This window comes from Artemia franciscana, chromosome 20 (genome assembly GCF_032884065.1).
Source record: "Artemia franciscana chromosome 20, ASM3288406v1, whole genome shotgun sequence".
NCBI classification, from domain to species: Eukaryota; Metazoa; Arthropoda; class Branchiopoda; order Anostraca; family Artemiidae; genus Artemia; species Artemia franciscana.
In genome coordinates, this window is record NC_088882.1 from 748,906 (window position 1) to 870,801 (window position 121,896).

At 34.8% G+C, this 121,896-nt stretch overlaps 2 protein-coding genes across 4 annotated transcripts; both read left to right on the plus strand.

The window, feature by feature from the left end:
- Nucleotides 1-8,813: 8,813 nt before the first annotated feature.
- On the plus strand, nt 8,814-10,037 carry LOC136040317 (uncharacterized). The gene has a single exon (XM_065724559.1). The coding sequence runs from the start codon at nt 8,814-8,816 to the stop codon at nt 10,035-10,037; it is 1,224 nt and encodes a 407-aa protein (XP_065580631.1).
- Nucleotides 10,038-19,010: 8,973 nt separating this feature from the next.
- LOC136040247 (eukaryotic translation initiation factor 4E transporter-like) lies at nt 19,011-121,500 on the plus strand. Of its 3 annotated transcripts, XR_010620651.1 has the most exons (20): nt 19,202-19,308; nt 26,945-27,412; nt 43,640-43,719; nt 48,969-49,041; nt 51,477-51,634; nt 59,319-59,477; nt 64,254-64,397; nt 70,989-71,209; nt 76,086-76,327; nt 81,381-81,564; nt 84,907-85,112; nt 89,246-89,398; nt 93,644-93,797; nt 95,877-96,047; nt 100,348-100,473; nt 103,502-103,629; nt 106,025-106,261; nt 109,141-109,282; nt 110,528-111,909; nt 111,989-121,500. XR_010620651.1 is itself a non-coding variant. In XM_065724459.1 (19 exons), exons 2-19 carry the CDS (start codon nt 27,302-27,304, stop codon nt 110,590-110,592), a joined length of 2,754 nt encoding a protein of 917 aa, XP_065580531.1. In that variant the 5' UTR covers nt 19,011-19,122; nt 26,945-27,301; the 3' UTR covers nt 110,593-121,500. The 3 variants fall into 3 exon arrangements, 2 of the variants coding, with proteins under 2 accessions (XP_065580531.1, XP_065580530.1); XM_065724459.1 differs by lacking the exon at nt 19,202-19,308 and adding an exon at nt 19,011-19,122 and having other exon boundaries at nt 110,528-121,500; XM_065724458.1 differs by having other exon boundaries at nt 110,528-121,500.
- Nucleotides 121,501-121,896: the final 396 nt, after the last annotated feature.

Sequence of the window (121,896 nt, forward strand, 5' to 3'; positions counted from 1 at the left end):
TAGAAATTAGGATGGGCCAATTTTTTTTAATTTTGTCAGTAAGAATATCGAAAAGAGGCATTTTAAATGAAAATAGCCTCAAAAAAAGTATTTTTTTTTAATCTAGGTGAGTACTTGCCCCCCCCCCCTCCTGCCTTCCCACGCCTAATTGACGACAGTTTCTATCATGCTTCATCCGTAAAATGTAACCTATTTATCTTAGTTTTTCTGTCGCTATACGCCTAATGTAACAGTTTATCGTAGCTCAAAGCAGCTATGGTCAACAGTGCAAAGAGTAGCCAGTTTATTTGCTGTACCTACCATAAGGGTTGTTTCTCCTCGACAAGAAAGCTTTGCAATAGGCAAGTGAACCACAGTTCCCAGAGGCCCTAGCCGCTTCTTTATCCACTGCAATGTATACAGAAGCTGTTTAGCGTAATTAAGTGGAATGTTGTGGAGTTTAGTCCGTCAATTCATCTTGGTTTTGTCGATATTTCATGACAGATATGAGTATCATTAGCATTTTTCCATTTCCTGAAAACAGGAGTAACAAACTAGGTAATTCCCTTTTAGTCATTTTCAAAGTTAGATAGAAATCCCTTTGTTTTCTTATCTCATTTTCAAAAATTATTTTTAACAACAGGAGAAATATTGGTAAATATCCATAATCCACCGTCAGATATTGGCGTTCTAGCTTTGAAGAATGAGATAATAAATGTGCGTTGTAAAATTTTTCTGGAGAACGTTTTTTGGATAAAAGGTTTAGACTGGGAAACAACTTTGGGTTTATGGTACCCTTTCCAGTATGATTTCATTGGAGTCTTAGGACTTGGGTGGCTCTTTTAAGAATTTTCTGATGAGCTGGTATTGAAATAGGAGTGGATACATTATTTTATTTTTAGATTTATCTGGAGGGGCTTGGACCTTCATTTGAAAGTGCAGGATGAATGAGTTTTACGATAAAATGTGCTAAAAGCTTATAACATTTTCAACTTGATCCAAGTCACTTTGGCTTTTGTTTTCGGTATTTTACCTTTGGCTATAAGTTTCCAATAGTATGATACTTGGCTATTTTTGTTTTTAGTGCATGTTCAAGAAACAGAAATTGTATAAGCTTCTTTTAAATATAATTTGATTTGTTTCAATCTGATCTGTCAAATATTAAAATTCCAAAACAAATCTAAATTTTACTTGAATTCTACTCCAAAGTGAAGCACCTTAGCTACACTTTCGAGTTAAACTGAGATAGACGTCCGTAATCACTTGGATTTACCATGAGAAATACCACTTGATGCTTGCTTTTGCCTGGATTAACACCAAACTAACTAATGAGTAATTGTATTGCACAGTGTAAGTATATATGTTGTTTCTACTGTGTTATGATAAAATAGTGATTGACTTGTTGGACAATTTCATGGATGACGATTATGATCCTGAGAAAGATAATATCGCCCTCGTCCAGGGAGGGCCAGAACCCTCAAGAAAGGCTCAAACTCCAGAGTTTCTAGAAATGGGATCGCAAATAGCAGGTATGCACTTTTTAGCATACCCTGCCCTTAATTTTAAGGATTTTGCTGTAAATTTCACTTGCCAGTTACAAAATTTGGCTGATAACTGTAAAACAGGGAGAATTAGTACGTTTGTCTCAAAAAGGCAGTCAATAATCAGTGATTTGAATATTTTAAATATTGTATCTTCAGGCTATAGGATGGAATTGAAGAAAACACCATTGAAAGCTTTGAAAACAAAGAACAAAAGTTTTACTTTTGAAGAATTACACGTAATAAGGAAAGAAGTATTGCATAAGGATGCTATTGTTGCAGTTCCAAGGAAATACCTCGTATTTCTCCTGTTTTTACGGTCCCGATGAAAAATCGTTCTTCTTGATTGATTGATCTATTCTGAATCTTAAAGAGTTAAACAAAAGCGTTAAATACCGCCATTTTAAAACGGAAACTTTCAGTCTGTGGTTCCCTTAATGACAAAAATTATTATATGACCTCTGTTGATATTGTCAATTTTACTATCCATGTCTTGTTGATATTGATGATCAAATGTGGCTTTGTTTGAAGAAGATTGTTGCTAGGATTTAATGCCAAATTGGTTTTCAGAAACCCCAAGGGTTCTTACAAGACACATGCAACCAGTTTTCTTCCTATTTTGACAAAGGGTATTTGTCTGTTATTTACTTGGACGATTCAGCCTTTCTGGGAAGGTTATTTTCAGATTGTCAAAACAAAATTCATGAGACAGTGAAATTACTGTCAGAATTGGTGGTTTGTCATTCAACTGAAAATTCAAGTCAACTAATAGAATTTCTGTGTTTTCTGTTAGATTCGCAATCAATGCGTCTTTTCCTGCCGAAAAGAAAAATGCAAAATATTTCAAATGTGGTTTCAAAACTTCTTAGTCAAGAATTTTCTACAATCCAAGAATTGGCCAAAACTCTAAGTGTTCTTATCTCAACCTTTCCAACAGTGGATAGTGATCAAAGAACAAATCATTTCTCTAGGAGCCTCGAGTTTCAAACTCGTGCTTGATATCGCTCTCGGAGCCCTGAAATTAGTTTTAGGAACGCAGGATCTAGCTTTCGAAGCCCACAAATAGGCTCTAAGCCCCTGTAACTGGCATGGCGTGCCCCATAAGGAATTCATGACCAAAGAAATGAAAGAAATTGGAAGACTTCTTCGGAAAGCACAAAGACAAAAGGTTAAAACAAAACACGTCAAATGACGCTCTATTTCAAAAGGTTTCTGAAGAACATTCTAATACTAAGGAAGGTTCTGAGATCCATAAGAAATTGCCAGATTTACAAACAGAGCTATCTCTGAGCCTCTGAAAATACGGAAGCTAGAGGATTTATTTGAGTGCCATACTAGGCCTGCGAATACCGACAGAATTGTTGTTCCCTAGGTTAACAGTTAAATTTGGGCTACTCTCTCATCACGGGCTAAGCAGAGGGAGGCTAAGGCACTTCAAGTAAGTTATTACAGCTAGTTCCCTCGCTAAAATTTTAAGATAACAGGTATCTCCAAATATGTCTATATTTATCTAGAAAAGTAGTAAGGGTAGTTGTATTTACGTCTAGTAGCTGGTAGACAATTGCGCTATATTGGACACTAACACTCATTGACTTGTTATTTAAGCCTCATGTAGTAAGTTTGACTGACATAGAATGGACATTTTCACTTCGAAATGCAAAAGATAGATAAAATATAGGTTGTTTTAGAGCTCTAAGACTTTATTTTCTATAACACTATTTAACTTATTATCCAAGCTACATTTAGTAAGTTTGCCAGAAATAGAATGCACATTTTCACTTCGAAATGCAAAAGATGAATAAAGTTTAGTTTGTTTTAGAGTTGTAAGTTTATTTTAAAAATTCTTCGATTACATGGCTGGCTTGAGGGATGAAAGACTTAAAAATCAGATAACCAAAGATTTTGTGACATTTTGTGAGCAGGATTGCCACGGCAGGCGAGAAAAATTACATTTTCCCTTATAAAAAAAGAACCAAAAAACAAATTAGCGATGAATAACTTTAGTAAACCAAATACGTCCATATTTAACAAATAAAGCAATTAGGATGAAATAATCAGACATACACAATAATTTCAGGTATTTCAAAATTTAAATTTTCAAAAAAAAAATCTTATTTTCTCCATACAGCAAAATTATTTAACTCTACATTCTTTGTCTTAGGTTACGTATATGTTCGCCCATATATCAAACAAAAATACTCAAGAGATTAAGTCTTCCTCCCTGTCCTACCCACATTCCCAGAGGATATGGATAACCCCCAGCTGAAACCCCTGTTCTAGGACACATTAACCATGACACCATAGCCTTAAACATGAGGCTGGTAACCTCAAACGTACGGTAGTGAAATCAGTGTAACAAAAAAAAAGAAACAAACAGCAAAAGAAAAGAAAAACAAAAGAAACAAAACAAAAACAAAAGAAAAGGCATGAACAATGTTACTCACTTCTGTATCTAACTAAGAAGTAATGGATATTATGATCCGTTTCCGGGTCTCGAGCTTGAAGTGTAAAAACTGGAGTATTAGGAGGAGCGCTGAGTTGCACCACTGCTTGCATCGGTAGAGGTCGGTTAACAAAATAAGGGGTTTCGTCATTCACATCTCGAACTTGAATCACGACTCTTTGTATATCAGTATCTAAAATGAAAAATAATTTATTAAAAATAAAAACAACAGGATGTAAATAAAATGGAATATAACAAATTCGGTTAATAACAGTAAATTAAAAATAAGAATAACAGGATACAACTTAAATGTAAAATAAAACAAAAAACACATCAGAAAACATTATCCGATAAATGAAGATAAATTAAAGTAAGAAAAACAAGCTATAAATAAAATGTAAGACAAAAAATATTTGGAAAATTTTTGGTAAATATAAAACTAACTTTTAGAATAGATGAGTAATGAACACAATAAACACAATGAACACAATGTAAAGAACACAAGAAAAATTAAAATTATAGAATGATTCGTAGCTAAAATAAATGATAAGTTAAAAATAAACATGATAGCATATATATAAATAAAAATATATAGTAGAAAATCGAGTAAATAAAAGAATACACACGTAAAAAACAGAAGCAAACCCCCACCATGGATTTTGATTTTTGCCTCATTATGTGAGCCTCGTCTAATAAGTTTAACTGGAATTGAATACATATTTTTACTTCGACATACGAAAGATAGAATTTTGAAAAGGTAGAACTTGCCTGTTGCCATTTTATACATTTAGGAGTAGACGTTTAAGGACAATTATTAGCCGTTTTCTCTTAAGAATAATCAAATTCCAAGGCCAAACCACAGAAACAGAAAATGAATTTTCTCTCTGGGTATTTTCATTAACGCCATCTTTTTCCTCAAGTAGACGGCCCGTCATCTATATTGACGAATTCATAGAGCGCCATGTTTTTTCCATTTCATTAAGGTGCTGATTTTTTCTCAGAACAAGCAGAAGAGGGGAAGGAACCCCCTGGAAGCGCCGTACTGTACCCGCCGGTATTCAGTTACCCGTAAATTGCGGGGAATAGGCGAGGGGGTCCTTACGCTTCCCTTGTTCCCGGGTGGTTTCAGTAACTTGCTTCAAGCATGGGGGAGACTATAATACTAAATCCTGTGTTGAACTATATATCGCTTTCACTGAATAGCGGGATAAAGAAGGAAGTATTTTTGAAACGAGCTGTGGAGTTTTTTGATAGAGACTCAATCTTAAAGGCCAAAGAATTGTTGACTAAGGAGGCCAAAACTGGTGATTGATTTACGAAATGCGTCCAAGATGAAGATAATTTAATGGATATTGTTAAGCTTTTTGCAAGATGCGCTAAAGAAAGAATAGAACTTCCCAAGTTCGTTATATTTGATCCTCAAGAAGTGCCGGCCAGTGGAGCAGAAGTAGGCGCATGTGTCATATCGACAGTGAATGAAATGCGACGGTTGTTCTCGGGTTTTCTCGAGTGCTACAACCAAGTCCCAATCCCGTGGCCTCCCGGCAAATCTGTAAGTGACGGAAACCAGCCCAATCCTGCACCAGATAGACTTTCTCCACTACCCTATTCCGTAGTTTTGAAGAACGAAAACAGAGGAAGGAAAACAATTTTTGATAAGTATGTGTGGAGACGACCTGTCAGTCGATGATGTTGAATTGAAAAGAAGTCGATCTGAATGGCGGCTTGTAGTTAAAACGAAGTTCAAGGCAAACAGCATTGCCTCTTCTATCAACCAGAAGTGGAAAGTGCAGAAGCTACGGTGAAATCCCCAGTTTTTATTGGCGTGATCAAAAACATTCCGGCTACATATGATGCCGATAAGGTGAAAAACTGCGTTTCTGGTTGCGAAAGGCAGAGCAGTGTGGTAGAAGTCGAACCTATAAGTTGTACTTTTCTTCCCGCTATCAGCTAGGTCTGGCCATGAAAAGTCTTCCAAAACTAGAGTTTGAACGTTTTCCGATTGAAGAGTTTGTGTACCTTCCAAAACGATCCTATAGCTCGGTCACGTTTCAGCGGCGTGTTCCGCCCCCCAGGTTTGTCCCCGTTGCGGTGTCCTTGGCCATACGTCAAATGCTACTACCCCCCTGCACGAATCCAAATGGCTGTGCAGCATGTAAATCGACAAAACATACCTGTCAGTCATTCTAATGTCCTGAGATGAAAAAGCAAATTGGAAAGCAAAAACGCTCCGATGAATGAACAGCATGCAAGTACTAAGATTGTGTCGTGGAACATGAACGGAGGTGTGTCTCACAGAATCCCCTCAATTGAAGAATCATGTCAGCGAGGCAATATTCTATGCATCCAAGAGCATCTGCTGACCAGTGATAGTCTCAGCCTGCTCAAGTTTTCAGACAATCATACATTTTATTTTGTCCCAGCAAAGTCTTGTCAACGTGGAAGACCCTCCGGTGGACTAGCGATCGTATGTAGCTCTGCAGTTGATTCCAAGAGCCTTCATACAGCTGAAAACTTTATGGTTATAAAAGCTAGGAATCTTGTGATCATCAATGTCTACCTCCCCACAAACTACAGCGACGAAGAATCAGATAACCGATTTTCGAAGGCAGTGCGTGCTCTTGCAAAGTGCCTCAAGACCATTATGTTGTCCAAACTGGAATGCATTATAATCGGAGACTACAACTGTGATCTAGCTGAAGACTCGTCTCCTCGGTTCCAGTTGATCCTAAGCACATTGGAAAATCGGTATCGTGTGCTTCCAAAAGACAATGATTTTACTTTCGTACAGTAATTCGTCAGTATTGAACTAGTTTCCAAGGTTACAGCATATAAACTAATCGGATTATCTTTTCACATTGTTCATGATCTGAGCTAGCTACTGCTTTGAATTAAATGTGCTGTTACGAAGTAACTTGCAATTACTGAAATAAGTTTTGCAAATAGGGAATGAAATTTTTTAAAGGAATATTTATTGTGGAATTGGCAAATTGTGGGCCCTCTTTGGAAAGTGCACTGCTCACTGATACGAAGGAAAGTATTTTAGGCCGACTTTATACAGGTTGGATTTGAATCCACTTGGATGCAATAGGGAGGCTCGGCCCTCACATAAAGATAAGTCTTTTTGCTCTGTTTATCGACTTCTAAAAATAAGATACTGTTAATGACGCAGCGTTTCAAGCAGTTTGATGTTGCGCTAGCTAAATTCAAGAACTACCCCCTATAGCCAGTGAGAATTTTGCAAATAAGAAAGGATTCGCACGGAAAGTCCACTTATCTGGTGTTTTGTTACGGTAGTCATGATGAATTTAGGCTAATAGAAGCGAATGTTCAAGAATATAACCCTAAAATGATAGATTCATCCACGCCTGCTGTCAAAAATGCAATTGTGGAACTTGATAATACCCCGAAGTTTATAAGACTCTTTCTAAGACTTTTTTAGCCCTGAAAGCAGGTGATAAATTGGGGTCTAACTCAGTTTCTTCAAGTATCGCTCCAATTTATGACAAATTAGTTGCAACTGAAGCTCAACTAGAGAAGACAAGAAGTGATCTGCTGGAAAATATTACAAAGAAAGTGACTGAAAAGTTCAAAGACCCAAGATCACTGAAAGAGGCTACTGAACTGATAGTCAGCCAGGTTTTTGATTCAGTCACACTCGAGTTTAATCCAAAGTCTGTAAAAATTGAGCAGACTCTAAGTAGTCTGAGAAATCAAATTGAAAATTTGGAGGAGAGGATTAGTAGAATAGAAAAAAAGCTTGATGATTATGATCAAGAGTCCTTACTCGATAGTCTTGTTTTTCATGGGGTAAAGCAGTTACCTGGTGTAGACACTCGTACGACAATATCTCGTATTATAAATAGCAAAATGTCTGTGACAGACGTCTCCTCTTCTGATTTGATTAATGTATACCGTCTCCGATTGAATAATCCGACTACACAGCATGAAGAAAGGTCTATTAGACTTGCTCCAATCGTTGTTAAATTTTCTGGCAAAGATGTGGCCCGTAGAGTGTTTAAAGCAAAAGCTCAACTTGCTTCAACTGGTGTTTTTGTATCGGAGTCTCTAACTAAACGTCGCCGGGACATTTTGAACGCAGTGAAAGACAAGTATGGTCAACGAAATGTTTGGTCAGATCAGGGTCAGATTTTGGCAAAGCCTAGTGCAGGGTCAACAGTCATGAAAATCCGTTCTATTACCGACTGTATTTAGTCTGATTTGTTATGATTTGTGGTTTTTTACATTTGGTTATTTTGTTGTAAGGTTTTTGCTTATATTTTCTCCTTTTCTTTTTCTTCCGTTTTTATGTGTATTTTTTCTTTCTTGTTTTTTTTTCTATTTAGAGAGATTTATTTTGGTACGAGATTTCATTTAATCTCGCTGCGTCTATACTGGATGATTTAATGAGCCGACCTTTTCTCCTTGAACAGGTTTTGTCGGCACAAATAGCAAATGATATTGAACCTTGTATGAACCAAGTTAAATTTAAACAGTTGAGAAACGGTGCTTATGTTCAATGTTCGCAGTTAAGCCCCGCGGAATCCGATTTACTGAGTTTATGTGCCTGGAACTGCCACCTAACCACGTGTTATGAGGATGTGTTGCAATTTCTCTCTGATTCTCAAGGTAAAGTTAGTTTTATTGGTATATGTGAAAGTTTTTTGAGTCAGGAACACTCTGTCTCATTGTATTCTTTTCCAGATTATAATTTGGAGATTAAAAACCGGACGTCACTTTATAGAGGGGGAATTGCGTGTTTGATTTCTAAGTCGTTGACATACCATGTTAGAAATGATATTGATGTTTGGATAGAGGGTAAATTCGAAAGTTTTAGTCTGGAATTAGATATGGGAAGTAGTAAATTTTTGATTAGTGTTGTGTATAAACCACCAAGTGCTAGCTGGGAAGAGTTTGAACGTGGGTTTGATCAACTTGCACGTGCAGTGTCTCGGACAGGTTTAGATTTTATTTGTATGGGTGATTTCAACTTTGATCTGCTTACATTGAATGGAGCGAATTTTTATTTTTTTAATTTGATGGTTTCTCATGATTTTTTCCCCATAGTAAATATTCCAACACGTGTTACGAGTCATTCAGCCACTCTTATTGATAATATTTATCTGGACCGTAGTTATGCCGATGTGGTTCTATACCCTTGTTCGGATCATTTCCCAGTTGTTGGAGCGGTACCTCGTGGTCGAATAAAAAGAAATAAAATAAAAAAAGTAATGACTAGGTCATTGAAAAGGGTGAATTTACAGAGGTTTGGCGAAGAGTTGAGTACCATTGGTTTTAGTGAGATTATGGATATGAAAGATAACGCTTCTGGTGCATTTGATCGTATGATGGGGGTCGTACAGCCAATAAATGATAAGACATTCCCAGTGAAATTCTTGAAACCCCGTAAGTGTGAACCCAGGAAGACCTGGATAACTATTGAAATTCTGAAAGTGTCAGATTTGAGAAATCAAGCGTATGTGGAATATTTAAATAGTGAATGTGCCATGAAACTGGAAGAATTCAAAATAATACGCAACAAAGTAAACTCGATGAGAAGAAACGCTAAAAAAGAATATTTTGCCAACCAATTTAGTTTAAATAAGGATAATACTAAAAGAATTTGGAAAGTTATTAATGACCTATTGGGAAAAAAGAAAGAAGCTCCACCTAATTCGCTACTGATTCAAGGTGAACTTGTTAATGATGAAATAAGTATTACGACTAAATTTGCTGAGTTTTTTTCAAGTGTTGGGCAAAATGTACAGGCGCAAGGGTTGGTGAACTTTAATAATGATTTAATGAAAGATGAATTTGTGGATGATAGAGGAATCGGAAATGAAATTGAATTTCAGCATTGTACTGGAGATGAAACTCTGAAGGTTGTGAAAACAATCAAATCGAATTCAGCAGGGACAGATGGCATTAATCTGAAAACTTTTAAGTCAGTGATGTGTTATTTAATGCCATGTCTAGTCCATATAATTAATCTTTCCCTCCAAACCGGTATATTCCCTGATGCGCTTAAAAGGGCAAAAGTAATCCCCCTTCACAAAGGTGGCTCTAAGCTATAAATTGAAAATTATAGACCCATATCAATCCTACCCTTGTTTTCAAAAATATTTGAAAAAATTGTTCATAAAAGGCTTTATGATCACCTTATGAAAACGAGGATGTTAAGTGAAAACCAGTATGGCTTTAGGAAAAGTCACTCGACGTCGGACGCCGTGCATTCCTTTTGTGATATTGTAAACAAATTCTTTGAACGTGGTGAAATCCCTTTGACCGTTCTTATCGATTTTAGAAAAGCATTCAATACAGTGGATTTTAATATACTACTCAAACGTCTACAATCCCTTGGAGTTCGTGGTAACTCTTTAAAGCGGTTTAATAGTTTTTTAAGTGGTAGATATATTCAAGTTGCATTAAATGATGTATTTTCTTCTCCTTTTCAAGTGAGGTGTGGTGTACCTCAGGGGTCTGTTTTGGGACCACTTCTGTAACTTGTGTATGTTGATTCAATGCGTTTCTACTTACCTGAGTGTTGTATTACGACTTTTGTGGATGATACAGCTTTAACTATGTCTAGTCAATGTGTCGATGATATGTTGTTGAAAGTTAATAGGGTATTAAAGGCATTTTTGTGTTTACAAGTTTGAGCCTTTTGTCAGTGAACGTTTATAAAACTAATTTTATGTTTTATAGGAGAGTTGGTAAGCCTCAATGTGTTGATAAAAAGATATTTTTTAACGGCAGGCCTTTGTCACAGGTTCATGAAGTGCGATATTTCGGGTTCCAGCTTGATTGTAATCTATCTTGGAAGAACCATGTGATCTTGTGATCTAATAAAGTGATCTTGTTGCAGCTAAAGTTGCTAGAGGTTTGAGAATTTTGCGTCGATTAAAGCATGTTTTACCATTACCAGTTCTTTTATTATTATACCACACCATTGTTGCGCCTTATATTTCTTATGGTTGTGTCCTTTGGTCTAGTAATTTCTATGCAAATTTTAAAAGAGTGCAGATCCTACAAAATAAAACAGTACGTCTTCTTGGTAATTATGTAGAAAATGTGAATGATACCACGACATGTTTTAAGAAATTATGAGTGCTTAATATTGGTCAGATTCAAGATTACCAAGCTGCTGTTTTTGCGTATCGATGTTGCAATGATGTATGTCCTCCAGTTTTTACCAGTTTTTGTCGAGTAAATCGTTCACTCCATGGGTATGAGACTAGAGAGGCAGATAATTTTATTGTTGAGTACCGAGACACCACACGTGCAGCTTTCGGAATTAGGTATTTAGATCCGGCTATTTGGAATGATATCCAGAGGATTGCAGCCGTCCAACATCAGGCTGTTTGAGCCTTCCCCAGGGCGGTTGTGTGTATTTATAGTTTTTGTAACTTAGTAGTTAATAATGAGAGTTCATATATATACTAGTGGTTCAGTCTCGAATATAGATCATGTCGCATGCACATTAAACGTGAGTGGTGTGCTAATTTGGAAGTCACTCCACCGACCATATCCCCATTGGAGCACGTGTTAATGTGTGTATTCCTAAGGGAAAAAGTTCTTCACAGTGGTACGAAATAAAGGATTGGTTAAAGGCCGACTTTTCTCTTTATCAGACAGTGCTCAACAAGACGCTGCAGAAGATAAATGTACCATATAATCTCCTACAGACCAATGTGCAAAGGAATATCCAAGAAACTTCAATACAGGTCAATAGCTTTTGTGCTGAAATCACCCATGCCCTACTCACGACGGAAAAGGCTGCTATTCCCGCTAGGAAAACTCGTAAACATACTGAGATCCCTGGGTTCTCAAAGAATCGAGAGCCAGTGAAAGCGTGTCAAGATGCTAAGTTTTGGTTCTCGGTATGGAGGGAAGGCGGTCGTCCAAAATCCGGCGTGTTGAATTGTCTCCGTAAACACACAAAACGAAAATTTGAGAAAGCCCTCAAGCAGCATCGTACAAAAGTGAAAGATGAATATACAGAGAGAATAATCAACGATCCAAGTCGTCTATGGAAAGATCGCGTGAAAGACCGCCAAGAAACGCCTAAATCCATGCCTTGTGACCCAAAAGACTGGCGAGCCTACTATACGAGCGAATTTAGTGCTGCAGATCCCAGTGTAGCAAGGCCATATATCGAGCAACTTGAATCTGTTCTATCAAATTCGAGTTTTCCGGACTTTACCGTAACTGTTTCAGATGTAACTGCAAATGCCTTTAAGTTGAAAAAGAGAAAATCGCGCGGAGTTGAAGGTTTGTGTGCACTTTACCTTGTGAATGGTACTAGTGTTTTATATGAAATGTTAACATTATTGTACCAGATCATATTCGTTGTCGGTATTGTGCCCGATGTTTTCTGTAGAGGACAACTTACGCCCATCCTGAAAAAAGGGAAGCCAGCTAAAATATGCTCCTCCTATCGCCATATCTCATCATTATGAGAAAGAAATTCCTTTAGGTGATTCAGCTGTTAAGCCATGTGAGAGGATTACCTACCTTGGTTTACCAATCGGTCGAAGCCTCTACTCGATTAGAACGTTGCTTTTACGACACGTAGAGGCGAAAATCTGGATTGCTTACGGATCAATCATTGGTAACAGACATCGATTCTGCCGTAGATTTCTTGCGTCACTATATAGTGCCATTGCCCTTCCACATGTACTGTATATAGCACCTTTTTAGAATCATTTGTCGTCCGCCCAATGTACAAAAGTAAGAGTTCTGTTTTTTCGATTCGGGAAGTTCCTTCTGAGACTCCCTCCGTGGACGAAGAACTCGTATATCATGCGTAAATACGGAGTGTCCGATCCAACAGTTTGCATTAACCGGGTCGTAGAGAATTTCCTGGAAAAGGCTAAGGAAAGGACGAACCCATTTCTAGCTATCATGTGTCAGTAGTTTTGTTAGTGTACATAGTGTGTGTTTACTTATGGTTATGTTCGTAGTGTGATTTTCATTTTTTTTCCATTTGTACTCCAATGTAATTTTAGTCAATTTTCGGGTAATAAAAGTACTTACTTACTTACTTACTAAGCAGTATATCCTTTTTAAATCTATTTTTTAGGGTAATCTATGCTTGTTTTTTTGTGTGTGTATGCTTAGGTGAATTAATATGTGCCACAGGTGTCTACTAGTCTTTAGAACAAAGAGAAGCATTGCCCGTACCAAATACTCTTCTTACAAAACATTCATACAGATTTTGATTTTAGAGCACTAATTACTAACCTCATTTTAAATATTCATTTACACATACTGCAGAACCTTAAACATCGAAAACGAAGAGATGTTTTTTTATTTTCTTGACTACAGCGTATTTAAATAATTTTTTTTTCAAAAGCTCTGTAATTGACAGTTCTTTGCCAAAATTTGCATATAGTGTCAACTACAGTCCGTATTTTAGGCATAAATTTTCACTTATTATTGAGCGTTTGGTAACAAATACCAGCCTTTTGTTTTGAACCAATAAGATATCACCCCACCCCCTCTCTCAGGCTTAGGTAAAATAATCCCCTTGGGAATAACCCTAACAAAAGACCCAGGCAGCCTCATCTGCCTTAGCTCAACTGAACGGCAGCTGTCTATCATTTTCGTTATCCTCTTTAGTGTTCTTTTCACAAAATTTTACAATTTGGTAAAATTCAGGTGAAACTTTGGAAAGATATAATTCTAACATTTTATCATTTCTTTTTGGCTAGGAAAATCTGTTTTGGGTAAGAAGCATAGAAACATCTAACTAACAATGATTTTTTAATAACGATTTTTTGGAGAAAATTATTTTAAACCTTTTTGTTCTTTTGTATTAAAAAATGAATGGAGGGGGACTAAAGGAATAGCTTATCATCTATACATCCTTTCTGTTTCATCGAAGAAAATAGTTAGGATTTAATGGGGACGTGAAATAGATCAAGACTTGTGTCTACTGCTTTCCTATTTTATCTTAAAATGACAACTTTAGAATAAAATATGACTTTTCAACTTCTCCAATTGAAAGCGAAAAATTATACTAGCTTTTGAACTAAAAGCAAAAAATTGTCACCAAACGTGGCAAACCTAATTATGAGGGTTGCCACGATGCTGATGATACACGTGCCGGGATGAAAGAAAATTTGGCTGTGCTCCACCGGTCAATCTATATTCAGCCATACGTTTTTGCAGTGATCTGTTGATTTCGGTTTGCTAAGCAAGCTAACGGGCAAAGTGACTTTGTAAAAGTTCTTTATCATAAGAGCTTGCAGACAGGGTAGGCAGTGATAAATATAGAGGGTGGATGGGGGACCTGGGCCCTCAAAAATACCCAAGATTTTTTAAAGACCTTTTTTTGGCAGCAGTCTTCTTGATTTCTCGTAACATAGTTAGGTGATTTATTAGTAAAGGCTCACAGCAATAATAACTTTCTCTTTTACAGATGTTATTTTGCTTTTATATATGTTCTGTTAGTAATATCAAACAGTTTGTGGTAACGAAGTTTCAAGCAAAGTGTGACTTGGCCAAATATTAACCAAACACTAAAATGCTGAATCTTGATAAACATGCGTATGTTAAAATAATTGCCCTTTTATGTTAATGCCACTAAACCTCAAGCGCAACGAGCCTAAGAAAACAAGTCTCATTTCATAAAAAAAGGGGAAGGCACCTTTTAAAAGGCCAGGTATCTTAAAATAGATACATATACAACTAAATACAATACCTTACAGAAGCTTATTGTAGAGTTTTGACCCACCCATCTCCAAAATGTAGAATTTTGTGTTTTCCCCTGAAGAATGGTCATAGATGTGTTTTTTCCTTAGGAGTGATCATAACAAATTACTAATCATAGAAGATCAAGAGAGGGCTATTTTTGTCATTAATTTACTGGTTCATTTTTGTTTTCTTTTAGGGCAAAGGGTCTGATGAAAATACATAAGATATAACTAATGACAGTAGATCCATGACATAATAATAAAAGATCAGTTTCAGTTTGTAAAGGATAAGACTGAAGTAATTTTAACAACAAAATCTGATATTGCGTCCAAGGTTACAGAGGGACAGTCTAAGCTTGTAGCCCCTACTCAAAATACGAAAAAACCATCCTACGCTGTCGTTGTAAGAAACCCACCCCCGGAGCTCAGCGACCCTATCCTTCGCATGAAGAAGCTCGAAACGTTGGATGGTCACGACGGAATCATAAGTCTAAAATCTAAGCCACATAGCAAAAGCTGGGTTGTGATGGTACGCGATAAGCGCTCAGCCGACTCGCTTGCTGAAGCTGTTACTAGCTCCATCCCTAACGTTGGAGCCAGAGTGATTGATAAAAAGCCTTTAGCTGTGGTCCGGGATATACCCCATAATTATTCAAGAGCTGATTTGGAGGCCTCAGTGGAAGGACTTATTAGTGCTAGTCAAATCGGCGACTCTCGTACTTTTCGCCTCGAGTTCGTCGACAAAACCGCTCTGAATGCGGTTCTGGAGTCGGGAATCCGTATTGGATATGAAATTTTTCGCGCTAAGCCCTTTCAACCCATTCCGCGTCGATGCTTTCGCTGTCAAAGTACTGATCACCTGATTGGAGCTTGTCCCAGCTCACCAGCACATCCCAAGTGTTCCAGATGTTCTGGCCCTCATGTGAATTCCAAGGAAAACCCTTGCCAAGCCTCACCAAAATGTGCAAATTGCACTATGGAACACGTAAGTTTTAGCCTGAAATGCAAAGTTCTCCGATCGGCTCTCAACAACGCTAATAAATGAATGCTCAAACTCCGTTTAGCTTTGTTTCCCTTAATATTAATGGTACAAAAGACAAGGATCTAGTGATAAGTGAGCTACTTGAAAATGATATTGTGTTTCTACAGGAGCACCTTCTCTCTAAAGTGAATGTTGATAGCCTAAAGCGTTCTCGGACCCATTATACCTTCTTGAGAGCCGCCCAAAAAACCCGTGGAAGACCATCAGGAGGTCTGGCCATCTATTTCAGACACAAGACTCAGCCGATATTATTGCAAAGCGACGCTAACATCTTAGCGATAAAATGTGATGATACCGCATTTATAAACATTTATTTCCCCTGTAATAAAAAGACTGTGCAGTCATTGTCTAGTTTTTCACAAGCATGTAATCGCCTACGAACACTACTTAGCGACCTTTCAAAACAAAATACCAAATGGGTTCTCGCCGGTGACATGAACACTGACTTATTATCTAATTCCGACCGATCTGAAATCTTTCTCGATTCACTACCTGGAGGATTCCATCTTGCTGATAAAGATCTTCTATTTACTTATATTCACAATCGTGGTGGTCTTACTTCCAACCTTGATCATGTAATTATGTCAGATTCAACTCTACTTTCATCAATAGTTCATGTGGAAGACTCTAAAATCGACGACGATCATTTACCAATCACGTGCCAACTATCTTGCTTCATGGCGACCTCTGTGCAGCGTAACTCTCCCAAGTGGTTCTCAAAGTTAAATTGGGAAAATACCAATGTTCCACTTTATGTATTGACATTGTCCCAATTATTATCATCTATTAAAGTGCCTTTCCACTTATTGCAAACATCTGTATCTACAACTTCAACGCGGATAGATATCAACTCGTATTATCAGCAAATAGTGTTCTGTCTAAAGTCTGCCGCTAAAACAGCTGTACCCTCCGAGTGCGTGCGAACGGGTACTCGCAATCCCTTTTGGAAAGTTGATCCTAAAGTGAAGATAGCTAAACAAAAAGCTAAATTCTGGCTCCGTATGTGGATAGCCTGTAATCGTCCTTCTTCTGGTTCAGTACATCAAATAAAACAGAAAACCAAACGAGAGTACAAATATTCCCTGGGTAGAGCGAGACTGAATGCCTGGGATGGTCCTTGTGACAAGAAATCCTGGGATCGTGTTATAAACAGTGTTAAGTGTTCACCTCCAATTAATTCGTCTCTTCGGCTATGTGACTTCGTTTCTCATTATAAAAATATTTTGCTTTCGTTTAATATTAATCTCCAAAATCATTTTACAAAGCTTGTAAACTCAATCCTCCCAATTCGTATCAACCAATCTCAAGTGTTGTCGGTGGAATCTGGTGTTATACTCCGAGCTCTTATGCAAGTGAATAAGTCTGAGTCTCTCGATAGTGATGGTCTTTGCTTCAAGTTTTTTGCTTATGATTGTCCTGAACTGCTGAAGCATTTGCAATTATTGTTTCAGATGTGTTTGGCACAGTCCGTTGTGCCAGATAGTTTTTTGTCCGGTTGTATATCTCCCATAGTCAAGAGGGGTAAGGACCCCAGTGCTTGCTCTAATTATCGTCCTATCACTGTGTCATGTTTTGTTAGTAAGCTATTTGAATATGTACTGCTACCGGCCATTAACTCCAAGTGCAATTTTACACCCTTCCAGCTTGGTTTTAGAAAAGGTATGGGCTGTTTTCAAGCTCACCATATTGTGGGTCGGCTAATGAAACAAGCTGTTGCTCAAAAAAGTCCCCTGTATTGTTTGACTGTTGACATATCTAGTGCTTTTGATAATGTAATTCATTCAAATGCTTTGTTTTCTCTAGCAGCCTCGGGTGTTAACCTTCCTATTGTTTCCGTGCTTAAGTATTGGTATACTAATTCTTCAGTTAGGGTGAAGTGGAATGGTACGGTAGGGGAGTACATTCCTGTTAAAAAAGGCGTTAGGCAAGGTGCCGTGTTATCCCCGAGCATTTTTAAATGTGTTTTAGCTTCGTGTCTCCAACGTCTTCAACCGTCAATTTTTTACAATGATAATTTAGGCATTAGTCACGTTGCATATGCTGATGATGTTCTGCTTCTTAGCCGGACAAAAAATAGTCTAATTACCAACTTCCACCGGCTTTCAGCCGCACTATCCACAGTAGGCCTTTCAGTTAATGCCTCCAAATGTGAGTTTTTGTGTTTTGGAAGTCCTCCACCAGCATCACCTCTTTGCTTGGGTTCTTCAACTATACCATGTTTAGCAAGTATTAAATGGTTGGGTCTCTCTTTTTCCACGTCACTTTCGTCTACTTGCTCCGCTATTACGTCCAGCGTGCTGAAAAGTATGCGGGTTGGATACGCGAAAATTTCACCAAATCGTGGTCGGTATAACCGAAATGGACTATGTCGTCTTTATTCTAGTTTTTGTGCCCCTGCTGTTTTTTTATCTTTCTGGTTTTGCTTTCCTTCTTCGCAAGAAGGATACAAAGAAAATACGCTCAGGATATTTTAAGTATTGCAAGTATTTGCTGCGTCTGCCTCGGTGGTATCGGAATCATACAGTCGTCTCTAAATTTGACATCGTTGATGCGCCCTCGCGACTGAAACATTCATCTAAAGATATATGTTTTAAAACTCGGCAAATGGTCGGTGTTTTTGACCCTCTTTGGCCATTTTTTGATTGGAGGTAATTTATTTATGTTGTATGTCGTTATGCTGCTATGTTATTTATGTTGCTATGTTTTTTGTCTTGTTTTTTCTTTTTTTGTGTGTTTACTCCACAGTTTAATGTACTTTGTGGGTAATAAATAAATTATTATTATTATCTAAGTCACTAAAAATTATCAGACAGTCGGTGGAATTCATTGCCCCCTCCAATAAATTTTGGCTATAGACACTTTTGATCGGTGCTAAGCTAAGTCTACAAAAAAATAATTACTTGTACTTTTTATTCACAATCTGTATTTTTCTGCCTTTCCATCACAAGACAAATTCTTACAATTGCCACTAAGGCCCTAATTTCATATTTTCTTTAAGTTTTATTTTGCCGTGCTATGGTGCCTCAACCCCACAAACACGAAGAAAGTGGAAGTTAATAAAAATTTTAAAATTTTACTTCAGGATATTCTATACTATACATGCTGCCAATATTTCTAGAGTATTCTAAAACTACTTCTTTTTCTTATTAATTTAATTTGTCAAACTTTCTCTTTGACTTCTCAATTTTGAACATAAGTGCTTTTTTTTCCCAGGAGAATTTTTCAGCGTTTTCTAGAGGGCGGCAGGCATAGACCCCCCTTTAAATAAATGTAGTGTTATCTATATTTTATTTAGTACAAAAGCTGTGCGCCATCTATTACGATATAAAGCCTAATATCTTTGCTCTGTTATTTAGATATTGAATTGAAGCTGTATAATTTATTGAGACATTGAGCATATTTGTCTAGCAACTAGCAAAGGTGATCTTTCTATTAGTACCCTTTACTAATAGTCCATAATCTACCTTATTAGTTGATATAATATATATCATGTTAAAATTGTGCAGTATTACATCCATTTTGGTAAGATCTTGCCTGATCTTGATGAATTCTTAATATTTTCCAATTCCTAAGAGAAACCGAATCATTCAAATTTGATTGACATAGGTAGGCCAATTAAATTAAGCTAGTAAGGTCTAGAATTAGGCCTCTTCAGAAGGAGACATGCTAGAACAAATAGAAAAATATTTTTAGATTGTAATCATTAGGCTTTGCTTATTCTTTGCAGGTAGTTTCTGTTCTGAAAATTCATCTCTAATTCCCATTTAATGGTCTCATATAGCCCAAGGCTATGTAAAGAAAATAACCAAAATCATGGTGAAATTTTTAGCCTACTTTAAAAGATTAGGTTCCTTAAGTCCTAATATAGCATAGCCTATGCTTAAATAATAGGATATGGCCTAGGCCTATATATAAAAAGCCCCTAGGGCTATATAAGGCCACAAGAGGAGAGAGGCTTTTAATGAATTGTTGAAAATGGGAACCAAACTATTGTCTAAGAATGAGCATAAAATTGTGTCTCTTTTTCTTAAGAGGCTCAATTCTCAACCTTTACTGATTAAGCTTGCTCTGCATTCAGAGTCATATCTTTTAACCAAGGATTGGAGGTTTGGATAACAAAGGTGGTTTTGGCTACATTGCTTTCCACCTAAAAATTCTCAGACCAATTAGGTTAGAATCTAGGCTACTTAACCCTGCTCCTTTCCAAGATAAAAAAATTATGATCTAGTTTATTTTTTTTGTAGCTGCAATTAATGGAACTCATAATATAATGGCCACAGAAAGTATAAATGTAAAATCATCCTGTGTGCCAACAAATGTGGACACTTAAGCTAAGTTAAAACCCTAAAAATGCCCAAACTTCCAGGTCATGCATGCTGATGCCTTGAAATTTTAGGCAGGCTGGGATTTACACAAAGGTCCAGGCCTAGGGGTTGCAGATAAAACACCAAACAATTTTTCTTGACAAAAATTAGACTGATGTTTCATAATGCACAGAGGACAAATGACCAAGCAAGGCCATCACACCTGACAATACCAGTCTGAGCAGCTAAGGCAAAGGGTATTGAAAAAAGAAATGAAAATAAAATGTATACAGTCAGAATACTTCCATCAGCAACAAATCAAAAACAAAAGTGAAGAACAAAGAAACATATGGTTCAAAGATAAGTGGCAGCAAGAATTAAAACTATCCAATGACAAAAGTGAAGAACAAAGATATATGCAGCTAAAAGATATGCCACAGCAAGAGCAAGGAAATCTGCATGATGTATGATGTGGTATTGAGAATTACAAGCACTTCCAAGAAAGTAAGTATCTGAAAGTGTCAAAAATGGAGTGAAAACAAAGAACTGTACTGTTAGAAGACAAGCAACAGCAAAATTCAAACAAGTCAAAAATGAAAGTGAGGAAGAAGGAAATATTACATCAGAAGAACAATGCCATCACAATCTCTTGACACCAACAAAATGTAATGTAAAACCCAGAGCAAACCATCAAAGATGCCATAAACACCACAATTGTATATTACAAGTCATTGGGACCCTTCAATATTCTCTGTGTTCCCTGGGAGTGTTCTATGTGTTCCATTTTCCCAAGGAAATAGTAGCTAACAAAGGCAACTCATTTTTATGTTGCTACTTACAACAGAGCTGTCCTGGCTAAGTGGTTTGGTGTACTGGATTCAGGATCCTTTGTCTAAGAGGACAAGGGTTCAAATCCTAGTTTACCCAATTATTTAGTGTGGGGGTCAGTGGTGTTACTCACTAAGCTCAGTCAGAGTTGACCCAACTCTAAAGGGGTACCTGGAGAAATATAAGGATGGTAACAGGAAGGGTGTGCAAAAGCACAGGATGGTTGGCCCCCAACCCCTCATTGCACTTCCTGGCTGAAGGGCCAAGAAACAGAGATCATCACTTCCAGTAGGGCTGTAAAGTCTAGTGCCAGGTTAGGTTAGGTCCTCCCCCAACAGGAAACCATTTTATGGCGGTGTAGCTATGTTGTATTTTTATTTATTCTTTTGTTTATCATTAGGCAAGACTGTAGTGTTGTCTATAGTAAAGAGCCATAATGTACATATGGATCAGCCATTTGTAAAAAAACAAAACCATATGGATCAGCCATTTGTAAAAAAGAAAAAATAAGTTAGAAAATAATACAAAAGTTTACAAGAAAACAATCTGGGAATAATAACCAAATTTTTACTTTCAGCTATATTATGCAATTTATTATGAACCATGTTTTGGGGTTGCTTCCATTCTATTCAACTATTCCCTGAATTTGAATATAATCTGTAGTTTAATTTTTTCTTATTAAGAGCAGAGGGGCTGCAATTTTATGGTAACAAGATTATATTTAAGAAAAGTTTTGAATGGCAAATACAATTCTGCCACATTTTTTTTTTTAATTCTATTGTTTTTATCTCAAGGATTAGCCTACATACAGGGTTAATAATTGCTCATGCACTAGAGGCTGTGGAAGCAGGCCTAGGTATTTAAAAAAAATTCCAATGCCCTAATTTGAGCAGAATATCTACTCAGTAAAATTGTATTCACTTACTTAACAACTTTCCTAGACCATAAAAAGATCCTAGACTCCAGTTGAACCACTCAATCAAAAATGGACGCATGCCAAAAATTTGCAGCTAGGAGGGCACTGGAGTAGGAAAGGTGAAGGAAAGAGGAGGAGGGGAACACATTTAAAGATAAAAGGTTATATGCAAAATAAAATTATCAAGGAATAAAAAGTACTTGATTTTTACATATCAAATTAAGCAAAATTTAACAAATTTTTTAATGGTAAAGACTCCTGGCAAAAAGATTGATGCCTTTAGTCAGTACTTATATATTATACTGCCAACACTCAAGAAGTGAAGTTAGGTTAATCCTAAAGCAAAATAACGGAATTTGATGAAAATATAATATTTTAGAAACAAATTTGGGCTATATATTTGCATATTAGAGAGGGGAGGCTGACCTAAACTAATCTAAACCAATAGTTTACAAATATATATCCCAAATTGTATAATTCCAATGTATTCTGTCACCTGCCACTTGCTTTCCACTGAGCATAAGCTAATTGCTTCTTAATACAGACAGATAAAACCAGTTTGTACTTGAGTTTTACCCAGGGTAAACCTGAGTGTTGGCGGTATAATACATAAGTACCCTTTAATCTATCATGCATTCAATTATTATGTATTTAAGATTAATATATTATGCCCAAACCCTAGAGTAAAAGAAAATAAGACTCAAACTAAATTGCAGAAAATAAGAGATAAGGCATCATCTTAAAGGGTCCATTTAATTTCTGAGTAAATTGATGGTTATATTTTGAAAGAGCATAAAAAAGAGGTCTCGTGGTATGTTCATCTAACCAAGGTTTTATAATGAAAATATCTTTAAATCCATCACGAGTTCTCCCCTCCCCTCTCTGCATAGCTACCATGCTTGATCCCTTTTTCGTTTTAGAATAATTTTTATTCTAACTTTCTTATATTTTCAGACCTTTGACAATCAAACTGAATAGCAAAAGAAACAAAATTTAAACTCATGCTTTAGCTGTCTAAAATGAATCTCTTTTCATTAATGCTCATAATAACAGTTAACGTCAACATGTTCAAATGAAATTCTATACCAGGAGTCACAAGAGAATTGATGAAATGGTAATATCATAAAAACTTTATGCTTTTACTAGTATATAAAGAAATGTCAGTAATTCAATTATCTATGTCCTTTTTTTGATATGTAATAAATATTTGAGACACAAACTTTAGAAAGTGGTAAAAAAAAATTGTCAAGTTAAGTGAAAGTTATAGTTACTAGGGGTGGGTTGTCACTAATGATGTCGCTAAGGGTGGCAACCCTAAACAAAAGGGGATTTTTGAGGAACTGATTTTATTCAAGAAGACAGAGTTTTGGGGAAATGCTCAAAAATTTTGGGATAGTGGAAGCACTGGTACTTTTAGACAAAATCTGCCAACAAATTTTATTAGACCATGAAAACTCCCAAGCAACATTACTATTATGCTACCCCACTTTTTGCATGGTAGAGCACAACTTGTGTTTTAACAGCTTTTCTTTGAGCAGAAATTATTTTTATATGTAAAAATGGTATTTTCAGACTAAATCTGCCAACAACTTGAAAACTGTCTTGTAGCATTGCTACTATTAAGCAGTTAGATTTCATTGTCCATTTTTATTCATCTTTACTTCAGAAAGTTTTATCCATGCCTTTTCCCTTAGCAGTTAAGATTCATACATCGTCTCATGTTTTTTCGTAATGTGTTATAGATAACAAATACGTCTTTTCCAGTTTCCAGCCACATATCACTGTTCGAAATTTCGCTTATGAACAATGTGATTCTTGCTCTCCCTTGTTCCATGGCTTTTCCCTTAAGCTATTGTGATTCTCACTTTCACTAGTTTTTTAATCACATTTATCTGTGCTTTGTTTTCATTAATCAACCTCTTAAACATTTTGAATGACCTTAAATTAAAATTAGTGCTTTTGTAAATTACATTTTTTTTTTGTTATTGGACCCTTAAGTTTTTCCTTGGCTTGTCTTGTCTTTTGTCATTATGAAAAAGATAATGCCAAACCTTTGTTTTTTAACAGAGGCTGATGCACTATCATGTTCTTGGCAAACGTCCTCATAAACTCTAATGTCATTATTTATAGCTATCTGATTGCTTGAAGCATTTATAAGATTTTGAATGTCAACTTTTGTCTCAGCTTGTCTTTTGCCATTGTGAAATACACTTTGCTGAAACTTAATTTTTATTTTAACAAAGGCATGGTAAGCATTGATGACCTTATCCATGTCAAAATCCCAAACCCAATTACCATTTTTCAATTTTTACACGTGTTAACTGAGCTGTTGCTTATCTTCTAGCGCCTTTTTTCTTTCTTTCTCATTTTGTATTTTCATTACTTCAGAAAATTTGCAAATGCATTGTACTTCAGCTCCTCTTATTGGCAAAGTTTAACATGACAATCTGGGTTGTAGATTTGTTAATTGTTCAGGTGGTGGGACAAAAGTTTCTTTTTCTTCCAACGAATTACACATTTTCTTGATATTATATTTTGGAAAGTTTACAGGAATTATCCTACACCTGAGCGACATCATTGTTTAAGGAGTATCGAAATATATCTAAGTCAGCAACAAATAGGGTTAAAACAGATTATTATCATAGAAAATTTTCAGAGTGTGGGAAAGATAAAAAAAAAACATGGATGATTATAAATTCAGTTGTTAAGCCTGGTAATTTGCCTCCATCATTACCAACGAAACTAAAGCTAGACAGAAAGGATATTGATAAAGAAGAAGAAAAAAAGCGGGAATTTACATCGTGTTTTGCTTCAATTGGTTGTTTGAAAGCTAATTCTGTATCTGAATCAAGATCTAATAGTGATTTTACTAGATATTTGGATCCTTCTTGCCACAAATCTTTTGTGCTTGAACAAGTAACAGAAATAGAGGTTTCTCAGATAGTTTCTAATTTAAAGACATCATCTTCTTCAAGGCCTGATTTAGTACCCACTTGAGTAATAAAGTCTATTCTCCCAGCAATAGTGACTCTGCTAACAAAACTAATTAATAGGTCTTTTGAACGTGGAGTTTTCTCTCAGTCACTGAAGTCCACGTGTATAATCGTCATCCACGAAGATGGTAGCAAGAGTCATCCTTCAAATTACCAGCCTATTTCCCTTCTTTCTACATTTTCAAAGATTTTTGAAAAACCATACCATTCTCGTTTGGCAGATTTCTTTGCAGCGAAGAAATTTTTTCATGAGCATCAGTTTGGGTTTCGTCCAAAGCATTCTACTGAACAGGCTTGTATTGGCCTTCTCAATTTTGTTAATAATACTTTAGACTTGAAGAAAGCGTCAGCGACATTTTTTTTTGGATGTGAGAAAAGCTTTTGACTCTAAGTCCCATGATATTATTCTTGTAAAATTTTCGCATTTTGGTGTTCAGGGAGAAGCATTAAAATGGTTGCAATCTTATCTTCATGGCCGGTTTCTTTTGATCCAGGGTCTGATATTAAGCCTAAAGTTGACTTTGGAACTCCACAAAGGTCTATCCTTGGTCCTTTGCTTTACATTGTATATGCTAATGACTTATATTGGGCCATAAGAGATGCTCCAAGGTCGATTTGTTGCAATATATGTCACCCAGATGAGTTGCAGCATCCTAATTCAATATATATTGAACAAAATGTTGATTTATTTGCATTGGCTGATGATAGTACGCTTGTTTGTACCAAGCGAAATCAACACAATTTGGTAATAATGCTTCAAACACTGACGGGCATAACTTGTGAGTACTTTGAAGCAAATTGTCTTGCTCTAAATGTTTCCAAGTCTCAATTTTTGTTTTTTTTTTCTAGAATTGGCTTTCAATATCCTGGCTTGAATATTATTCTGAGTTCTAAAGATATTATTTCTACATCACAAAATAGGTTTGTTAGGTTTCTAGAAGTCCTTGTTGATGAGAATCTTTCATTTAAAAACCATATTATTCTTCTCTAACTAAAACTTTCAAGAAACTTATGTATGATACATAAGCTATTATATCATATATATATATATATATATATATATATATATATATATATATATATATATATATATATATATATATATATATATATATATATATATATATATATATATATATATATATAAATATATATATATATATATATATATATATATATATATATATATATATATATATATATATATATATATATATATATATATATATTTATATATATATATATATATATATATATATATATATATATATATATATATATATATAAATATATATATATATATATATATATATATATATATATATATATATATATATATATATCTTGGATGTATTTTAAAGCTTCTTTATAATTCTCTCATACAGCCGTACATAAATTACTGTTCTATTGTTTGGATGAGTACTTTCCCATCCCTATTAAAACCACTTTCTCTTCTTCGTGAAAAGGCCCGTCAATCAGTTTCAGATACGAATAATACGTCAACAAATTCCCTCCTTAACTTCTGTCCACAGTATTTCCTATCTTATGCTATTTTCATTCATAAATATCTTCATGGTCAAGTTCCCTCTTGTTTTTCAAAATTTTTACAACCCCGAGTATGTGTAAATCTTCATGGAACTCCTAACTCTGAAGTTTTATTGGTCATTAGAACTCCAACCACGAGGTAGATTTTAGCCCTATATACGCATTTAATAGGATTTGGAACTCCCTACTGAAGAATATCAGAGATTTCCACTCCATCAGGATATTCGAAAGATAAATGAAAAGTCATTTGGGTTAATTTTTCTTCTTATTCTTCATTTTTTTATATATAAATAATAATAGTAATATATATTTACCAGTTCAATTGAGTGTGAATAATTAAAAAAAAAGGTTTCATATTATTATTTGCATTTTACTGTTTTTTTTTTGGGACATGATGCAAAAAGAAAATTCTTATGATGTAATTGGTATCCTAATCAGTAGCATCAGTTCATGACAATATAGAAGAAGTTAATTTTGTTGTTTCTTCAATTTTTTTTAAATAATAAGAGATTTTTCAAAAACTAGGATGGGGCAAATGACCCCTGCTCCTATTATTATCAACATATCTAGAATGATTCTAGCATTAATCTGTATAGTATGGTACAATTATGTTTTTTTATTGAAAATATATAATAAACAATTGTTTCTTGTTTCAGATTCATTTGTGAGGAATATTGTGTGACCTACCAAGTGTTTTTGAAGGAATCTGTTATTATTTGGATCTCATTTTTATAGTTTTGTAGCATAAACTCAGGGACTCAAATCAGAAACTTTCTGGAAAGTCTATTCCAGTTCAAAAGTACAAATTTTGTTTTTTTAAGTGTTACTACTGTAAAAAATCTGTGATCTTCTTATTATTTTTTTTATAAATTCAACCCAGTTGATTGTCAAGCAGAAGTACCTTGAAATCGAATGTTGTGATAAATTAAGTAGGATATTATTTAGTATAACGCAAAATAGTGCAGGACCTTCAATTTCAAATTGTGTTTTGCATTTACTAAATCAAGTGAAAGATGACAGATACTGGGGTTGAGGAGCCTCAAATTGTGCCTTCAGTTCATTTTGAAGAGGAAAAATGTGTTGCTACTTCTTCTCCAAAAGTCATCAAATATCAGTATACAATCGTAAGTTTTTTTTATATATGTAGTTCCATTATTGTTAATATGATTTTTTTTTGTCTAGCTTTATTAGTTTAGCTTATTTTTAGTCCAACAGGACAAAGAACCAAACAGGCATTGGGTTTCAAATAGTTCATAGTATCAAACTCTAAGTAAAGTTCAACTTGGCCCAATAGTAATCAAATCCCTAAAAAAAAAGAATTTGGATGAGAATAGATACATAAAAATTTAATTTTTGTGCTGATTCCAAATATATAAGTTCATTATGTTTAGTGTTACCCATCAAAAGCTACAAGTCTGAGAAAACTTGCTGAATTTTCAAAAAAAGAGGGGAAACACCCCAAAAAAGTCAAGCAATCTTAATGAAAATTACATCATCAATCTCTGGATATCATCAATATCATGCTCCAATCTATAAAAATGTCGAATTTTGGTGTTCTCTGTAGAATTTTGAATTGTAAATTTTTTTTCAAGGGGTGATAGTATCAAACAAATTGTGCAAAAACATCGAGAAAGGGCTCATCCAAACATAAATAAAGAAGGGCTCATTCAAACATAAATAAAGAAATTCTAGTGCCCTCTCTAAGCGACCAAAAGTATTGGAGGGCCACTACCCCCCTCTTTCTCGTCCTTTTTTCCTCAAAGACATCTGATCAAGGGGTTTGAGGTTGCCATTTTGTTTGGTGCTGATGAAAAATCCAATAACTACGCCTTTTGGGGTGACATGATTCCCTGTTGTCATTTTGGAGAGGGCTATAACTTGTGAAATTTGCCCATTGTTTACAGGTAATGTTTGCTATTGGCAAATATACGGGTATTTTTTGAAGGGGGATTTTTCCAAAGGGCAAATTTTCTATTAGAGGGGAATTTTTGAGGAGAAATTTTTTCACAATTGAGAAAAAAAAATTAATTGAAATTTTTTCCTCTTTAAAAAAAAAATTGAATTTTTTTCACAATTTACGTGTGAAAAGCTATTTCATATGGTCAGCTATTAAATTTAAGATTTTTTATAACTGAAAAGTAAGAAGCAACATTAAAACTGAAAACGAAAATAAATTATTCCATATATGATGGGGCTGCCCCTTCCTCAACTCTTGTCTTCATTCTAAATACTATTTTTTTTTTTACAATTTTCAAAAAATAAATGCAATTTTTTTAAGATCTATTGCAGAAATAGTGCATCATCAGCTAGTTTTTTTTTTGGAGCCAAGCCAACATTATTTCTGCACACTTAAGAAAGAGTGTTGAGTTTTCATTTGAAAGCGCTCACGAAATGCAGGAGTGATCACACTGATCACAAAGTGCAACAGTCTCATACTAAAGCTTCACACCAAAACATGATCCTTTTATACTTCAGAAAAATATTGAGTTTTCATGTGAAACTGCTCCAAAGTGCAGCAGTGATCACACTGAACACAAAGGGCAGCAGTCTCTTGCTAAAGCTTCATACCAAAACATGATCCTTTTATACTTCAGAAAAATATTGAGTTTTCATGTGAAACTGCTCACAAAGTGCAGCAGTGATCACACGAACACAAAGGGCAGCAGTCTCTTGCTAAAGCTTCATACCAAAACATGATCCCTTTATACTTCAGAAAAATAGTAAGTTTTCATGTGAAACTGCTCACAAAATGCAGCAGTGATCGCACTGAACACAAAGGGCAGCAGTCTCTTGCTAAAGCTTCATACCAAAACATGATCCTTTTATACTTCAGAAAAATATTGAGTTTTCGTGTGAAACTGCTCACAAAGTGCAGCTGTGATCACACTGAACACAAAGTGCAGCAGTCTCATATTAAAGCTTCATACCAAAACATGATCCTTTTATACTTCAGAAAAATATTGAGTTTTCATGTGAAACTGCTCACAAAGTGCAGCAGTGATCACACTGAACACAAAGGCCAGCAGTCTCTTGCTAAAGCTTCATAACAAAACATGATTTTTTTTATACTTCAGGAAAATAATGAGTCTTCTTGTTGAAAGTGCTCAAAAAGTGGAGCAGTGATCACACTTGATCACAAACTGCAGCAGTAATCACATTTTTGTGCAGGAAGAAAAATAAACTTTCTTGATGATTGTCAAATCTTTTTCTAAGCTCTGAAGTAAACATTTCTTGAAATGTTGTCAAAACTGTAGATCAGTATCACTGGAAAGGTGACTATTTCCAGAAATAGTGTATCATCAAGCAGTTTTTTTTTCTTTTTTTCTGAAAAAATTTAGAAATATTCTGAAATAGGGATAGGCTTTTCAGTTGATGAATGTATTTTCTAAGGGATTTTTTTAAGTTTTCCTCTTATCCAATTGATAAATTAATTGCAGTAAACGCGATATATAAAACTCATATACAAATATTTTTGTCTAAGAAAAGTAATGACAATCCTTTTTCTTTTTCTTTTAGTAGCCATAGTCGAAATACTCCTTCGCGCCAAGCTAATATGATCTCCAAAAACTTCATATAAATGTAAGTCCTTGTCTAAGTGCTATGGCGTCATAGCACTTGAGCTCAAATTGACACAATTTAGCTCAAATTGAGCTTTCCTAGCACACTTCGCACAATGGAAAAAGAGAGATGCTTTTTGAAAAGAAAGTTACTATAATTAAAGAAATTATTCTGAAATAGGGATAGGCTTTTCAGTTGATGAATGTATTTTTTAAGGGATTTTTTTAAGTTTTCCTCTTATCCAATTGATAAATTAATTGCAGTAAACGCGATTTATAAAATTCATATACAAATATTTTTGTCCAAGAAAAGTAATGACAATCCTTTTTATTTTTATTTTTCTTTTAGTATCCATAGTCGAAATACTCCTTCGCGCCAAGCTAATATAATCTCTAAAAACTTAATGTAAATGTAAGTCCTTGTCTTGATAAATTAATTGCAGTAAATGCGATTTATAAAATTCATATACAAATATTTTTGTCCAAAAAAAGTAATGACAATCCTATTATAATTCTTTCTGTAATTATTTTGAGACAATTGAAAGTTGAATTGTTTTTTCTTTTGTGTAATTGATAAATCAGTTGAGGCAAACAAGCTGAATGTAGGTTGTCTAAGAAAAATCGACTATAGTGGAATTATAGTTATCATTTTGCAACTAGTAATCTATTATTGTTGAATTGTGTTTATTACCATCAACATGGGCGTAAGATCATTCATGATTACTTAGTATTTTTCTCTAACTTTTTCTGCAAGGGTTGGACCTGCCCCCTCCCCTGAAAAAAATCGTTTAAGCCCCCTCTTAAGATGACCCAGCCTTTGTGTATCTTCATAGAATTCTATAACCAAGTTGCTGAATGGTGTCAGAATTAAAGTCGGAGTTGGTTATAACTTATAAAGTCTAGTTAAATGAAGTTTTAAACAGGACTGTGAAGTCGGGAGTTTTAGTAAATTTTTGCTGATTGGAGTTGGAGTTTAGTTGGTATATTGAATGCGCCTGGAGATTGAGTCAGCTTGTAATTTATGAAATCTAGTTAAATAAAGCTTTAAAACAAGGCCCTGGGGTCGGGAGTTTTTGTAAATTTTGCTAATGGAGTCGGAGTTGGAGTCGCAACATTGAAAATGTCTGGAGCCGGTTATAACTTATAAAATCTCGTTCAAATGAAACTTTACAAATGGGGTTGTGGAGTCGGGAGTTTTTGTAAATTTTGCTGAATGGACTTGGAGTTGGAGTTGCTATATTGGAAATGTCTTGAACCGGTTATAACTTATAAATTCTAGCTCAGTGAAGCTTTAAAAGAAGGCTGTGGAGTCGGGAGTTTTTGCAAATTTTTACTGAATGGAGTCAGAGTTGGAGTCGCAACATTCAAAATGTCTGAAGCCGGTTATAATTTATAAAATCTAGTTTAGTGAAGCCTTAAAAGAAGGCTTTGGAGTCGGGAGTCTTTGCAAGTTTTTACTGAATGGAGTCGGAGTTGGAGTCGCAACAGTCAAAATGTCTGAAGCCAGTTATAACTTATAAAATCTAGTTCAGTGAAGTTTTACAACAGGGCTGTGACTGTTTAGTCGGTGTTGTAGATTGTCCCTGAATGGAGTCAGAGTTGGTATATTGAAAATGTATGGAGTTGGTGTTCGAGGCGGTTATAGCTTATAACCGAGTCAATAGCTCTGCTTTTTTAAGTGCTAAGGAACCGAATTTTTTAAAGTGCTGAAAACCGAATTTTTTAAAGGTTTTTCCTTTGGTTGTTTCAGCATTGTGTGGTCTCTAGGGGAATAATACGTTTGCCAGCGTTGCCACGTTGACTGTGAAAATAGATACGTTAAACTATTTAGTTGAAAGTTGAAAATGCTTTTCGCCCGTGAAAATTCAAACATTAACCTTGCGACCAAAACTATAACTACATATGGAGACTTTTGCATTTAAAATTGAATTCCTCGGTTTTTCTGATTGTCTAAGACAAATATGGTGACATAATTCCACATAGTCAGTTCAGACTTCATACTCTATGTTTTTGGTACTAAAAAGGCTGTTCATAAATAACCCAAGCTTTTCCTTTAGGGGGAAATGTTTCCCTAGTTGACACCACAGATTCAAATTTCATGCTCAGGTACACGCAATCTGACATAATTATACTCTATGTTTTTGGTACTAAAAAGGCTGTTCATAAATAACCCAATCTTTTCCTTTAGGGGGAAAGGTTTCCCTAGATTACACCACAGCTTTCAAATTTCATGCTCAGGTACACGCAATCTGACATATTTATACTCCATGTTTTTGGTACTAAAAAGGCTGTTCATAAATAACCCAATCTTTTCCTTTCGGGGGAAAGGTTTCCCTAGATTACACCACAGCTTTCAAATTTCATGCTCAGGTACTCGCAATCTGACATATTCATACTCTTATGTTTTTGGTACTAAAAAGGCTGTTCATAAATAACCCAATCTTTTCCTTTAGGGGGAAAGGTTTCCCTAGATTACACCACAGCTTTCAAATTTCATGCTCAGGTACACGCAATCTGACATATTCATACTCTATGTTTTTGGTACTAAAAAGGCTGTTCATAAATAACCCAATCTTTTCCTTTAGGGGGAAAGGTTTCCCTAGGTTATACCACAGCTTTCAAATTTCATGCTCAGGTACTCGCAATCTGACATAATCATACTCTATGTTTTTGGTACTAAAAAGGCTGTTCATAAATAACCCAATCTTTTCCTTCAGGGGGAAAGGTTTCCCTAGATTACACCACAGCTTTCAAATTTCATGCTCAGTTCCACGCAATCTGACATATTCATACTCTATGTTTTTGGTACTAAAAAGGCTGTTCATAAATAACCCAATCTTTTCCTTTAGGGGGAAAGGTTTCCCTAGGTTACACCACAGCTTTCAAATTTCATGCTCAGGTACACGCAATCTGACATATTTCATGCAGCAAATCTCCTTTAAGAAATTGGTAAATAAAATACCGGGTCGGAGCGACCCGGCTCAATAGTAACCGAAACTCTAAAAAACGGAATCTTGATACCAATAGTTACATCAAAAGAATCACATTTTAATGCTGATTTTAAATATATAAGTTTCGTCAAGTTTAGTCTTACCCATCAAAAGTTACGAGCCTGAGAAAATTTGCCTTATTTTAGAAAATTGGGGGAAACCCCCCCCCCTAAAAGTCATATAATCTTAACGAAAGTTACACCATCAGATTCAGCGTATCAGAGAACCCTACTGCTAAAGTTTCAAGCTCATATCTCCAAAAATGTGGAATTTTGTATTTTTTTACAACTACAGAAGAGAGAATAATGAGGACTTTTTTTTCCAAGCCAGTGAACCAACAAAACCTATTTGAATATTTCGGCCATATATCTAAGGGTTGTCTTTAGCAAAGAAAATAACAAACAATAAAACACTTACAATAAAAGTTCTCGGTTAAAAATCTATATTTTTTTTAAATAGCCATGGTTTTAAATAACCATGTCTTTGGGGACGACTTAATCCATCACAGTTCCTGAGGGAGGGGCTACAAATTACAATTTGACCTTTGTTTACATATAGTAATGGTTATTGTGAAGTGTATAGACGTTTTCAGGGGGACTTTTTCGCAATGGGGTGGGAGTGGGTTGGGGGAGGGGTGACGTGGGAGGATCTTTCCATGGAGGAATTCATCATGGGGGAAGAGAATTTCCATGAAGGGGGCGCAGGATTTTCTAGCATTAAAAAAAAACGAGGAACTAAATAAAAAAAAATCTCCTGGAAGTAATGAGTAGCAATAAAACTTAAAACGAACTTAAAATATTACGTTTATAAAGGGGATCTTCTTCTCCACAGTACCATGCTCTTTACGCTCAAGTCTTTTTAGTAATTTCAGTTATTTATTTTAGGGCCTTTGTGATTCAGGGGTCATTCTTAAAGATTTGGGATAAAATTCAAGCTTTAGTGTAAAAAGCGAGGTATTGACGAGATGCCACCTTTGTTTCGACAGAATACCGACTATCGCAACATGCTTACTTTGGTACCATGATTGCTACCTATCGTTGTCATATATCCCTGGTGACTGAACTGTCGCAACATAGTTGTTGTGACATAATCCCAACTGTCGCAGCAGGCTTGCTTTGGTGTCAGGCTTGTTGCGACATAATCCCTACTATTGCAACAGGCTTGCTACCTATAGTTGTAAAGTATACCTGGTGATTGAACTGTTGCAACCTTTGTTGCGACATAATCTTAACTGTCGCGAAATGCTTACTTTGGTGACTGGCTTGCTACCTACCGTTGTAAAAAAATGCCTGGTATGGCGATTGAACCTTCGCAAAATTCTTGTTGCGACATAATCCCAACTATTGCAACAGTCTTGCTACCAAGTGCTGCAACCTTTGTTGCAGTAACAGCAAAAAATTTGTTCATAGACTTACAGTGTATGAAAACTCAGCAGTACAAACTCAACAAGGGTGCCGATATTTTAAAAATACCCTATTTGTGCTTTTATTGAAAAAAACAGTGCCTCTCCCTATCAATTTTTGTGAATTGGTGCCCCTGAATCTCATCAAGTATGTATTCAAGTTAAGACAAAATTGAGTGGTACTTCATTTGGAAAGGGGGTCGTATAAATTTTGGAGGCGGCTCATTTGATTGGAAATCAGAAGTTCTAGTGCCCTTTTTAAGAGACAAAAGGGGTTGAAGGGCAACTAGCCCCCAACCCCACCCCTTTCCCAAATGTGTCCGATAAAAATTTAGAGATAGCTATTTTGCTGAAAATAGCTCAATGATCAGATAACAAAAACTACGTGGTCGACACAACTCCTCAGAGCCTGGGAGCAATTGTTGTAAGTTATGTCCAGGGGGCACATAAGACTTTATGGAAGTTATGGTCGAATAAACTTTTGAGGGGCTCATTCGATTGGAAATTGGAAGTTCTAGTGCCCTTTTTAAAAGGTCAAAAGCGATCGGAGGTCAACTAGCCCCTCCCCCAAACCTTTTTTTCCTAAATGCATCCAATAAAAACTTAAGATAGCCATTTAGCTAAAAATAGTTCAAATATCAGATAATCTAGAGCCATTTCATATGGAAGGGATGGTCTTTAGAAACTTTGGAAGGGCATCACTCGGTTGGAAATTGAGTGAAATTCCCTTCCCAAAGGAGGGGAAATCAGAAGTTCTAGGGCCCTTTTTAAGAGTCAAAAGGGGTCAGAGGGCAACTAGCCCCCAACCCCAGCTTTTCCCTAAAATTTATCCGATAAAAATTTAGAGATAGCTTTTTTGTTGAAAATAGCTCAATGATCAGATAACAAAACTACGTGGTCGTCACTGCTCCTCAGAGCCCGGGAGTTGTAGTAAGTTATATCCAGGGGGCATATAAGGCTTTTTATGGAAGGGATGGTCGAATAAACTTTAGAGGGGGATCATTCCGTTGGAAATTGCAAGTTCTAGTGTCCTTTTTAAAAGTCAAAAGTGATCGGAGGTCAACTAGCCCCTCCTTCACACCTTTTTTTCCTAAATGCATCTGATAAAAACTTAAGATAGCCATTTAGCTAAAAATAGTTCAGGGATCAGATATCTAGAGCCATTTTATATGGAAGGGATGGTTGTAGGAACTTTGGAAGGGCATCACTCGATTGGAAATTGAGTGAAATTCCCCTCCCAAAGGACGGGAAATCAGAAGTTCTAGGGCCCTTTTTAAGAGTCAAAAGGTGTCGGAGGGCAACTAGCCCCCAACCCCAGCTTTTCCCTAAAATGTATACGATAGAAATTTAGAGATAGCTGTTTTGTTAAAAATAGTTCAAAGATCAGATAATCTAGAGCCATCTCCTATGGAAAGGATGGTCGTAGAAACTTCGGAAGGGCATCATTCTATTGGAAATTGGTGGTGTAGCGCCCTTTTTAACTCTTAAAAGTGACTAGAGGACAAATAGGCCCCCTCTCTTGTTCTTCTTTTCCCTTCTCATCCCGTACCCTCCAAAGAAATTTGATCTGAATTTTAAGATGACCGTGCTTTCCAAAATAGTCAGAAGTTCCAATACCTTACCTTCGGCTTGGCTTGGCCCCCATGGGCCCTGGAGCACCGAGGCCTGTGAATGTGAAAATGTGAAAATGGAGTTTTCAACGAGTGGACGAGCAAAAACCCTAAAGCCTATCAACGTGAATGTCATGTAAAAAAAGGAAGGTTAATAATTCATTCACTATAGACGTAACTTGGGTGGTTAAAAAATACTTTCCTTGTGTTTGCTATTTCGTATACAGCCAATCCCTCTTCGTAGTATATCATAATAAGCACTTTAAAAAGCGGAACTGGCAGCACACAATCGAGACACTACTACTACTAGCAGCTCACCGCAGCACCAGGCCTCCTGAGGCCAACACAGCTACGCATACTCCTGCATCCCAATCTATTCAAAGACCCCCTTTTTACACCCCCAGGAAGCTCTAACTTCCCTTAAAACTTTCCTCACGATTCCTCTTACCCTATTTGATGACGATCTTATTTACAATTTAAAATGCCTACATTTGAATAATTGGAAAATAAAATGTAGTTTTTGACAAAAAGCACATTTTTTGGAAGCTCAGCCATTATTGAAAACGGAGTTCGCATTTTACTATTACAAGCCCCTCTAATACCCTTTCTTTCTCAACAATGACTCAGGGGAACGGTTCCTGAGGGTCCCAAGTGTATCTGACACCCAATGATAAAAATACACCTACCTATTTTCTATGGTAAAATTCATCGTGATTATTGAGTAATTTCCATAATTTATGACGCTTGCCCCTGGGACTTCGTGTGTCAAATCCAAATATATAATATTGTCAAACCTAACAATAACTCGTTAGTGCAGTGCAGCATAACGACTATCGGAATTTCCCGGTTCTCATTGTTGATATAAATGAGGGAAATTTACGTGGAATGACAAAGAGCCCTGGGGCACAGCCCTAATACACCCAGCCAGACAGTTCTTTGATGTTTATAGAGAACATAGAGCAAAATGCTCTTCGCTGGTTGGTAATTTCACTTTGAGTAGATATTCTACAATGTTTTGTTTTGTTTTTTTACTTTCGGATTTATGAATAAATATAGCCTAGTCAATTTTTCACAAAGTGCTTAGTTTATTTACTCCAGACTATATTTATTTATTTCTTTCTTTTTTCTTATTTATATCTTTAGTGATTAGCATAAACCAGGAAAAAAATTGCCTACGGAGTTCCGGTTCTGTTTGTTCCGGTTTCCGGTGTGAAGCATGTAAAACATTTTCCTTTGTAAGAAAGTCTGTAACTGAAGAACTGAAAAAAGGGCTATTAACTACTGAACTTTTTAATCAATTTATTTATTTAAAAAAGCCCAACGAATGCACCAAAAACCGTATCTTGTAACATAACGGTTGATAAATAACCACAACCATGCTTTAGCGCATATGCACCGTATAAGAATAAGGTGCAAAGAGTATACCAAGCTAAACTCTGTAGTTGACGCCATGGGAGCACTGCATGTTTGCAATTTAAATAAGTTAATACAATTAACTTAAATAACTCTTCATTTATTCTTCAGAGTGGTAACACCTTTTTTGAGATTAAATTGAACTTGAAACTCCGTTCAAACCTCAATTAATTCAGTGACTTGTTTTACTTCAGTTGCCATTCTTTTCTTTGCCATTTCAATGTTTCAAAAAACATTGATACGGATTAAAAGTATTACGAGCTACTAACCTAGATTCAGGTATGTAATTACATTTTGAACAAACATATATTGTATTTAGTTTAACTGTTTTTAACTTTATTCAGCACAATATTGATAGCAGGCAGGATAGCACCACGATTGTGAAACACGCAACAGAGTTTTTTGAATCCGAGGCTATTAATGAAGTGAAAAAACTATTGTTTACGAATTGCTTTCCTACTGAAGCTATGCCTCGGCGCCAGGGATCGAATGCTAAGACAAGCTCAGTTTCTGATATTATGGCTGCGCTTGCCCGCTGCTACGCAGAGAATATCGAAGTGCCATCTTCTGTAATTATAACGCCATGTGAAGTTCTTGTCACCCGGGCATCAGCTTTTGCAACTCTCAATGCAAAAGTAAGCCTTTGTCTAGATCAATTGAAGTTGCTTAATTGCTCAATCGCTCCTGGGGCTGATCTGCCCCGCCCCACCGAAACTAATACCGCTAGACCCACCTCTATGAAACCATCATTTGCCATTGTCCTTAGAAACCGACCACCCAGACTCACTGATCCGCTCTCACGTAATGTGAGCTCAACGCTGGCCATGAGGGTATTGTCCCAGTAAAACCTAACCCTAATGGAAAGCACTGGGTCGTGGTCACTTGTGATAAAAGTTCTGCAATATCTCTTGCCGCATCAGCCATGTCCAACTTGCTGAATACTATTCCTAAAAGTCATAGATTGAAAATCGCTTGGTATAGTGAGAAATGATCCTAGTGGCACTACTTCTGTCGATCTTGAAGCAGCAATCCCACAACTTGTTAAGGATACTCAAATCGGATCTTCAACGTGCCTTTCGGCTTCAGTTTTTAGATCAGACTGCCCGTGATAGTGCTCTTAACTCGGGATTTTGTCTTGGACACGAATTTTTTTTTTTAGTCGCTGTTTACAAAGAAATACCCAGGCGCTGTTTACGATGCCAAAGCACCGGACATATGGTTGCCTATTGCCCGTTTGGCCTCTCTGCAATGAAGTGCTCCAGATGTGCGGGCCCCCATATAAATACTAAAGATATGCCTTGCAATGCTTCGCTTCAGTGTGCTAACTGTGGAAAAGATCATGTGTCATGTAGTTTGAGATGCGATGTGCTAAAGAAAGCCATGTCTAAAGTTTTAAAATGACTTACGTTAGCTTTTCGTGTCTGAACATAAATGGTACGAAGGACAAAGATCTCTTGCTAGATGAAATACTAGCTAGTGACATTATTTTTCTTTGAGAGCATCTACTTACTAAGCTCAATATTTCCTATCTCAAGAGATCTCCCTCCCACCATTTATTCCCCCGCGAGGCAAGAAAAACGAAAGGCCACCTTTAGGTGGCATGGCAACTTTTTTCCGCAGTGCATCTAAATCTTGTGTGATTCATTCTGATGATAACATCCTGGCAATCCAAAGCAATAATGTTGTCTTGTCAACGTTTATTTTCCCTGTCATCACCGCAATATAGTTCTCTATCTGCATTTGCCAAGTGGTGCTCCAGTCTTAAGTCACTCTCAGAAAGTCTAGTCTCCAAGAATCTGAGTTGGCTTCTGGCCGGTGACTTGAACTGTGATTTGTATCAGGATTCAGGCAGATCGACCCTTTTGTTAGAATTGCTTCCCCTTGGCTATCATATCACATTGAAAAACCAAGCCTTCACGTATATTCACAATAAAGGTGGATTCAAATCCAACTTGGATCACGTGATTCCATCTAGTGCTTCCTTGATCGGTTCTGTTCTATACGTTGATGATGAAAAACTTGACCCTGCTCTGATTCTAAAGTGGTCCTTGGTATGCATCTCCTCCTTCAAAATCTAAGTGGTTCTATAATTATAATTGGAAAAGTGCCAATTGCACTCTGTTCATTGCGACTTTAACTGCAATGCTATCTACCATTAAAGGGCCATATAATTTACTGCAAACTTCTGTCCTCATGAATTCTTCTCGCCTTGATCTTAACTAGTACTATTGCCAGATTGTTGCCTGCCTTAAAGCTGCCGTGGATACTGCAATTTCAGTGGAGTGGATCCGGTACTATGAAACCTTTTTGGAACATCTATCCTGAAGTGAATCGTGCCAAATCCAAAGTGAAATTCTGGCTGTGCGTGTCGATTGCATGCGATCGTCCTGTTTCTGGTGCAGTCTTCGCGATCAAACATAAATCTAAGCGTGGTTATAAAAGTAGTTTGTGCCGTGCTCGTGTAGATGCGTGGGATAGTCCTAGGGATAAAGCTTCATGGACAAAAGTAATTAGTAGTGAAAAGTGTTCTCCTGATGTTGCTTGTAATTTGAATTTAGATGATTTTTCTAGTCATTGTGTCTCTTTCTTAAGTGCTTGCCTTAAAGCTGCCGCGGATACTGCGGTTCCAGTGCAGTAGTCCAGTAAATTACAGGCAGTTATTGGGAGAAATTAAGACCGTTTCTACCTTACCGTATTCGACAATCTGAAATTTTACTGTATCTGGATGATATTCGGTCTGCACTTAAAAAATTTAAACGGTCTCCAACTATGGATAGCAATGGGATTGTTTTCGTCATTTTTCTTTTGATTGTCCTGATATTATTGTCCATTTACAATTACTATTCCAATCATGCCTTGCCTAATCAATGGTTTGGATAGTTTTTTAGTCGGTTTTGTCACTACTTTTCCGAAGCGAGGAAAAGACCCTGAAAATTGTAGCAATTATCGACCTATCACTGTCGTATTTTTTATGTAAACTATTTGAGTATTTATTAATACCCGAAATTAATTCGTTGTGTGATTTCACATCTATGGAGGTCGGGTTCCGCAAAGGTTTCAGCTGCTGCCATGCTCATCATATTCTTGCCCGTCTTATGAAAGATGCTATAAAGTCTAAGAGTCCTCTTTATTGTGCTATGGTCGATATTTCGGACGCTTTTGATAATGTTGTACATTTGAATACCCTTTATTGCCTGGCTTCTTTTGGGATTAGTAAGTCACTTCTGGCGATTCTATCATGTTGGTATTCTGCAGCTAAAACTCGTTTGAAATGGAAAGGAGACCTTTCTGCAGAAATTAATAAACGAAGAGGAGTTCGCCAAGGCGCTGTTTTGTCCCTTAGTATTTTTAAATTTCTAGCGTCTTGCTTGCGCTTATTTTCAGGTTCTGTATTTTATGGTGATGTTTGGTTATCGCATATTGCATATGCATATAATGTCCTTCGGTTAAGCCGGAGTCTTAGAAGTTTATGTTAAATTTTTCTCATTTAAAGTCATATCTTGAGTCTATTGGACTTTCTATTAATCTCCAAAAGTGTGAGTTTATATGTTTTAATAGCCAATACACTGTAGCCTCATTAGTTATTGAAAATATTTCTCTTCCATGCTCTTTGGCTTGGTATCTCTCTTGGTAGTTCATTATCTTCTACATGTTCACATTTAGTCAAAAGTGCAATTAAAAATCTTCATTTTGCTTATGGAAAGATGTCACCCAACAAATGTAGATATAATCGAGAAGGTCTTTCCAGATGGGCCATAGTTTTGCTTTGCCAGCAATCTTTTTCTGTCCGGTACCTAACATTTATTTAGGAAAAAGTATCTCTCCACAATTCGAGTAGCATATTTTAAATGCTGCAAGTTTACTACTTGATTTACCGCGGTGGTAAAGGGATATAGTTATGGTAAATAGGTTATCGTAGTAAATATGATACTATGGTAAATATGGTACTGTAGTAAATATGGTATTACTATGTACTATGGTACATAATAAATATGGTAAATACTGTAATAGGGATATAGTTGAACAATTTGAGCTTTTAGATATGCCTTCACAAATGAAAGATCTTAATAAAGTTATGTGTCAAAGGACGTTGACTAGATTGTGTGACCCTATTTTTCGTTTTGTTTTTTTTTCATAGTGTTATCTTTGTCGGTTAAAATAAGTGATAATGATGATGAATGCGAAATATGAGCGGCGGTCTATGCTTTGTTTGTAAATATTTCTAATCAAACAGTTCATGGTAACGAACTGTAGTAAGGAGCGACCCGGCTCAATAGTAAACGAAACTCTAAAAACGGAATTTTGATGCTAAAATATACATCAAAAGAATCAGATTTTCATATTGATTTTAAATATATAAGTTTCATCAAATTTAGTCTTTATCAAAAGTTACGAGCCTGAAAAAATTTGCCTTATTTTAGAAAATAGGGGAAAACACCCCCTAAAAGTCACAGAATCTTAACGAAAATCACACCATCGCATTCGGCGTATCAGAGAATCCTACAGCAAAATTTCCAAGCTCCTATCTACAGAAATGTGGAATTTCGTATTTTTTGCCAAAAGACAAATCACGGGTGCGTGTTTATTTGTTTGTTTGTTTTTCTTTTCTTTTCTCCAGGGGTCATCGTATCGACCAAGTGGTCCTAGAATGTCGTAAGAGGGCTCATTGTAACGGAAATGAAAAGTTCTAGTGCCCTTTTTAAGTGACCAAAAAATTGGAGGGCACCTTGGTCCCCTCCCATGCTCATTTTTCTCCAAAATCAACAGATCAAAATTTTGAGATAGCCATTTTGTTTCGCATAGTCAAAAACCATAATAACTATGTCTTTGGGAATGACTTACTCCCCCACAGTCCCTGGGCAAGTGGCTGCAAGTTACAAACTTCGACCAGTGTTTACATATAATAATGGTTATTGGGAAGTGTACAGTCGTTTTCAGGGGATTTTTTTTTGTTGAGGGGAGGGGGCTATGTGGGAGGATCTTTCCTTGGAGAAATATGTCATGGGGGAACAGAAATTCAATGAAAAGGGCGCAGGATTTTCTAAAATTACTATTAAAAAAAAAAACAATGAAAAAATAAACATGGAAAAGTTTTTTCAATTGAAAGTAAAGAGTAGCATTGAAACTTAAAACGAACAGAGATTATTACGCATATGAGGGGTTCTAAAAATACTTTAGCATAAAGAGCGAGGTATTTAGGAGGAGATAAATACCTCGCTCTTTATGCTATAGCATTTTTAGTAATTTCAACTATTTATTCTACGGCCTTTCTGATTCAGGGGTCATTCTTAAAGAATTGGGTCAAAACTTACGATTTAGTGTAAAGAACGAGGTATTAACGAGGGTACAAACCCCCTCATATACATAATAAAAATTAAAGAATATAAAAGTTTGTTACGTAAGTTAATTCTTAAGTTATGTATATTTTTTACTAATAAAAAAATTCGTTAAAAATTAAAATTTATAGTTGCCTTTTTATGTAACCGAAAATTTGCATGGCAACTAGGCCTCCTTCCCCATCCCTTATTCCTCAAAATCGTCTGATCAAAACTAAGAGAAAGCCATTTACCCAAAAAAGGAATTACTATGCAAATTTCATTTTAATAATTTATGTGTGGAGAGCCAAAATCAAACGTGCATTAATTCAAAAACGTTCAGAAATTACATAAAAAAAACTAGTTTTTTTTACTGAAAGTAAGGAGTGACATTAAAACTTAAAACGAACAGAAATTACACCGTATATGAAATGGGTTTTTCCCTCCGAAATCCCTCGCTCTTTACGCTAAAGTTTGACTCTTTGCCACAATTCTGCTTTTTAAAACAATTAAAAGCAATTTTCCAAAATAAGGCAAATTTTCTCAGGCTCGTAACTTTTGATGACAAAGATTAAATTTGATGAAACTTATATATTTAGAATCAGCATGAAAATTCGATTCTTTTGATGTATCTTTTAGCATCAAAATTCCGTTTTTTAGAGTTTCGTTTACTTTTGAGCCGGGTCGCTCCTTACTACATTTCGTTACCACGAACTGTTTGTGATACAGTTATGAAAACGCGATTTATTTTTGGGGCACAGTGCGCGGTAGCAATGCCTGCGGCTGAAGACATGAAATTGGCAGTCTGAATCTAAAAGATCAGAGCAATTGGACAAACAAAACAAAAATTGCGTTCCCGCCTATAGTGTTGTAGCACGATCTAGGAGGCGCCAAGTTCAGAGCTCTGTACCAAAAGCTTCTCATGGGCAAGATAGGGGTTTTCATAACTGTATTGTATATCTAAGCTGTGACCATAAGAGATATAATTCTGTGTAGTCTACGGTTGGGCAATTTCGTCTTTTGTATTTCAGATTATTTTTTATAATGCTTCAATTTCTTTTCAGGAAGAATTATTGGACCTTCAAAATGCACCAGAGTCTTTGAAGAGACCTTTGTTTTTGGATGAGCCCTTTTGCACTGCCATGTGAGTATTGGTATCTCGGCTTAAAAATTGTATTCAGGCCCAAATTCAAAATATGCATTGTCATCTATACGCTCCACACTGTTTACCCACCCAAGTCCAAAGATAAAAAAATATATTTAATTTTTTATTTTCATTGAAAATACCTTTCTTTGGTATTTTCATTGGATTTTTTTAATAACAGCTAAATTGCTCCCTGTCCCTCTAATAAAGTTTGCCCATCCACCTTCCGTTTTTGTGAATAGACACTATTGAATATACCCAGCCAAAGTATTATGGAAATGTCAGGATATTTTTTCTTTTCGGAGAGAGTGAGGAGGGTTAACTGAAACAAAAGAAGGAATTTGTTGGCCCAAAATTATGCTTTTCGTTTTTTGGTGGGGGGGGGGGAGAGTTTCAACACTTTAAATTTAAAAAAAAATCCAGCGAACATAAATTGAAGGAGAAAACTTAGGAAATAGTTGACTAGTCGTATATCAGGCCTTGAGTTTGTATTAGCCTGGTGCCATGAATTTTGCGATTTTAAAGGATCATTTGTTTGGTCCGATCTTAGAAGATGATCTCCGCTTTTCCCCCTTCATTGCAGTTTAGAGCTTTGACTGGAGGTAAGATGAAGTGTCCCTGTGCTCCCTGCCCCTATCAGAGTCAATGTCCTTCAAAGTATACTTCACGATTTTTCAGTTGCACTAGGTGGGTCTCTTTATTTTGATATTTATTTTAAAAAGACTTTAATTTTTTTGAGAAGTAAATAGAGAATTTTGAGAAGTAAAACCTGAAACTGACAGAAATATCATCATGTAAAAACTCTGACTTAAAACAAATTGAAGTCCTCTTAAATTGGAAAATTAGCCTAAGAGAAATATACATTAAAATTAATAATTTTAGTTAATAATTATACTAAAATTAATAAGTTGAGGAGTTGTTGTGAATTTTTAATCGTGTCAGACTTTAAAATAACAGAAATTAAAATATGAATAAACCAAACCTAAAAAAAATGAAGCGAAACTTAAATAAGTAATAAATAATTTGATAGACCACAGTATTTTTCCATTTACAAATTTAGGAGAGACAAAATGGGTATAATTTAAATGAAATGAAAAAAAAACAAAGGAAAAAACAAAACATTAACAAAGAAAAAAAAACGACAAAACTTTAAATAATAAAAATCTGAACGTTTCAACTCCACGTTTGGTAGCCTTTATCAACGGGAAGAAGGGGGAAAAGAATTTAAAAAAAAGTTAAATCTTCCAAAGAAAAAGACAGAACATCATACTAGAGAAAAAGACAAAGAAATAAATTAAACTCACATCTTAATAACTTCCAAAATACTTCAAACATTGTAAATGTCTCTAGTACACCAGATATCTCTCCTGTATAATTTTAAATTGGCAAATGAGCTGTTTGCTGTATTTTGGAAGTTATTAGATGGGAGTATTATTTATTTATTTCTTTTTTCTCTTGTGTGTTGTTTTGTCTTTTTCTTTGGATGATTTAAAAATTATAATTATGATAAATTTTGAAAACAATTCTAAAACTATAAAAAATTTCTTTTTCCTTTTTTTCCGTTGGTGAAGGCTCCCGGACGTGGAACCGAAATACTCCGATTTTTCTCATTAATTTTTTTTCTTTTGTTTTGCTCCACTGTTTTAATTAATTTAATTTAATTTCTATTACTTAAAGTTTTTTTCTTTTGTTTTGCTTTACTGTTTTAATTAATTAAATTTAAATTTGATTTTTATTATTGAAAATTTTGTTGTTTCTTTCCTTTTGTTTTGCTCCACTGTTTTAATTAAATGAAATTTAAATTTAATTTCTATTATTTAAAGTTTTTTTCTTTTTTTCTGCTCTACTGTTTTAATCAATTAAGTTTTAATTTAATCTTTATTATTTAAAGTTTTGTTGTTTTTTTCCTTTTGTTTTGCTCCACTGTTTTAATTAAATTATACCCATGTTTTCTCTCTTAAGTTTGTTAAATAAGTAATCAAGTGAAACTTCAAACCAATAGGAATCGCTCCAAATAAAAGAAGGGCTGCTGCCATTTCAAACTTTATTAAGGCTAGGGTATTGTCAGAAGGGAAAAAGGGAGATGAATAGCTCAATACTTGGTCAAAACTGGTGGGTTTACTTTTGTACCTTCTTTTTATTAAGTTTTGTACCAGCTTTGTGAACGTGGTATAATGCGAAACATAATTTTTAGCTTTTCAGTATAATTTCATTCTTCTTCAGGAGTTTTACTGAGAAAAGTGTTCCTATTTTTGTTTTTAAAACCCCTATGACATGGTATGTTTCATAACAAGAAAATATGAATTTAAAAACTTGAAATATCAAACACCTACACTATTGCAAACACCTTACTGCAAAACCAACCTGCCTGAGGCTAACCCACCCTCCCAATTTTCTTACAACCTCTTCCCACCCCATTAAGGGACGCCCTTAGCCCTCGCCTCTCGTTTAGCCCTAGATGGTTGGCCAAAAAGGACGATCTTTGGCAATCTGTCAACTGCAGAACGTGTCCTAGCCGTCTCAACCTTTCTCTTATATTAGCCAAAGAAAGAGGAATAGGACCACGTTTGTCGTACTGTTTGAAATACGGTCAGTCAGAGGGGTAGCCAAAACAATTTGTAGACAATTCCTCTGGAAGACATCTAACAAATCCTATTCCGTGTTTTGGAGGGCCCATGTTTTAGAACCATGCTTAATCACTTTTGTCACTTTAGCTTCCAATATTCTAACCTTCTTTCGGAGACTTATCCTCCTGTCCCATTGAACTCGATTGCTGATATTAGGGGAGGTCCATCTTTAACTAAAATTCAAATTTTTCTGTACATACCAGGTTTTGGCAGACGGTAAAGCATTAGATTCCCGATGTTGATTGCAATGTTCTAGTCTGACATTAGGCTTTCTTGTCTATGATATATGCATTTTCATTGTTGGGTAAAAGTTGTTTTTGGGTAGAAAAAAGCTGACTTCTATGAGGGGGTATAAAGGGTAAATAATTGTCCGATCACGCTGAGATTCTCCACCTCCTAACTTTGTAATGGAATTTGTTGGGGCCCCAGTAAATAAGCATGAACTTTCGATAGAAAGTAATGTCAGGTTCCAGCATATTTTCTGGGGACTACATGTTTTTTTATGTCGTATATCTGACAGGCTTTCCTGCTAGTAAATAATATTGCAATCTCTTTTTTGATTTTCCCTCCTCCTCAAAATGGAGAATGTCATTATTAGATCATGTTGTTACAAACTATTACGTATATAAAGGGGGTGCTTCCTCCCCAACACCTCCCTCTTTGTGCTAAAGTTCTTAGTACATTTGAAAAAGAATTCTTGTTTTTCCAGTTAAACGACCTTTGTTCCAAGTTTCTGCTTATATTATTTAAATTATGTCGTTATATTATCTTATTTTTGTCAGTTAAACCAGTTCAGTTGGAAAACTTAAAACAGTAAATATTTAGATGAAAGCAATTTTGGCATGTTCAGTTTTAGTTTTTTTTTCAGTCTAAGTTGGTACTGTTCTGTCGTTTGTTTTTTGCCTTGCCTTGAGGGTGACTAGTTGTTTGTGGAGGCAAACTATTTACTGATACTGATATTATTAATAAAAATTTATTAATGTAACTTATTGATAACAGTAATACAAATGTTATTAATATAATTCTTTGCAATTTCCAACTGATGCATTAAATGGAAAAGCTACGCGTTCGCTGCCTTGCAGTCTAAATATTTAACTTTTTTTTAACACGCCTACAAACAGCATAAAAACAACTTAAAAATAAACCAAACTCCTTCACATCATCACTTTCAAAATGAACTTTCTGAATTTTGCTATAAACTGTAAAGTTTGAAGAAGAAAAAGAAGAAGTTATGTTTGCTCAGTTGGACTTGGAAGTCTTTTGGATTTGGATGGAATGTGGAACAAAATCTGTATTTGTCTATTGTTAAGATTTAGATATATCGAATGACCTAATAGATTTAAATAGATCAAAACAGATTTAAATATATCTAATGGCCTATATTGTTGAAATTGTGATTATCCGAAAAGTGTTAGTTGAATTCTGTGTGCCACTTTTGGTACACAGAATAAAAAAAATATCGACCGTTGGATAATTAAATAGTAATTAATAAAGTTAATTAATAATGAAGCTATAATAAAAAATAAATTAATTCCAAAAATTAATAAATAAAAGATAATTGATTAAGGATTTAAAAAAATAATTAAAACAAATAAATTATTTTAATTAATAAAAAACATTTAATAAAATCCCAATAATTAAATAATAAAAAAATCGCCCATTTTACGTATGGTTTATTACAAAATACAAAATGCGGATAACATTCTTTTTTAGTACCGTCGGCAGTGAAAAAGAGATCTGTTTGTTTTTGTTGCGGTTAAGTGGTAACTTCAGGACCATTTAAATCTTTAAAAAAGGAAAAAAACAAAAATTCAGGTTTTAAGCTTAAAAAACTCGATAAACTAGGTTATTTTTTGGTAGTAGCCTAGTAGGCACCAAAAAAAAGAAACATAGGTGAAAATCAGCAAAAGGGGCTAAAAACGAACGGTAGAGAAAAGCTTAAGAAGATTTAGCTTTCCTTTGAAGGTGTGACTGTCTTTGGAAATCAACTGGTTGTTAATGTTTGAGTTTTGGTTGCCGATGCTAACTATTTTTCGAATTTACTTTCTCGGTTCGACATGGCAACACTGGCACAAGCTTGGTACTGTCTTTAAAAGCTCATAATTTTGTAACAACTAAAAGAAACAAATTAAAAAATATCGGCTTTCAGGTTTTAATAAACTTACGATGATCTAGAGGGGTTTTTTCATCCATGGTATTTTACATGGATACATGTAATGTTCATTTACATGGCTCTATGTAAAATGAACATGTTCATTTTACATGGAGTGTTCTGGTCCGGGCCCATTCATGGCTCTAGGTGGCCCGTGCTCTTACAGTCAAAACGAAAGGGGGATGTTGAAAATAGGTATTGTAGTACATATAGGGCCAACTTTCTTTTTAACTTCTTCTTGCATCTTGATTACTGGTACTTTTAGGCCTGTAGGCATATTATTTATAGAAAGAAGCTTGTGTTTTGCTTTGCAAATAAAAAGTTTATTTTTATTTGAGGATGACTTACAGAGTGGGGGGAGTGGAATGTTTTACCCCGATCTTCTTCATGGGGCTCTTTGACCTGGACATACTATATATTCTTTTTACTTCTGTGCTTACTAGTAATTGCATTCGTATTATCGTTTACAGAGTGAAGCGCGAATTGGATGAAGGCCGCAGCAGAGGACAAGGAGGAGCAAGACCTGATGGAGAGAAGGGACAGGTATCGTATAAACTAGTACTTGTTTATTTTTGTCTAGTGACCCAATCAGCTGTATATAGTTTAGCCACAAAAAAAAGAACCGACAAGATAGGGTGATCCGTTAAGGTATTGAATTCCCTTAATGAAATTTTCAAAGATGTATGTTGTGCCCAGATTACGACTTAGGAAGGGGTTTTTGAGTTCCTAATTTCTATTCCCCTCCAAAATATTAGTTGCTAGTTTTCCAGATCGTTGTTGTGCTGCATTAGTAATAAGTATGGGAAGGTGTTTCAAAGTTTCTATCTTCTTTTCTTTCCTCTGTTGTAGAGGTAATTTCTTCTGAAGTTGGCCTACTCTTGTGCTATTTTTAGTAGACGTATACATGCTGTTTACTTAAAAGCAGGAAAGTTTGAGGAGAAAGAAATGCTGTCTCGGCTCCCATTTGGGCATAAGGCTCGTTCTTGAGTTTATTTACGATTTGTAGCTTTCTATGGCGTCAACTGCGAAAGGAAGGAGTTTGAAAAATTCCTTTTTAGAGGCAATTTTCGAAACAAAATGTTTTTTTTGTATTTTCGTTGAAAAGAAAGGACAAAATTGTCCCTCTCTTAGATTTTCATAATTACATTTTTCCCCTCTTAAATATTCGTGAATTGACACAACTGGTTGATCCGCGTTTTTGTCCCCACTTTAACTCCCTTCGAACCCGTCTGATTCTCTTTCAGGAGAAATTTGTTCTTGGTCCTGGTTTCTAGTGATGGATTCCCACCAGAATTTATCAAAATTTAGAAATTTAGAATGAGGCAGTCTAATTTTATGCTAAACTATCAATAAATGTGATTATCAATCAATAAATATGTAATAAAAAAAAGTATAGACAAAGAAATTGTAACATGGTTCCCCACAAGCTCCTATGATCAGAAGTATGGCTCAATTGCCTTGACTCCTATGTTCTCCAAGTTGAATTGTGATACGTCTTCCAGAAGCTTTAACATACCAAGGACAGTGTAATGAAATCTTATTGTTTATATTGGTCAACTGGAAATTGTTAATTTGGTTTGGTTTATATGCAATCTACGATGACCTCTACTCTTTTTTCTCTGCTCTTAGTTCTTCTTCCTTTCTTGACTTGTTTTTTATTTTGTCTAAAAACGTTTTACTCTTAAGAGTTAATTTTATGTTCAACGCATTGAGGTGGTACCTTGAGCTCTGCTCACCGTTAGTTAGAGTGGTAATTTTGTTATAACTATTTGTATTAATAAAGATTTACCTTACACAGCCATGTATGTTTTAAAATCATGGAACTCAATTTTTAATGGGAAAGAGCTTCTGAAGCGGAGGCGGTTTTAGGGGGTTGACAGAGGTGGTACTTGCCCAGAGTGCAGAAACGTTATGGGAAGAAAAATTCAAATAAATAATCTAATGGTTATAGTCATTTTAAAATTTTTGAAACTCTATTTCTATTAAAATAAAATAGAGGACGCAGTTAATAAATAATCATTAAAAAATAAATTAAAAAATAAATTAATTCAAAAAATAAATCATGAAATAATTATATGATGGTAATTAAATTAAAATAATTTGTAATATTGAAATAAGTTGAATAACAAATTAAAAATAGTAAAAAAATATATTATTAATTTTGTTAATAAGTCAAAATTGTACTAAATTTTGGCATGACGATTTTGTTGGGGAAAGGAGGGGGGTACCAATAAGATTTTTATCCCGGGTTCAAGACAGGCCAGACCCACCACTATCCTTATGCTGTTATTCAGTTTCCGATAGTAGCGGATACCAAATAAAAAAAAAGAAATATAGGTGAATAGGATACATAGATTGTAAATAGGACAAATAGAGCTACAACATAGCCAAATCACACGGTTTTGCCAACTTTCATTGGCAAAAAGCCAGTAGGACTTTTTTTGGACTGTTTTGACTGCTCCGCGAAATTAATGGACTTCTGAAGGTGGAAACTTTGACGTTAGGAAGGAGTACATTCGTTCCTTGTAAAGTTGAAACATACAGTGAAACCAAAGAGAGGAAGAGAGATTAGTCTTCTTTAATTCGTGATCTACTTTTGGGGTGTATTTTCCTAAGCCAGACGTATTATTCCTTAATTTCTGGAGAGATTAGAAGCACTGATTTTTAAAATCCGATTGCTCCCTTTGTTATATCTTAGCCAGTAAGAAGAACGAAGCATTAATTCCACTCAATGACTTCTCCTGTACCAAAGTTTAAGCCAGTAAGGAGAACAAAAAGTTTTGAGGCACAAGATTTTTAGAACTTAACTCTCTGTTTCTCTGTGGTTTATCGATAGTCTTTTTCTGGTTTGCAAACTGCAGTGGTTTGTGGCTTTTTATGGCCCCTGCATGGTACTCTTTTTCAATTATTACTTCTTAGTTGGCTAACAATTTTTACTTTAGTTAACCAAACTTATTGTTCATTTGTTTCATTTTTAGCGTCGGGCTGTTGACCGACTGAGGACAGAGGAAGATTTCATGGGCCTGGGCCTTCTAAGTCCTCAACGAAAGACATGGGGTGAAGGCTGCCATGTTAATAAAAATTCCGAAAAAGGACCTGGTGCAACTTCTGTAAGAAGCCATGATGATGCCGAAAGGTTGGCTTTGTTTAGAACCAAAACATATATAGGCCTATTCTAAGTGTTACCATTGGTGCACACATGTCCTACCGTGAAGAAGAGGGAATTCTTTTGGGGAGGGGAGTTTGATTTCGGAAATATTTGCTTATTCCCATAATTGTTTAAAAATTAGTTTTTAATTGTATATTATTACAATTAATTACTAATGCCACACAACCTGGTTCTTCTTGGAAATCATCTGGCGTAATACACCCCCTGCCCCCCCCCCCTTATTGCACTGATGTCGAGCAATGTTATGTTTCATCATACTGATTTAAGTTGGAATGTTGATAAAGACTGGAAAATATCCCGCTTTGGTTCAAAATAAAGAGTCCGATTATTTTGTTCACCATGCATGAAAGGCAGGGTTTTCATCCGGCGAAAAATATCAAATGATTTTAGCGATTTTTTGGTTGATTATTTTTTTGGCTTAGTGATTTTTTTTCGTAATATAAATAATCAATAGAAATAGTGATAAATCATTAGATGTGGCAACCCTGATGAAAGAAAATTGGTACTCAAGAGACTATAAAATCTGCTAATAAAAGAAAAACGTTGTAGCAACCACAATAATTACACAAATACGTATTTTAAACTTGCGAGTTTGCAATTTCTCAATGTTTCCTTTGCCATAGATCAAAATTATCAATTGACTAGTATTTAGGACTTTAGGTTTTTAATATTTAGGTTTTGCAACTTAAGGAACCTTCTTTGTTTCCTAGGTACACTCTTGTCGATACGTGTTGGCTCTAAATTTTTTTTTAAAGGTGCAAGGGTTTGGGTATGCAAGGGTTGCAAGAGTTTGCTTCATTTGATGGTGGCTAGTAATTCGGGTTTTTTAATTTAATTTATCTTTTTAGTATATTGGTTTAAATTTATTCTATTTTTATTGATTTTTTTTAATTGATGTGGTCTCTTTATTAATATTTTTTTATAATATTGGTAATCTATATATATAAAAATAAGTTGTCTGTGTGTGGATCTGTGGATGGATCAGGTGACGTCATGTTTGTCCGCATATGACGTCTGAATTATTTCACACTAATACAAAATAAGAAAAAAAACTAAAAAAGGTAAAAACTACAAAAAAACTAAAAGAAAAAAAAACTAAAAAAGCTAAAAAACTAAAAAAAACTAAAAAAAGGTAAAAAACTAAAAACTAAAAAAAACTGAAAAAACTAAAAAAAGGCAAAAACTACAAAAAAAACTAAAAACTAATAAAAAAACTAAAAAAACTAAAAAACTAAAAAAACTAAAAAAAGATAAAAAACTAAAGAAAAACTAAAAACTAAAAAATAAAAAAAATAAAAAAAGGAAAAGACTGAAAAATAAAAGAGAAAAAGAAAACTAAAAAAATATGAATAAATATATATAAAAATAAGTTGTTTGTGGGTTATGTCTGTCTGTCTGTCTGTCGAGTGACGTCGTGTTTGTCCGCATATGACGTCTGAATTATTTCACACTAATACAAAAGAAGAAAAAAAACTAAAAAAGGTAAAAACTACAAAAAAAACTAAAAAGAAAAAAAACTAAAAAAGCTAAAAAACTAAAAAAAAACTAAAAAAAGGTAAAAAACTAAAAACTAAAAAAAACTGAAAAAACTAAAAAAAGGCAAAAACTAAAAAAAAAACTAAAAACTAATAAAAAAACTAAAAAAGCTAAAAAACTAAAAAAACTTAAAAAAAGGTAAAAAACAAAAAAAAAACTAAAAACTAAAAAAGAAAAAACTAAAAAAAAGGAAAAAACTGAAAAATAAGAGAAAAAGAAAACTAAAAAAATATTAATAAAGAAGAAAAAAACTAAAAAAGGTAAAAACTACAAAAAAACTAAAAAGAAAAAAAAACTAAAAAAGCTAAAAAACTAAAAAAAGGTAAAAATCTAATAACTAAAAAAAAACTGAAAAAATAAAAAAAGGCAAAAACTACAAAAAAAATAAAAACTAATAAAAAAATAAAAAAGCTATAAAACTAAAAAAAACTAAAAAAAGGTAAAAAACTAAAAAAAACTAAAAACTAAAAAAGAAAAAAACTAAAAAAAAGGAAAAAACTGAAAAATAAAAGAGAAAAAGAAAACTAAAAAAATATGAATAAATATATATAAAAATAAGTTGTTTGTGGGTTATGTCTGTCTGTCCGCATATGTCGTTGCGTGTTTGTCCGCATATGACGTCTGAATTATTTCACACTAATACAAAAGAAGAAAAAAAACTAAAAAAGGTAAATGACGACCGGGACACAGGGACACAACTACAATGGGGACGCCGGGGGGCACAGGGGGATATAAATGACGACCGGGACACCGGGACACAAGGAATATAAATGACGCCCGGGACACTCAAAGAGAAATCACAGACTGGAACACCGGGACACAAATGACGACCGGGACACAGGGAATATAAATGACGACCGGGACACAGGGACATAACTACAAAGGGGACGCCGGGGTGCACAGGGGGATATATAAATGACGATGGCGACTCAGGGAATGGTCGATTAGCAATCACCATCAACAAAGCTCAAGGGCAATCATTAGAATCATGAGGTATAGATCTGAATACGGATTGTTTTCCCATGGACCATTATATGTTGCATGTTCAAGAGTCGGTAAACCTGACAATCTATTTATATGCACAGACAATGGGACAGCAAAGAATGTTGTATATTCGCAAGTTTTACGTAGTTAAAAACATATATATATATATATATATATATATATATATATATATATATATATATATATATATATATATATATATATATATATATATATATATATATATATATATATATCTATCTATCTATATTCACAGGTGGGACATAGGGACACAACTACAATGGCGCGTAACTAATATGGCGCGTAACGACTTACGCGCGCGGGGGGGCTTGGGGGGGCGCGAAGCGCCCCCACCAACTAGGTGTTGGGGTGGCGCGAAGCGCCACCCCAACAGCTAGTATTTTATAATATTTTATTTAATTTATTGGAGTTGAAAAAGTTAATTCCAGCTTAATAACTTCTTACCATAAGGGCGGAAGTCGAAGATGAAATTAGAAGGAAAAATTCCGAAAAATATATTTTTAAAAAATCACGTTCGGAGAATACTTTAATCAGTCGGATAACTTTCATAATTTATAGTTGAGTAAATTAGTTCCTAGTCATATGTATGACATAAAAAAGTTTCTGCGAAACGCGCCGAAAGAATTCTGTGCTCTTCGATTAAGGAAAAAGTGTCATTATGAATTGAAATAATTAATATTTTCGGCTTGATTACAGTGATAACATTTTGATTAAATTAGGTGTATTTGATCGTCACATCTTGGTATAGATGTCTTTTCTATCTTGGGGAACATCTTGTCACGTCGTATATGCCACATCTAGGGAAAGAAGAATGATCATAATTTAATATAGAAGGAAAAGAACTGAAGCTGTACATTCCGGAAGCTTAATTCTATTTATCAGTGTGAAAACATTGGAATAAAGACAAAGAGTAGCACGTTATAAATTCTTGTTTTGACTTATGCTTTGAAACAAGGTCGTATCCAGGAGTTTTGTTGGGGGGGGGTGCAAAAACTTTCAAAAGAATCGATTGTTTCGGCCCGGTCGACGTTTTCTGTGCTTCATTGGAAAATAAGAAGTTGGAATCATCTTGATCAGAGTATTTAAAATAATAGTGGTATATCTTGGTTTAAGAGAGAAATTAAAGAAATCCTTTTTAGTAAGTATGAATTTAGTTTTTTGCTGTTTTTTGGGGTGGGGGAGGAGGGGCTGTAAATAAAAAATTGAATAACCTATTATAGCCCTTTGGGGTATGATTATAATAGTAAAGTTGAAGTTGTTTTGTTGTAAGATTTGTGGTATTGATTAGGATGTGCGATTTGTATTAGTTGTTTTGTAATTTATTTAGTCCTTTTTTGTTTTAGTGTTATTTTGTTTGTTTTTTTTGCAACCCCTTCGGACATTTTTTTCATTTCTCAGGGTTGCTGTTCATATTGCTGTTGTTTTTTCTGGTTTTAAAATAACGAAACCGAACAAAATGGCTATCTCAAAGTTTTGATCGGATGTGTTTGGGGAATGGTGGGCGTGGGAGGGGGTTAGTTGTCCTCTAATCAATTTTGACTATTAAAAGAGGCACTAGCCCCTTCAATTTCCAATCGAATGAGCCTTTTTAGAAGTTTCTACGACAACAAATGGCCATCTCAAAATTTCTATTTAGGTGCATTTTGGGAAAATACGAGGTGTGGGGAGGAATTCACCTTCTGATCACTATGAATTTTAAAAAGGGCACTAGAACATCTGATTTCCAATGCAATCTGCCCCATCCGAAGTTTATACGATCACCCTTTCTATATTAACCTTGAATATTCCTCAGGGCATAACTTATAAACCTTGCCCTGAGGGCTGTGGGGGAGAGTTGTCATCCTGAAAGATATAATTTTCGGAACTGTCAACTACATTGAACAAAATGGCTATCTCAAAATTTTGATTTGATGGGTTTGGGGAAATGCTGGACGTGATAGGGGGATTAGTTGCCCTCCAATCACTTCCGATTATTAAAAAGGGCTCTAGCCCCTTCAATTTTCAATCGAATGAGCACTTTTTGATGTTTCTATGACAACTCATTGGATACGAAGTGCCCTGGTCTAAAACCAAAAAAAAAAAACAATAAATTGTGCCCACATCGCTCGTTGCTTAGGCAGTGCTATTGCGCTGCCTGTGATAAATTCTTTTTATTATTTTTCATTATTATTTTAGTAATAACCTTTTTTAATAATAACACCTTCATTTGTATCAATTCATACAATGAAACAAACAAATAAAAGAAACAACTATTGCTAGAACGCCAATTTACCTGTAAGCAACGGTTCAACTAAATCAGCAATATACACATATAAAAAAAAACTCAAAAGATGGTAAATGCAGAACAATAATAAGAAGAAAAAAGCGAAAAAAAAATAACCAAGATACTCACCAACAGCCTCCTCACACCCGTGTCTCAACTAAGAAGTAATTTTTATCATTTGATTTAAGTGATGAAGCAATTCTATAAGCCCTAATGCTGTCCAGGAGTTCCGTGGTGTTTTGTAAAAAGGGCTTAAGTCTGCTATCTTCTGTAAATAAGTTAAGTATATGGTTCAAAAGAGCTCAATGCAATCTATCGATTGGTCGATTCAAAATGGCTCATCTCATCTTTAATTTTGACCGAGTTACAAGTTGTTCGAAAAGGGCGCAAGTCCCTTATCTTCTAAGTAATGAGCAATTCAGTAATTTGAACGTTTTCGGCGGATTTCGATCGAACTTTTAACTAGGAATCAGTATTTAAAGCTTCTACTTTTTTAAATTCTGATTTATGAGAAAGATTTTTTCATTTTGCCTTTTCATTTTCATTGGGCTGTCCTGTAAATTTAGGAAAAGTGGACTTGGGCTCTTATTGCAAAACACCACGAGAGTTATTCCAGAGGATTACACCCACATGGTGAAAAAAATGGCCAAACTTAGCTTTACTCGTCTTATACGTAAGCTTATCTATAGTCCATGTGTAATATGAATCATGTCGGAATTGGCAGAAAATGTGTCAGTGAAATAAGCTGGTACAACACCATTCAAGCATTGAAATACTAGTGGTGTTTATGTAACTGATCAACATTTAAAATACCGAAATGGCCATAAGAAATATTTAAGAAAGTGTGTCCAGAAAGCACATTATCATGGTTGCACCTTGCAGCTATCGTTGCAACCTAGTAAGGAACGAACTTCAGCCCATAGTAACCGAAAATTTAGCAACACTTTTGGAAAAAAAAACAGTAAGGGAGGATGGATGAAGCAACCAGGCCAAATAAACCTAGATGACATTGTGCATCTGGCTTCTGTGTGAATGACGAAAGTCATACTGACTATAACGTTCCTGTGATCGCTTGTGTTGGATGCAACCTTGGTTATATTATGGGGATAGTGATTAAGCCATGGACCTAGATGGCATTGTGCATCTGGCTTTTGTGTGAATGACGAAAGTCATACTGACTATAACGTTCCTGTGATCGCTTGCATCGGATGCAACTGTGGTTATATTATGGGGATAGTGATTTAGCCATGGACCTAGATGGTATTGTGCATCTGGCTTTTGTGTGAATGACGAAAGTCATACTGACTATAACGTTCCTGTGATCGCTTGCATCGGATGCAACTGTGGTTATATTATGGGGATAGTGATTTAGCCATGGACCTAGATGGCATTGTGCATCTGGCTTTTGTGTGAATGACGAAAGTCATACTGACTATAACGCTCCTGTGATCGCTTGTGTTGGATGCAACCTTGGTTATATTATGGGGATAGTGATTTAGCCATTTCCTCCATTTGACAGGGCTGGAAGTTTTCCTCTCGGGTTAAGTTGATGATTTGTTGACAGACTGCCAGGAAACAAAGGTTGACGGGTGTGTCGGAAAGCAGATATTCTTGTAATTATGTAGCTGATAAAGGTTTCTGATAATAAAAAAAACGAGAGGTCTAGGATGGCTCTGTTAGCTTGTGGACTGAGGTTTGGAGGTAGCACCACAAACGTTCATATGGGAAGCTAGAATTTAAAACACAAGCTTTTTGAAGCTATGATAAAAAAGCGTTCCCATGGATTAATCACAACAGCCATAAAACAGCTATGGACGATATTTTTCTACGGGTTTAATTCTGTATGCAACCCTGACACAGGAAGGTAGGTAAATTTCCAAAGGAAATTAGTATCCAACACTCCTTTTATCTGTATGGACAACTAATTCAGTCACAATGAGTCTTGAATCCTTTGTCCTTTTTTTACAAAGAAAAGAGTCATTGATAAGTTCAAAAACACAAAATAGCCGAATTACCCCTCCCCCCTGAACAGTAATTACATAATTCACAACTTGATTAAAACACGAAGGCTTTAGAAGTTGCTCAGTTTGGTTTCGTAACTCAAATCCCGTGTTTTATTTTTCTATATGCTTGTTGAAACAAAGACCGAATGGTATTTAGTAGTATAAGACCGAATTATATGTTATTGCACTTGGGGTTAAGGAGGACATGTAACATTTGTCTGGTAAAATTTGCTCGTGTTGTCCAAGAAAGCAAGAACAGGTAAAAACATTATGTATTGGGACCCGTAAGTACAGCATGTGGCACGTAATGTTCGAGGTATATAGGTCTTTTTTACTTCGAATTGTAATATATTAACATGTTTTACAAGAGTATTTCTGTTCTAGAAGTTTATTCTGAATTATAAAAGTTTGATTGACCGTATTTCAAACAGCAAGTCGCATGTCAAATCTGGTTCTATCCCACTTTTTAGGGTTATAATGAGAGAAAGGATGAGATGATTAGGACACGTTTTGCAGATGAAGGATTGCAGATTGCCAAGGATCGTCCTTTCTGGTCATCCATCTTGGGCCAAAAGAAAAGCAGGCTGTCCCCCAATGGGGTGGGAGGAGATCGTAAAAACGAATTAAAAAGAATTAGATCTTCTTGGGAGTGTGTATATAGGGAAGCTGTGAATAGATTAGGATGGAAAAGGAGCGTACACGCCTGTGTTTGCCTCAGATGGCTTGGTGGTGCAGTAAGTGGTTAGTAGTAGTAGTATTATCTTGTATACACACATTTCAGCTTGTATACATACATTTATATATCTTTTCATTTTACTTACAGGGATGTTACCCTTACTCAACGCCGACTTGGCCCGCCGCGAGGTCTTCGAACAGAATCTGCTGAGAACCGTTTTTATCAAAGCCGAGATAGGGAGTCACTTCCAAGAGATAAGTTTGGAAGAAATGAACACTGCGATCGAGATAGGCCTGATAGGGAACTGTAAGTTTCAGTTGGGTTTATTTCTTTCATGATTCACCTGTTTGCCCAGGGCCAATCTCAGACATAAATTCCTCCCCCTATCTCTCCCTCCTTATGTTTGCAGATATGTGCGTACCTAAATTTTAAGGTGTAACTGGGTTCAGCCTGTGGAGTAAAAAAAGAGGTACCACTTGAGCATAATGAACAAATAAACTCTGAATTATTCAGCATATACGAGTACTTTTTTAGTAATTGATTGTGTTAATTATTTTAGGGAGGAATTGGTAATATTTTTAGGGAAGAATTGGAAAGGTTTGTGAAGGAATTGGTAACTGATTGCTGCAGTGAGTCAAAATAGTTGTTTTTTTTTTCAATAGTAAAGTGCGCTGTTAAAAGCGGCAAAACCTGTAGTTTTGGCAATATTCAAAACTTAGCCTAACAGTGGGGCATTCAGTCGTCTAACCCATCTCCTGTCCTTAGTTGACTAATTGTCATAATAAGTTGGGTTCAGAACTGATAGAGACTGCTTAGAGCCAATAATAACTACCTCGTTGTGCAGCAATAATCATTGATTCTTACTGGCCTCATGGCTGCATTTACAGCATTGAAGTAATTTTTTTTCATAATCCCTCCCGCCCCCTGAAAAAGTTCTGCGTAATTGCCTTTTTTATATCCTGATAGAATCACTAGTGAGTCAACATTAAACTCATACTAAAACAAAGCCATGGCTTATGAATCCTTAGTTTGTTTTATCCTTTTGTATGTGTGTTGTACATTAAGCCTGAGATAGAAGCCGAAGATTATTGAATATATCTGATGGCCATTTCTATAACGTCATTATAACGTCAATTAATTCAAATTCAGGATGATAAATGGAATCAATATTGCTAATCAAAGATAGTTAATCAATATGGAAATTTTGGGAAGCTTTGGAGAAAATAGTAAAAATACTATATGTCTGTCCCCCCCCCTCCTTGGACTGCAAAATTCTGAATAGACTAGGACTGAGGTAATACTTGTTTGAAATGTCATGAAGAACAGGTTATCTGGGATATATTTTTCCTCTTTTATTTGTTGTTGTATTATTTTAAATCATGAGGATATAATGATGGCACCTTTTTTACTCTTCCAGTATCACAGATATAGAATTAACTATAATTCCAAAATAGAGTCGGAAAATGTTAGTTTTTTCGGTGATATTGTATCGCAAAAAAAATAAAATAAAAATAATCTGTTTAACAAAACGCAACAGTTGACTTCATCATCTTTATATTATTCGACTTCTATCTCTACTGAGCAAACGATACAATATCAATATCGATACAATATCGATAATCGATACAATACCTTCTCTTAGAAAAATCCTTTTCCATACTTATTTTCCAATAATTGAGGCAGTCATTTTTTGATGGTTGTAAATATTTAGACTAAATTTGGTCAATCAAGGCTTACAAAAATGCATTAAACTGGTTGCAAATATTTTTCAATGATTGAAATGACAAGAACGAGGGTATATATAACCCTTGTTTCAAGTGACACGCTCATTAAAATTAACAATGGAAAACGTAATATGTTTGTCTGGATTTGTGTAATGCTCCAATAATGGTTGATATGGAAGTATATCTAGGTCTTAGGGCAAAATTAGAGCTTCTATGTCGTAGTATTTTTAGACTTTATCCCTTAAAAAACCTAAATTATTCTTGTTTCCAGTTTTACAAGCAAAAGTTTCTTATGCCTATCAATTTTACAGTAGACCAAGCAAATCTACATGGGTTAGGTTTTACTTTTACTCACAATATATGTTCATCCTTACCTTGTACTCCGGGATTACGATTATTTTTTTTTTTACCTCTTTTCAGACCAAGTGAATCTATCAGACTTTTTCCTTTTTTTCACTATATATGTTCACCCTTACTCTGTAATCTGAAATTCCGAAGGTATTTTTTTGCTTTTTTGGGATTGAAAAATATTGTAAATTACTGTTTTAATAATTAGAAAAAAAGAAGGCAATTATAAGATCAAAAAGGAATGTATCACACGCGTTTTCTTTTTCTTAATAATTGTTTTTGAAAAATTGATATTTTCACAAGACAATATTTATGCGGGCAGGGAATGAATTGCACGCTTTACTGTTGACATAAATATGAATCAAACACGTTCTCTGTCATTGATTAATTAAAAAAAAACAAGTTTTTTACCTGAAAGTAAGGAGCGACATTAAAACTTAAAAAAAAACAGAAATTACTCCGTATATGAAGGGGCTGTTCTCTCATAAACGCCAGGCTCTTTATGCTAAAGTTTTACCGTTTCTCACAGCTCTACTTTTTAAAACAATAAAAAAAACTTCAGCGTAAAGAGCGGGGCGTTTTGGAGGGAATAGCCCCTTTCATATACGGAGTAATTTCTGTTCGTTTTAAGTTTTAATGTCACTCCTTAATTTCTGGTAAAAAACTTGTTTTTGTTTCATTTAATTTCTGAACGTTTTTAAATTAATACTTTTTTTTTTTTTTTGGCTGTCCGCACATGAATAATTAAAACGAACTTTACATGTTGTTTTTTTTTTGGGGGGGGGGGGGCTAAATGGTTTTCTCTTAGTTTTGATCGGAAGATTTTGAGAAAAAAAGGGGTGGGGGAGGAGGCCTAGTTGTCCTCCAATCTTTTGGTTACTTAAAAAGGCAACTAGAACTTTTAATTTTATATGAACGTTTTCATTAGTAGAAAATATACGTAACCTACGAATTAACTTACGTAACGAACTGCTATATTTGTAAATTGTTATTACGTGTACTAGCGAGTTTGCCCTCTCGTTAATACCTCGCTATTTACGGTAAAGCTTGAATTTTGTCCCCATTCTTTAAGAATGACCCCTGGATCACAAAGGCCGTAGAATAAATAGTTGAAATTACTAAAAATACTTTAGCGTAAGGAGCGAGGTATTAAGAAGGAAATGAACCCCACACATGCGTAATAATTTCTGTTAGTTTTAAGTTTTAATGCTGCTTCTTACTTTCAGTTGAAAAAAAAAACTTGTCCATATTTATTTTTTAATTGTTTTGTTTTTGTTTTAAATAGTGCTAGAATATCCTGCGCCCCATTCATGGAAATAATCTTCTCCCATGACAAATTCCTCCATGGAAAGATCCTCCCATGTTACCCCCTCCCCTCAACCAAAAAAATCCCCCTGAAAACGTCTGTACACTTCCCAATAACCATTACTGTACCTCAACACTGATCAAATTTTGTAGCTTGCAGCCCCTCCCCCTTGGACTGTGAGGGAGTAAGTCGTCCCCAAAGGCATTGTTATTAGTTTTTTTGACTATGCTGAACAAAATGGCTATCTCAAAATTTTGATCCGTTGACTTTGGGAAAAAAAGAGCATGGGAGGGGGCCTAGGTACCCTCCAATTTTTTCGGTCACTTAAAAAAGGGCACTAGAACTTTTAATTTCCGTCAGAATGTGCCCTCTCGCGACACTCCACTGGGTCGATACGATCACCTCTGAAAAAAAAATAAACACGCACCTGTGATCAGTCTTCTGGCAAAAAATACGAAATTCCACATGTTTGTATATAGGAGCTTGAAACTTCCGCAGTAGGGTTTTCTGGTACGTTGAATGCGATGGTGTAATTTTCGTTAAGATTGTGTGAGGTGTTTTCCCCTATTTTCTAAAATAAGACAAATTTTCTCAGGCTCGTAACTTTTGATGACAAAGAAAAAATTTGATGAAACTTATATATTTAAAATCAGCATGAAAATCCCATTCTTTTGATGTATATTTTAGCATCAAAATTCTATTATTTAGAGTTTCGTTTACTATTGAGCCGGGTCGCTCCTTACTACAGTTCGTTACCACGAACTGTTTGAAAGAAAATAATTCGGTATTTCGGGGCTTCTGACATTATTACTCCTTTGCGGAAGTTAGGCTCAAAATTCGAAAAGATTATATTTTTTCTCTTTTAGGGGTGTTTCCCCCTATTTTCCAAAATAAGAAAAATTTTCTCAGGCTCATAACTTTTGGTGGGTAAGATTAAATTTGATTAAACTTATATATTTAAATTCATAATAAAAATACGATTCTTTTGATGTATCTATTAGTATCAAAGATCTGTTTTTAGAGTTTGGTTTACTATTGAGCCGGGTCGCTCCTTACTACAGTTCGTTACCACGAACTGTTTGACTAACAGTCAATAGTAACATTAAACGAATGAGGCTTAAATTATTGCAATTTCGTCTTTAAGAAATGTCAGTCTGCCAAAATCTAATTAAGTATGTGCACGGATAAAGTTCTGTTTTTTATTAAAAATTGTTCTTAGAATTTGAATGAAGGCAAGTACTAATGGACACAGCCCTTGTATTGTTTTGAAAATTTGGATATTCCACATTTTATTAGGTACTGATATAGAATTGTATCCGTTGAATATCCCCAATAGGGCCAAACTCTTTGAGGGTATCAATGCATTTTTTATTAAAAGTGGGAGAAAGGGAAAATCAGAAAAAATGTGTTTTTTGGTTACTATATCTGTGATTTGCTAATGTACAAGGGTTCGTTTGAAAAACCTTGGGTGGAGGAGGGAGGTTCGTTCATAGCTATGTTTTCTTGAATATTTACTTCATTCTTATCATTATTATTATTCCCATTATTATATTTCATTATTATCATTTTACCATATATATTCATTTTTATCATCGTCGTTACGATATCATTACTTTTGTTATTTTCTTCATCTGTATCATAATAGATTGTCACTATAATTTTTATTAGTCTATTACTATCAGTAATTACCATTATTGTTCCTAGATATTCTAGTAAAGAGAGACGGGAACGGCTAAATAGTGATCGAGAAGGACAACGTAGTCGACGTCCAATGGAGGAACAACGAGACTTGAGGAATGGTGGACGAGACCCGAGGGATAGATTTGCTAGGGATGGAGTGGATACCAGGTATTTTGACTTACTGATTAATTTGTCAATATAATTTGTAAGAGAACAGAATTTTTCCATGATTGAATAGAATTTTTAAATAGATAGCAATTTTTATATATTTATAGAATATAAAGATTGTAATATTTCTATGAATATTATATATTTATAGAAATTTATAGAATAGAATTTTTTAATAGAATATAGAATTTTTTTAAGAAAAAATATTTACTAAAGTAATAAAGTATCCAAGGGAAATATTTTGGGTCATTGCCAGGAAAGAAACGAAGAAATCATAACCGCTTTTTCAGACAATGAACTCACTAAAATGTTATAAGAGAAACGAAAAGCGTTTTTTTTTTGCATTTTTTTCTTTTCTTTTTTTTGAGATTTTTGCATTTTTGCGTCAATCGATGGTCAAGCATATTTATGTCCTGGGTGAAAGTACAATACCCGAAAATGTTTTAAACATAGTTTATTTCGTTTCTCTAGCAAAAGTAGAAACCTTGGAAAGCATGGAGTTATGCCCATCGCCAGGTCTATCAGCAGAAGTTTTTAAAACTAACTAAAACTAGAAGTTTTTAATACGCCCCGCTCTTTACGCTAAAGTTTTTTATTGTTTTAAAAAGTAGAGTTGCGAGAAAGAATCAAACTTTAGCGCAAGGAGCGGGGTGTCGAGGAGGAAAAGCCCCTTTCATATACGGAGTAATTTCTGTTTGTTTTAAGTTTTAATGTCGCTCCTTACTTTCATTTTAAAAAACTCGTTTTTTTATTTAATTTCTGAAAGTTTTTGAATTAATGCATGTATGATTTTGGCTTTTGCATATTAATGATTTTGGCTTTTGCATATTTTTATGATTTTGCATATTAATTCTTTTTTTTTGGCTAAATGGCTTTCTCTTAGTTTTGATCAGACGATTTTGAGCAATAAGGGATGGGGAAGGAGGCCTAGCTGCCCTCCAATGTTTCGGTTACTTAAAAAGGCAACTAGATCTTTTAATTTTTAACGAACGTTTTTATTAGTAAAAAATATACGTAACTTAAGAATTAACTCACGTAACAAACTTTTATATTATTATATTTTTGATTATATATATGAATGGGTTGGTCCCCTCGTTAATACCTCGCTCTTCACACTAAATCTTGTTTTGTCCCAATTCTTTAAGAATGACCCCTGAATCAGGCCGTAGAATAAATAGTTGAAATTACTTAAAAAATTTTTAGCATAAAGAGCGAAGTATTTATCTCCTCCTAAATACCTCGCTCTTTATGCTAAAGTATTTTTAGAGCCCCTCATATGCGTAATAATCTCTGTTCGTTTTAATGCTTCTCCTTACTTTCAATTGAAAAAACTTTTTCATGTTTATATTTTCATTGTTTTTTTTTAAAATAGTAATGCTAGAAAATCCTGCGCCCTTTTCATTGAATTTCTCTTCCCCCATGAAATATTCCTCCAAGGAAAGATCCTCCCATATAGCCCCCTCCCCTGAACCCCACACCCAAAGCAAAAAAAAATCCCCCTGATAACGTCGGTACTTCCCAGTAACCATTACTGTATGTAAACATTGATCAAAGTTTGTAACTTGCAGCCCCTCCCCCAGGGACTGTGGGGGGTAAGTCATCCCCAAAAACATAGTTATTATGGTTTTTGACTATGCGGAACAAAATGGCTATCTCAAAATTTTGATCCATTGACTTTGGGAAAAAATGAGCGTGGGAGGGGGCCTAGTTGCCCTCCAATTTTTTGGTCACTTAAAAAGGGCACTAGAACTTTTCATTTCCGTTAGAATGAGCCCTCTTGCAACTCTCTAGGACCACTTGGTCGATACGATTACCCCTGGGAAAAAAAAACAAACAAGCAAATAAACACGCACCCGTGATTTGTCTTATGGCAAAAAATACGAAATTCCACATTTTTGTAGATTAGACCTTGAAATTTTTTCTATAGGGTTCTCTGATACGTTGAATGCGATTGTGTGATTTTCGCTAAGATCCTATGACTTTTAGAGGGTGTTACCCCCTATTTTCCAAAATAGGGCACATTTTCTCAGGCTCGTAACTTTTGATGACTAAGACTAAATTCGATGGAACTTATATATTTAAAATCAGCATAAAAATCCGATTCTTTTGATATATCTTTTAGCATCGAAATTCCGTTTTTTAGAGTTTCGTTTACTATTGAGCCGGGTCGCTCCTTACTACAGTTCGTTACCACGAACTGTTTGAAAAGTTTGTATGACTTTGACCATGTATGACTTTGAAAGTATGAACACACAATAATCAACATACGAGCTAAATGATTTTTTTTTATAAAAACTGACATATTTGGCAGATAATATTCAGTGCCCTTTCCTGTAGGATCAATGATCCCCTCCAAATGATTAAAAATTTAAAAAACCATTAAGTAGCCTACGAATTCAACTTCGAGAACATTTTGATTTAAACAAACAGCATTTTTAAACATTTTTTTCTTACAACAAATCTTTATTGTTTTTTAGAGGGGGGGCGTTCAAGATTTCCTATTTAGCCTCTGAACGGAATTTCATGAGCCCCCCTCCCCTCCACGATTCCAAATTAACATTCGGAGGACCTATTTTTGGCTATAGCATTCATTCTTGCTGGGATGAGTACTGGTCATACTTTACATATAACCTAAAGTATGTACAGTATGTATAAAAAGTATGTACAGTATATTTACAGCAATTCTCTACTAACACTGATTTATTAATGATAATATGTTTCATAATTTGTTTAATTTTCGGTTTAGTTTCGGTTTTTTTATTATAGCTTTTACTTTTTAATTTTATTGTAATCTTGTTTATTTTAATTGTATAATAATATTTTTAAATTTATTTTTAACAAAATTTATTTCATTTTGTAATAACCTTTACTTAGATACTAATGAGCTAAATAGCTCATTTGGGGAATCGAGGAATTTTAACTCGAGGAATAGCTCATTTGGAATTCGAATCGAATCGAGGAATTCGAATCGAGGAATAGCTCATTTGGGGAATCGGAAGAGGATGCAAGCGCATTCTTTATGAATTCTTAAAATCTTTATAGATAAAAATTGTGTTTTAAGTAGTTAATTTTTTAATTTTTTGAGTTTTTAAATATTTTTTTATAGTTTGTCAAAGTACTAAGACAATGAAAATAATATCTGATTGTTAGAAATTAATAAGCGGGAATTCACAACGGTACCTATATGATATACCCTCTACCTAATATTCTTCTAATGTGTTCTCTGACGCTGAATATTAATAAAATATACCAAAGTAAGATGAAAATATGATACTTTAAAAACAAGTTCTGGCTATATATTTGAACATTAGAGGGGGTGGCGGTAAAGTATAGCGGGTCTGCATGCCTAATGTGTTAGGTACCGTCATTCTGACTACTTTCAAACTTCACACTATCCAAATACTTTACCCCCTCCCCTCCTAATGTGCAAATATGCAGCCCAAATTATATATTTTCCATCTCTTCTGTCACTTCTCTTTGTCGTGTCACACTGTAAGCTGAAAGAAACTAACGAAAGAAAACCCGTTCTATAATGCGCCAATGAATAAACAACTTGAGCGGTAGGGGGTTTATCATACCAGTACCCTCACAACCATATAAATCTTTGAAAAGTAGGAACAGTCAGGAATTATATGTTCAACAAAAAAGCCTCTATATGCAGTTATGTAAGTTTTTAGTTGTGGCTGGTGCTAAATAAAAAAAAGTAAGCTAAGGAAAGAAAGGAAGAAAGAAAAATATACAAGAAGAAAGTAAGAAAAGAAAGTGGGTTATGAAGACAGAAATAAAAGAAAGGAAGGAAAGAAAATAAGAAGAGAAAGAAAGAAAGACATACAACACCAATATGTATTTTTCTTTTGAATATTTAGTTATCTTTGGGAATTTACTGCTTTAATTTCCTTGAACGAAAAGCATTGCAAATTTAACCAATTAGTGTGCTTATTCAGCAGTTTAACGTGGTAATATAAAAAAAAAGTAAGCTAAGGAAAGAAAGGAAGAAAGAAAAATATACAAGAAGAAAGTAAGAAAAGAAAGTAGGTTATGAAGACAGAAATAAAAGAAAGGAAGGAAAGAAAATAAGAAGAGAAAGAAAGAAAGACATACAACACCAATATGTATTTTTCTTTTGAATATTTAGTTATCTTTGGGAATTTACTGCTTTAATTTCCTTGAACGAAAAGCATTGCAAATTTAACCAATTAGTGTGCTTATTCAGCAGTTTTACGTGGTAATATAAAAAAAAAGTAAGCTAAGGAAAGAAAGGAAGAAAGAAAAGAAAGAAAAATATACAAGAAGAAAGTAAGAAAAGAAAGTGGGTTATGAAGACAGAAATAAAAGAAAGGAAGGAAAGAAAATAAGAAGAGAAAGAAAGAAAGACATACAACACCAATATGTATTTTTCTTTTGAATATTTAGTTATCTTTGGGAATTTACTGCTTTAATTTCCTTGAACGATAGCATTGCAAATATAACCAATTAGTGTGCTTATTCAGCAGTTTTACGTGGTAATATAAAAAAAAAGTAAGCTAAGGAAAGAAAGGAAGAAAGAAAAGAAAGAAAAATATACAAGAAGAAAGTAAGAAAAGAAAGTAGGTTATGAAGACAGAAATAAAAGAAAGGAAGGAAAGAAAATAAGAAGAGAAAGGAAGAAAGACATACAACACCGCTATGTATTTTTCTTTCGAATATTTAGTTATCTTTGGGAATTTACTGCTTTAATTTCCTTGAACGAAAAGCATTGCAAATTTAACCAATTAGTGTGCTTATTCAGCAGTTTAACGTGGTAATATAAAAAAAAAGTAAGCTAAGGAAAGAAAGGAAGAAAGAAAAATATACAAGAAGAAAGTAAGAAAAGAAAGTAGGTTATGAAGACAGAAATAAAAGAAAGGAAGGAAAGAAAATAAGAAGAGAAAGAAAGAAAGACATACAACACCAATATGTATTTTTCTTTTGAATATTTAGTTATCTTTGGGAATTTACTGCTTTAATTTCCTTGAACAAAAAGCATTGCAAATATAACCAATTAGTGTACTTATTCAGCAGTTTAACGTGGTAATATAAAAAAAAGTAAGCTAAGGAAAGAAAGGAAGAAAGAAAAGAAAGAAAAATATACAAGAAGAAAGGAAGAAAAGAAAGTAGGTTATGAAGACAGAAATAAAAGAAAGGAAGGAAAGAAAATAAGAAGAGAAAGAAAGAAAGACATACAACACCAATATGTATTTTTCTTTTGAATATTTAGTTATCTTTGGGAATTTACTGCTTTAATTTCCTTGAACGAAAAGCATTGCAAATTTAACCAATTAGTGTGCTTATTCAGCAGTTTAACGTGGTAATATAAAAAAAAAGTAAGCTAAGGAAAGAAAGGAAGAAAGAAAAATATACAAGAAGAAAGTAAGAAAAGAAAGTAGGTTATGAAGACAGAAATAAAAGAAAGGAAGGAAAGAAAATAAGAAGAGAAAGAAAGAAAGACATACAACACCAATATGTATTTTTCTTTTGAATATTTAGTTATCTTTGGGAATTTACTGCTTTAATTTCCTTGAACGAAAAGCATTGCAAATTTAACCAATTAGTGTGCTTATTCAGCAGTTTAACGTGGTAATATAAAAAAAAAGTAAGCTAAGGAAAGAAAGGAAGAAAGAAAAATATACAAGAAGAAAGTAAGAAAAGAAAGTAGGTTATGAAGACAGAAATAAAAGAAAGGAAGGAAAGAAAATAAGAAGAGAAAGAAAGAAAGACATACAACACCAATATGTATTTTTCTTTTGAATATTTAGTTATCTTTGGGAGTTTACTGCTTTAATTTCCTTGAACAAAAAGCATTGCAAATATAACCAATTAGTGTACTTATTCAGCAGTTTAACGTGGTAATATAAAAAAAAAGTAAGCTAAGGAAAGAAAGGAAGAAAGAAAAGAAAGAAAAATATACAGGAAGAAAGTAAGAAAAGAAAGTAGGTTATGAAGACAGAAATAAAAGAAAGGAAGGAAAGAAAATAAGAAGAGAAAGAAAGAAAGACATACAACACCAATATGTATTTTTCTTTTGAATATTTAGTTATCTTTGGGAATTTACTGCTTTAATTTCCTTGAACGAAAAGCATTGCAAATTTAACCAATTAGTGTGCTTATTCAGCAGTTTAACGTGGTAATATAAAAAAAAAGTAAGCTAAGGAAAGAAAGGAAGAAAGAAAAATATACAAGAAGAAAGTAAGAAAAGAAAGTAGGTTATGAAGACAGAAATAAAAGAAAGGAAGGAAAGAAAATAAGAAGAGAAAGAAAGAAAGACATACAACACCGCTATGTATTTTTCTTTTGAATATTTAGTTATCTTTGGGAATTTACTGCTTTAATTTCCTTGAACGAAAAGCATTGCAAATATAACCAATTAGTGTGCTTATTCAGCAGTTTAACGTGGTAACACTGGCAAAAATATGCCGCTGCCCTAAAAATTTAATAATTATGAAAAAGCCAATAGAAAAATCTTTTAAAATCATAAGTTTTCGGACCTGAATAGATCATAAATGGATCCAAGGAGTCAAAACAATCCTTTTTTAGTCCTTGGCCCTTTTAATAGGCGAAATTTCTTATTTATAGAAAGCCTAATGATCGTTTGGGAGAGCGAGGATCCCGTGGTCAGTGGTCAAATCGGTCTGGCTATCAACATGCAGAAGAAGAGCCCGAGTGGATGTCCGGAGGACCGACTTCCAAATATGACACAATTGAGCTAAAAGGTTTTGAGGAAGAAGAAAAAAAGAAGAAAGATAAAAAGGTCCCTGGCCCGAAAAATATGGAAAAGTCGAAAGAAATAAAGCAAGGTGAAAATTTTGTTAAAGTTTTAAGTTTGTTTTTGATGTTGCCCCACAGGTATTTTTTCGTGCAACACATTTTTAGGGTTGCAGATTTTGTGTGTTGCAGGTTGTGCAGGCAGTGGCAGTTGTGCAGGGAGGCAGTTCACCCAGAAAGGATTCCGCTTCATGAATCCTTGTGTAAAATGTTGGGAAAACTAGGATATGTGGGGCTGAGGATCCTTTCTTTGTAAACTCAAGAAAGCTCTAAGCGGATCTATCTTATTAAACGAGCATTTATTGTATATGTATATATATTGTGTGCACGTGCGCTTGCATTTTTTTTCTCGAAAATGGCACACATTTTTTTTCTGAAAATTGTCATACCTTTCTGGTGGGAAAAACGATCTAGATAGGTCATGGCCTTAGATAAATTCGTTTGAGTCATAATTTTGAAAAAAAAAATCATGTGATTGATGTGATAAATGCTTGGAATAGTTTTTATAAATTTCGCGGGCGTCTGTGCTAAATATCTTAAAAAGGACATTACATATTAATTTGGTTGTCGATAGTATAGAAGCAGGTTATATAATAATTAAAGCAGAGTCGCCTGCTTTTCATTTGGTTCTAGACAATTGCCCGACAAGGATGACCTTGGGTAATCCTTCACGGAACTTGTTCTAGCCATCTCAACATTTCCCTCATTATACCCCTTTAAAGATATATTGACTCACACTTTTCCCACAGTTTACTCTTTGCAATAACGATCAGTCAGCCGGATACCCAAAACAACCCGAAGGCAATTTCTCTGGAAAACATCTAGCAAATCTTGATCCACTCTTTTTGGAGCCTCGTGCTTCAGAAGCATCTAATAAATGCTCCTTGGTTTTTCAGAGCGCCCACGCTTCTTGACTGGGGCCATGCCGGGACATAGGTAATAATGCCCCTCCTAAACTAACGACTAATGTCATTGTTTGGCCTCCAAGAGGTCACTATATACATAAAATAAGCAGGAGAAAAAGCTAACTTATAAAGATTAAAAAAAGGAAATTAGTTGGTTGTTTCATTAATTTTTTCTGTAACGTAATGTACAAAAAGTTTTTTTCGTATCGAATTCAAACGACGAATGGGGGAATGAACGGGGAAACAGCCCGGGCATGGAACAGGAACGGACTGAAATTGGAAAGCGCTAAGAAACATCCCGGCATGGGCTGTGTCTTGGTGTTTTGTGTCTTTTGGGCGAAATATTTTCTGTGCGAGGATTTAGTCAGGCAAAACTCAACTTTCCTGCACTCAAATACTTCTAGCCTAGCTTTTAATTTAAAAGAAAAGAACATTTTTAGAAGTCGGGTTATTGTTGATTCACTTTCTTTATCATCAATGGAACGTCGATCCTCCCTTTGAGAAAACAGTCTGCCAAACTATTTTTGGCAATTGTCCAAGGACTATGAAAATATTATATGCGACCTCTAGGCGTGACGACAACACTGTGTCTACAGCGAGACAACACTGATTATGTAATTTTTTACGCCGCGTGTCTACGTAATTTTCCAGCATAAAGGAAGAATCACTAATTACCATCAACGGCTGATGGTGACAAGTTTAAAGAGTATGGGTAACTTGTAGAGGTGGGAACTGGCTTTAATGTCTAAAAAGAAAGCTAATTAACGCCATCTAGCGTCTGGTGACGCTTGACATTACTTCAGTATAAGGGTATATAAGGGATTAGTTACAAGGGTCTAATCTCAGTTCCTCGCATAAAAATGATTACAAAGCTTAAAAAAATGAGAAATATCACCAAATACTAGTTGTTTTTTTTTTTTTTTTTTTTTTTTTTTTTTTTTTTTTTTTTTTTTTTTTTTTTTTTTTTTTTTTTGTCGACAAGAATCACGGAAGTGCTGTTTTAGCACTATTACGGTGAATTTGTGATTATAGCACCGAAAATCGGTGTGTAGGATGCAAATTTGGGCAAATATTGTACTTTAGGAAATACTTCAGTATAATTCACCTTCAGTATATACTTCAGTAGTATATATTCAGTATACTTCAGTATAAGGGTATATAAGGGATTAGTTACAAGGGTCTAATCTCAGTTCCTCGCATAAAAATGATTACAAAGCTTAAAAAATGAGAAATATCACCAAATACTAGTTGTTTTTTTTTTTTTTTTTTTTTTTTTTTTTTTTTTTTTTTTTGTCGACAAGAATCACGGAAGTGCTGTTTTAGCACTATTACGGTGAATTTGTAATTATAGCACCGAAAATCGGTGTGTAGCGTGCAAATTTGGGCAAATATTGTATTTTAGGAAATACTTCAGTATAAGGGTATATAAGGGATTAGTTACAAGGGTCTAATCTCAGTTCCTCGCATAAAAATGATTACAAAGCTTAAAAAAATGAGAAATATCACCAAATACTAGTTTGTTTTTTTTTTTTGTCGACAAGAATCACGGAAGTGCTGTTTTAGCACTATTACGGTGAATTTGTGATTATAGCACCGAAAATCGGTGTGTAGCGTGCAAATTTGGGCAAATATTGTATCTTAGGAAATAGCCGTGATGGGAACCCCATGTAGCAGGAGCGAAATAGTAGCTGTTGCCACTTCGGCGAAAATTAAGAAAAATGATCCAAGGTGTAACTTTTCTTTGAGGGTAGTTGTCTTTTAGAATCAACAGATTGTTAATGTTTGAGCTTTTACGAACGACAAATGTTTTCAAATTTAACTAATTAGTTTTTATTAGTAATTTTTGTGGTTTAACGTGGCAACACTGACGGAAATGAGGTTTTGCACTTAAAATCTCAATATTTTTGAAATAACCATCTGGAGAAATCGCAGTTTTCTTGTGTGAATATGGTCTAAGAAAAAAAAATTGATGTCCTTGGTAATTTAATAACACCCGTATGTGATGTGCGCCATACTCAAAGCCACTGTTTTTGCAAAAGTGGAAAAATTCGACTAGCAGAAAATATTGAAAGATGGCGCTGATGCTGGTAACAATATTACTTGTACGGGTCAAATAGTATTCTGCCACTACTTACTCACTGCAGCACCAAACCGTCTGAGGTCAACGGAGTTACGCAAGCTCCTTCTTCATCCCAATCTATTTAAAACCTCCCTCTTTACACCCTCCCAAAATATTTCTATTCTCCCACCATATTCGGAGACGACCTATTTTTCGTTTGGCCCTAGACGGTTGATCGACAAGGACAACCCTAATAGTATGTACCTTAGTATAGTATAACACTAGTAAAATAGTAATTAGTAGAGTAACCTAAGTATAATCAAATATTATTGGATGATTCTTGCTTAGATTCTATTCAAACAGTTTGTAGTAACGAACTGTAGGTAAAGAGTGATCCAGATCAGTAATAACCGAAACTCTAAAAGACGGAATTTTTATACCAATAGATACATCAAAAGAATTGGATTTTCATACTGATTTTAAATATATAAGTTTTATTAAGTTTACTCTCGCCCATTAAAGGTTACGAGCCTGAGAAAATTTACCCGATTTTTGAAAAAAAGGAAATGCCCTTAAAACTCATAGAATCTTATTAATTAAGAATCACACCATCAGATTCAGCTTATCAGATGAACCCTACTGTAGAGGTTTTAAGCTCCTATCTGCAAAAATGTGAAATTTTGTATTTTTTGCCAGAGGAAAGATCATGGATGCGGTTTTTTTTCTTAGGGGTGACGGTGTCGACTCAGTGGTCCTAGAATATCGGGAGATGGTTCATCCAAACGGAAATTAAAAGTTATAGTGCCCTTTTTAAGTGACAAAAAAATTAAGGGTAACTAGGCTCCCGCGCCACTTTTTTCTCTCAAAATTGTCTGATCAAAATTTAAGATAACTTTTTTGTTCAGCATAGTTGAAAGGCTGAATAACAATGCCTTTGGAGATATCATGACCCCTTACAGCCCCTGGGGAAAGGTCTTTAAGTTATAAAATGTGCCTGTTGTTTACGTTTAGTATTTGTTATTGGGAAATATGCATACATTTTTCAGGGGAGAATTTTCTGCTGGTGGGATTTTCCAAGAGGATAATTTTCAATGGATAGGAAAGTTTCCAGAAGGTGAATTTTTCAGAAGAAATTTTATACTGGGGGAATTTGCCAGAATTCCTATGCGAAATTCTTCTTATGTCTTGCTTTGTCTTTGCCGACTCATTTTTACGCATGGAGATGTTAAGAATTGTCCGGGGTAAATTTTCATCAGGATTGAATTGTCTAGAGCATAAATGCGTGGGGAGGAGGGATTTTTCTGTAGAAATTTAGTCAGATTTCCTGGCATTATCTGAAAAACGATTAGAAATTAAATTAAAAAAGTTTTTTCACTGAAAGTAAGGAGCAACATCAAAACTTAAAACGAACAGAAATTATTACATATATGAGGGGGGTTGCTCCTCAGCACCCCGCTCTTTACGCTAACGTTTGAATTTTGTCCCATTTTTTTTAAGAACGCCCCCTGAAACACTATGCTTGTTTAATTAGAACAATAAGCACCTTTTTAAAGATTACTTAAAAAACTTTACCGTAAAGAGTGAGGTTTTTGAGGAGGAGCATTTCCGTCGGGTAAATAATAATTTTTGTTTGTTGTAAGTTTTAGTGTTGCTCGTCAATTCCAGTGAAAAAACTATTTCTTTTTTCTATTTAATCCTCTATGAGAAGGGGAGGGGGAGTCTTTGATAGCTGGGTTCTGAGATTTTCATTTTTCTATTTTTACAATCACTATAAATTTTATTTTTATTTTTTTCGTTTTCATATTTTTTTTATTCCATTTCTATTTTTTATCGTATTATTTTTATTTTATTCTATTTATTGTACTTTTATTCAGTTTCTTATTTACTCTATTCTGTTTCTTTGTTAAATTTTAAACTAATTTATTTTTTCTTTTCTTTTTATAGATGTGAAAGTTCAATCACCGTCCCCAGAGAAAGCAGAAATAGAAACAGAGAGCGTCAAAAAAGTTTCCAGGCCCCCTAGTCGAGATCCAATATCCGATACGACTGAAATCCCTAAATCTGATGTCAGAAAAGAATTAGAAGAAAATTTAAATAAAAAACCAGGTGTTGGCCTCAGCTTGGAGGAGTTTAATAAAATCCTAACTATGGATACATTGCCCGATGTCTCTCTTGGAGAATTTTTGGTATGTTTTATTTTCCCTTTGTCCTTCAGGCTGGCACGTACGCAGGGGGGGGGGGGGGCTTGGGGCCCGTCCCCCTCCCCGAAATTTTGTGAAATGTTTAATTTCCCCATGGTTTCTTGGGATTTTTGGCAAAAGTAGGACATTTATTAAGAATCTAGATACATGTGTGAAGCCTTTTTTGGGGGATTTTACAGCATACAATTATCCGGTCAAGTCACTGCCCAATTATTAACCCATTTTCTATCTAATTTTTTACCCTCTTTGAAGTAATTAGCAATTGTACTGTTATTTTTTTTGTAAAGAGAGTTTGATTTCCACAGCAAAATAGAATTATCCTTGATATTAGGACGTTTGTCCCCCCTTTTCAGGATAAAGTGCAGCTTTTAATGGATCAATTTTGGAAACAATAATTTTTCATTAAAATCTACGTTTTTGCAACAGAAGAACTACCCCCCATAGCACCCATATTGCACTGTTAACCCTAAAATTTTCCTTTGAGTGGGATATAATAGATTAATTACTGGTTTCAAATCGCTATGAATATAACCTGAGCCTAAAACGTACTTTTGAGGCTTCAGTATTCTTCCCCCATCTGCTACAAATACTACAGATTAAAGTTATTCTGTATTTTTCGATATACGTGCTTTTTGCATTTCTAAATAAAAAAGTGCTACTTTATACCTGCTGTTTCGAAAGTTTTGCCCCCCCCCCCGAAAACAATTCCTGCGTACGTGCCTGCCTCCAGGTATGGATAGACCCTGGATGCTTGGGGCCCCCATTGGCTCGGGGGCCCCAGTTCTCTGGGGCTCTCAGACCCTAGATCTTTTAAACAAAGATTTGATGCTCTTGGTAGTTTATGCGTTAATACAATTTGTAATTAATTTTGAATCGTAATTTATTGTAATTAAATTTAATTTGTAATTAATTTTGTAGCATCCATGAAACTTAAAGTAGTATTTTTCTAACATCGTGTTTCACTGTCTTGTCCAAAGAGTATAGGCAACTTACAAAATGGGAGCTGGCGCTGGTGTCGGGTAAAAACCTCAGTGTCACCTAGTGTTTGGCGACATTTGGCATATCTGTTCGTGTAATAATAAGAATAATTAATTTAATTTGTGTAGTTGATAAAATTAGTATAGTAGTTAGTGTCTGATTGTAGTTCCTGAATGAGAAACGAACTGTCCTGACAGAGTTTGAGCACTATGAATACCGGGTATTCTAATTTTCTAGTCCTGGTTCATAGACTTATATTCATAATTTTCCAAATGTCGTTTATTTCTAGTTTAAGCGACTTCGTATTTTTCATTTTAAAAATTGAGTTGAGGATCGAGCCCCAATTGAATATTACATCCACGACCCTCTCCTCCCCCCCCCCAAAAAAGACGAAGTTGTACGAACAAGTCGTTTGGCTATTGGTATCCCCTCGGCTTGCTGGACTTAACCTGCTTTTCATTTCGTCCCACATGAATGACTCAAAAAATTTATTTGGTTTTTGTAGTTTGTAAAATGTGTGTAGCAATAAGAGTCTAATGTCTGTTCTGGACGGAAAAACAACGACTAGGCTTAAAAAAATGCTAAGTGTCACCAAATGTTAGATGGCGCTGGTGGCTGACCCTAACATCGGTTTCCACTCTTATAAGTTGCTTATACCCATATACTTTTATACACGTTTGGTTGGTTTTTTTTTTTTTTTTTTTTACATGACATTTTGCTATTCGTTTTTTTTTCTTTTTTGCCATTTTTGGCAAAATGTTTTTATTCATTTGGATTCGTACGAGAAATGTAAACTCGAAGAACTTCAACGTTCAACGTCAGTTTTTCTTGGGGAATATTCGGCCGTCCAAGGTTCAACTTTGTTGGGGACTCTCGGCCGTTCAGTGTCAGATTTTTTGGGAATTTTTGGCTGTTCACCGTTCAACGTCAGTTTTTGTTGGGGATTTTAGGCCGTTCAACGTCAGATTTTGTTGGGTATTTTAGGCCGTTCAACGTCAGTTTTTGTTGGGGATTCTCGGCCGTTCAACGTCAGATTTTTTGGAATGTTTGGCTGTTCATTGTTCAACGTCAGTTTTTCTTGGGGAATATTCGGCCGTTCGACGTTCAACGTTTGTTGGGGATTCTCGGTCGTTCAACGTCAGATTTTTTGGGAATGTTTGGCTGTTCACCGTTCAACGTCAGTTTTTGTTGAGGATTTTAGGCTGTTCAACGTCAGTTTTGTTGGGGATTCTCGGCCGTTCAACGTCAGATTTCTTGGGAATGTTTGGCTGTTCACCGTTCAACGTCAGTTTTTGTTGGGGATTTTCGGTCATTCAACGTTTGTTGGGGATTCTCGGCCGTTCAACGTCTGTTTTTTTGGGAATGTTTGGCTGTTCACCGTTCAACGTCAGTTTTGTTGGGGATTTTAGGCCGTTCAACGTCAGTTTTAGTTGGGGATTTTCGGTCGTTCAACGTTTGTTGGGGATTCTCGGCCGTTCAACGTCAGATTTTTTGGGAATGGTTGGCTGTTCACCGTTCAACGTCAATTTTGTTGGGGATTTTAGGCCGTTCAACGTCAGTTTTTGTTGGGGATTTTCGGCCGTTCATCGTCAGATTTTTTGGGAATGTTTGGCTGTTCACCGTTCAACGTCAGTTTTTGTTGGGGATTTTCGGTCGTTCAACGTTCATTGTCAGTTTTGTTAGCGATTTTCCAAAATTTCCATCGAATGCATTTGGGGAATAGACCGGAAGAAAGGGGGCTAATTGACTTCCGTTCACTTTGTTTCCTAAAAAGGACACTAGAACGTCTGATTTCCAATCCAATGAGTCCCTTCGAAACTTTTAGGACAACCTTTTCCATTTAAATCTTATATTCCCCGATGCATAACTTACAACTTTTGCTCTGAGGGACTTGTTATCTCTAAATTCATAATAATTGGACCTTTCTACTACGTTGAATAAAATGATTATCTCAAATTTTGATGGAATGTATTTGGGGAAGTGATAGGCATGGGGTGGGGGGCTAGTTGCCCTCCAGTCACTTTCGGCTATCAAAAAAGGCTCTAGGTATTGCAGTTTCTAATCTAATACGGAGTGAAGAAGTTGTCAGGGAGGGGAGGAAAAGAGGGAGGAGGGGCTCGATCGAAGCTGCCCTTCAATCCCTTTGACTCTTAAAAACTTCTAATTGCCAATTCAATAAGCCCCCTCCGAAACTTATACGACCACACTTTAAAAAAAACCTTATATGCCCACAGGGCGTAACTTATAGCTCTTGCGGGTTGTCATTCTTAAAGACAAAATATTCGGACCTTTTAGCTAAGCTGAATTAAAAGGTTGTACTTTGATGTTCTTTGGGGAATGATGGGTGTGGGGAGGCTGTTTACCCTCGATCATTTTCGAGCATTAAAAGGGATTCATTTCAGATTCTCAGTTTCCATTCGAATGAGCTCTTTTTGAAGTTTCTACGACAACTCTTTCTATACGAATTATCCTGGTATTATAGGCAGCACATAGCGCTACCTATAATCTGGTTTGTAGACACATAGGCTTGACAAGAATATTTTGCTTAAAAAAGACATATTACAATAAAAAGCTACTAAGGTATAATAACACAAGTAATATAAAAACAGTGATAGGCATGTAGACAATGTTATAAATAGTCCATCATTCAATCTTCCTATAATCAACCCCTCTCCTCCTTGAACCCGAATATGTGGCGTGTGTTCCAGAAACTTGGTGATTTTTTTAGTTTCTTTTCCTTAGCATCTCAACTTCTCAAGTAGTAACTAATATTATTGCTACTATTAATAAATATTTTAATTTTTTTTTCGTTTCAATTTTTCAAAGAAATTTTTAATGTTTAACCATTTATCAATAAATGATATTAAACTGATGACTGACTGGGTACAAGGCATAAGTACCACTAAAGTTTTATTTTGAAGTAAAATTTCAAATTTAATTTTATAAGAAGTCTTCTCTTCCCCCCTCCATCAAAGAAAGAAAAGCCATATCAAAGGACTTGAAATAGTGGTATTTTCTAGAAAATCCATCGAAGACCAGACAACAAATAATAGGGTTTCGGGTTCTAATAAATATAGTATTAGATGTGTTCAAGGAAAAAGAGGTACTTTTAAATTTTGCAACTTTGGTTGCAGATTTGGTTTTGTTGGTAAAGCGGTTCTTGATATGTTGACATGGTTGATTGACTTGGTATTGGATTATTTGACATGTTGAATGTTTGTTCAACTCGTAAAAACATAGTAAAAATGCATAGAAACACATTTTTAATGCATTTTTTTTTTATTTTATTTTTTTATATTTCATATTTATCATATTTTACATAAATAATATTATTTAATAATAATATTGTTAAAATAATATTATTTAATATTTTTGTATTTTTTATATTTATTATGTATTATATTATATTTTATTTTTGTGTTATATATTTATATTTTATATTTATTACATTTATTTATTTTATTTTGTTCTCACATTTAGTGGATCAGTTCGTAACGTCATCAACCAAATTTCGTGGGGAAAGAAGTCTGAAAACTTACTTTTTCTTCAAAAAGTTTTGAAGGGCTATGGAACACGAATTGTAAATCTTTTTATTTTTATTTTTTTATATTTTCATATTTATCATATTTTATATAAATAATATTATTTAATAATAATATTGTTAAAATAATATTATTTAATATTTTTATATTTTTTATATTTATTATGTATTATATTATATTTTATTTTTGTGTTATATATTTATATTTTATATTTTTTACATTTATTAATTTTATTTTATTTTGTTCTCACATTTAGTGGATCAGTTCGTAACGTCATCAACCTTCTTGCTTTATTATATAATTTATATATTTAAGCAATTTGTCGGGCTTGGTTGAATATGGAACTTTTTCATGCTTTGTATTGTTTTGTAATGTAGCTTGGATTTTCATTCGCAATTTTTTCTTTGGGTGGGGGGGGCTACTGAAACCCCCTTTCTTCCATCTTCACTACTGTCTTGATTTGAGAAATTAGGTTTAAAAAGAAAGAAAATCGAGTGACTCTATAATATTTGCTTCAGGAGGACTTTGAAGGCATAACTGATGATACAAAGGAAAGTGGCTCCAAATTCAGCAAGTTCTTTTCTGCGAGTAACCTCACAGACGAATCATCAAAACCTGGCTCCCTATTGGCTAAATTAGGATTAAAAGACACCGGAACCAAACCAGTGGACCCGAATACAATACTTGGCGAGTTTTTGAAAGGTAATTAAAAGCCGTTTTCTTCTGTACCAACGATGTTTTACCACAGATTTTTTACCGACGATTTCTTTTTACTAATTATCATAATTAAATTACAAGGTAATTAACTTCAAATCTGTCAATTGAGCTTCTGTTACTTTAAATTGCATATAAAAATATAATAAATTAGAATATATATAAACAGTTCAAAATAACTTGATAAATAATTAAATTAATAGTATTATCAAACAACATAATTTTCTACAATCGTTGGTTGTTAAATTACAAGCTAATTTTTCTTAATTAATTGAATTGATAAACTAAATCTTAACTAACGTAATTAAAACAAAACTAACAGTAATTAAACAGAAAAAAGCTTAGAGTAATTATTTTAACTAAGTAAATGATTAGATTAAAAGTGTTGGAACATAATTGTTAGATTTTTTTGTGCAAACAATGAAACTTAAACTATAAGGTAATTCAAGGATATTTAAAAATAGTATGGGTCATTTATAAACCTGAGAAATTGCGCTAGTGTTGGCAAAACCCATCAACGCTACCTAGCATTTAACGACATTTGGTATTTATAGTAATTCAACCAAATACACAAATTATACTAATTACTCTTGTTATTGCCCTGATAAAATACTAAGTGTCACCAAATGCTAGATGGCGTTGAGATTTTTGTTTTTCGATGCTAGTGTAAGATCACACTGTTATAGAATAAAATTGAATCTTAAATTTTTTTTTTCACAGCTTTGTCTCCGAATTTGAATTCTACGTCACAAATATTACTAGTATATATATATATATAATCCAATTTGATCTTCGAAAGAATTTCGAATATGATGTCGAAAGAATTTGATCTTCACGTCAAACATAATCCAAACAAAATACATAAAAAAAAATGAGTCGAAACTTAGTTTAAAAGTCAAAAATAAAAAATAAATAGATAACAATAAAATTAATGACTAGTTTTCCCGGATATTGTACAACTCAACAAAACTCGGAACAAAACTCTTCGAATATCTTTCATGTTTAGTGGGGACGGGAGTCAGCTTTGGGGACTTTTTGGGATTTTATATGGGGACGGTTTGTTGCGGGCGGGATGGTAGGGTTTGAGGATGATGGAACGTAATCGGGGAACAGACAGGGTCTTGGTACCGAAACGAAGTTACAGGGCTTTTTTTCTCTCAGCCAACGTGATGAGCTTGAACTTCCCTAGTAAATAATGATATGGAACCTTCCCTTCACCATTTATGATCCAAAGTGCTCGTTTTTGAACATTTTCAATCTTATAAATATAATTATAAATAAAAGAACAATAAATTTCGAGAAGATCCTTGGGGGGGGGGGCGAGAAAATTTTTAAGTTACCCACACTCTTTCAGCCAGCTTCTGCTATTACAGTAGCTATTATTAATTTTTTGTTATCTCCTTGTAAAAGAATTGTTGAATAAATTAGTTATTTTAGAAACAACTTGTTTAATTATATTTATCAGGTAGAAATGTGAAATGGAAGCTTGATATGTAAAATATATTTAAACATTTTAAAATTTTAAAAAGTGTAAGTATCCAATATGAAAGTCACCCACTGTAATGTTCTTTTTTTGTTCTTTCATTAAAAAAAAGTTAACAGGTTGGACTAGCAAGGTGGTTGGTACTGGGCTGGACAACTGGGATGGGTGGTGTGGACTCTTTTTTTCTTCTTCTTCTTGTTTTTTTTTTTAAGCTTCAAAGTTTGTTGGGCTGCTTTGCGATAATAGACCTTGACAGGGAAGTAAAATGAAAAATTTTGAAGCAAATTTGAAAAATTTAAGTTAATTTAGGTTGTCACAGAGACAAACTAATTTGCTTTACTCTATTTGGGCTATCAAACCTTTTCTGGTTGGGCTATTTTGACTTAGATAGCTTGTCAAAGAGGCAAAATGTTTCGGCTCTGTCAGATTGAAAAAGAAATTGTCTACGGGTCCCGAAACAAATAAAAAAATTTCAGGTGGACATTTATAACTGACTGGACATTCTTTGATACCTTTTGCCAATTTTATGCGCAAAATCTGTCAGTAACAATATTCTGTTAGCTCTTACAAAGAGATTTGCCGGTAACATTGATTAGTAAGAGATTTTTTTTGCTATGGAGGATACAAGCCTTAAGCATTTGCTTTGGGAGAAATAATATTTTATCTTAATATAAAATTAAATATATTTTATTTTAATAAGGCTTGTAAGTAAAAATAAAAATGAATATTTCGTTTAATTTCGTTGATTTCAAATTAATTTCGTTTGTGTAATACTCATTATACTACTACTACTATTACTACAGTATAATTACATATACATATAATATTACATTATACATATACTTACGTATTATACATACATATACTTACATAAGTATTATATGTAGATATGCATTATATATTATATATTAATACATTATATGTTATATATAATGTAATATAATATTATATATAGTTTAATATATACAATATATATACTTTATACATTATGTATTATATATACATATACGAAAGTAAAACAGTTCAAAATAGGGATGATACATTTTTATTGACAGTGAATAGATATAAATTTATTTAACTGGATATTTCGAACTGGCAGTGGGGTCTTCGAAGTTATCTATATACATATACATTACATAAATATACTTACGTATTATACATATACTACTACATTATAATAATATACTACTATACTACTACTGCATTATAATACTACTACTAATAACTCATTGCAGCACCAAGCTCTCTAGCTTTCCAAGCTAGAAAGCTCATTCCTAATTGCCCTAGGAATGATGCATGGACCGATGATAGATGACTTTTCTATTAATAAATGAATTGACATCATTTCTGTACAATTCTAATAAGGGCTTATGCCAGATTTGCCTCTCACAAAATCGGACTATTTGTTTTGGCATTTTCTACAATTAGCCATGGCTTGATGCCCACAACTACTTGATTTTAATTCAAAATCAACATTTTGAGTGATGTTAAAGGCCAATTTCGGAAATGTCCGGCTAATTTCGGCTACTGTCGGGAAAAAGAAATTTCGGGGGATGTCGAAGGGTATGTTTAGCTAAATTCAAAGAAACCTTGTGAATCCAAGTTATCGAAAAACGGTATCTGCATTGTCCTAGGAACTTGTAAGGGTATTAACTTTCACATTCACAGCCACTTTCACAGCCACTACTATTGGAACTACATTTACATAAATATTTATATAAGAGTAAATAAATAACTATTTCCGTTATTCAGGTTTCATCATTTCATCATTTTTCATATTTCTAATTTACATTTTTAAATAATTAGGCAATTCTAATCTGGTTTTAATTTTCATTCTGTCTTTTAAGGAGCTCAAAAGCGTGCAGATGTTCCCCCTCCGCCGGTACTAAACCAGAAGTTACCAACTAAAGCTCTACGCTTGGAAGACTTGGAAGGTGGTGTTGCTAGCCAAAAGAAAGAAGGAGAGAGAAATATTAAACCGGAGGCCGAGATGGATGCTTTCAAAAAACTTTTGGCTCAAGTCGAAAGTAAAGGGCTTGCTAATGGGCAACTGGTAAGCAATCAATTATATTGATTTTGTGCATATACCCTTTTGCAAACTACAAAGAGGTGGCGTAAGAGGGGTCTGAAGGAGAGAGACAAATATTAAGTCCTAGGCCGAGACGGGTAAAGGTAAAAGGTAAAGGATACGGCATTAGACTTTACAGTCCGTACCGGCGGTGCTGATCTCCGTTTCTTGGCCCTTCAGCCAGGAAATGCAATGGGGGGTTGGGGGCCAGCCATCCAGTGCTTTCGCACACCCTTTCCGTTTACCTTCCCCAGATTTCTCCAGGTACCCATTTAGAGCTGGGTCGACTCTGGCTACGCTTATAGAGTCACGCCACTGACCCCCGTCCCAAACTGAAGAATTGGGTACACTGGGATTCGAACCCGCGTCCTCTCAGACAAGGGATCCCGAATCCAGCGCACCAACCCATTCGGCCAGGACGGCTCGGGACGGGTGCTTTCAAAAAAGTTTTTTTTTATTCGAAGGGAAAACAAAGGGATGGTCAATTGGTAGCCTACCTATTATACAAATTCAGCACTCTACATTTGCCCTTCTGCGAACTGTAAAGGAATTGGTGTAACAGGTATTAGTAGAGGGAGATAAAGACGGGTGCTTTCAAAAAACTTTCGGCTCCATTCGAAATTAAGGGGCTAGCTAACTGGCTACTGGTAAGCTATCAATTATACTGATTCAGCACCGTACTTTTATCCTTTTGCTTTCTGGAAAGGAAGTGGTGTAAAGTGGGTTGCTAGGGGGAAACAGAAATATAAAACCATGGGCCGAAACTGGGACTTTTAATAAAGCTTTTTACTCAAAGGGAAAGTAATGGGCGAGATAACGGGTAACTGATAACCTATCAATTATATAGATTCAGCACCCTATATTTGTCTTTTCTGGAACTGGAAATGAGTGGTATATAGGGGGTTGCTTGAATTAAAAATTATTCATTATATAGATTCAGTACTGTACATTTACTGTTTCTCAAACTGGTAAGGAGATGGTTCAAAGGCTGTTAGTAGGAGGTAGACTGAAAATGTAGACCGAACCTGGTGCTTCATTCACTTTTCCTAACATCACTAAAAGGGAAAGTAAAGCGCTAGCCTAAGGACAACCGTGAAGATGTTAATTATATAGTTCTAGTACCCTACATTTACTTTTTAGAAGTAACTGGAAAGGAATTGGTGTAAAGGGGTTACTAGGTGGATATTGCTAAGCTACAAATAACATAACTTCATTCGCCTATTCGCACAATCAAAGTCTCGCTTAGGAAGGGGTGTAAAGATTTGTGTTTCATAAGGTGAAAGATTAGCAATTGTAACTTACTCAGAGGTTTGTTTAGGGGATGTGAATGATAATTACGACAAGAACTCGGAAAAACTTCAAATAGGATCCGAGTTATTTTGAGCCTTAGTAACCGAGGCTTTCCTCCAACCAGTTGTTAGGAAAAGAATACCCCCTCCTTGAAAAAATTCAAAGTAGAAGTCCGAAAATAAACTTCTTCTTGTCTTTTAAATATTGATGCTGATAATTTTACGTGGAACGTTAGAAATATACAAATATTAATTTTACTAGGGGAGGAGGGACGAAGCAGAGGTTTTGTTCATAGTAGAATATGCTAAATTTAGCATTGCGGTATATAACTTGCCATTAAACAAACACTACTATTTTGCGAGGGAATGGTGGGTAATTTCTGAATATTATTGAATAAAATAGGGAAGTGAGCTTTTCATTTACTCTCCTCCTTGGGGGAGGGGGTAAAGAATTTTTTTCTACTTATCTCGGAAAAAAAGAAGGCACTTCTAAGCTCGTGTCCTTCATGAAGTTCTTCCTTGATATTATTCTATTCAATCTACGTAGGATTTTCATCAGTATGTATGTATTTTTTAAGATACCTTAAAAAAAAACTTAGAAAAAGATACCTTGCAAGATACCTCAAAAAGACAGATGGCTTAAATCCTGAAGAAATCTTATTTGTTCGTCGTTTTTTTTTGTACTTTATCCTCTGTTGGTCTTTGTTTTTGGACTTGTTGGTCTTTGTTAACTTGATATTGACGTAATGCCAAGAGAGCAAGCCTTGCTGATTATGTTATTGTAAACTGAAGACTGACAGGATTAATACAAAATACTAGGGTATATAGGAATGGTGTTATTGATGTTAAAAGTAAAGATCACCATCTAATAGTGTCTATGGTTAATCTAAAGCTGAAATTTCGGGATGGCAACTACCTCCGGGAATTTATGACGTCGCTCGACTCAAGGAGGAGAATCTGAGGGAAACCTTCCAGGAACAGCTGAATACTAAACTGGAGAGTTTAAAATTTGACAATGTGGAAGATGGTAGATTTTGGGAAAAAAAACTTTTTGTTTTACTTCAATATCTATTTATTCTTTTCGAATCATTTGATAATTACGAAAATCAAATGTTTGATCGCTTTTTTATTAGACATCATAACTGTTCTTGCATGTAAGAAGATTTGTGTATGCCGAGGCACATTTCTTAAACTTCTTAAGTTTGAATTTAAAATAAAAGTGGCTAGTGTAGTAATATTGGCTTCTTGTAACACAATATTCTGAAATTTATAATTATTACGAAAAAATTCGTTTGTATTTAATCTAAAGTATATGCATGGTGAAAAAGCTTTAGAACTTTTCCTCGCAAAATTCCGAAAATAACCGTCACACATACAAACCAACACATTTGGAAAGATGTTCGTACTCTCCTTTGTCTAGTTAGGTGTTGTTAGTCCATAAGGTCTAGTAGTCCTAAGACATAAGTATATAAGACATAAGGTCTAGTGATACCTGGATCCACCCAGCTGCTATGGGAAAATCCTCTGGTTGTCCTAAATCCTATTGTTATTTAAGGTCTTTCTTGGCGGGGGTAGGGGGTAATTTTGAATTATTATTGAAAACAATTAGAAAAACGCTTTCCATCTGCTCACTTAGTTTGGGAAGGTGCATTAATAATGCAATAAGACATTTTTAAAGTTTTTTCCTTGATGAAATTTTATTTTGATGTTTTTTTTTTCAATCTAAATAAGACTTGTAACAATATGGATATAGTTTTTAGCTGCCTTATTCTTTATTGTTTTTCTTGATGTTCTATTGATTCTTTTTTCTTTTGGATTTTTAATGTCTTGATTTGAATGTGCTGGTTGTTTTCTCTTAGTTTAGATTTTCGGCCAATTCTTTTCGTTCTACAAAAATATTTCTTTACTTTTTCTAAAATATAACAGTTCAAAATAGGGATGAAATTTTTTATTCGCTGATGATGGACACTGTATATGTGTCCAAAATATTCAGTTAAAAATTTTGTATTGGTTTCACTGTCGATTAAAAGGTTTCATAGCTATTTTGAACTGTTATATTTTCGTCATGGAAAGGCAGTGTGGTCTTTGAAGTTATTTACTTTCTTGTAATTTTTACAAAAATTACTCTTTGATCAAATATCATAATTGTGGATACATACATCTGAGATGCATATATTTCGACATCTGTGATACATACCTTTTGAGGCAAATTTCTTAAATTTTAAGTTCTTAATTTAAAGCAAACATAGCTGGTGAGCCAATTTTGACTTTTGAAAATACGATAAACCTCCAATTATAACTCTTACAATTTTTTTTTTATTTACTCCAAATAAATATCTGGAGAAGAAGCTTGGAAAGGGGGAGGTTTAGAACTTTTTACTGTAAAATCCTGGGAAAAAAAATAGCTAAAAAATCGCTTTTGGTGAGATTTTAGTCCCCTTTTGGCTCTGGGAAAATCTGGTATTTTATTCATCACCCTTGCTCTTAAGGCTAGGATTTGTATACACCTATCCAAATATTAATAGGTGGTCAATTGTTGACGTAATTAGATAAATTTTGTTAAACTTAATATGGGGATTTTCGGCAAACCAGATGTTTAAACGTTCGACGCTGCTTTAAGGAAAAAAGGTGTAGTTCTTATTGTCCTCAAGGTCATATCCAGGCATTTTTGGGGGGGTCCACATTTTTTTTTTTTTGAAAATACATCAAAAAAATGGTTCATATTCATTTTTGTGAGTCGGACAAAATTTGATGAGAGAGAGTCCCCCCCCCAAAAAAAAGTTTTTATTATCCTATTTGAAAATCCTTTCATTTTTGGATTCTTTTTAGCCAAATCAGCCAGCTAAAGCACTGCCAAAAACAGCAATAACCGAAGAAGAGTTTCTCTCATCAGTGATTGGTGGACCGAAAAAAACTCATGTGCATTCTTTACAAGCAACCAACCAATCAGGAGTGCCCAATGATGCATTTGTTAAACTAACCGTAAGCAAACAGTTTTTGTTTATGAACATTTTAAGGGCTAGTATGTTCCTGTCAGGGTTGCCACCCGTAGTTTCTAGTGATTTTTTTGTAGTGCCCAAAAAGAAAAATTACTAAGTGAGCACATAAATCACTAGATTATTAAAGAAAATCACTAAAATCTAGTGATTTCTTTTTCGCCGGATGGAAGGAACCCTGATTCCGTTCCTAAGAGAGACCCGCTCGCTGATATCACTATTCCGTTTTTCACATGTAGTATTTTTGTGTCTTATCTCAGCAAAGTGTTATTCAATTCCGTATTTATCTATATGTATACTTATCTCTCGGCAAATAAACTCGTATTCACGAGTCGGACAAAAATAAATTGTGGGAGGGGCCTAAACCCCTTACCCTCCCCCTCTTGCATACGCCCCGGATGGCACATAGTACACAAGACCATAAGCTTTTGGGTTTTTCTAACTCTTTTCTTAGCTCATTGACTTGTTTGTAGTTTTGTCACATGTATTTGTAAGGCTTTTAAGTCATAGATTGATAACTCTTCCTGTGTCATTTTTTTTTGCTCTGAAGTCGTTTCTGAAGCTTGTTTTACTATCGTAACGAGAAAAAATGTTCAAAAAAGAAAAAAAAATCAGAAAATCAAGTATTTAGTTATAAATAGCCAAAATATCCGTTTACTCTAGACCCGTAATATGTATAAAAATCGTATTGAGTTAGCACTTTATAGAAGAAATAGCACTTGAGTCAGTATTTGTCTGCCTAACTGCAGGTAATGAAGTAATTCCTTGTCATTTTGTTTTTGTTTAGTTTATCGAAGGATAAATTTTATAATTCGAAAATGCAAAAACAGCACATGAGTTAATGGTAGGATCTACAATAGGCTATGCCTGGGAACTATCACTCGTCTTTGCTAAATTCTGAATGAACCTTTGACTTTTTGGACGAAGCTTTCTTACAATTACGACAAGCAGTGGTGCACTCCAGTCCATTTCTCGCAGAGGTGCGCCTTTCACTATCACGATATTCCATTCGGCATAAACACTTGATATCATAAGAATCTAGGGTGGTTTTTGGGAGGTTTTTACTAATCGGTACCAAAACCTCGTTGTCTTGTAGTTTCAATCTCCAGTTTGCTGGGTCGACCGAGTTTCATTGGCAGATCTTAATCTGACAGCAGACCTGTAGCGAGTAGTGCTTTGTGGCTGCCTGATTCTATTACAGTTCTTTTAGATCTACTCAAAGCCTACCAAGTTCTTGAACTTGAGTAGAACTTGAGTTACCTTGGTACAAGAACTGACCAAGCTCTTGTACCAAAGCCCGTCAAGTTCTTTTAGCCTACTCAAATTTATGGATAATTTTGGTGAATTCTCGCGCAATTTGAATAAAAACGTGGCTGCATCTATAGCACATATCAATTTAATTACCTAACTGTGCTGATCATAAGCTGAGTTGAGTAGGCTAAGAGGACTTGAGTAGGCTAAGACGGCAGTGTTTATTTTCTTGGGAAAGATTTGAATTTGGGCGGGACCAGGGTTTGGAGTATCAAAGCATCGGTAGGGCTCCAACAAAGCCTGCTCTCCTGCTCCGACTATGGCATCTTGAGACGCAAAGCTATCAAGCAGTACTGCAGCGCCATCTCTAAAACCCTTGTCATAAAGCAGCATTTGAAGTGCTTTGCCCTTTCCTGTGCCGTACAAATGAGTAGATGTATCCCCCTTCCCCTGGAACGGCATGATGAAATTGTATCAACCGATAAATATTCCCTCCATGGGATTCCTTCATCTCGCTAATATCCTATGCCGAACTTTCGTCACTAAATTTAGCTTCAGGTGAAAAGTATAGACGCTTAGAGTATGTTTCGGCACTATTAACGAATCTGAATGCAAATGTCATCGGCAAACAGGCTTTATCACAGAGGCAGCTTTTGTGGCCTTTTATGCAATATGAAAATATGTGCCTCCTCCTGAATAGGAAACAGAGAAACCATTAGCTTCCAAACAGCTACCGGGTAGCTTTAAAAAATAGTGTTTTGCTTGCATAACATACTCTCATTGTTCTGATTTCTCTTTTGAAACTAGGCCAACGGTGCGAGCGGCATTTAGTTTTGTCCAAAAGTTTGGAATTTAATCCCAATAGCTGTGAGAAATTGTAATGATAGAAATAAATTTCTGAAGTTATTAAGAAATCATGTTGCTAGTCTCCCATAATATATTCCGTTGTGAGTGTTGAAGTTTGATTTCCGTAAGAAGTGCAAATTAGTTTAAGCTGAAGTAATGACAGTTATTTCTTTTGTTTGTGTTTTTTTTTTCTTTGTGATATACCACGCGCTTAAATATGCCATTAGGCATTTGCGCTGTTTGTTTAAATGGTTTAATTCTTGTTTTAAATAAACGTGTATCTATCTATCTGTCTATAAAAGAAGTTCTTTTTTTCATGTAGTTAGTTATTTCTTCCCTAAACAAAACCTGGCGACATACAGTTCTTGCTTGTCACAAATGGGTAGTGTTCTTTATTGATAAATTACCTCCATTGCAGCCAAACACGACGAGATAACACCAGGATACCTTGCTTGTATGTAGTGGACTTATGATTCTCTTGTCAGTTTGATCCTACCTACCATAGGGCCTACTGCACCATTGTGCAGAAGAGCACCACCGTCCAAGACGAAAATCACCACACCTAAAAGTCTTGACGGTGACGGACTATCAAACAAACAAGCTATCAAACACCACACCACACGTGACGAAAGTCTTGACGGTGACGGACTATCAAACAAACAAGCTATCAAACACCACACCACACGTGACGAAAGTCTTGACGGTGACGGACTATCAAACAAACAAGCTATCAAACACCACACCACACGTGACGAAAGTCTTGACGGTGACGGACTATCAAACAAACAAGCTATCAAACACCACACCACACGTGACGAAAGTCTTGACGGTGACGGACTATCAAACAAACAAGCTTAAAAAGCAGCTCGTAGCAAGTTCTGGAGTGCAAGAACTTGCGGAACTCCGGATCTCCAGAACAGGAGTTTGCTTTTCTCAAGAGCCCGTCAATTAAAACGTTTAAATGTTTTTGTTTTGTGTAAATGAACAAAGAAAGTAATATTCGAAATGTATCCACGGTTCAAAGAATTATAACAGAGCATCTTTTGGATTTCGGAAATTTGCTGCTGGCTAGGAAAAAAGTCATAATTTTAGTTCCGAGTAGTGTTTAGTTTTTCTACTTAAGTTGCAATTAGTTGGGCATGAAAATGAGATTGTTTGGAATGGTTGCCACGATGCATTCATTTTACGATCATAAGACATATGCTTTAGACTGGAAATTATAGATTACTTACAAGAGTGGAAATTGGTACTAATGTTGACTAAACTCTCAGCGCCATTTAGCATTTGGCTATACTTGGCATTTTTTCTTTTTAGTATAATAAAAAGAACGATTAACCTAATTTGTGTAGTTGGTAAAATTTCTGTAATAATTAGTGTTTGATCTCAGTTTCTGCCATAAAAAAGGGTAAAAAGCGTGAAAAAATTAGGTGTCGGCAATCGCCAAATGGCGTTGATGGTTCTTTTTTGCCGACACTAGAGCCAGTTTCCACTTTATAAGTTACCCATACTGTTTGTTATAGGCCTTTAAGTACCAAGACAGTGAATATAAAATCTTATTGTTTAAATTAGAGATGTTGAAACTTACACAACCTTACAAATTTTGAAAAGGCAGAAAAATCGGAAATTCAATTTTAAATGAAGAAAACCTCTATTCAGTTACAACCTTTTGGTAGAAGCTGGCGCTAAATTTGAAAAAAGAAATTTGGGTAAAAATCAGCAAAAAAAAAGTTAAACCGCTTAACAGCTTACAAAAGTTAGCTTTCCTTTTATTAGCTTTCCTTGGAAATCAAGAGATTGCTTATGTTGGAATTCTGTGACATTGTTTTCAAGTTTATCTAATTAGTTTTGCTTATTTATTTCAACAGTTCAACATGACAACACTGACGAAAATATGGCAGTGTTGCAAATAACTTCATAGTTAGGAAAACTGGAATCTTAAATGCCCGTTTTTAGGTATGATAGACCTGAACTTGATTTGGATGTCCTCAGTACTTTAAAAATATTATATAATTCTGTAGAAAACGGTAAAATATGATATTTGGGACAAAGTGGGGAGGGGAGGGGTGGACTTGAAAAGCCACTCTTTGCACGAATGCATGCTTCAAATCGCATTATAATTGTGTTATTTTTATAGTCGACTATGCAGTCCTCACAATCATCTGGAAGACCACCGTTGATAAATCAGCCACCTCCTCTTATGGCAGGATACCCACCAATGTCTAACGACCACGGGTTGACGTCGCTCTATCAAGGATCGCAAAATGCAGAAGCTCATAATCTCCTTAGAGGTAAGTAGTAGTAGTAGTTGTAGTAGTAGGCAGGTTTAATAGCAAAAACTTAGCAGCTATCATTGATTTGCGTTTCTTTACAACATATTCAAAATCAAACTACACTTGTAAATATAAATCAAACTATAAACATTAACTCTTCTTGTACATATCGACGAAAACCGGGACGAAAGAATTAACATATCGGTTTGTTCTTGCTTTAACGGGAGCTAACTTATCTTGCTTTCTCGTTCCTGATGGTAGAGGTTGATCAGGTAGAATGTCACGGTGCTGAGGTTTAGAAAGCAAGAGATTTCCAAAACTCATTATCAGAGTTTCGTATGGGTTTTGGAGTGGCGGCAGTCCTAGCATTTCCAGGGCCTTTTCGTAGGGGATATCACGGTGGCCCAAGATGATCGATACCGCTCGCTTCTGAACCGATTCAAGCTCCTGACAAAGATACATTGTTCAAGTGCTATAAATATATTATTTATTATAACTTATTATTATTGTGATCTATTACAACTTATTATTATACTTTATTATTATATTATATAATTATTATATGTATTTATTATTATAACTCATCATTATTAAATTATTTATTTATTATTATCATATTTCGTAAAAAAAAAATCAACAAAAATTATGGAAATGTTTATGTTTAGTACCATTGATAGCCGATTAATTGACCATACACCACTCAATTAATTCCTTTAAACAGGGATGACTGAAGGGGGAGGCGGTCTGCACTCTTTGGATACTCGCAAGGCAGTTGAGAATTTTCATTGTTCAACTTCAAAAGCAACGTTCTCAATTACTAATTAATTTGTATCCTTCTAATGAAAAAATTAAATCCCCCATCGAGTTCTCATACTGAACTTTCACTTACGAAACCCACAAAAATAATTGTTTATGATACGAAATCGATATACGAAAACAATCGAGATACGAAAACGAAAAAAAAAGTTAGAAAATCCAGCGATCTTGAAAATACTGACATTTAACGACCTGTGACTGTCTCAAGTTTTGCAGTATGAGTGTTTTGTTTGTGACTTTATTTTATAGATATTTTTTAAATATGTTGGCTTAATCTCAAACAATCACAGTTTTATGTTTAATATACTGTTAATAATCAAATAAATTCAAATCTTTTTATTAGAAAAAAACTAGCAACACTTTTTTTCACAAAACTTCACATATAAAGAAAACTAAGACAAACAAGGCCAGAATCTATAGAGCAATATTAATATTAAAATCACACAAACATGACCTTATCCAGTTGTTGTTGTTTTTTTTTGGGGGGGGGGGGTACAGAAAACTTCAAAAACCCACCCAAAATTTTTTATATTCAGTTTTTTTTTGTTTTTTTTACGAGTCAGGCAGACATTGGGGGGGGGGGGTCAAGCTCCTTAAGCCCCCTGGATACGGCCTTGCAAACAAGTTAAAAACCACATGATATAATTACGCCCTTTACTGTGCAAAAATGGGAACGAAGCCTTATTCAAATCTTGCTCGTTTACTAATTGGCTGAACAGATATTGTTCAGTTTGGGAACACATATTGCCGTGTAGCCAGGGAGTCATAGGGCCCAGTGAATGATAAAAATAGGAAGGATATTCTGATGAAAATGATGGTTCAGAAGATATTTAAAATTTAATCTACCAGTGGTGTCAATTCGTGAGGGGAGGAAATCATTTGCTTCCTAGATTTTTTTTGCCTCCCCCCCCCCTTCCCCACAGGCTATAGAAACTGTATTTTTTCGCGATTTTAGTTGGAAAAAATGGCATGAACGAAAAAGAGATATTAGAAAGATATGAGAAAAAGATATTAGAAAGATATTAGAAAAGATATGAAAAAGATATGATAAGAAAAGATATGGTAATAATAATATATGATAATAATAATATGATAATAGATATGATAAGAAAAGATATGATAAGATATTAGAAAAGATATTAAAAAAGATATTAGAAAGATATGTACATTTAAAAATGTACATATAACATTTTATATGTTTTAAATGTACATATACATTTTAAATTCTGACGGCGGTTGGATGAGTTTTGAAGCAATCAAATTGTAAATTATGTCTTTTAGCTGTTTCATTGGGTCACATAACAGTTCAAGATTTGTTGAAGCATGTCACCGATCCACGACTGGATCGACGTTTAATAAGTGCCGCAGATCAAGTTCTCAAAGTTGTGGCACCCCGAGAATATGCCATCTACAAGGGACACTTCAATCCTGGCCTCAATGAGGCAGCAGTTCGTAAGTATCTTTAGTTTTCCCTTATGGTAGATAAATACGTGATTTTGAAACTGAATTAGGGACAAGGTGAACATATTACTTAATTCTTTTTTGTATGCTATTTCCAAATATACTAATCTATTCACTCACAAACGTATCCTCCTTCTCCCACCTGCTGTTTCCATATATAGTTTTATTTATTTGCTCCTTCGTTACATCATTGCAGTTATACCGTCAAGTTTCTAAACTTTTTTTTTTTTTTTTTTTTTAGGGCTGTTTTTTAAGCTGTTTGTTTTGTCAGTTTGTCAGTTTATCTCTCGGTGTTATTGAGTGTATCATTTACCAGAATATTATTTGAAATGATTTTAAAAAGTGTTGAATAATCCGAAGAAACATGGTAATCTGATAAGTAAAAATACTGTATATTATAAAGTTAATCATACTGATAATCACTAAATTATATTGATTTGATAATCATTGGTGGCTTCAACTTCCCCACAAAATAGTGGATTAATGGTCTTGGTCATTCTGTGACTAGCGCTACAAATTCCTTCTTTAATGGGGGTAGCCCATCCAATATACAGAATAACTTATGTTCATTTAATGTTGCTCTTTACTTTCAAACCTGTGTTTTATTTATTTAATTCCTATAAAACCATGTTAAATCGCCAAACAACCTACTTTTTTGGTTTCATATGCGTTTGGATCTTAACAGTTTGGTATAAATTACTAATATTGGATTGGACCTTACCAATGGCTGCAAAAAATACTTTTATTAATCATGCTCAGTCCTTCTCAGTTCGTAATTTATCTCCGTGTATGTTGGGTGCATAATTTACCAAAATCTATATATATAAAAATAAGTTTTTTTTTTTGTGTCTGTCTGTCTGTCCGCATATGACGTCTGAATTATTTCATCATATACCAATTCAAAAACGAATGTATTCAAGCCGAAGTAGCTGAGTTGGTAAAGCGTTTTGTTCCAGGTTCTAGGTCCGAGAGGTTCCAGGTTCGAACCTTGGCTTTAGCATTAATACAAAAGAAGAAAAAAAAGATAAAAAAGGTAAAAACTACAAAAAAAAACTAAAAAGAAGCTAAAAAACTAAAAAAGAAAAAAAACTAAAAAAAAAGGTAAAAACTACAAAAAAAAACTAAAAACGGAAAAAGAAAAAAAAATAAAAAAGGAAAAAAACTGAAAAATAAAGGAGAAAAAGACACTGGGACACAAATAACGACCGGGAGATATAAATGACGACCGGGACACAAATGACGACCGGGACACTGGGACACAAATGACGACCGGGACACCAGGACACAGGGAATATAAATGACGACCGGGACGCTCAAAGAGAAATTACAGACTGGGACACAAATGACGACCGGGATACTGGGAATATAAATGACGACCGGGACACAGGGACACAACTACAACGGGGATGCCGGGGGCACAGGGGGATATATAAATGACGACGGGGACTCAGGGAATGTTCGATTAGCAATCATCATCAACAAAGCTCAAGGGCAATCATTAGAATAATGAGGTATAGATCTGAATACGGATTGTTTTTCCCATGGACAATGTTATGTTGCATGTTCAAGAGTCGGTAAACCTGACAATCTATTTATATGCACAGACAATGGGACATCGAAGAATGTTGTATATTCGCAAGTTTTACGTAGTTAAAAACATATATATATATCTATCTATATTCACAGGTGGGACACAGGGACACAACTACAATGGCGCGTAACTAATATGGCGCGTAACGACTTACGCGCGGGGGGGGGTGAAGTGCCCCCACCAACTAGGTGTTGGGGTGGCGCGAGGCGCCACCCCAACAGCTAGTATTATATAATTTCAAAAAGTTTGAAATAATTAGAAGAAACATGCTAATCTGATTAGTAAAAAATCCTGGATATTATAAAATTATTTTCTTTAATTTTATTAGTTTTAAGATGTTTTGGGCTATATGGGGAACTGTGAGGTAAAAACAGGATACATTTGCGAAAGAGAATAAATCGAGTCGTGTGTTCCCTTATCCCTTATGCAAGTTATGTTATCTTATGTAAGTTTTGGAATCCCGTGTATATTGACCGAGTTTATTTTAGTCATTATTCCGCCATTTCAGAAGCCATTATTCCGGGGAATAGCCAGGCGGCAGTGTGTTTTTTTACTGTTGAAAAATCGAATAATCATGAAGATATGTCATGTATTACAGATCTTTGATGAGATGTTGCCAAAGTTTGTTCTTTTTGGCGATCCCATAAAAAATCAGGGGTCCTCAAGTGGGGTGGGGAGCTCCCATAAGGAAAGATTTTAAGAAAGTAGTAACTCGGAGGGGTAAAAAGTGAGACTCTGAACTCAACGGAGTGGATGAAGAGTTTGCGTAGCTGTGTCGGTTTGAGGTGGATTGATATTGTTATAGGTTGCAAGTTCAAAAGGGTGCTCCTAATTACGGGAATTTGAGCACCGAAAATACGATAGCTGTTTCGAAAGTTACTTTCGAAACACAAAAGAAACATTAAAGAACACAAGGATGCAATCCAAATGAAATTAAGAAAATAATTAAAGCATATATTTGAAAAACTTACTCTTATACTAGAATTCAATATGGTCCCCTTTCAAATTGAGGCACCCATCGCAACGTTGCGCCAGAAGCCACAACCCTATTTTGGTGATGAGGGGGGACGTTTTGTGTCTCAGTATTTCTCCACTCATTGTGCATTCAGCGCGTCAGTGACATTCGATGCGATTATATTATTTCTAAAAAGCTAATAATAATATAAAAGAATTGATGGAATTGGATTGGGAAGATTATGGAATGGGGTGGAATAAAGGGAATAAATAGGCGAACAAAAAATAGTGACACGCCTCTGTGACAGGACTTTGACAGGGGCAAATAGCGGTGTTACTGTGGCAAGAACTAATAGAAGTGGATAGAGTTGGAGAATAGTATACTGGATCACCAGACCAGTATGTTTAATACCCTAGCATACAAATTCGGACAAACACAGCCAAACTTTTTTCGATGAATATCTCGCTTTTAAAAGAGCCAGTGTTGACAAAAACCAAGTCATCAATCAAATTATGTCTTGCAATATTATTTTCACTTCTGTTTTTATTAGGCTAGTTGACAACGTTTTACGTTGTCAATGTTCTCGTTGACAACGTTGACGTTTTTTTAGCTCCAAAAAACATGGAAGTACAAACTGGGTTTAAAAACTTCAAAATCAAAAGTTGTCACAATAGTATATTGAAATTAAACTTTATTAAAATTAATTAATGAAGACAATATCAAATGCCTAATTTTCAGCTGCCGATAAATTCTAATACAAAGATCACAATCCAATAAAATAGTAGCGCTTACGGATTTTGTTTACGAATGTTTTTTTTATTATGTATTGTTTATATTTTTCAATGTAATGTGTATGTTTATGTGTACTGTGTATGTTTATGTGTATGTTTATAGCTACAGTTACACTTTAGTGCTGGTTTGTTGTTTGTTTTTGTTTTGGCTTTTTTCTTTCTTTTTTTTCTTTTTTTTTCTTTCTTTTTTTCTTCTTCTTGATACGATTTCATTGAACCATATATTGTGTAATGAATGATAGGATGAATGAGTACTTGAATAATGCACTGTTACCTATCAGTTTTTTACCGGGGGTGGGGGTGGGGAGGGGCTGCAGTTTCAAAAGCTTTTTGGGGGGCTCAAGTGCTGTAGCTTTATAAGACGTAACTCAAATTGACCTCGATCATTTGATTTATGCTCAAGGTTATTGAGGGCCTCAGTTCTCCCCAATTGAAAAAAAAAACAGTAAGTCAGTAGTTGTACCTTCAACAGTGAATCATACCTGTATATAATGAATGGGAGTCCTCCCCTTCCCTAGATTGGCCAAAAAGACGCTCCCAAAAGAGAATGGTAAAATCCTTGAAAATTTGACTATTTAAGTCTTGATACCAGTGACATCAATACTCTTAATAATACTGCTCTTAGGCGCTGCAGTTTTGCAGCCAGCACTTCGGTGCTCGTTTCTGCACACAAGGGAGTGGTATCCCTCTACATTATCATAATGAAGCATCTCCCTTCAAATTTTGGTCTATCAATGTAATTTTTTTTACACTAGGCTACCTCCCTGACGGCATGTTCTATCCCTCGCTAGCTCCCCAAAAGCAGGATTTATATACGCATTTGATCTTTTTTGTTAGGACAATATTGCTTCTGGAAAAAATATTATATATATTATATAGGCATTTTTATTATAATAAAATAAAATGCCTATATTATTTAATTGTGGTTTTTCAACTAAAGTTTTCTTTTTGTAGGACCATCGATGCCAACGTCATCTACTCCAAGACAACCTGGGTCTCAGGCCAAATCGGTTTATACAGATATTCCACTGTCAGTCATCAAGAGAATGACTGCTAATAAGGATGCGGAATCGAATAAAGGTAGTCTCTCTCTCTCTCTCTCTCTCTTTCTCTCTCTCTCTCTCTCTTCTCTCTTCTCTCTTCTCTCTCCTCTCCTCTCTCTTTTTTTATTTCTCTCTCTCATCTATCTATTTTAAATCTTTATGTCCCTCCAATTTGTTAAAAGTAGTAGACAATTAGCTCGCATGTGAATCCAAATTCAAATATGTTTAATTGGTAAATTTATCTTAAAAAGACATTCTTTACCAAAAAACTTCAAATTTTCTACAGGAAAATAAACTAGTTGAAGTACTTGTACCAGCACCCCAATGTTGAATCTCTGGGTATTCTAGTCTATGCCCTAAGTTTTGTAATGAACGACAATTGATGAAAAAGGATAAAAGGCTAAAAGAAATTTTCGGCTAAAAAGATACTTATACTCCTCTCGGATATTAACTATAATAATGATAAATAATTTAATGCGAAAAGCAGGCACAAGCCTCTTAAGCTTCTATACGAAAGGAGAAACTGGAAAACATATTCCATGTTAGAGAACACATTAGAGAGAAACTAGGAAACGTAGAAAACATAAAAACTAGAAAGTTTGTTAAAGGGATACTAGAAAATATAGAAACTAGAAAGTATGTTAAAGAGAAACAAGAAAACATATTACATGTTAAACAAAATATATTAAAGAGAAAATATTAAAGAGAAACTAGAAAACATAGAAACAAAAACTAGGAAACATGTTAAAGAGAGACTAGAAAACATATTCCATGTTAAAGATGCAGCCACGTAGACTTGATGTATTTAACTCTAGATTGTCGATGGGTGCAATGTTTTCCTTTTCACACCATGTAAGCTTCAGTCATGGTGCCGCGATAAAGACGGTAAGCCAAAGCTGGAGCCTTCGTAGCCGTTCGTCAATAAACCTGAAGATTCTAAGAATAAAGAACTTAAAAATTTCTTCTTTTTCGCATGCTGACCAATGGTGTGCCCTGCGCAGGTACCGATCTCCTGGTTTGATGCCTTCGGCCGGGAGAGCAATGCGTGGCTGGGGCAAATCATCTGACGCTTCCCTCCAGATTTCTCTAGATACCCATTTAGAGCTGGGTCGACTCCAGCTGAGCTTAAAGAGTCACACCGTTGACCCCCGCCTCAAACCAAATAACCAGCGACAACAGTATTCGACCCTCTAACCTCAGGGTTTCAAGTCCTGAGCGCTAACCACTTGGCTAGGATGGCTCAAGAACAAATAAGGAGAAAAGAAATAAATAAAAAAAAAACAATATATTGAAATGATAGTTAGCTGTTCTTTTAGTTGACCCGTACTAGCCGAGGGATTAGCATGCTAAGCTTGAAATCCTTTGTCTGTGAGGACATGGGTTCAAGTCCTGGTGTCGCTGGTTGTTACGTTTGGAACTGGGATTAGTGGCGTGACTATAAGCTCAACCAGAGTCGACACAGCTCTAAATGGCTACCCGGGAAAATCTGGGGAAGGTAATTACGATGACTGTGCGAAAGCACAGGATGGCAGACCCCCCCCCCCTCCCATCGCACTTCCCAGCTGAAGGGCCATGAAGCGGATATCAGCACCGCCATTAGGAATTGTAAACTCCAATGTCGCATTTATTACCCTTTTTTTTATTCTTTTGTATTTGTTTCTGCTGCTGATTATAATTCTTTTATTTTGGTAAATAATGTTTGCATCTTTATTTATTTGTTTTTAAAACAGTTAAAGTGTTTTTATGATTGCCATTATCATGACTTTTACTTCAAAACAAAGTATAAAGAATTTCTTGATGCCAAAACACAAACACAAAAAAAAACGTTCTTTTTTGGGTGTTTTTTTTTCTTTGTCTTCAGAACGCCTTCAGACCCTATTAAGGGAGTGATATATAGTATGAATGGTCTATAGAGGTACCTAGGCTTATGTGTGGAATTTTTCGGAAGGTAGGTGGGGGGTTAATTTGGAGAAGTGTCAAAAAGAAACTAAATAAGGGAAATTATGGAAAAAATCTTAAAATCCCACGAAATCGGGAGATATAGAGGCCAGAAGGTTCTCATGCTAATCAATTATTATGAATAAATATTAGTAAAACGAATTAGGGGTTTTCGTGATTTCTGAATCTTACGTAAAAAAAAAGAAGTTGAGATACCCTTTCACCGTTACTGAGAAAGGTTGATCATATCTAAGTTTTATGTTTTGATTTAAGGTTCGGTTTTTTTTTTTTATTAGTCCTTATATTTATATCCTTGTATTCATATAGAGTGGATTGGTGCGCTGGATTCAGGATCCTTTGTCTGAGAGGACGCGGGTTCGAATCCCAGTGCACCCAATTGTTCAGTTTGGGACGGGGTTCAGTGGCGTGACTCTGTAAGCTAAGCCAGAGTCGACCCAGCTCTAAATGCGTACTTGGAGAAATCTGGGGAAGGTAAACAGGAAGGTTGTGCGAAAGCACAGGATGGTTGGCCCCCAACCCCTCATTGCACTTCCTGGCTGAAGTGCCAAGAAACGGAGATCAGCACCGCCGGTAGGGACTGTAAAGTTTAATGCTGTATCCTCTTTTTTTATATTTTTAGCCTTACCCGGTCTTGACCTAAATACTTGCATAATTTTTCAACTTTTTGACTGGGTGCTTATTGTCCTCGTCTTTTCCATTCTTTGTGATTTTATGTTGTATCATGATTAGCCAGTGTGGTCTCAGAAATTATTTACCGAATCTTACAGTTCAGTATAATAGATGGCGCCCCTGTGTTTTACTTTTTTATATTGGATTTTTTTATACCTCTGTGTAGTCTACAAGTATTGGATAGTCTACACTTTACCTCATATTCGTCTGCAGTAGTGCAGTTTTCATATGACGACCAGCTGCCTGTATGCCAGCTGCAATGTATACAAACATAGTGGACATGTGTAGTACATTTATTTTTTGTAGTATTGACTCTAACAAGGCTAATTGCAGACTAACTGACGCTCATGCTTTATTTGGTGGGCTCCGAAATTCAGGCTACATAATTAAGTAGAATTTATATTAATTAATTCCGTAATTTATAAACTCTATTTCAGCCAAGACAGACACGGACGTATCTTTAAACAAATCTTTGTCTCCAATTTCGTCTTCTGATGTGTCTTCGGTATCAACAAAAAAAGCACCAAGCAAACTAACTGGAAGGACTGTTAGTCAGTTTCCACAGGTAAATTTTTTCCTTCAATTGTCACTTTTTTAATTTTAGTGGATTTATTTTTAATTTACTTTATTCATTTTTGAATATTTTTTAAAAATTATTATCTAAAAAAGTTCATTTAATTTTTTTAATTTATTAATTTTTAAATTTATACTATTTATGGTTTATTTATTCTATTTATATGATTTATTTATTAGTTTATTTACATAAATTAATTTTTAGTTTTTCCGTCTTTTATCATAAATTTTTGATATTTTATGAACCCTTGTTAGGGACATACGCACACAGAGGGGGCTTGAGCCCCCCCCCCAGAAATTTTGATTTTTTCCTATTTAAATTTACTCTTTATTCAAACCATCAAATACAGTTCTTTTTTTTATTTCTATCCCCTTCATCCGCTTTAAAAAAAGGAGTCCAGTGTACGAGCTTGAATCTTGGTATCGTTTTCAGTATATCTACTCACAGGCTCCGCCTTTGGGTAAGGAGATGGGATTGTGGCTGAGAGGACTTTCCTCAGGGGCAATGCCCGGCTCCTGGTGGTACCCATGGGTGCAGTATTGTTGGCGTCAGGTGCTTTGAAGTCGCATTGAATTGGGAGTAATATTAGTAGTATCTACTTCTGTAATTAATTTCAGTTAATGTAATTATTCTGGGCTTGAATTCTATGGGATGTGTTAGAACGAGAACGAGATTAAACCTATTGATGGCTGTTTTTTCTTTTTTCTTCTTTTTTTATGAGGACTCAAAAAAGCGATTTTTTTTTTGAAGACTCAAAAAAAAGCGATTTTTTTTAAAGTCATGAGCTCATGATGTCAGCCTAACCAAGCCAAGTTCTCTTTTAAAATGTTTCTTTGAAGGGGTGGATCTTGAACAAAATCTTGGAGGAGGCCCAACGTGACAAGGGCGCCACTGAGGAAAATCTTGGTGGGGGGGGGGAATTTGACAAAGATGCCAATGCTTGACCGAATTAGCAAATTTATTCTAAAAAAAAGAGTTAAGAAAGAAAAAACAGGATAAGGGGGTGCCAAAAGAATTTTGGGGGAAGGGGTCAACGCCCTCCTTTTGCTTTCACAGTCTTGAAAAGGCTTTCACAAATCTCTTTTGCGAACTAACTAGGTCAAGTCCTTCTTTAATTGCCTATCTCGTCTTTCACCCTGGCCGTGTGTCACCTGGAAATCGGTATTTAAGCCCGCCTATTGAAACTAAATATGCAACAGTTTGGGAGTTTCTAACCTAAAACTGATGGTAACAACTTTTAATAGAAAAAAATAAACTCAGGAAAATGTCTTTTTTGAATTAATTAGGAAAAAACTTAAAAGTTAAGTTGTTCCTTTCAAAATCCTCTACAATCCTGTGTTAAAATTACTAAACTTCCATGCACCGTTTTCTTGGGCAAGTTGAAATAGAATGTGCATGAAAAAGCCTAATTTAGATAGCCCAGTAAAAAAAAAATAAATAAAAAAAAGCAAACTCAGATTATGTTACTAGATCAGGGGAACAGATGGAACCGAACTCGATGCCTTTATGCGTCTGTTGTCGCCAGACAAGCGAAAAATCTTTAAGGCCGTGATTAAGCGAACTTGAAAACATCGAGGTTCAAAATTGAAGTTAGGGTAGCCTTCTGTCTCTCAATTCTGTAGAGACCGTCGATTGCCAAAAACCTTTCAAATAGCACTTATTCATTGGCGAAAATAGCAGGTTAATTATACCAGCTTGTCAATCTGGTCTCTAGGGGCGTTATCGGCGATCTGAAACGATTCTTTCTGGCAAAAAACTTGTAAAAATTTCAGGTAGCTGAAAGTATTCTATGGGACTGTTCGAAAACAGAAAAATACATCGAGAAATGGTTGCAATCATCTTACAGGTTATTGTCTTCTGATCATGATAGTACCGGTTTTGTTCTTAAAGCAATATCCTTCATAGAGTACACTTGTGAAAAAGAGCTAGACATTTTCTAAGATTTCTAAGCAATTAGAGGAAATAGAGCAAAATCCTAGCAAACATTTTGTAGCATCTTCAAGAAGCCACGGCCTGACATTAAAAGCGGTATCTTCCGCCAATGAATACTTAAGTACTTTTTACTTAAGTACCGCACCACTTCGTTTTTTTTGTTTTTTTTTTTTTTTTTTTTTTTTGAATCAAAATATCAAGCAAAGGGATTAAACCTAGGGAGGGCAGAAAGTCATAAGGGGGAAATTGTCCTTACTGATGCTCCTTGAAAAAAATGATTTTTTTTTCAAAGAAAATATCAAGAAAAAGTATATATTTTTAACCCTAGGGAGGGGGCAAAAAATATAATGAGTAATTGCCCCTCCGCCTCCCTTATTTACACTTTTGGGAAAATATTTGATTTTATTTGTCACATGTTATTTATAAACGTGTTTTTTTTGTTGTTTTTTTTTAGATTGAAAAACCCGTCGTCAAAGAAGACAAATCAGGAGCTTCCTTGGATTTGTTTAACCAACAGACTCGCCAAACTACTCCTCCATATTTAAACCAGCGCCATGAAGGTTTTTCAAAATCTGGCCATTTTCCAATTGACCCACGTGTTGGCCTCTCCCATCCGTCAATGTCAGAAGGCCTCCTTCACCAATTAATGGGTCTGCCGCCTCAGCAAAACCTGCGACCAAGTCCCACCCAGGTGCCATTTACAAAGCTTATTTTCTTTTTCTTTTTTTTTATTATTGTTGCAAAATTATAAGTGTTTTACAGCAAACTCGTAAAAAAGGGCTTAGAGTAAACTCAGACGAAAAAATTCAGTCTTTCTACAAGAATTACCGTTCAAGACGCTTAAGAGTCCTTACAGAGAAGTTAAGTGCTCCAATTTATTAACTCTCCTGGAAACGGTCCTGTCTTAATTCCCTCCGTGTTGGAAAAATTATAGTAAAGAATTGATCCAAGACTGCAACGGAACACGATCAGGGTCATATCCAGGATTTTTCTTTATTAGGGAGGGGAGGAAGGCCACAAAAATTATGGAACAGAGGCGGTTTACTTTCCGTGGACTCAAATGACACGTCAGTTATAAAAAGTAGCCTTTTCATCTAGCCAAGCAGATACAATAGGCAAGTATTCGCAATCACAAATTAGACGATTATTCCCCAAAGACAGAGAAATCAAATTGGGGCCATAATACTGGGGAAAGCTGGTTAAATGATTTCCGTCAAGTTTCAAAACTTTTAAGAGGGGGAGTTGCTGTGTTTTCAGTGTTTTGAGTTTGACACATTTATGCAGAAAGGAATGTCAAGCAGTAAAATCACACGTTAAAACAGCGTATAAAGGGCTATACGAAAGAATTGGGTTCAGTTAACGTCAAAAATCAAACGTAGCAAGTTAAAGTAGCAACGTAGTAGTACCTTAAGGTTAAAACATTTATATGTAGACGTTAAGTAATAAGATTATCGGTTGAAGTAACGCCTAAAATACTGCTCAAAGAAATTATTTGTCATTAACGTCAAAACTCCAGGTACCAAAGTAATGTAGCAACGTTTCAGTGTTTTGAGTTTGACACATTTATGCAGAAAGGAATGTCAAGCAATAAAATCACACGTTAAAGCAGCGTATAAAGCGCTATACGAAAGAATTGGGTTCAGTTAACGTCAAAAATCAAACGTAGCAAGTTAAAGTAGCAACGTAGTAGTACCTTAAGGTTAAAACATTTATATGTAGACGTTAAGTAATAAGATTATCGGTTGAAGTAACGCCTAAAATACTGCTCAAAGAAATTATGTGCCATTAACGTCAAAACTCCAGGTACCAAAGTAATGTAGCAACGTTTCAGGGACTTGAGTTTGACACATTTATGCAGAAAGGAATGTCAAGCAATAAAATCACACGTTAAAGCAGCGTATAAAGCGCTATACGAAAGAATTGGGTTCAGTCCGCCAAACGGTCTCAAATCGAGTGTTTGCTTGTATTTTCAAGATCAATTTAGAAGTCAGATAATTCTTTTGAGGTTTTTTTTTTTTTTTGATGAGAAATGGTATTTCTTCTACTTCAATTTAGATATTAATAAAAGCAATTATTTATATAAAAATAGAAATATTTCAAAGCAAACTCGTAAAAAGGCTATGGAATAAATACAGTAATTCATCAGATAGTTGAGAATTAGCAATTCTACAGTCTGTATTTTATATAGCTACCTTGTTTGGTCTAATTTCAAATTCACTTTTTTTGCCTTAATATTCTTGTCAATTACAAAAATAGCAGTGGAGGTCAAAACAATTTAAAACACCTACAAATTTAAATTATTCACATATGGTTTATTAGCAATTATTTTCCAAGTCACCATTATAATGATTTACGAAGTATGGACCAAATGACTTCAGGTACCGCTCGAATGAGTGGATCGGTGGTTATTCCAGCTTTTTTTTGTTCTCTCTCTGAGCCTAGCGGAATGTTGAGTTTGGTGTGTCTCAAAACCCAATGATCATGGTTGCAGTCATAGCTGCAGAGGCGGTTTTAGGGAGGGGGTACTTGCCTAGGGCGTAGAAACTTCTTGTGGCACAAAATTTCCAATTAATAACGTAACGGTTATAATCATTTTGGAATTTTTGATTTTTCTTCATTAAATTAATGTATAGGGCGCAGTTAATAAATAAAAACAATTAATAAATACTAGCATTAATTAAAATAATTAAATCTAAATAATTATTAACTAATTTTAATAATAAACTACTAACAATTGAATAATAAATCATTAATAATTAATAAATTGTAAATAATTTGTTAATAAATGAAAGTTTTGTTAAAATTTGGACTGAAAACTTTTTGGGAGACAGGGGGAGGGGTGCTAATCGTTTTTTTTTTCTCAGTGCAAGAAAGGTTTGAGCCGCCACTGCGTAGCTGTTACCTAGTACAGTGCCACTGGCAATTGAAATTTAAAAATCTCGAATTAAAATAATTCCTGAATGGTAACTATTTTCCATTTTATAAGTGAGGGAAACAAGCTCTTGATAATGTCGAAAACCTTTGAAACCCCCTTGAAAACCCTCGAAACAAAAAGGGTACAAGAAGTGGAAACATCATGGTCAACAACTAAATACAATATAAGAAAAATATTTTATTTTTCTTCCTTCTTTTACCGCTCCGGATGGGGCATTTTCTAGATCACAAATCTGAGGTATGTGCTGCGTTACTGTTGTACTGCGTCGGTTTTGTGTTTTTAGTAAATTACTAGTTTTTCAGAATTTAAAAAAAAACGGGTCTATGGATAGTATGGAGAAAATAAGAAAAACGATCTCACGAATTGCCTGTATAAAACTAGGCGCCTTCATCAGAATAAAAAACGTAAAATCCCCCCCCCCCCGAAAAAAACACAAGCTAATAAATATACAATCGCTACTCACATATACTATTAGCGAGTTACCTTCATAGAAACACAAAATCAACCTAAAAAATAAAATAATGAATCTTAATTTATTGTTAAAATAAACTTGTTTTAATTTATCTAGTTTAAAATAAACTTGATTATTCTCTTGAGAGGTAATCCTTATTTTAAATGCAATTTTTTTTCTTTAGTTTGCCCCTCCATCCCCTGCGATGATGCGAGCCTACCCTACAGCCTTTGATTTTCAAGCGAAAATGCGTGCAGAACGCCTTCCTATGTCCAACGAGGGGCTTTTGAGCCAAATGCTAGGTACTTCTGGGGGCAAACAAATGCGTAAGTCATCTATTTATTTTTTCTGTCTTTCCCTCTCGTTTTTGCTGTCTCCTCTCCCTTTTTCTCTTTCTGATTTTCTCTTTCCCCTTCCCCTCTCTCTCTCACTCTTTTGTTCTCTCCCTCACCTCTTTTTTCTCTTGCTCTCTATCTCTCCCCCCTTTTTCTCTTATTCTATCTCCTTCCACTCTTTCTCTCTTTCCTTTGCTCTTTCCTCCTCCCCTCTTTCTCTTGCTCTTTTGCTCCCTCCTTCTCCCCTTTTTTTCTTGCTCTCTATCTACCCCCTCTTTTTCTCTCTTGCTCTCTCTCCTTTCACTCATCCTCTCTTTCCTTTGCTCTCTTTCTCCGTCTCTTGCTCTCTCTCCTTCCCCTTTTTCTCTTCCTGATTTGCTCTTTCCCCTCCCCTCTTTCTCTCACTCTTTTGCTCCCTCCCACGCCTCTCTTTCTTTCTTGCTCTCTATTTCTCCTCTATTTTTTACTCTTGCTCTCTTCCCTTCAACTCGTTCTCTCTTTCCTTTAGTCTCTTTCTCCCTCTCTCGCTGTTTCTCCTTCCCCTGTTTCTCTTCCTGTTTTAGCTAATAGATCTGACAAAACATAATTTTTAGTATGTCTAATGATTGCCTTTAATCCTTAGGCTATCTGATAGCATTATAACCAAATTCTTAAGCTAAATTAACGTCGAAATAGCGACGTTCTCGACGTTTACTTAATATTAATAGGTAAATTAAATTAATAAGTAAGTTCTACTGCCAAAGGAGTTATTTTCCCAAAATTACTTAATTATTTTTAGTTGAAGTTTTTAAATATTTTGGTTCATAAGAAATAGATGCCACTGCGGGACAACGAAGTGCAACCTCTCTGTTTCCCAGACTTATATCTGTCTAGTATAATCTAAAAAATGTCTCCTTTTTGTTTTAGGATGTCTCATTCTGGAGAGCGTCTATTCTGCACCTTTACGTAGAATAGAACAAAACAAACCTCAGCAGCAAACACTAAACTAAAAGAGACTCTTTGTAAGCAACGATTTCTTCTTCAAACTTTTTTCTTTCATTTTGTTATGCATAGCCAGTGTGGTCTTAGGAATTATGTAGTAACAGCTGCTATATCCCGAAAGCATATTTAATAGTTTATCAAACTTTATAATATTTTTAAATAATTAAATAAGTTTAATTAATAAATTGTTTTCTTGTTCTTTGTGTATGGAACAAATTTTATTTGTTTTTTAGTTATATTTTCCTTTAATTTCAGATTTTGGCTCATACGGTTTTCCAAGTGGAAGGCTTGAGAATCTAGAAAAAAACATGCAAAAATGAAATCTTATACGGCTTGGAAACAGTGAAGCTCGCGCAGTATACGTGTTCTGACATTTAAGTGTATGTGAAGTATGTGAAGTCTCTTTTCTAGCATTATACTTAAATCGGAGTGCTATTTTTTTTTAGACTTACAGAGTGAGTTTTCGAATATTACCAAAAGTTCTTATCATATCAATATTTGTACGTTTCAGAGTGAGAATTTTGAATTTAGTTTCGTTGAATTTAGTGATGTTCCTAAAAAACAAGGTATACAATTGAACAGGGATGACAATGCACGAAAATATTGAAGGTTTAAGGGTAATTTTCATACTTTCTTAGTAAAGGAACAAGAAAAGACATTTTCCAAAATATAGGAGGGAGGGAATTAGAAGGGTAAATTCCCCTCGCCCTATTGGCGTCGCTGTAATTGAACAGCCTAGCTTTTATTTGTGATGTTTTTTCTCAAAAGTTGGTGTCAGTATATGTGCGTTTTGTTTGTTATCTCTTGTGTAAATCTCGAAAAGTCTGTTCTTTGTTTTCGTTAAAGGAGGCGTGAGCTCTGTTTGCTGTCTCCTATTTAAGAATTGATAAGTCTTGTGTTTGCTTCGTTGATAACATAAGTTCTTGTTATGGTAAAGATTGAAAGAGGGCTAGGCTATAATCTTCGTTAAAAGTGGGCTAGAAAGAATATAAATGTAACTGTAATGCCCTGTGAGCAATGAACCATGTAACCTCTGTGTATGTGGGCAAAACGAAAACTTTGAATATTTAAAATAAGGATTCACATTCTGTTTTGCATTGAGTCGGATTTTTACCTAACTTTGGATAGAAAGAAAAAATTTTGATGAGCGAAAACCACCAAATAGGGTTGTCCCCTTTTTTACACTAATTCTTAACTAACTTTGGATAAAAACAAAATATGTTGATGAGCGAATACCACCAACTGAGGTTGACCTTTTTTTAAACTAATTCTTACCTAACTTTGGATAAAAACAAAAAGTTTTGGTGAGCAAAAACCACCAAGTGGGGTTGTCCCTTAATTCTTAACTAAATTTGGATAGAAACAAAAAAAATTTGATTAGTGAAAAACGCCAAGTGAGGTTGTCGTTTTTTTAACCAATTCTTAACTAACTTTGAATAGAAACAAAAAATGTTTATGAGTGAAAACCACCAAGTGAAGCTGTCCTTTTTTAAACTAATTCTTAACTAGCTTTGGATAGAAACAATAAATTTCGATGAGTGAAAACCGCCATGTAAGGTTGTCCTTTTTTTAAACCAATTTTTAACTAACTTTGAATAGAAACGAAGAATGCTGATGAGCGAAAACCACCAACTGAGGTAGTCCTTTTTTTAAACTAATTCTTAACTAACTTTTGATAGAAAGAAGAATGCTGATGAGCGAAAACCACCAACTGAGGTAGTCCTTTTTTTAAACTAATTCTTAACTAACTTTTGATAGAAACAAAAAATGTTGATGGGCGCAAACCACCAAGTGAGGTTGTCCTTTTTTAAACTAATTCTTAACTAACTTTAGATAGAAACAAAATATTTTGATGAGTGAAAACCGCCAAGTGAGGTTGTCCATTTTTAAACCAATTCTTAACTAACTTTGAATAGAAACAAAAAATGTTGATGAGCGAAAACCACCAACTGAGGCTGTCCGTTTTTTAAACTAACTTTGGATAGAAACAAAATATTTTGATGGGCGCAAACCACCAAGTGAGGTTGTTCTTTTTTAAATTAATTCTTAACTAATTTTGGATTGAAACAAAATATTTTGATGAGTGAAAACCGCCAAGTGAGGTTGTCCTTTTTAAAGCCAATTCATAACTAATTTTGAATAGAAATAAAAAATGTTGATGACCGATCACCAACTGAGGCTATCCGTTTTTTAAACTAATTCGTGACTAACTTCGAAAAGAAACAAAAAAAATTGGTGAGCGAAAACCACCAAGTGAAGTTGTGAGGTTGTCCGTTTTTTTGCTAGCAACATCTTATCTTAAAACTTGTACATAGCTAAAGGCGAACCAAAATAAGCGTTCATAAGCATAGTCTTTATAAGCGTTTTAATAAGCGTAGTGAAAGCATTGCTTATAATTATTATAACTATATTAGTTATTACTCTATTAAACTGCAACAAAATTCAAACTAGGGCGTTCAGTTTTAGTTTTTTAAATTGTTATCATTTTCAATAGAACTGGTTATGTCTCTTGTCATAGAACTGAAACCTGTTCAAGCGCTTTTTTGAATGAGTTGTTTGGATATTTTTTAGATGTTCATTTATTTGATTTATTTTTTATGTACTGAATCTAGAATGTTAATCACCATCGTACTGTCGATTTAGCCATAAAAATGTACCTCCCAACATAGTACAGAAAGTTCAGTAAATGCTTGGAAATGTTAGTAAAAATTCAGTAAATGTTAATTATCTACCTAATTAATTAAAGTTAATGGGGTGCTAAAAATTAATTTTAATAAGGCGCCACCTAGTAGCATCCCATTAGTAACGCTGCAGCTACTATTACTTAGTAACCCGAATGTTACTTACAAAACCTAGTTAATTAAATTTAATGGGGGGCCAAAAATTAATTTTAATACGGCGCTGCCTAGTAACATCCTATTAGTAACGCTGCATCTACTATTACTTAATAACCCAAATGCTATTTACAAAACCTAGCTAATTGAATTTAATGGGGTGCTAAAAGTAAATTTTAATAAGGCGCCACCTAGTAATATCCCATTAGTAACGCTGCTGCTACTATTACTTAGTAACCCGAATGTTACTTACAAAACCTAGTTAATTAAATTTAATGGGGTGCAATAAGGCGCTACCTAGTAACATCCCATTAGTAACGCTGCATCTACTATTACCTAGTAACCCGAATGTTACTTACAAAACCTAGTCAATTAAATTTAATGGGGTGCAATAAGGCGCTACCTAGTAACATCCCATTAGTAACGCTGCATCTACTATTACCTAGTAACCCGAATGTTACTTACAAAACCTAGTTAATTAAATTTAGTGGGGTGCAATAAGGCGCTACCTAGTAACATCCCATTAGTAACGCTGCATCTACTATTACTTAGTAACCCGAATGTTACTTACAAAACCTAGTTAATTAAATTTAGTGGGGTGCAATAAGGCGCTACCTAGTAACATCCCATTAGTAACGCTGCATCTACTATTACTTAGTAACCCGAATAATACTTAAAAAACCTAGTTAATTAAATTTAATGGGGTGTAATAAGGCACTACCTAGTAACATCCCATTAGTAACGCTGCATCTACTATTACTTAATAACCCAAATGCTATTTACAAAACCTAGCTAATTAAATTTAATGGGGTGCTAAAAGCAAATTTTAATAAGGCGCCACCTAGTAATATCCCATTAGTAACGCTGCTGCTACTATTACTTAGTAACCCGAATAATACTTACAAAACCTAGTTAATTAAATTTAATGGGGTGCAATAAGGCGCTACCTAGTAACATCCCATTAGTAACGCTGCATCTACTATTACCTAGTAACCCGAATGTTACTTACAAAACCTAGTTAATTAAATTTAGTGGGGTGCAATAAGGCGCTACCTAGTAACATCCCATTAGTAACGCTGCATCTAGTATTACTTAGTAACCCGAATGTTACTTACAAAACCTAGTTAATTAAATTTAGTGGGGTGCAATAAGGCGCTACCTAGTAACATCCCATTAGTAACGCTGCAGCTACTATTACTTAGTAACGCGAATGTTACTTACAAAACCTGAAATGGCACTTAAAAGTATAAGCTTTTAGCAACATGGCTACATTGGAAATACTATTGGCGAGCAACTGACGTAATATTGACTTGTCAATAATATTGGACAGTAATTGACAACATTAGCTATTTGGCAATTATAGCATTAAATAATTCATTTTGGCTTGTGCTTGGCGAGAGAATTTTGGATCCCTAGATTCCGTTTCTTAAAACCTCTGTTACTGGACGGCTTTTTTTTTTTTTTTTTTTAATAAATGATAGAAACGATTAAGACAAAAACCGTAATAATTTATTAATTTGATTATTACATTATAAATCGATGATTATTAAATATTAAATTTAAAACATTTAAAAAACTGGAAAAGAAAAAACTGTATGGAATTTTCTTTGGTCATATCAAAAAAAGAACTTACACGTAAAACAACAATTCAATTTACTTATAACCCGACTTTTACAAAAAGAGGGCGAAACGTCCTTAAGATAAAGTAATAAAAAAAATAAGCTATAAATAAATACAAATCAAATCAACACCAAGAGACAATCAAATACATAACGCAGACCAAGGCTGAGATATTATCGACATAGAAGAAAGAAAATCATGTATCCTTTTATGTATTCGTAACAATATATTCGTAAAAAGAAAGATTTTTCTTGCAGTTATTTCTAGTGGCTAATGAGGGGGAGTGTAATATAGTAAAAACGGTATTTATTTAAAGAAAATGATTTTTCTATATATTTATTTTATAGTGTTTTATTATATTGACGAAATAGGGGGAGGGGGTGATATTCTATGGGTACTGATTTTGTTATACGGCTTATAAAAATACGCAGCGATGTTGGGATAGTTCTATTGCCTTAGAATTTCACAACTTTGTTCTGAAGTTTCTAATTTTTTGGCTCAGCGACTATGATTTAAGTAAGATTTGGTTTCCCTATTTTAAAATAAGGTCGATTGTGGGTATTCCAATACCAAATCCCTCTATAATCTCCACACCACAAATTCTCTACATAATCTCCATACCGGGCTAAATCTCCATGATTTATAGATTGTTCTAACAATATCTCCATGATTCGTCTAATAACAGATTGAATCTACAGAAGGGAATAAGCCCTCATCATACTGTAATTTTATGTTAAGAAAAAACAAAGTTCTGCCAAAATAATAATTGCTTAAGTAATAAATTGAATTTATAACTCAAATTGTATCCTGTATTTCAGTGGTGTCGCCCGTAGTATGCACAATGATTTCCCCCATACTGAGGATTTACTGTTGGTGGGTTGCTGGGGAAACTGAGGATTTTCCCATAATTTATTTTCCCTAAGTACTTGGTGCTGCGATGGTAATATTATTTTACGTATTGCGTATTACGATAGCTTTACGTACGTATAAATAAATATAAATGGGGAGCTGATATCCTTGTTGTAACAATTGATAAATGTTTGTTTCGTTTTTTTTCAACTTCCAGTTGGCAGTGGCGTAGTTTCGTAATCAAGTGAAAATGACAATGAAAACTAAAAAATGATCCATATATTACTATAAAGGCAAAGATATACTAAAGGAAATTGACCTATTTCTCTCGATAGTTAAATTATGCAGGCTTATCTTAGTTTTAAAAAGTTTTTTGTAGAAACTAAATTTCAGCTTGGGGTGCAAACTGACATCTGAGGGGGCTTGGGTCTGAATGGGGTGGTTGCCCCTTCCCCTTCCACTGCCCCATAGCAAATTACACCCCTGCCCATTGGTTATAATTTGATATTAATTATTTATGTCTATTGGTCTTTCAATTTGGAAGTTGAAAGAATATGGTGCTGCTTTTTTTTTATTTTCGTCGTTCTACTAAGCAAATGTTACTAATATGTTTGTGAACTTCTCAATAAATTGGCCGACGTTGATATATTTTTTAGCTAAAAAAAGAGAATGGACACAAAATATCTTCATTTAATAGATAACTGTGGACAACTCTTGTATTTTATTTTTAAAGGAAGATATAATCTATTGTTTTTTGGTGGTGACGAAAAATGGGGAGTGTAATACAGTGAAAACGGTATTTATTTAAAGAAAACGATTTATATATATTTATTTTGTAGTTGTTGAAGATGTTGGCGATAGGGGTAGGGGGTGATCCTCTAGGGGTATCGATTTTGTCAAACGGCTTATAGACATAAACAACGGTGTTGGGACAGTGCTACTGCCTTAGAACCTCACAACTTTGTTCAGAAGTTTCTAATTTTATTGCTCAATGTTTATGATTCAAGTAAGATTTTTTTTTTTTTTTTTTAATTTCAGAATAAGGTCCATTGAAGTTATTTCTATACAAACCCACTCAACTCTCTCCATAATAGAGAAAACTCTCACCATAATCTAATTTGAGAATAAGATAAAACGAAGGTCAATCAAAAGAAAATCACTAAAATAAGGAATTGAATTTATAACCTCAATTACATCCTGCGTTTCAACAATCTCGGCCATAATATACGTAATATTTACCACATAACTTCTTTACCGTAAGTACTTGGCGCTGTGATGGTAATATACCATCACAGTTTCTACTTAATGTAGATTAAATGGAAACTTACTTTAGTTTCTACTTAATTTTTCTCTTTTTTGAGGTCTTGAGGAATTTTCACCCTTGGTCCCAAGGCAATTAATAAATGCTTCCTGTTTCAATATAAAGTAATTTAGGCAAAGCTTGTGTATCGGACCCTAGAGATCCTGACCCTCCATTGCAAATGTACGGGCTTTAGTTTTTACTTAATCTATGTTTCCCTTTTTGAGGTCTTGAAGAATGTTTGTCCTTTGTCACTGGAGGGCTTTAGTGCGTTGCCCTTTCTTCAACTCTTGAGGAATTTTCACCTTTTGCCCCAAGGCAATTAATAAATGCTTCCTGTTTAAATATAAAGTAATATAGGCAAAGCTTATGTATCGGACCCTACAGAGCTCCTGACCCTCCATTGCAAATGTATGGGCCTTAGTTTTTACTTAATCTATGTTTCCCTTTTTGAGGTCTTGAAGAATGTTTGTCCTTTGTCACTAGGGAGTTTTAGTGCGTTGCCCTTTCTTCAACTCTTGAGGAATTTTCACCTTTTGCCCCAAGGCAATTAATAAATGCTTCCTGTTTAAATATAAAGCAATATAGGCAAAATTATTTATAAGACCCTACAGAGCTCCTGACTCTCAGTTGCAAATGTAGAGGCTTTAGTTTTTGCTTAATCTATGGTTCCCTTTTTCGAGGTCTTGAAGAATGTTTGTCCTTGGTCACTAGGGGGTTTTAGTGTTTTGTTTTTTTTTCAATTCGTGGGGCATTTACGTCGTGCGTCACAAGGTAAAAACTTGTGTTCATGACCTTACAGGGCTCATACTTTCTCCATCCTCCTGCAATCAGAGAGGTTTTAGCGAGTTGCTCTTTCTTTAATTTTTGGGGAACTTTTGCCCGTTGTCACTAAGCGACTAACAAATCCTTGCCGTTTAAATATAAGTTAATTCTGATAAAAGTTGTGTATAGGACCTTACATGGCTCTTGAGTCCCGTTTGAAATCACAGAGGCTTTAGTTTGTTGCGCTTTCTACTGCTCATTAGAAACTTTTGCCCTTAGCTCTAAGTAACTAATAAATGACGTTTAAAATAAGTTAATTCTGGTAAAAGTAGTGTATAGGACCTAACATGACTTCTGGGTCTCATTTGCAATCACAGAAGTTTTAGTTTGTTGCCCTTCCTATAGCCCATTAAGAACTTTTGCCACTTTGTCATTAGGCAACTAATAAGTAATTGCCGTTTAAACATAAAATAATTCTGGTAAAAGTTTTGTATAGGACCTTACAGTGCTCTTGACTCCCGTTTGCAATCACAGAGGTTTTAGTTTGTTGCCCTTTCTCCAGCCCATTAGGAATTTTTCCCTTTGTCATCAAGTGACTAATAAATGCTTGCCATTTAAATATAAAGTAATTTTGGTAAAAATTAGTGTAGAAGAAATTACAGGGCTCCTGACTCCCGTTGGCAATCACAGAGGTTTTATTTTGTTGCCTTTTCTACAGCCCATTAGGAACTCTTTCCCTTTGTCATTAGGCAACTAATAAATGCTTGCCGTTTAAGCATAAAGTCATCCTTGTAAAGCTTGTGTAGAGGACATCACAGCGCTCCTGACTCCCGTTGGCAATCACAGAGGTTTTAGTTTCTTGCCCTTTCCACGGCCCATTAGGAACTTTTTCCATTTGTCATTAGGCAATTAATAAATTCTTGCCATTTAAATATAAAGTAATTCTGGTAAAGATTGTGTAGAGAACATTACAGGGCTCCTGACTCCCGTTGGCAATCACAGAGGTTTCATTCTGTTGCCCATTCTACAGCCCATTGGGAACTTTTACCTTTTGTCACTAATAAATGGTTGCCGTTTACATATAAAGTAATTCTGGTAAAAATTTGTGTAGAGGACATTACAGGGCTCCTGACTCTCGTTGCCAATCACCGAAGTTTTAGTTTGTTGCCCTTTCAACAGGACATTAGTAACTTTAGCTCTTTGTTACTAATTCACTAATAAATGTCATTTAAATGTAAAATATTTCTGGTTAAATCAGTGTATAGGACCTCACAGTGTTCCTGACTCCCGTTTGTAATCACAGAGGCTTTAGTTTGATGTCCTTTCTGCAGCCCACTAGAAACTTTTGTCGTTTGTCGCAAGACGAGTGATAAATACTTAAAATTTTGATATAAAATATGATTGGTAAAACGTGTGTATAGTCAAATATTGCGAGTAGTATGCAGTTTGTATGTTTGATTTCTGCCCTTCTAGTTATTTATCATGTGATTGGGCTGTGATTCGTAGAAAAATAGGTATCAGTTAAGCAGTTTAGTGTAGAGGAAAAAAAAATGCTCAGTTTTTTTCGTTTGTTTTTCATTCCATATTTATAATCGAAGTTTACCCACTGTTGCCTTTTTTTCTCTCTTTTGTACAGTGAAACCTTTTATTACGGTTAGAAGATTTAACTTTGAATATTTAAATTGCAATTTATATTCTAGTGTTTTTTTAAGTTGATTAGTCATTTTATGTATATGAAGTTGAAAAAACCCTTTTTTGTGTTCTATCCAGGGACGTCAATTCACGAAAATATATAGCAGTAGTGAATTTTTTTCAATATCTAAGGGCAGCAATTTTCCTTTTCAATGAAAACACAAAAAAGGTAGTTTGAAAATCTGGAGGGGGGGTAGTCCCTCCCCCTAACCCCCTCAATTCACGGGTCTGGTTCCATTCCACTGAATTTTGAAAATATATCCAAAAATTCATATTTTGAGTTAAAAAAAAGGTGGTTCAAACAATCCCCCCTTGAAGAACTGGAAGATATTGGCCTTAAATACGCAATTTCGATTTTTGAAAAACATTCCCCTGCTAAAATTTTGACAGTTGGCACCTAATAAGCCACGGTGCATTTCCACAGTTTTGCACATAAAAGTTATTGTTGTCAAATTTCCTTCAAAATTAATTCAATTTGGTAGTCAAATAGTGTCTGAAAAAGAGGGTTGAAAGAAGGTCATTTAAGTTTAGCTTTAAAGGAGGTGCCAAGAGCCTTCTATAAGAGGGGAGGGGTACAATTAAAGATAATCTCAGTTTTAATGAATTTGTTTGGCATATGGTCTTAAACTTGTATTATTTTGAGGGAAGGAGGGCTTCCACCATTACTTTACTCTCTTCCTCTACAATGAATTCATTTTAAATCCTTTATTAAAACTTTTATTTTAAATCCCTTTAAGTAGAGTTTAATATTTTGACCAACCCATACTGCTTTAAGGCCTTAGTAAGGCAATGTCTCCCTGGCCCGCAATGTTAGGTTCTAACTATTACAAACATACTTTTAAGGAGTTATTGGTAATAAAATACCTTAATATTAACAAATTTAACTGAAAGTGCATTATCATCTTGATGAAATTTCCTATGGTGAGGCATTCCGGAATCGAAATGTCTGAATTTTTCCGGTTTCTGGTCTCTTTTATTGAAGCGTTTACGATTTTTTTTATTATTATCCCTCCTCCCCGAGATAAAAATCATCCCCATGTAAGTGGATTTATAAATTTGTAAGGGGTATTCACAAATTTGAAACCTTTAAATATGAAATCTCAAATGCTTGTTCTTCGTCAGTAATGCTTAAAAATTGATTTTTATAAATAGGTTGATCCTAATTTATATAAATGCAATTCTATAAAGGGTTGTCGCATAATACTTGATAAGTGACGGTAAAAAGGGGGGAGGGGCTTTCTTTCAAATTTCTGGTGCCAAACGATTAGGAAAAATCTATCTATAATGTGTTTTATATTATTATTTTTATAATTTTGTACGTCTATATATGTTCGTGCCACTATTAGTCTTTGTAAAATCAATGCTTAAATCCTTTAACCAGGAAAAACAAATAATGGTAGTAGTTGAAATTCTTTAGTACTTGCTGCCCCCCTCACTCCCCTAACGAGAAAATCTCTTGGGCTCAGTCCTGTTAAAAAAACAGAAACAGCTATAAGGAAGGCCGTCTTGGCCCTCCTGCTTCAAAGTGTTAGTATTTGAGTAACACTCAATTTGTGCTATTCTCGGCGTTAAGAGATAATTTGAAATAATTTTCAAGCTATTTCAAGAGGTTTTGGGCTCAAGACCCGAGTCAGATTTATTCCTAATATTAAAATTTTCATTATTTTTTTCAAGAAATCACCCTCAAACCATTACTTTGAAACAGATGTCCAAATGCACAACATGTTTGAACTTAGCATTTCTATTATAAGTATGTTGCCCCCCCTCCTTTATTGCAGTGGTGGTTTCTGTAGTCGTCACTGTTTTAAATTTGTTGCGATTGAATTATAAAGTCGTGCTTTTCTTTTAAATACGTTTGTTAAAGGTACGAAAAAACAGTTTTTTTGTTGTCCATAAAAATATTAAGGCTAGTCGACATTAACCCCAGTCTAAGTGCCTTACGGGAATTGAACCCTTCTTATATGCATTCTTCCCCTAAAACACGTCAAAAATATAACAGTGTGCAAAGCACGGCGTAAAGTGTACATATTATCCTTGTATATTAAAAAAAAAACAGTTTAATATTGAAATATATATATTTTCTTTTCCTATATTTTTTTTTTCTTTTTGAAGCTTAAAATATCATATATGGTAGTTGTGTTTATTATAGAATAAATATCCTTACTCGATTCACTGTTAGTTTTTGACAAAGGACTAGAAAAATTTCAAGGTTGTATACTATGCACGTTGTGTATGCAAGCTATGGTTTTTAATCAATTTAAAGCAATCGTAGGGTACGCTTTTTGGATAAATTCAGTTGTTTTTTTTTTTAAGAAAGTAAAGGTTTATTAATCAACAAAAAAATATAACAAAATCTCAAGCAAAGCTTGGAATTGAAAGCTCATTTGCAGGCAAGGATAGTGTATATTCAGTAACAGCTATAGGGAGGACGTTATGAAGGTACACTTGTGATTCAACTAGGTATTATACCAGGAATACTACTAAAATTTATCGATGATGCCTTCATTATAGTTTACAAGGTTGGGATATTCAGTAGTGTCACTATAGGGAGGGGCAGGGTTAAG

Bases quoted from the DNA above. Each gene is read 5' to 3' on its own strand.
- LOC136040247 (XM_065724459.1), top strand. From the start codon at position 27,302: ATGACAGATACTGGGGTTGAGGAGCCTCAAATTGTGCCTTCAGTTCAT. The intron at 81,565-84,906 runs GTAATTAAAAGC...CTGTCTTTTAAG, and splicing joins ACTTGGCGAGTTTTTGAAAG to GAGCTCAAAAGCGTGCAGAT. The intron at 100,474-103,501 runs GTAGTCTCTCTC...ACTCTATTTCAG, and splicing joins GGATGCGGAATCGAATAAAG to CCAAGACAGACACGGACGTA.
- LOC136040317 (XM_065724559.1), top strand. From the start codon at position 8,814: ATGGGAAGTAGTAAATTTTTGATTAGTGTTGTGTATAAACCACCAAGT.